Below are 110023 nucleotides of genomic sequence, written 5' to 3'. Positions count from 1 at the left end.
TTTTAGACGTATTAAGTTTTTTGCTGGTGTAGCCTATCCACTTGTAGGTTTGACGTGTTGTGTGTTCAGAGATGCTCTTCTGCATAACACTGTTGTAATGCATGGTTATTTGCGCTATTGTCACCTTCCTGTCAACGTCTGGCCTTTGTCTCATTAACAACATGTTTCTGCCCGCAGAACTGCTGCTCACTGTATGTTTTTTTATTTTACGCACCATTCCCTGAAAACTCTGGAGACTGTTGTACATGAAAATCCCAGGAGATCAGCAGTTTCTGAGATACTCAAACCACCCTGTCTGGCATCAACAATCATTCCACTGTCAAAGTCACTTTGATCACATTTCTTCCGCATTGGTCTGACAAACACCTGAACCTCTTGACCATGTCAGCATGCTTTTATGCATTTAGTTGCTGCCACATGATTGGCTGATAAAATATTTGCATTAACAAGCTGGTGTACAAGCCTACCTAATAAAGTGATCAATATGTGTCTATAAGGTCCCACAATTCTCTTTGCATGTCAGGACAAAATCCAAGCCATGAAGACTTGATAAAATTGCGGCAAGGCATAGATCAGGGCAAGCGTATAAAACCATTCCTAAAGCTTTGAGTGCTCCCAGGAGCACAATGGCCTCAATAATTGTGAAATGGAAGAAGTTTCGAACCATCCAGCCTAACTGAGTAACTGGGCAAATAGGGCCTTGGTCAGGGAGGTGACCAAGAACCCAAAGGTCACTCTAAAAGAGCTTTGGGAGTCCTCTGCAGAGATGGGAGAACCAGCTGGAAGGACAACCATCTCAGCAGCTCTCCATCAATCAGGCCTTTATGTGACAAAAAAGTAACACTTTGGGCAGAACTCCAAAGCACTATGTCTGGGGAACACCAAGCTTTGCCATCACCTGGTTAATACCATCCATATAGTGAAGCATGGTGGTGGCAGCATCATGCTAGGGGGTCAAAATACAGAAAGGTCCCTGAATAAAACCTATAACCTTGACTGGGACAACGGTTCACCTTTCAGCGCGACAATGATCCTAAGCATATAGCCAAGACAACGCTGCAATGGCTTGGGACAAGTCTCTGACTGTCTTTGAGTGGAATGGAATAAATTGCCAAATCCAGGTGTGTAAAGCATTAATTACTGCCAAAGGGGCTTCTACAAAATACTGAATTTCAGTTTTTGATTTTTAATACATTTGCAAATATCAATTTTTCAAATGGAATATTTTCACTTTGCCATTATGGGTTATTAGGTGCAGACTGATGGGCAATTTTATCTATTTAAAATTAAATCTACAACACAATTAAGTGAAGGGGTCAGAATACTTTCTGAAGCCACTGCATTTGGTGTTAATAAATTTGTACCACTGGGGAGCATACACAGTGTGCAGACTCTTTATTATGTTGTATTTCTGCATATTTTGGTAAGGAGAAATCATTTACCTTTCATAAATGATTAGTTAATAGTATGATTTTGCTGTTCTTACCTTTAGTGAAAACCGCAGTCCCATTTGTCCATTTGCATTTTTCTTCCATTTAACGGGGATGCTTCATATAAAAGCCATCTGATGCACAAAATGAATGTCTCTCCTTTGACAAGAAAATGATGCGGATCTTGTCGTTTCTGAGTCTCCAGTCGCCCTCCTGACATTTACTCAGCCGGTAAGAGACGAGCTGCTTCGTCCCCCATCCTATAACTCCCAACACTGGCAGTGAAACCTCCTTAAAATCAGACCACCTAATTGCTTGGAAAAGTGCTTAGCATAGTCTCACTTGTGCACATTCCACACAGAATAATTTCCAGCACGTTGGAAAGATCCGCTGTCTGGCAGCACATCACCTGTCACGGTTGGATGTCTCTAACTCGCTGAGGTCCGTTTGTGGTCACCTCTCCAGTCTCGGTCCCTCCTGTACTGTTTCTGGTACTCTCCCTCTCTCTGTCTGACCCCCCCCCCTCCCCTTGTTCTGGTTGGATAGCGTGTTCCCTCTTGCTCCTCTAGAATCAGCAGCTTGAGGCTGTGTGCGTGCCAGCAGTTTGGTGGAGCTGCTGTTTATATATGCTGTCTCTGTATATCTCTGCTGTACCTCTGCACACTTGCTTTCAGTGTTAATCCATTGTTCGTGCCCCCACAGCGGTTCTGCTCTGTGGCATTACACATGGTGAATGGGGAGCCCAAACCTACTTTACAAAGATTTCAAAACAGATTTCAAGGGACGATTGATGGAACCTACAGAAAGTTCCCTCTGTTCTACTGTACTGTAATGGCTGTATATTTCTGTCAATAATGCTGTAAGGCTTTTTAAGGGAGACAATGCTTTATTACCACATTTTGATAGAAATGGAGATTAAAAGTATAGAGGAATGATGTTTTTCTCTGTTTTTTTTCTGTTCCAACAATTACCATTCTTGATATTTTTTCAAAGGGTCCCAGGGAGACCGATGAATTATGCATATGTCCCTTCCAGCTGTTGAAAATAGATTGAAAAAACTTAAATTTCAAAAAGAAAACATTGTAATAAATCTATGATATATTTTGACAAACATTTTTTTGGTGGCAGATTTTGAGATGAGAATTCTCTAAACTAATTCAGGTTTCTCAGCATTATGAGAAAATGTGCAGATAAGCCTAATTTAGAAGCAGCGCATATTTCATGGAATTGTGTCAGCATCTACATGCCAGTGCTTTATGCTTTCCATGTTTCTAATAAATATGTTACAGGACAGAGAAGTGCAGCATACTTTTGCTGATGTGCCTATGTCCAGATACTGAAGCCCCATTAGCAGTAGTGTCATGTGTTCTGTTCAATTTTAAAAGCAAACTACTGCTTTTGTTACTTTGCCCAGTTACGTGTTTTTTTTTCCTTAAGTAAATGGCAAACTGAGGGCAGCGTGTTTCAAGTCTCTGCCGATGTTTGACCTTGTAGCTCTTTGAGCTTCGGTTTATGTATTCTTTTCCCTGAGCTGTAAAAAGTATAATAAAAATAGAACATTCACATTGTCTCCCATTCTTTCACCAAGACTTCAGACACTACAGACTACATTGTAAACTTCCTGACAAAGTATCTGTCATTATTTTCATTTCATTATATATAATAAATCCATGTTCAATGTTTGTCCAGGTGTAGGTTTTGGATTTGTTGGCTGAATCAAATGCATTAGATCAACCATGTATGTAGTGTGTCAGGTCCTTGTTGAACCATAACGCAGTTTTATTCAATTACTGGATTGTTAACATTTCAGAAAAACATGGAACATGGCAGCTGTTGTGGAAGAGCAACACTCTGGTTCTGCCTTGCAGATGTGATTGGCTTTTAATTAGGGAAGGCACGCAGATTTCCGTGACCTGGTTAGCGGGTGGAGTTATTGCATGTGGCAGAGGACCATGTCAAGGAGGATGTGGGTTTTGTTGCTCCAGTTGCCCTGTAAACATAGCCTCCTCAAGCCTACAGAGGTGTGTTCCATGTTGGTCACCTTATACAGAATAAATATTTCATATTTAAATTGTTTCACAAATCATATGTTCACCCCAATCTTCCAGACCACTTGGTATTTATTGGTGATGAAGACTATGATCATGTTTTTAGTGGTTGCATTTCATTTTACATAATATCCATATTTTGCTCTAGCTTTCCTTCAGAAGGTAGGCAATCCGTCCTGACCGTTATCACGATAGCCCTGTGCTCTTCAGTATTATGTAGAGAATAAGTGTATAAGTGTAGAGAACTATTTGTGTTACAACGGGAGTCTGATGAGGGCCCAAAAGCCAGACCAAGACCACAGTTCGGGGCAAAATAAATCAGTGCTAATGGATAAATGAGGTGATAACAAAGCAGGTGAAACGGATCAGGAATTGAGGTGGGGTAACCAGGCAAGTGAAGTAACTGTGGGATGGAAAACCAGGACCGGAAGGAAAACACGATCCGTACCCAACCTACAACAAGGAAAATTAAACACACCCAAGTAAATTAAACACAATACATGACACAAGGGGAACTGGGGAAACACATAAACAAAAGGACGGGGATCCGGAAAACAGCAGGCATGACAATTTGAAGTAAAAATAATTATGTATTTGATCCAGGTCTGGTCCAAACTGCCAGGGTTAAACTGGCTCTGTCTTGGATCTCTCACACTATGCCCTGAATCATACAGTTCCTAAGCAATTGGCACTAGGCAGAAATCTGGGTACTATATTCACAGGTTTAATTTTTGCTTGAATTACAGTCTCCTGCCTCACTGAACTCCAATGATTGTGATTGACCTCCTGTTTCATACATTAATAGATGGCCACACCTAGCACAATTCATTCATCACCTTGGACAAAATGGCCTGGTTTTCTATGTGCCATTGTTCATGATTTGAAACATAATTTGCATCACATTTCTGTATTGTTATTCTAAATGGTCTTACCACTAAGCGTGGGAAGCTAATGCATCCAATTTGATTGGCTTGTGTTGTTTTAAAGCTATTTTCATCTGATTATATACACTCCCCTCCAAAAGTATTGGAACAGCAAGGTTAATTCCTTTGTTTTTTAAGACAATTGAGTTTAAGGTCAAATGATATACATGAAATGACAGATCCGAATTTCAGCTTTTATTTCCTGGTATTTTTATCCAGATTTGTTAAACAACTTAGAACATAACACCTTTTGTATCAGACCACCCCATTTTTAGGTGAGCAAAAGTATTACATATTAACATGTGACTGAAAGGTGTTTCTTCTTACCCAGATATGTCCTGTTATATTGATTGGTTCAACAATAAATAGTTCCAAATGTCTACTTTTGGTTTTAGCCTCAGGTTTTGCCTGTGAAGGCTGCATTTGTGTTAGAAAAGATAAACCAAAATGAAGACCAGAGAGCTGTCTTTGGGAGAAAAGCAAGCCATTTCGAAGCCTAGAAAAAAGGGGAAATCCATTGCACAAGCATCAGAAAAGAAGCTGCTGGCGTACTGAGCAACAGACATCCAACAGGTCGACCAAGGAGAACAACAGCAGTTGATGACAGAAACATTGGGAGAGCTGTGAGGAAAACCCCCAGAATATCAGTCAGTGACATCACAAACTCCATTCTCCATAGGGCAGGGGTGAAAGTATCTCAATCAACCGAAAAGACTTAGAGAACAGCAATATAGAGGCTATAACAGAAGACGCAATCCTCTCATCACTAGTAAGAATCGGAAGGTGAGATTACAATTTTCAAAGAAATGCAGAGATTTAGCCACAAAAGTTTTATGGACTGATGAAACCAAGATTAACCTCTACCAAAGTGATAGAAAGGCCAAACTGTGGAGAAAAAAGAATCTGCTCATGATCCAAAACATACAAGCTCATCTGTGAAGCATGGTGGAGGAAGTATCATGGCTTGGGCTTGTACAGCTGTTTCTAGAGTGGGCTCACTAATCTTTATTGATGATGTAACTCATGATGGTAGCAGCAGGATACAGCTACCAGCTGTTTCAAAACATAGCTTGAGCTGGTCAGACCATGCTAAACCATGTCAAGCTGGGAGCTGGTCTGAACTGGTCAGCCAGCTACCAGCTATTTCAAAACCTAGCTTGAGCTGTTTTTTCACCAGGGTGAAAGAAAAGACTGAAATCTATAACTTGATTGCTGTTGGCACAGTGTTAGTGTTATACCTGATTCAGCTGGTGATATAACCTGCTGAACAAGCCAGCTAGCATACCCTAACACAATTTCCCCTTTTATATAAACTGAAACATAATGGACTCCTTTCTGCTTCTCTCTGTGATTAGATATTTTTTCCTGCATCCCTCATAAGCTGAATACTAATGTGCCAAAATTTGCTTTGTCCAATGAGATTACAGCGAGTTGTGCCCAAGAAAGTGCTTTGTAATATTGAGTATGAGATGAAAGGAGTGTTAGTTAATTGTCAATAGTTTATCACAGTATCCTTTGAACATAAAATCTGTTCTTCTCCTTGTTGGATATAAGCTTTTGCGTGTGAAAATTGCAAATGCGTTCTCATTTCTCTCCACCAGAGAGGGGGTAATTGCTGAATGTGTTTTTAACACGGTCTCATTGAAAAGCTGGTTCTGAACATAAATAAGCATAATCACAATCCTTTTGACAAATCAATGCCAGAGAGTAGAATGAATTAGCCTGACAACACTGACCTTGATAGTCGATGCACAAAATCCCCAAAAACATGAAACCAAAATAAACCACATATGGGAAGATTGGCCCTCTATTTCTGTGACAGTTAATGGTGCAAAGATGATATTTTCTGAGAGTGCTTCTTTTTCCAAAGAACATTCCATTCAGAACACCAAAAGTAGAGAACATCAGTGTTGTCTTAGGAATATAAAAGTGATATCACCAAGAAGGCAGAAGGCCCATTTATCATCAGTAGGTGTACATTTAGTTAAGCATATACCACGACACAGCTAACAATATGACTCTTTCCCTGAATGTATTAGTCTTTTTTTATTTTTTGGAGGTAGCTTTGATCATGAAACAATTTGAACCACTGTTCACTAACACACACACACACACACACACACACACACAAAGCCTTTTGGTAGAAAATGATTTATTCTTCTTTTGGTTCTGTGCTTATTCTGTTGTTATTGTATATTTTTCTAATTATTCTTGCAATTATTTTCTGTCTGTGTTCACTTACCATTTTTATTTGACTTATATTTCATTGTATTGGGTATTATTTGGTGTGTTATGATTGGTTGGAGAATATATATATATATATATACATATATAAACATTCATTCATTCATTCATTATCCTAACCCGCTTATCCTGAACAGGGTAGCAGGGGGGCTGGAGCCTATCCCAGCATACATTGGGCGAAAGGCAGGAATACACCCTAGACAGGTCGCCAGTCCATTGCAGGGCACACACACCATTCACTCACACCTATGGGCAATTTAGACTCTCCAATCAGCCTAATTTGCATGTCTTTGGACTGTGGGAGGAAACCAGAGTACCCGGAGGAAACCCATGCAAACACGGGGAGAACATGCAAACTCCACACAGAGAGGCCCCTGCCGACGGGGATTCGAACCCAGGACCTCCTTGCTGTGAGGCGGCAGTGCTACCCACTGTACCATCCGTGCTGCCATATATAAACATATATTCATTTTCCAAAAGATTTAATTACATTTTTGTATTTAATTAAAAAAAGTAACATATTAGTGTAAGTAATTGATTACTTTTTACATATAAACATGATCAAGGCTGTCTGAGATCAGAAGCAAGGAGCCAAAGAAAGTCAGCAGAAGAACTGTGGCAAGTTCTCAAACATGCTTGGAACAACCTCCCTGCTGATTGTCTTAGCCAACGCTGTCCTGCAGTTCTATATCTCAGAGAAGTGATGCAGTTTTAACGCCGAAGGGTGGTCACAAAAAATATTGATTTGATTCAGTTTTTAAATATTCTGTAAAATTACGAAAATGTAATGTGAAATGTATAGTACATTTATTTAGGACCTTTCATCAAATTATTTTTGAAAGAATCTTATCTGTACAGAATGTTATACAGGTGCCAGACTTTTGCATAGTACTGTAGCTGCTGAAGCATCTCAACCTAATTTTCTTTACAGTATATTCAGGCTTTAAAAAAATATATATTGTTTGTTGAAGAACTGTATGAAGAACACTTTACAAATACAACTGTTTGTTGAGCTGTAGTATACGGCATTTCACAATTTCTGTGTTCTTATATTTGAGTATGACAACATTACAACAGTACATCACAGTATTACAATAATCTATGTTTTCATGATACACCTATGAAAGCAATCATCCAGGTCCCATATTTCTCCAATAGTTGCTTGTTGCTCATCAGTTGCTAAGATTTCACAATGCTATCATTAGAAGAGTTGCAAAAGCACAACGAGTATAAAGCACAACCAATATGAAAGGAAGACTAAAATGTTTTTTATTTACAATAGGGGAGATGTAAACTTGGCTTCAACTGGGCATGTTATAATCCTAGCTGTCAGGGTGGTCATAGTTTCATATAACAATGGCTGATGCTAACTGAAGCTTTCCATTCTTCAAGTAGTCTTAATGGAAATGCTGATGCTGCTGCTCATATTATTGGGTTGCCATCCTTTCCATCCATCTGTTTCCAAGTTTACAATTTCTCAAGTTCTCTGCCTATTGCAGTGACTCTGCATTCATTCTCCCAGCATTAAATGTATTCTCTGCACACTGCATTCACTCTCTGCAGACTGAATAGATTCTCTGAACATTTCATTAATTCTTGGCACACTGCATTCAGTCCGCACATAGCATTCATTCTCTGCACACCGAATTCAGTCTGCACACTTCATTAATTCTCTGCACACTGCATTCATTCTCTGCTCACTGCATTCAGTCTGCACACTGCAATCATTATCTGCTCACTGCATTCACTCTACACACTGCATGCATTCTCTACACACTGCATTCTTTTTCAGCACATTGCATTCAATCTCTGCACACTGCATTCAGTCTGCATACTGCATTAATTCTCTGCACATTATATTCACTATCTGCAGGCTGAACACATGCTCTCTGTGGTCTCTGGCACTTGGACAGAGTACTTGGTGACAACACCTAGAAGGGAGGTGGCACAAACATGGAACAGAGCTCAAGAGCAGCTTAACAGACCTAACTCTGCAACAGGGAGGTTAAAGAGTCTCTTCTGCTGAGTAGAGATGCTCTCTGATGGAGTGGGTGCTAATCCTCCCATCTCTCAGTACTGGGCCTCAGGCTTAAGGCTCTCAATACATCAGATACCACCAAGAGCTTTTCTACTGTCAGAAATAAATTATTTGTTAGCAACCTATAAACCTGCTTTAAATTCCAGTAGATTGTCCACCGTATTGCTAAAGAAGAGGCTTACAGAAATTTGAGACAAAACGAATTTATGTCACACAGTATGCACAAAGAAAGACACAACAGAAAAACACCTTATCTTTTTATGGTTCAGCACTGAATATCTCAATTTCTAAGTCAACCAAACCAGAACTACTTTATATTTCTGCACAAGCTTGATTTGGTAACGCTACTGCACCCAGATGTCTTCAAGTGTTGCAAATCTCTCCAAATACAAAACACCTGCATATCTTTTCGTCCAGACACATGAATGATCAGAAAAGCTTATATTTCTATTAAAACAGATTTTCTGATACAAAATGTTTTTTCTGTACATGCCCAGTGTCCAAAAAGCTCTCCAAAAAGGATTACTCACCCTAATGCTTTCTAACCAATGCATCACATGTAAAATGGGACTTCATTTCAAAATTAGCCAGAGCCCAGTACAATTACAGGTTTATCTATAGCAAGTCTCAACATTCATTCTGCGATATTCCTAAACTGTCCATGACCTGAATATGACACATTATACCTTGTTGGAAACAGTAGGAAACCCCGTACAAGAAAGTTACCATGTTTTACATTAGTACTGAAATGACCTAGCAATGCAATTACCCAACAATAAGAAATAGATCAAAGTGACATTTGCTTAGGTATAGTCCTGGCAAATATCAAGATATATAGTCAGAAAACAGTCGTAGCTTCATAACCAGGTGGGATATTTGATTCTATAAATATGTCTGTCACAAATAATTTATATTTATACCAAAATATGTCTGTCCCAAATAACTTATATTTATACCAAACTGGAAATATGTTATCTGGACAATGTATTTATTCATGTTGGACAAAAAACCAAGTGTTTATTCATGCAATTTCTGAATTCTATATTTTTTAGGGTTGTAAACCGTGAGTGTGGCGAGGGGGAGGCTGGAGTTTTATTGCCCTGCTTTGCAAATTGGCTATTTCAGACAAACTCAAATTAGAGAGCTAATGGTACTCAACCTGATCCTGGCTGTAATGTCAGATAGTTTTTGTTTTTCATCTGAAAACCAATTCAGACTCAAGGAAACCAGGGGGAGGTCAGCTCACTTTGTAGCTAGCTTTAATTGGTCAAATAAGTGCAGAGTCACAATAAAATCAGCAGAATAGTAATAGTGCTCAAACTTTGTTGGTGTCGTTTAGCTAGCAATCCTGAAATTCTGACACTGATCTTGGGAAATATGGAGCAAATCTCTATAACACATTACAGCTGAAATGGAAGGCACCAGAGGGCTCAGCCTATTTTAATGGCACAGTACCCGGTCATGTTTTTCTGAGCATTTTCAGCAAATATTCCATGTGAATACTTTTGCATAAGTGCACAGTTTTGTAGCACTTTACTACTACAAACCAGGCAATATCACATCTGTAATGTTGTACTTTGATCATAGGTCACACTGATGATGTGGACTGGGTTCAAGCACTTTTCTCTGCTCGATTGATCATAGCTTGTGCAATTGAGCCTACCAAGAGTACCAGAAGGCGGTGTTTGCACTTTTTGAGAGCATTTCATTGGTTACAATACACCAGCAAAGCATAGAAAAGTATTTAAATACAAAACAATTATGTATTTGAAATGTTCATATAGTGGAGGATGGGAGGTGCAGGACCTACAGCATGTTCTGTAACCAAGCACTCAAGCAAGCATAAGGATCCTGCCAGCATTTTTTCATACTGTAGAAAAGTATTTGAATCCAAAACAATTACACATTTGTCCAACCTAATCACAGTGGCTGTGTAATTCTTGAATAGATTAAAGGGGAATGGAAGCACTGATGAATATGTCTGAGAATGAATGGTTATTTGTTGATGTTCAAGATGACAAAGCATGTAAAGGGATTAATGGTTTTTGTTTGTCTGATGCCATGTTGACATTGACACCCACCCACACCACAGGAATGGCAGCTTAGACTAAACAAGCATTCTTATGAATGGCTATGCATTTGGTGAGTCAAGCTGAATTTAATGTTTTTGTCACTGACAGACCATTACAGCCAGATTATTCTCTGCATATTCCTTTGAGAGAATACCAACTGCAATGCTAATACTTCAACCTGAAAATGTGATGTCAGACACAAATGACTTCACATTTGCAAGACGTGTAGGACAGGGGGCAGTGCGATATTCAGCCATGATCTATTAAACAATTAAATAGTACATCAAGCTCTTTGGATTTTTCCCCAAAGTGTACTTTCACGGTTTCAATTTACTCAGATTGACACAGATTCATCAGAATTGGAGACACGTTCCACATTTCTTTAATCTCTCAGCTGAATGAAGACAGATACCCTGGGGGCCTTCAGGTCCTCTGTGATTGTGAAGGCCCATGCTGGGTGAACTGGATTTCATATCATCAGCAGTCCATCGAATACTACTCATATTTGCCATCACTCGATATTAGTTGCTTATTCCCCCACATAGTTTTATATTCACTTGAAACAACAAATATTCGTTTTTTCTCCCCAAGGAAGTCCAAAGTCCAAAAAGACATAAATCAATATACTGCGTTCAGCGGTATGTGTGAGTGAATGAGCTCTCTGTTCTTGATTTCTACTAAACTGCAAAAAGAAAAAAGGTGTAATTAAAGTGTCAGATGTGACAGTAGACGTAATTTGCTTTTTCTCCTTTTCCAGAGCCGTCATTTAAATATGGAAAGTAAAAGTGAGGACATGAATACACATTGCCAGTTCTGCTTTCTAAATGTTCCATTATGCCATATCCTTCTTTCTTTAGGTAAATGAGACACCTGTGGAGCTAACATCATGCTACATACCTGCGTGTTGATTAAAAAAACCTGCCCATCCTGTTTTTGTTGATTGATTGTAAGCAGTCTGGAAAGCATGGGGGGATGTTTATATGTCAGCTCCAGGATTTTCCATCACTAGTGCGTAGCCTGAATGAATACTTTGACGCAGAAAATGGAACATGTGAAAATGTTGACGCAGATGAAGACGTGTAAACATCCTCTGAGGACTTTCAGAGATCGACAGATCGATATGAATTCAAAATTACTCTAAAGACCGGCCAACAGCAGACCAGAGCTGTCCTCCAGGCGTGACAGCAATGGCTTTGAATTCAGCAGCAGGGCCTACATAGAGTTCACTTTCCTCTGAGCAACAAAACATGAGCGCATCCTTCGATCATCCTACACCGGGGATCGAACCACCAGTCATTGACCTTAACCACTACGCTACAGGCCGCCCTGGAGCACTCACACGTGTGGTGAATCTGCCAGGACACTTCTGTAGTTGTACCAAACACCTTCCAGGTTTCACCCACAGCACTATTCACTAAGCATCAACAACGGGAGAGAAATCAATTCTATTGCAATATCGACTTATATCAGTCTAAACATTCCAAGCTATTCCAATGTGGGGATTAAATGTGGAGTTTATAACATCGAGAGACCTGACCTAACGGCCCATAAATGTTTTAGTCTCATTGCATATCCCGCCACCATAGTTTCATGAGATTTTACAGAGGGATTTGGAGCTGAAGCTATTTGGTGGCACAGAGGTGCAGCCTCACAACAAAAATGTTCTGGTTTCAAATCCTGACCACGGCCTTTCTGTGTGGATTTAACTATTTTTCAGCTCTTAGTTCAGTTTTACATGTGGGAGATACATTTCGGGAGGGGTTGAGGAGGGAGGGGGTGTGGCGAGGCAGTCCAGACTATGCTCATACAACCCTGATGTTGTTTTCAATACAGATGTTATGCCTGACTTGAAATGTGTGTTATTATAGTTATTGACATTACTTTGAGTAGATATGTGGTAGATGTGCGGTGGATATATCCCTCGATAATTTATGCTTATTTCTAGTATTTCCAGCCCCTTCACTTTAAATATGGAATTTATTTTCATGACAAATTTGCAGAACTGTATAAGTTCAAACTAAAAAATGTGTCAAAGGTAGTGTGCTGGAATGTATTTCTAAGACCTTTACCAACTGTATTAGCAGGCCTCGACATTAAGGCTTGTCCAGGTCAGTGACTGTACGTTTTACTCTTGTCTGAACGGATATTTTCAGGGAAGCACAAATATCAGAACTGTGAACCTATAATGTCAACAATGCCACATCTTTTTATAACCAACTATTGACCAGCATTAGCTTGAGTGGGTCTCTGTCACATTTCCTGAAATACATTTATGTTGGTAGGACACTGTGTGTTGTGCAACCTTTGTAAACCTTTGACTGCTGCACAACAGTAGATGAACCTCTTTTTGTTTTGCAGCCTACACCTTCAGATTCCTCTGAAGTTGAACCCCATATGAGTGACAATGTCTCCCTCCAGCTAGAGCTTCGTCTTTGCTAATCGAAAAAGAATTAGCGTCAGGCAGACTAATTCATGTCATCTTCTGTAGATTCAATCACGTAAATGGAATTCTACAAGGCCACAGAGGTGAAAAAGGCAGCTAATGTCTTTTCACACAACTCTGATCAGTCAGGAGAATGAGGCCAGACATATGTCTCCTGGCGGATCAGACTGGCAAACGTGCAACACATCCACTTCAGGATTAATGTCCGACTGAAGCTGAACCAAATCCATCTCCCTGCCAAAATCATTTTGGTCATTGTATTTTGGTCAATGTTTATCAGGAATATATAATACGGAAAATATATTTTGAATGCAAACAGAAAGATTGAACGATATACGTGTTTCTCATATTGTATTGCTTAACCGCGAAGAAAAGTTAGACTTTGCAATAAATCCTTCCTTTTCTGTTTGACTCATTGCTGCTCTGAATCGATTGGTTTCGCCAACCTCAGAAGACCCTGCTCTTTTCTGTAATTTTATGTCTGTTTCAAGACACAGGAGCAGACAGAGGAGGGGAAGATGAGGGTGAAGAGAAAGAAAAGTCAAGGAAAAGAAAAGAAGGAACCGGTTGTCTCCACCAGCCAAGCTCTCCATGCCTGAGATCTACTATTAGTGCTTTACTGCTTTCCATCCCTGTTATTACTGCACTTCCTCATGCATTTTTTTCATGTACTCCCATCTTTGCTTGCTTAAAGACTAAACTGCCTCTTTTGTGTTCAGTGACCAAAGCAGCATACTAACATTGTGAAGTATGGTGAAATTGTTCAGTAATAAAAACTTTGTTAATTTATTGATATGAGTTTTGTACGGCAGGTGATGTGTAAATCAAAGGATATGACCAGGTATTCAGAGGTGCCAATGATTAGGTGTCCTAAAATGAGAACCTTAGTTACAGTGGTTGTGATTAATTAAGTACTTTATTAATATGACTCTTATCAGCCAGAAAAATAATGGTTTTGCTCAAGTAGTACTATTCTTAAGCATGCAGGGCTCTACAGTCTTGTGCCCTTCGTGTCACTCTGTGGCCCACCAGCAGTGACAATCATTGCATTTCATGCACTGGTGGTTGCTATTTCCTGATGAGGCAGTGGATACCCTACCAACTGAAACTCCCTCCTTGTGTGGAAAACAAAACAAAACTGGAATTGGCTCAAAGACTTGAATTGGATCAAATGTGAAATTAGAGATTAAGAAATAGTTTGTCTATGGTGGTTTTGGCTATGCTGGTAACATAAATAGGAAATATGTAAAAAAAAAAAAAAAAAAAAAAAAATTCATCAAGAGAATCAGTAACACATATTGGCCCTGTGAAACATCATTCTACTCATTCCAAAACCTCTGAGGCAGTCCCTGTATAATCCCCATTTGTTTAGCATTAAGCTGCCAAGAAATGCATTATAAGTACATTTCCCATTTCACGATGAAAAGGATATCAATTTAATTCCAAATGGCCTCCCACTGTTTCTGCTGACCAAAACAGTGCTAGGGAGTTATTGTGTAAATGGCTACACTTAGGCTTTCAACTTTTGCCCCTAAATGGTCCCGAGACAAAGGCAACTGGTAGGTACAGACCCTAAGCTTTCACTGCCCCACAATTTCTTAGCTACGGAATGTAAGCAATGCCTCCTTGCATTTTTCAATTGAAGAAAACTAACCCACTGACTATCGATGGCAGCAGGCCATAAATATATGGCAAAATGTGTTGTCTGCGTACACATTTCTGTAAATGAAGAACATGAATAATACGTTGTACAGTTTCTGGAATGTTGAAGGCAGAACCCCAAGAATTTACATTTTTAATTATGGTCATCCACGTGTTGTTCTTGGATGGTGTCTGCTGCTTGTCTTTTGCCGAGCCTTCAAACAGCCATCCGCGTAATAAGAGACATAACAGATGCGAGCCGCAAATGGAATGCTTACAGGATGGGATGTTTGGATAGCGAGTCATTCATGTACAAAGGCACCCCTGTTATCTTTGGTGCAAACCTGTCCTGAATTACAAACCAATTAAAATAGAATAGGAACTCTATTTTATGTGTAAGCCTGTAGTACTTCCACATCTCAACCCATTGTTTTACGCTGTGGGTGGCTTGCTTAATGAACATGATACATGTGCATGGTAAGTGAAACCATGGAACAAGTACATGGTAAGTGAAATGGTGGAACGCCATAAATGTTTTGTGTCCCAACTCAATTAAAATTAAAACACTTAACAGAATAACTTGACCTGGGGCTTATCTTTATTTTAAACAAGACCTGGTGTACACAAACCTGGGTTCACCATTCTGGTCTGTTCAAAGTTTGGCGCAGTGGGAAACCAATCAGACGCAGACACATCCCGCAACATGCGGCAAAGGCATTCATGCGGTGAACCACACCTTCAGCCACTTTAGCACACCTAGTACAATAAGCAATTCTCAGGGACCTCAAAGATAAATGTTCATATGAAAGTACAGTTCTTCTGAAATATTTTATGAAATGTTGGTAGGTCCATGTTAGCAGTCACCCCTTTACATTACATTAATGGCATTTGACCATTCAAGGGCCCAATGGCTGTGCGGATCTCATTGTGGCTACACCGGGGATCGAACCACCGACCTTGCGTGTCCCAGTCATGTACCTTAAGCACTGTTACAGGCCACCCTACACAAAACAGAACCCCAGCCACAGCACTTTCTTCAACATACCCATCTTCTACCCTGTCGCAGTGTGGCCATACTGCAAAACAAGGACTGCTTTCCTGGAGTTATCACACTTATGTATTCCTGAGACTAATATGAACTTTCAACACTTTGGTAAGTCACTTTGGAAAAAGAATGAAAATGCATCTGCTGTAGACTTAAACAGGGTACTTAGCCTGAATGCAATAAGTAAATATCCAACTGGACTAATGGATGATATCTACTTTGTAAACTAAAACATTCTGCTAATGAAAGGGGAATAATGTTGTAAAATGGAGCACTTCAGCAGTCAGCCCTCTGCTTTATATATATAGGAAACAGATGTGATGGACTGCAAAGGTGTATATGAGGTTACTGTTAATGATACCCATAGATACTCTCAAAAAGCTGACAGCTGGGCCAATTATAAGAGGATGAAGCTCAGCTATGTGACCGTGATACATTAACCTATGAAGTGAAACTGGTTGAATAATTGGTCCCATTTACGCATGGTTTCAGTCTAGAGAGGAAACGCAAGGTCAAAGGCATGAACTGATGTTTATCGAATATCAATACTGTGGAAAAATGCAGTCCAAGAAGAAACAAATATATAAATGTTGAGAAATGTGAAAACAATAGAAAATAAATAAAACCCTCCTGGTTGGTTAAACTGTTGAACCGTAGTCTAAAGTGCAAAGATGTTGCTAGAACCAGGATGTAATTGGACATGCAAGTGTTTTCACATAATTGGTGGATGATTATTAAACCTTTTTCTCAATGCTGCCAGAATGATGGGTGTAGTGCTTATTGAACTCAAAGAGGGGATGATTACTCTGTACTTGGAACTACTGGCATGATAAGTTCCTAAAACAGCATTATCACTTGCACACAATGGAGATTTTCACCCAACTAACTACAAATACAGGAGCAATATTATAATTTGCAGCCATATTTCACTTCCATGTTTTTTTTTACCAACAATTCAGACTTGCATTTATGGAACAGAACAAAATCTGGTATAGAATTAGGCTGAAATTGAGTATGAATGCAAATAACTGATCTTGGCCTAGAAAGGGTTTCAAATGTGTGGATGGAAAGGAATGGAAACAGCTGGCTAATCCACTGATCAAAAAACCATGTCCACTGCCCTTTATAGCACATTTTTCATGAAAGCATCTTTGCCTTACAGATGTTTTTGTACAGTACTGTATATGTAATATACACTGCATTAATGAGTTTTGAAATTGTATAATGAAATATGTTACCTGTAATAACAATCCTACAATGGGCAGGATTGAGCACTCCATAAGCTGAAAGTCTACATGGAAATGCTGTCATTATACCTGTATGAGGCAGACTAATTACCCGCAACGTGGTGAAATGGAATTAGGTACAGATCATTACGTTTGACCTCAGCCATTAGAACGGCTTTACTGGCTGATGCTCAAAAACTTGTGTTGTTCTGTCCTTTTGCAGGCTTCAGCCCAGACAATGTGTGAGAGATAAATACTGGCAAACAATAAATCACCAGAAAGCATCCTTTGACCAAACAAATTCTACATGGATGACATGGGCCTTCATTTTTTGTGAGTAGCGATAAAGACAGTCTCATTAAGATTAATTCCACAGATATGCATGCAGAACCAATGGCCATACTTACAAAGATATAGTTTACAAAAAATAATTCCATAAAGAGTTTGACAAATTAAAGCATGACACAGGTAAATGGAAGGGAATAGAAAGCAAACCTGGGCCTGATCGTAGCAGCCTACATTTCCGCATTTATCATAAACAACACAACAAAACTTTTGTGTCCAACATTCGTGTTAACATTATATAAAAAACACCCAGCAATTTCACTTTCAAAATCTCATTTTAATGACTCAAGTACCACTGTCATTCATGAAAAACATGGCTTTCCTGGATATGTGTTCATACATTATGTACAGTATTTACATGATTTACACCCACTGCAAAAATAAACAATAAAAAAGGAACAAATCATATGTGTTCAAAAGACACATGTCAGATGCTCCGTGTAGACAGAGAAAAGCACCCAAGGAACAGAATCCCAGCATTCTGTCACAGTGTCCATGATGGCACAGAAGAAGGTTCCACAGTGTGTCTTTACTGGGTAAACCTCAGCCAATCAGGTGTCTGGATGGCCGGTCGCATAGCAGATTTCGCAGCTGTTCAAAGAGTCAGTCATTTCGAGACAGCACACCACATTCATTGCTGATATGAGTCATTTCAGTCTGTTCCGGCATCTGGTACATGTCCATGGCAAGGGACCGGCTCAAAACAATTCGCAAAGAAATTTGCGAATGGAAATACTACATATTACAGCAACAATTTCACACCTCGAAGACTCGGAAGGATTCTGAGAAGTGAACTTGGTTTTCTAAATGAAAATATGTATTTGTGTTTACAAATTAATTAAATAAACGGCTGCTTGTTTGAAATAAGCATGTCCAACGTTATAGCCAGTTTCCGAGAAAAACAAGATGCAAAATGGAGTAACTTCTGTAGAATCAAACACAGTACAACATTCTGATTCCACCACCAATTCTACGCTCCCAGCATACCTATGTTTAAGAAGAACACAGACCATAACCTAAAAAAAAATTAAAACAAATCATCCATGTGAACTCTAATTGCCACTGGTTTGTAACTTCATGAAACAGGATTCCCAGTATGAGGACTCAAATCACCAAAAAGGTGTGAAGTCTAGGTAACATAACACATCAACTGCATCTGCATTTAAAATGCACCCGATATCCATTAGTGTATGGATAACAAATTGGCTTGTGCATAAATAATCATGAGAAGTACTGTCTATTAAGGCAAATGTTTGGTATAATATATTTGTAGGTACTCAAAAGAAGACTGAGGAAGGAATGCCTTTTTAAGCCATTTGGGTATTGAGGTGTTTTTCTCAAAGGATTTTTAACTGAAGTTGAACTATTTGGAAGAGTTTACCCTTCTCGAAAGCTAACAATAGTCCTAGCACCTTACATTCAGTAGAATGGCTTAAAATCCATCACTTGCCAAACAAAGCGTACTTCATTTCATATACTTGTATGCATACCTACACAGAATCACAACAGCTAGATTTCAGTAACAGCATAAGTGCATAGATGCTCAATAGACACAAAACCAATTTAAAAAACTTAAAAATGCATTCAGTAAAAGTAGTTCCTAAAAATTAGCTACTGTACAGTACATGTTTGTGCAGAATTTATTTTGGCTGTAGAATGAAAAATACCTCATTTAAAGTGTAACTTTGTGTTTTGTGTCCTATCCATATTGCTTTTTAAGTTGAATGTAGAGCAGCTTAAAGCTGGTTGGAAAGAGCAGCAATATCCACATATGATATGATATTGAAGCAAACTGCGTATGCAAGCATTTTCTTCCCACTTTTTAGTGCAGAGTAAAATCGGTTCTTAATACACTGATGGACCAATAAGGAGGTTACAATAGCAGGGTTCAACTTCTGGTTTGATGCTAATTCTATTGACAAATGTGTACCAAAATGTGGAATACTCGTTATATGATGATTATACAGCATTTCGATCCTATCACAAAACATTGTGACAATCCAAAAAGTGAATAACTGGAAAACAAAATTTGGTACTTCAAGACATGAAATACAACTGGGAGCCAAACCGTGATGAGATTGAACAAAGTTGAGCCAAAAGTCAGGCTAAATTAATTACAATATAACCATCCCTTGGATAAATCACAAGTGTACAGTACTATGCTTAATTTTTTAAGGTATACTGTATGTGGGTGTCATATCTACATATATTTAGAAGCATGCAATTGCACAGTGTACTTGAAGGTATTAGAGATATCATGGGCAACCTTGTTAAGTCTTGAGGTGAAATGTGATTTTTTTTATCAAAGACAAATTTCCTATGAACTGAATCTAGCAGACCCTTAAATTAGATGAAGTCGACAGAAGCAGAAGAGTGTTTGTGAGAGATCTCACAGTGGTGGTCGAAACTGAGGTTCTGGTGTAAACGCACCCCCGCCCCCCCGCCCCTCCACGCCCCTCCACGCCCTGCTCACATGTCCTGTCCGCCACCTGCCCAGCCAATCAAACGTTCCGTCACTCCCCTGGGGAGTCGTACGGCTGGAACCGGTTCAGCTTGTCCGGGTCATCTGAGGCCATCTGGGAGAAATCTCTGAAAATGTCCTGGTAGGTCTCATCGCCTGCAACAACAGATCAGACACAGCTCTGAGAGCCCTCGAGCGCTGGTACGTTCACATCACGTGCAGACCATCACACCATTACAGCAGACCCCACTGGTGCATGCTGACACTGATACTGAAACCCCCAAATCTTTTATTTCAGTCTTTTCTTGCCATATACTGTGAAGTGTAAATCAATAAAAAGCAATCATGCACAGAGAGAAGACACATGTACAAAACAGACACCTTCAGGCAAATTAATTCTGTCACTCACATACGCACGCACGCCTTTCTAGACATGCATATTCTCTCTCCCTCTCGCTCACACACGCACGCACGCATGCCTTTCTGGACATGCATATTCTCTCTCCCACTCTCTCTCTCACTCACACACACACACACACAGACACACACACAGAGGTGTACTCACACAGACCCGATCAAGATGATAAAGGATCAGCAGAAAGAGTCATTAATACAGTACCTGTCAAAGCGCCAAGCAGCTGAGGTGGAAAGCAGCATTAAGCAGTTCAGAGTCAGAGGAGAGAGTGGAGTTCAGCTTCAGTTATCACAGCAGAGCCTTGAACTACATAACTGCCCCAAAAGCCAATAACCAATTTCAGATAATGCGTCTGCTTTTGGTTTTAGCAGCAGGATTAAATTAACTCAGGTCACTTGCCCTCATTTTCAATGACTCATGGTGGAGACAGCAGTAATTATACGCATAGTCACAAAGCTGTTTTGACTTTTTGCTTTACCACACAATCTGAACATTATTTAGCGATTAAGAAATCGTTTTAAACTCAAGAAATCTATGATAGTGTCATAATCAAATTTCCTACAAACACTCTGACAGGATAGAACACTAAGTGTCATGCCTGCAATCAGTGTGTGGAATGACTGACTGCAATGTTGTATGTAGTGTACAACCAGTGTTGAGGTGGATGACAAATTTGAAGAGACCCACAACTTTCATTCTTTGTTAACAGCCATGTTGTATTTAAAGTGCAGGATTTATGTACAAAAATACAGTTTCGTTGGGCCCCTGGAGAACTGAAAAGGCACAAACTCCAGAGAGAGAGACAGAGACAGGCTGGGAAAAAACAGTGTTGAAGTACAGGAGCACAGCTGACAGGAGAAAAAGTGTAACCAGAAAACAAGGTGGAATCATCAACACTGCTCAGAGTCGTTATGGCTACATCTGTGAGTCTCTCATTACGCTGCACCTGGCAATCGTGATGGCAGCCATTTTGGATAGCCTCATTTGATTGCATTTTAAGTAAAACATCTTGAAAAGCTGTCCTTGCATCAAAATAAGGCTTTGCAGCCCTGTACAGGATTACAGTATATTCAATCATGTCAGATCAAGTAGTGTTGGTTATGACTGAGACAAGCAAAATTGCTGCACTCAAAAAACTTTCATACTCCATTTGTATGACTAAGGACAACTGAACTGGATCACGTCTTCTACCCCAAAAACATATTTTTGCTTGAGCACTCCTATTCTGAACAGCAGGACTGTAACATGTAACAGACACACGCAAATAAACAAGTTTCCTTCCCCACTAAGCCAAAGTGTCTCCTGTAATCCCTGTTATATGTACCTCTGTCCTGAGCGTGTGCATTACCGGCATGATCTACATGTGTACAAGTGATGCCTGACTGCTGCTCCCCCTTGTGGCCATAACAATTATTGCATGAGACTGGTCGCCATCACAGATCTGAGGAGTGGGTCCGATCCCTTTCAATAGTTTCGATCCCCTGTTGTCCCCAAGAAATGCTTCAACGTTTTCTAACTGCTGCTATTGCTACAGAAGGAACAGGAAGTTGCTATGCACACGTATCAAAGATTAGATAATCACATAAAAACAGTAGGACATTAAATGGCGAAACAGTCGTACAACAAGCAAAATATGACTTAAAGGAAGACTGGAAGCACTGTTATTTTTTGTGCAATTTAGAGACTAGAAATTGCAGTCCAGGACCCGAAGGATGTCTTTTTTGCTTGTGCTTGTGCTTGTGCCGTGGCCTAACTAGCATACTATTTTTGAACTGTGATGGATCAACAACTCTACCACAGCTTGCCTGCAAAGCAGAGCCATAAGCTTCATCTTTGGGGCCAATCAACAACTCTGCATCCATGACCAACTGGAACCATCTGCTGAATGAGCTGCTTAACCCCAGAAGTGAGAAAATGTTACCCACAACAGTGAACAAACGTTCACTCCCGGCAGTAAACCAACTTTAATCCCAGCAGTGAACCAGAATTAGTCCGAGCAATAAACCAATGTTAGTCCTGGCAGTAAACTAACATTAGTCCAGGCAGTGAACATACGTTAGTCCCAGTCAAGAAATGCAAAAACTGGAAAAGGTCATTGGAAAAAATTAAGTGGCACACTGCGTGCTAGCATGAAGACCCATTACACTCTCCATGAAGGAGAACTACAAAAACCTTGGAATTGTAAGAACTGTGTTAACATGGAAAACTCACTTATGACATAGACATTGATAAGCACCCTATTCAGCTGATGTTTATGCTTATGTAGTGCTCAATAAGGTATTAGCTAGCTAGACCCTACCTTGGGAAAAGCAACTTGAACAACCTTAAAATGGTTGTAGCTCTTTGCCTTGTGGAAAAAGTGTTGGGACCATGAAAGAAGTGTTAAATATATCACTGGTCTTTTCAAGGCCTCTTCCCAAATACTGTCTCAGCTTTCCCTTAGGGAAGAATGCAACCATAAAATACAGGCTGTTGTAAAGTAATGCAATGTTCATAAAGAGTGTTCAAATTAAATTTTGTAGTTTCAAACAAACTGTGAAAAAGAAATGTTAAAATGAGCCGAACTTAATATATCGGATGACATGAACCAATATGCAGGAACTATACAAATGCATAATACATGGGGAGAAGTTGTATGTGTGGGCGAGTGTGAGTGTGTGAGGGTGTGTGAGCTGCAACACGGCACATGTGCGCCACTGTGCATATCTCGGTAAAGGTATTTGGTTACTCCCACAATGCAACGGTACAGTAGCTGGACATATGGCTTGGGTCACGCGTGCGTCCGATTGGTCAGAACGACAATAGGACGCGTCCGACATAGTAAGTACAGCATCCCGCACAGCCTCGGCTGATGTTGTGAAGGGACGAATGCAGCACCCTAAATGCATAGCTTTTTGGCAGTCTTCGCCTAGCGCGCTAGCCGGCTCCCAGCAGCACCTGACATGGCTCAAACTGCTATGCGCTGGTAGCGGCGTTCCCATCCCCATCTCCTGTCTATAGAAAGGAGAGGCTACTGCAGGCGCGGGGCAGGATCGGCCTGGCCTCAGCACTCCGAGGCTACGGCTCTTCCAGCTGCAGGCTGATGAACTCCTGTATGCACTTCCTGTACTGCATCTCGGTGTGGCTGAGGGTGGAGTATTGACCTGTCTGTCCGTAGGGACCCTCCGCCTCCCGCATCTCCTCGTTCATCTTGGCCAGACGCAACCTGCCAGGGGAGGGAAAGAGGAACACGTTAGAGGATGTACCGTCGGCCTTTACCCCCCCATTAGTTCATAAAATGTGGCGGGGAATTCTCAGGGTAGTCAGAAAAGGGGCTGAGCATAGACCTGAGACAAATAAGTAATCATTCTGGATACTTTTCTGTGCTCGACAGATCTTACCTGGTGCAACTAAGCCAACCAGGAGGACCAGAATGCAGGGTTGAACACTAATTGAGAGTAATTTGGAGGTTCCAATACACCAGAGACACTCAGTAAAGTGTAGAAAAGTATATGAATCCAAAACAACAGATTAAAAAGAAATTAAAAAATGCACTTCACACCAGTTACATTAAACATTACAATTGTATGAATACTGTATCAGTTACGACACATTTTAATAACACACAAATTCCACATTGAAGGTATGTTAAATTAGAAGTTAATAAGGGGAAGAAAATATACAGCTCATTAAATGCACTGTAAACAGAAATATGATCTAAACAGGACCGCTCTGAAACAGGAGCAAAACAAAAGAAAAAGACACTGAGGTCAAGTGATGTAGAGTTTCAGGAATTCATGTGGTTCAACTGGTTGCTCAGAGGCTTACAAACCGAGGATAGCAAATAGCATAAACCTTATAAAACTATCAGGAGTTTAAATAAAGCAGTCTCTGTGGTTTGGAGTTAAGTAAAGGGTTCAAACTTGTAACTCCCGGAACTCAGCTCGGCAACACATGAGGTCTAATTATTTCCTTATATAATAACTTATAATAATAACAAAGCTATGAGCCAGAACACATAATCCAATTTGATTAAAACAACACAACTTTCTTAGTCATAAAATATGGGCCTTACAGTTCAGTCCAAGGACATATTTATACACAACATATTATTTATTATACTTTTAGGATAACCATGCCACAAAGAAGAGTATGTGGGACGTTATTTGCCGATCTGCTTGAGAGTTTTTTCTAATTAATTCCTTCACATTTTTCACACACATAAATTAACTGCACAACATTAAACAGGACGAGCTCTAGCCTGGGAGAAAAATGGGAGGATCCCATGTTTTATAAAATTTGAAAAAACATAATCACAAAAACCATAAAGGTTTACCTACAGCGTTACAATGTCGGCATTGGCAGCATTGACGGCGATAGACAGTGGGCTTTTGCTGTCGATGTCCACTGCATTCTGACTGGCTCCCCTCTTCAGGAACAGACACACCTGCCTGGAAGGTAGAGAACATTAGATAAGCCAAAAATAAGCAGCCAAGCAGCAACACATCTCTCAACCGGGCGAAATTGAGCTTCCTCAGTTTCGTTCGCTCATACCGTGCGCAACACCACCTGATTTCACTAATTATTTAACCTGCTTGGTTCACATAATAAGCTAATTACTGAAATCAGGTGGTGTAAATCGGTTGAAGCAATGCCTGTAGACACTGCGGCCCGCAGGACGTGGAGTTCAGTAGCGCTGCTGTAAATTACATTACATTAATGCCGTTTGGCAGACGCTCTTATCCAGAGCGACGTACAGTTGATTAGACTAAGCAGGAGACAATCCTCCCCTGGAGCAATGCAGGGTTAAGGGCCTTGCTCAAGGGCCCAACGGCTGTGCGGATCTTATTGTGGCTACACCGGGATTAAAACCACCAACCTTGCGTGTCCCAGTCATTCACCTTAACCACTATGCTACAGGCCGCCCTAATGTTAAGTAAGTGTCATTCAGAGAAGACGTTATCTCCAGGCCACACAGCTTCATGCCAAAGATGCGGGATAGTTTGTGTGTGTTGTGCAGTGTGTGATAAAACGTCTCCTGTATTACTGAGGGGCATGGGGTGGGAAGGTTGGGGTGAGTTACCCAGTGTGGCCCAAGATGGTGGCGTGGTGCAGGGGGCCCCTTCCCCGGATATCCTGCTGGTTTACATTGGCACCATTCTGGAGCAGGAACTCACACGTAACTAAGGAGCCCTGTAAACATTGACCCAAGCATGCACACAAACACACACACACACACACACACAGCACTGTTGAGTCAAGTTGAGTAATCGGACACAAATTAAACACTGGTTAAGCTGAATACTGTACAGCCCACAAAAGTTATTTATTCTTATAACCAAACTGACAAAGATATTTCTCTGGGGTATTATGTTAACCCCTTAAGTATCGCCCCTTTTCTTGACACAAGCTTGAATACCCAAAATAAAATGGTTTCTATTCTTGAGCTACAGGCATAATCCTGGTCTCTTCTGAAAGGTAACCCTTTGTTTTCCCAAGAGTCAGAATTACTCCAAATATAACTAAAATAACATTACAGAAGCTCAAACACAGTGAAAGTGGAAGCATGTTTTTCTAACTGAAAAGATTTTCTGTTTTTGATGGATACAGATTGTTGTTACTGTGGCTGGTGTGCTTAGTAACACAATAGAGCCAAATCACAACACTGGACAAATCTCCTTTCAAATTTGAGGATAACATCACCAAAAATGAGCATTCTCCATTGTTTATTCATTCATGTCTAGTCAGGTTCAGACTCCAAAGGGACACATGAAAACTGAATGATATTATGGGTCTTCTGAGGTGTAAAATACTACATTTTGCTTACTAAACTATAAAACACATTTTATCCTGAAAAAAAGTCGTCCCACCCCCGCCTGTCTCTCTCCCCCTACCTCTCTGTCTTAATCTCCCAATCCTTGCCACTATCCTCAGACAGCAACAGGTTGAGACAATCATAAAATATAAGTACAATAATCACAATAATATCATCTTGCATACTCATATATATGAGGTCCATCGATTTAAGTTTTTGTCAAATACCCAACCCGCATCAAAGTCAAACACATTCCATAATTTCACTGGCTATTTATTATTCAAAAGCAGGCTGGCTCCTTATTTATAAGCATACTAAATAATCATGAAATATTCAGAGAATGTATTTCAAGGCTCACCGATATAAAATGGGGTCTATTATGCATTTGGTCCGCTGGACCCTTGTCGTGAAAAGGACACTGACAATACCTTATTTCTCATAGTATGTGGATTGGCATGATAATGGCATCTTACCACAGGTTATACAAAGAGAACCGTGAGTTTTAATGCTTTCAACGGTATATCCTGTTACCATAGTGATTGAAAATTGCACCCTGAAAAAAGGAATGCAAAAAAAACCCTCACTGGCCCAGACTTATTTGGTTAAAGGGGTTATTGCAAGTAGTTTATGAGAAAATGCTGCAACTTAATAGCAGACATCCTACAACCCAGGCCATTTGCATGTGACTAGTTACAGCATAACTGCTCTGGATTTATAGGCCTCTAAAGTACCTCTGCAACAGGATACAATACATTTATCATGTTTCTCATGGCACAGGGGTCAGGGGTCATGGTGTATCTCAGTTCTCAGTTCACGCTATTGCTTCAACTCCAACAACAGCTGCTTGCGGACTGTATCAGGTGAAGCTGGTATCGAACAGAACCTCTCACTCGCCTTTACATGGAGTAGTTGGTTCTGAACCGGAACCTCTTCAGTGCCTGTAAGGGTGGAGTTAATACTGTACCCACCCCGCGCACTGTAAATATCAAACCCCTTTGCTGCCTGTTGGGGCAGAGTGAATACCCACCCCCTGCACTGCCTGGACAAGGGGGGTCCGGTTCTGGTCGTCGACGTTGACCCAGTTGACGTCGGCGCCATGGGCGAACGCCTCCGCCATGTCGGGCAGGCTGCGGGCGTAGGACGCCCAATAGAGCTGCAGACCTGGTGAGCACTCGCCGGGCTCCAGAAACACAGAAGAGTCGCTCCGTGGCAAAGGAAAAGGGGGGATAGGGGGCTCCGGGAGCTCTAAAACAAAGCCCATAAAATCTATCAATATCAGTCAATCAATCAATCAATCACAAGATCATTTAAGGATCAAATCTATCAAACAATCCATCCAAACAATGGCTCGTTCAATCAATGTCTCAGCAGCTGAGATTTAATAATCATTTTTCTTTAGCCTCGACTAACCATTTAAAGCAAATTCTTTGTTTTCCTCGCAAACACAGTTTGGTGATTTCAGCCAACACTAAAACTGTTTTGTGAAATTGAGCTCAAAAAGAAAAGAGAACGCTTGCATTTACTTGTCAGTCACAGGTAAGGATAACTGTTGACTGAATACAGACCTGTCACACCATGAATAATCCATCAATCAATCAAGTAATACCCTGGCTGTTTCATTTAAAACATCAGTCTGCAAATCAAGCAATTACAAGGCCCAACAATTGATCAGCCTGCCAATCAAGCAATGGATCCATCAAGTGAAAAAATCATCCAATGGCTCAATCAATATATCAAACAGACAAGCAGAAATTAATAATAATAATAAAAAATGACACAACTTGTTCATAACACTCATAGTACTCAAAACATTCTACAGAACAAATGTAAAAAATAAACTCAAGATTACATCAACACAGCAGAAATATTAAAATAAATAAATAAATATGAAAATTTGGAAGAAAACCCCCCCCCAAAAAAACAGCTAGAAATACCATACATGGAAAGTTATTTTAGTGAGAGCATTTTGAATTTAAAAGTAGCCACAGCATCTGCCTCCCTGATCGGTCAGGGGACGGTATTCCCCAAACATGGATCGGTTGAGCTGAAAATGTCTTCTCATGAATATGGTTTCATTCTGGGATGATTCAAGAGACTATAATCAGCTGCTGATCTAAGGCTGCAGAGGTTGCGTGGGGTTTGATCAGATCCGTTACTCAGAATGGAGCCAAAATATGTTGGGCATAAGATTTTGCACTCTATCCTAAACCTGATCGAGAACAAGTGTAACCTGAACAACACAGGGGTGATGTGATCACAGGATCATGAATGGTAACGACTCGCTTTGCTGAGTTCTGGACACATGATAACTGCCTTAAGACTTTGCAAGTGACGGCCAAAAGAGCACCTTTACAGTTGACAACACATGAGTTTCTGCATCTGAAAAGGTCAGGAACAGTTAATCAAGCAATGTTGCATCGGTAGAAAAAAAGCAGTCAGTAATATTCTTGAGATTGACTGCAGGTCAAAATTATGGTTAGTTATGTGAACATGGATACTGGGCTAGATAAAGGTATCTACAGTATGTTGAGATGGAAATCAGCATTTTTCACAAACAAGCTGCTTTCCAATCCCTGCAATTCATAATTGCAGTTTGATTTAAGAAGATTGTGCTGCATCTAGTTTTTAATGTCATCTAAGTAGTTTGTGAGAGTGAAAGAAATGATGTCAAGATAACTTTGGTGATCAAGCGAAACTCTGTATCATCCACGTACGTAGCAAGGAAACATGAAGCCATGACAACAGCTAATCTGGGGAAGCATGCACAGTGTAAACAGGAACTGACCAAGGACAGATCCCTGGGGCACGCCTTTTGTAACCAGAGTGGTATCCGTTACAGTTGTTAATAGAGATGTACTATGTTAGCTAGGACTGTTGGCAGGAGTATACCAAGGCAGCTTTCTAAATGGTTTCTGAGGTCACTCAGTAAACAAATCTGTCTTTTCAAAGTCTTGCTAAATCGGTCATCCAAGGTGCAAACGCAGGGGGCCTTAACACTAGAAAGGCCAGAGCCAATGTGATTGGATTTTAAAATGACTCCAATGCTGTAAATGCAATACTACTTTGCACCACTTTTACCAAATATTTGGGATTAAAATAGTTGCAACTATTTTCATTAACATCACAAAAATCCCCGCCAGCCTATAGGAAGCACATACTGGTACCCAGGTGTGAATGTGCCACTCACATCCTACATGCTATTCAGGAACTGAATGACTGATTGAATTACTATCAAGCTATCGAAAACTAATTTCACACATATAATCCAACCAATTCATTGCAGTCGTTCGATGAAGATGATAAAGACTGTAGGTGGGGATGAATAATTGATGTTGTAGTAGAAATTATAGGTCTAGCTTTTAACTCCATGGAGATGATGCCTCAGACATATTTACACAAGAACAGGAAGACAATGTATATAATAGCAGGAGCATGGGAAGGGAGAAGCAAGCTGAATTTGTTATGAATTTGTTGTAATACTTTTGAAAAGTATTGCACTTTGGATTTCATTGGTACATTTTACGTGTTGTCTTGTTTTGCACTACAAGAAAGTAGTTCTGGAACAAAATCTTTATGAAATCAGGTCCCTGTGCATGTAGAAACCAATGCTTTTCGCTCAAACTATCCGCCGTTAAAGGAGCAAAATTGGATCTGCCCACACCCTAAATGCACCTGTGTGTTGTGCTTTAGACCATGTGCCAAGATCATTAAAACAGAGCCCTATAAGTCAGTTCCCTTCATTAGTTACTCAACCAATCAGCCCCACTGCACAGGTGTTATGGCCACTCACCTGCTTCACTCAGACTGTTGTTGGAAGGCGTGGAGGCCAGCATCTCCCGGCTCCCATCCGCGCTGTTCTGGATGCCACTATCCGCACTCCGAACTACAAGACAAGAGATGACAATGCTTACTGGTGGTCACTCTATGCATCCACCTTCAACGTTCAGAATCTCAGCAGAACCAATCGGGATCGAACTGGAAAGAAATGTAAATGATTGGTTCAGGTCAATCACAGGCTTCATTAAGTCCTTCATGCAACCTTCATGAGCGCACAAAAACACAAGCACGATGAGAGGAGGCTCGCACATGGACATGGGGGTCACAGGTCCATTTTGCCGATTGGTGGACAGGGTGAGGGAACAAACAAACCACGAACAACGGACAGCTGACAGCACCAATGATGAGGAGGGGGACGCGAAAGGGAGGGACGAAGAAGGCTGTGACACTCCAGTACTTACTACTCCGCAGCTTTGAAGAGGTGTCAAAGTAGGAGAAGAGCGAGTCTAGCTCATCAGGACAGAAGAGAGAGTCTCGCCGGGCTTCCTCGCCACCGGCTGCAGCTATGCCAGGTCAGGGGTCAGGGGTCAGAAGTTGGGGGATTGGGGGGAAGTCAGGGTTTAGAAGCAGAAAAGCAGGGTTAGTGAAGAGCAGGCCAGAGACAGACAGGGAAATAGGAGGGCAACAGGACAGGACAAGAGGAGCGAGGTGTTAGTGAACAGGCGCCTCGATAGCAGAGCAGAACGCAAGACCCAGCGTGGAGATTCCAGTGACATGACTGGGACTTCACTTACTTGGTGATGCACAATGCTAACACGAGTGAGGAGATCAGGATTCAAGGTGCAGCACATCCCCAGGTAGGGAAAGTATCACCCCAACAGCGGCCGCAAATGCGAGAACAGGGTGGGGGGGTCTCACCTGATGCGGACGAGGCGGGCCGCAGTCTTGGAGTGGGTGGGGGTGGCCGCGGGGGAAGGTGCTCTGTGCTGCTGCTCAACCTCTTCTCCTTTTTGCTCAGGGCAATGACCTTTGACCTCTGCTCTTCAGCCGACTGCTTCCTGACAAACCGCTTGTCGACGTATTTGGCTCTGATGTAGGCCTCAATCTCCTGCCTGAGCAGCAGAAGGAGAGGAGAAGGGGAATTTCTCTTAAGGAACCTCTGTGCAGGGCTGCATTGGTTTGTGACCCGTAAGACCATGCTGTACCTGGGATCTCCAGGTTGAGGCTTTTTGAAACACAGTTCTTCTCTCTGGGCTTCATAGATTTGGTTTATCACTCCATTCCCCAGTTCACACATCAGCTGAAAACAGCAGCAGAGGTACAATCAGTCTCAGCGCAGCAGCTAGATGGATTTTCTGTCTACGAGAACTACAAAATTAAGCAGTGGCCACCTAGCTCTCAAGCTAGCTCTCAAGAAAATTGTTTTGTATAAAGCCCATATACTGCAAGAATATTCATGCAAATATTCATACTGGGTAATTCCGTGAAAAACCAACCAGAGGTGTGGGAGATGACCACTCCAATTTTGCTCAAACGTTGTGTAAAAGGTTCATAGTGGTAGCTGTAGCCTCTGAGGAATGGGCTGAAAGGACAGTGAAGATCACTCACCTTCAGCAGCTCTGGCTCCCAGGAGTCCAACGTCAGAGATCGCACCTTGGAGAAATGGACGCCCAGGCTCCTGCAGAGCAGAGAGAGATGATGGAGAGAGGGGTAGAACCCTCATTTAGAGAAGCTTCAGCACCAATCAATGAGCCACATTTGAACACTGATGGCAGTCAGGGATGGTTGAGAGTCCTGTTTAAGAAGCACTCTACCGCAAAGTAAAAGAAAATTGTATATATAAACAGTGTGATTCTGCAGACCAATTAAAAAAAAAAAGTACCCCTTAAATTCTAATTTCTTATACTCTAATACCAGAAGTGCACCAGCTACACATTTAGTAATTGTAGTGGGCTTTGATTCAAGGCTCCTGGGTGTGATGTGGAGCAGGCTCCTGGGTGTGATGTGGAACTGGGTCTTGGGTGAGCTGTTATGATGTACTGGTGATTAACTCCAAACAAACAACTGAAATAAAAAAATGGGGGAAGGCAGTCGTTTGGTTTCAGGTAAAAGAAATCAGCGGACAATTGGAATCCTATAGGATGAGATATTCCAAGAACTGCGTGGTCTAAAGCAAGGGTGCCCAATCATCTGCCATGATTACATTACATTATTGGCATTTGGCAGACGCTCTTATCCAGAGCGACATACAGTTGATTAGACTAAGCAGGAGACAATCCTCCCCTGGAGCGATTCAGGGTTAAGGGCCTTGCTCAAGGACCCAACGGCTGTGCGGATCTTATTGTGGCTACACCGGGATTAGAACCACTGACCTTGCGTGTCCCTGTCATTTACCTTAACCACGACGCTACAGGCCGTCCTGATGGGCTTAGAGTATGCAGGTTTCATTCCAACCTATCACTAATGGACTTGCACTTTCGTGGTCCAATACATGATAACTCACTTCAGCAGCTCCAAAGCTCATGTGTTGGTTAAGGGAAGCATTTTAGGTAAAAACTGTTATGCTCTATGCCTTCCTGGGCCATATATAAAGAGCCCAGTGATAACCTGAAGCAGCTTAAGCTCACTCTGTTTGAGACAGTGGTCTGCGTTGCTCATTTGACTTTTCTTTAATAAAAAATGTTTTTCTTTAAAATAAAAAAAATAAATAATTTTCCCACTACAATTACTTTTGTTTGTGCCTAATTTATGTTGCTACTCGGCAAGGGGCGAATTGCAACAAAAGCACGCAGTGACTGGATTGAAAGCCAGGCAGCGATGGTACCTGTGTATGCCGGAGCACTCAATGCACAGGGTGATGCCCAGGTTGATGCTGGCCCAGCGGGGTTCGGCCTGACCACAGTCGCAGCAGCTGCCGTTCCCCGGGATGGCCAGCACCCGCTGCAGAGCGCCGTCCCCTTTCAGAGACTTCTCCTTGACTTCGCCTCCTGAGTCCAGGCTGCCTGTGGACGTCGACGACTTCCTGTCCAGCTTCTGTAAGAAAGCCCAGTGTCGGCCGTCAGAGCTCTTTCAGCCAATCAGCAGCACGTACGCGAGACCCAGCTGGCTGAGCTCTCGACGAGGCGGGCCCACTGACCTCGGCGTCCTCGCCCTTCTCTCTGAAGGCCGTGGCGATGCTGCTCTGGACAGCCTTGATCCAGGCCAGTCGTAGCTTCTCCGAGTCGGCCTGCATCATGCAGCTCCTAGGGGGAGAGGACACCACCGTCAGCCTGCTGTCTGAGCCCGGCTGGCAAAATAAAAGGCAGCAGCGGAATACTTGCGTCGTGCAGTTAGGGCTCAGTGACAGAGATGGTCTCAGTGAGGGTGTAGCAGAGATTGGGTACTCAGGTGGTTTGGGTTAAGACTCAGTGAGGGTGTAGCAGAGATTGGGTACTCGGCTGGTTAGGGTTTGGGTTAGGGCTAGGGCTCAGTGAGGGTGTAGCAGAGATTGGGTACTCGGGTGGTTAGGGTTCGGGTTCAGTGAGGGTATAGCAGAGATTGGGTACTCGGGTGGTTAGGGTTAGGGTTCAGTGAGGGTGTAGCAGAGATCGGGTACTCGGGTGGTTAGGGTTAGGGCTCAGTGAGGGCGTAGCAGAGATTGGGTACTCAGGTGGTTAGGGTTAGGGCTTAGTGAAGACAGAGGAGCAGCAGGATACTCACTTGGTCGGGGACACCACTTCGAAGCAGAAGCGTCGCTCAATGTCCTCACATTGCTTCACCGTACACAACCGCAGATCCTCCACCACCACCGTAGGGATGTCCTGGGAGACGGTAGCACAGCCACGTCAGTGCCTACACCTGTACATGACACCTAACCTGTTCTGTGGCACCTGTACATGTCACCTAACCTGTTCTGTTGCACTGTAAACCCACAACAAACCCATTGCCATACATGTCATTCAAACGATCAAGTAGTATACCGATACCACTCAATCATATTACTTAGCCAGCATTATCAACAAATACTCTCAACAAATTTATTAGACTTATTATTTAGACTGATTGGTCTTCTGCTGCTGTAGCCTATCCACTTAAAGGTTTGTGCAGAGATGCTGTTCTGCATACCACTGTTGTAATGCGTGGTTATTTGTTCACTGGATTTTTTTAGTTTGAACCTCATGACCACGTCTGCATGCTTTTATGCATTTAGTTGCCACATGATTGGCTGATATTTGCATTAACAAGCTGGTGTAGAGGTCTAACTAATAAATTGCTCACTGAGTATGTAAAATGGACTCAAAATGCTCAGAAATTTCAATTGCTATAAGCTAAATGACATGCTGGAAACATCATGACCTCCATTTGACAGCCATTTCATATGGGGATGCTTTGCAAATGTAATTTCATTAAATATGTTTTAATTGTTTTAGCCGAATGCCAAAATGTCTACTGGAGGAAGACAGTTGGCTTACCTTAAATTTCTTCTGGTAAACTAGCTGATCATTTTGAATGGAGAACCAGCGCCTGTAAAGACATACAACGACAAATTTAGAAACTATGAACTGAAGTCACAAGAACTAAATAATCACATTCATTCAACAAAAATGGCACCTTGGCAGTTACATGTATTATAAGAAAACTCACAGAAAGTAAGCATTATAGTACACTGCTGCCTCAAGTTCAGGTTCCCATGAGATAAACCTATTCAATGACATCCGAGCATTAAACATAAAATCGTTTTTCACAGAATTGATCCAGGGGGAATTTAAGTTTTTAAAGTGTTAAAATGTATTAAGTATTGATCTCAAATCATAAAGTCACCCATCATTTTACTGGACGTAGCGATATTCCTAAACTGTCTGTCACCTGAATATGACACATTATACCTTGTTGGAAAGGGTAGATAACCCTGTAGAAGAAGCTTACCATGTTTTCCATTAGTTTGGTACTGAGATGACCTAGCAATGCATTTATGCATCAATAAAAGTAGTTCACGACGACATTCTCTTAGGTATAGTCTTATGTATAGTTCTCTCGAAAATTAACAGATTAAACTAAACTTCAACATTAGTCAGGAAACAGTTGTAGCTTCATAACCAGGTGGGATATTTGGTTCCATGTATATGTCTGTATCTAATAATTATATTATATATTATATAACTTATATTTATACCAAACCGGAAATATGTTGGCCGGACGGGCAATAAAAGTGAGCAAAAAACCCCCCCCAAAAAAAACAGTTTATTCATGCAACTAACAAATGGTATATTTTTGTTCTTATACTGGATCATGCTTTTTTGAAGTAGAGAAATGGTATCAAGGATGGTTAGAATATGCCTTTTATTGTCTGAGTCTGATCCCTGTTTTCTGGTTTTATTATGTCAGAGTTTTTTGTGTTATATAAATATGAACGCAACACTAATTAGAGACGTTGACCAAGTTCATAGGGTTAAAAAGTGCTTCCAGCCAAATTATCAGATGTCTGTAAAGCCCATTAATTGGGCTGAAGTCATTTGGTAAATTGAGCATGCAGTCATGCAGCACTGACACAGTGCAACAATATACCTCCGTCCTGAAAGAGACGAAGACAACACAAATCAAGAAGGCAACTCAAGGGGTAGGCATACTTTGGATAAAGGTGTCAGCTAAATAACTGTAATGCATCCAAATGTATTCAAAATAATGACAAAATAATTGGAATCCAATGGGAATCTAAATCCAATCATAAAAATAATTGCATTTAGCGTTAGGGCAATATTAATAGAAAACAAGCAAGACATATCTTAGTGTGTAATTTTTTTCAGGACAGAGAATCCCTTGACCAGCAGGCAAGCTTATTAAAGGCCCCAAACAGAAACAGCCTGCTCATATGGGGAGAAGAGGGGGCAGGATGGTGGGGTAGGACAGAGAGAAAATAGGAGCTTTACCTGTTCCAGGTTTTGAAGGCATTGCTGGCCCTCTTGAACAGGTAACCCTCCATGGCAATGCCATTGTCTGTGTCCACATTGTACTCTAGCTTTGTGTCATCATTCGAGAAGTCCTGCATGGAGACAAGGGGGAACAGGAAGTGGGTATGTGGCGGAAGCACAATGGGCTACAGCGTATCACAGAGCTGTTAGAGCTGGTCCTTAGCACATCTGAGAGATACTGTAAGAGCTGGTCCGTAGCACATCACATAGACACTGTAAGAGCTGGTCCGTAGCACATCACAGACACTACTAGAGCTGGTCCGTAGTACATCACATAGACACTGTAAGAGCAGGTCCGTAGCACATCACAGACACTACTAGAGCTGATCCGTAGCACATCTCAAAAAATCTATGAATACAAGAGAGGCCACTTTCAATGGCCTCTCTTGCATTCATAGATTCGGTGCTATTTATGGAAAATTTGAGCTGGATTAATGTGAACGGTAATGGTTAACAGAGCAGATATGCCCATGGGAGCAGCAGGGCAGTGAATTAGAAATGAGTAAAGCAGGTGGTGGGGGATTATCAGAACATGGCTGTCCACTGACAGAGAGGCCGCCTGCTTTGTTTTCAAAAGCCTAATTCAAGCATGAGCCGATCCAGTTTCCAGTGGTTATCACTCACACTGAAACCAGAAACTAAATCGGTGAAACTCCACCGGCAGGGGACGAGGAGTTAAGCTGGCATGTTGACCCCACTGCTTGCACAAAATTCACCTGAATAGCAGAGCACCTGCAGTCTAGCTGCTCACAAAGACTGCTGACAACAAAGCTTGAGCACTCTCTCTCAGACGGAGGGAAGCCATTTTGCCAACGAGAAAAGCCTCTGATTACAGCACAGTCAAAAATCGAATGTAAAAATTAAACATTTGTATCCATGCTAATGTAAGTAAGTGGTACACAGATGTGTACATTTGTTATTTTGGTTACAGGCTTGTATAGGGTTACATATCTGATACTACGAAAATGAACCAAATATCATCTAGACACTGGTGCTGAAATCAGCAAACTCTTCTCCATGCAGGCAGGCAGGTAACATTATATACACATTATATGTTTGATCTGGCATCAACGATTTCCCAACTTGTCCCCCACATTGTCAGGTTTGGGGCAAGCGTGGTTATGTCCTGTGACCTCGCAGGTCACTTTCTCTTTTACCCCTGTCAGCTGACCTGCCCCAGTTTTGCCTCAGAGTTAATAGAGGGAGGGAGACATACAGTCCAACCTTCATAGGGGGAGAAGGCCGCTGGTATAATTTATTTAAAACCCTGGTCGGCACACCAAGCAGGAAGAAACACCACTCCCCCTCAGAATGCCCTGGTTGTTTCTGGAGCCATGTCTCTTCAACTCATATCACGTTCATGTACATTCCAACCAAAAAAAACACAGCTTCTCTCTTGCTGTAGCGTAGTGGTTAAGGTACATGACTGGGACCCGCAAGGCCGGTGGTTCGATTCCCGGTGAAGACAATAAGATCCGCACAGCCGTTGGGCCCTTTAGCAAGGCCCTTAACCATGCATTGCTACAGGGGAGGATTGTCTCCTGCTTAGACTAATCAACTGTACGTCACTCTGTATCATGTAATGTAGTGTGTGTCTAGATATGCATACACAAACACAAACACACACCTCTAGCTACCCTAAACCTGTACCATAACAGTAGAAACACACACAGTTGGAGAATGAAGAAGAGTGTGAGTGCATACGAGACCAAGTGTTTGTATGTGTGCGTGTGTGGAGTGAGAGTATGAGAGTGTGTGTATGTGAGAGTGACTGAGTGTTGGTGTGAGAGTATGTCCTTGTATGTGTGCGTGCGCGCAAACGTGTGAGCAAGCGCGTACGTGTATGTGTGTGAGTGAGCGAACGTGTGTTACATGTTAGTGGGTGAGTGTGAGAGGGCTCCTGGGCCGCTGCCGGGTTTGGCTCCTTCCCCTTCAGCCTGGCAGCAGGCTGAGGTCATGGCTGAGAGTGACTAATTCTCTGTGTCACACAGTAACACACATTTACACGGCACTGTCTGAAGCACAGTGACACAGCCCCCATTTTAAAGACTGATACTGCACAGGACATTTACAGAGCTCATTCACTGCTTTAGCCATTACTACCACATGTTTCCACATGTTAATTAAATGAATTCATTAAGATCCTTTCTTGAGTTGAAATTCCTTTTTTCTCCATTAACATTCAGTACATATTCATTAAGTGGCCAGTCCTCTTGAACATGGACTAAACGGAGCAACATAATTTAAACCAATGATAACAGTACATATTGTGGCGCCCCTGCTCCTGCATGTTGCGCCACGTGGGTAGAGAACCCCAGAAGGGCCCGCACAACGCAACCCTGCAACCGTTATGCATTGGGAGAGGTATGCGAAGGGGTCTATTTTCCTAGGGAAGTGATGGGGAGATCAGCACCATGGAGAGAGAACCCTCTACCTGCAGGTCCAGGACCCCGGACAGCACACGTAAGTGAACACGGTGGAAAACTACTGACTCAGCTGCAGCTCTTTTCCCTAATGAGCAGGGGAAGATATTTAAGGCGCGGTCGAGGCTGCAAACGGAGTCGGTCGGCGCCTATGCTGAGGAAGGAAGAGCAGAGGAAAGATCCTCTGCCGTACTGACCTGGAGGATTAAACCTAAAAGGAGGCCCCACCATTACCAACGGACACGTGAGGATAATTGAGCCCCCTTACCTAACCCTATCTCTGTGTGCTTCCCCCAGCCCTGACGCGGCCCCGGAGGGAAGAAGGAAGGAGGCCCTGAAGAATACCCCGGTCTGGGAAGAACCTAATTTAGTTTTGCCTCAACGGCCCTTTTATTTTCTCCTGTTTTACTACCCTTGCCCTGAGGGGGGGCGCTATCAGCAATACCCCAACGAAAAAAAAAAAGAAAACAGAAAAAATAAAAAGACTAATTTTTTCTGGATTACTGACTCCTGTGTCTTGGATTTCAGCTGGGCCCACCCACGGCCTCAGGATTTACCCCCAGGCACCACATATGGTGGAGAATGCGGGCACACTGATGCCACGCTGTGAAAGTTGGTCTGGACGGAAGAATCAACGCGACTGAGGTCAACGCGAATGGAGGCCACACCCCCCAGTGAAGGGAGACGAAGGACACGGCTGGCTGCACCTACCCTGGCCGAGATGCAAGAGGCAGAAGCAGAGGAGGAGTCCCGAGGGATGATGTTGGAAGCGGTCATCACCGAGCTGGCAAAGTCCCAGCGGGCCCTGCAGGAAGCGGTGGTTGAACTCTGTTGCCTATCTCCACGCGACGGGTCGAGATGGACCCCACAAGATGTATTGATGAAGATGACGGGCGACGATGACGTCGAGGCGTACCTCCACGTGTTCGAGCAAGCAGCTCAACGTGAAGAATGGCCGCCGGCAGACTGGGCGGCCATACTAGCCCCTTTCTTAATGGGGGAGGCCCAACAGGCCTACCGGGATATGGCCGTGGCTGATGCCACCGACTACCTCAAGTTGAGGAAAGCCATCCTGGCCCGATATGGGCTCAGCCTCCCCGCACGAGCCCAGCGCTACCACGAATGGTCATATGATGCCTCCCAGCCTACCCGGTCCCAAATCGCCGCCCTGACCCGCTTGACTAAGAGCTGGCTGGCCGAGGGAGAGGGGCCACCCCTGTTGGAGAGGGTCGTGTTGGACCGATGCACCCGCGCCCTACCGAAGGAGGCCAAACAATACGTAGCCCAGGTGGGACCCGCCTCGGTAGACCTCCTAGTGGCCCTCCTTGAAAACCATCAGGTAACCCAGCAGATGCTCCAACCAGAACGCACCGAAACCCAGAGCCAACCAACCCAGGGCCCACAACCTGTGAAGCACCCACCGCCCCTCCCTAACCCAAATCGCCGGGGCAGACCCAATACAGGGAGACCACGGCCTGAGTGGAGATGCTACAACTGCGGAGAGGAGGGGCATCTAGTCAGGAACTGCCCTGGGAAGGAGGTGTCCAGGCCCACCGCCAGTGGTGCGAGCAGCCCCGTGCACCCCTGCCTGTACCTGACCACCTGCTGGGCACATCAGAGTACGGAGGCCCCCAGATTCCCGGTACGAGTGGGGGACCGGGACACTGAAGCAGTGCTCGACTCGGGCAGCGCCATCACCCTGCTGCGACCAGAATTTGCGGGAGAAGAGAGGGGTGAAGAGGTGGCTGTGGCATGCATCCATGGGGACACCAGGAAATACCCCACGGTGTGGGTGGACCTAATCACCCCACGGGGAACCCACTCGGTGAGAGCAGGAGTAGTACCAAATCTACCCGTACCTGTGTTAATGGGAAGAGACTGCCCTTTGTTCCGGACCTATTGGGAGGAGGGGTCCCGGTCTCCGAATGAGATGAGGCCACGACGGCCCCGACGGGCGGCCCGCCGCACCCCCCTTCCAGTCTGGGCAGTGACATCTGGGGACAGTGAAGTAGAGGCCCCGCTACCAGAGTGGGAACGCCAACCAAACCCCCCGGCCACCAGTGGAACCGTCACCGCGACCGAAAAAGAGCTTGGGGAGGCCCTGCCCCCGGAGAAAGACGTCCGTCTGGCCTTCTCGGATGGGCCCCGAGAGACGAGCGAGGAGGCCGAAGCGCCCACCCGCTTCGGCACTGCCCAACTAAACGAGCCCAAGTTCGCTCAAGCCTGGAGAGACGCCCGAGACATTAACGGGGTACCCCAAGGGGCGGTGAGTACACCAGCTTATCCCTTCTTCAGGGTAAAACGTGACCTGCTCTATCGAGTCTGTAACCCACAGGGGGAGGAAGTAGAGCAGCTGCTCGTACCCCAACCGTTTGTGTCCCGAGTCCTCTATTTAGGCCACACTCACCTACTGGGAGCCCATCTGGGAAGGGAGAAGACCTACGAGAGGATCCTGGCGAGGTTCTATTGGCCCGGGGTGAAAAAGGCTGTGGAGGACTACTGTCGCCACTGCGCTGTGTGCCAACTCCATAGCCCAAAGGTAACCCTGAGAAACCCACTAATCCCCCTTCCTGTTATCGATGTACCCTTCAGGAGGATCGCGATGGACATCCTGGGGCCCTTGCCGAAGTCCAGCCGGGGACATCGGTACATCCTGGTGATCTTGGACTATGCGACTCGCTACCCAGAAGCTATCCCGCTCAGGACTGCGACAGGAAAGGCAGTGGCCAAGGAGTTGTTCATGCTCTTTAGCCGGGTCGGGATAGCGGAGGAACTCCTGACAGACCAAGGGACGTGCTTCATGTCAGGGGTCCTAAAGGAGATGTGCCGGCTGCTACACGTGACCCAACTGCGGACCTCCGTCTACCACCCCCAAACCGATGGGCTAGTGGAGAGATTCAACAAAACCCTCAAGTCCATGCTGAGGAAGACAATCGAGACTGACGGTAAGGACTGGGACCAGCTCTTACCCTATCTCCTCTTTTCAGTCAGAGAGGTACCCCAGAGCACGACCGGCTTCGCTCCATTTGAACTATTATATGGCCGACGACCTCGGGGACTACTAGACCTGGCAAAGGAGGCCTGGGAACAGCAACCGTCCAAAACCCGCAGCCTGATCGAACACGTGGAACAAATGGACCGGCGGATGGCCCAGATCTGGCCCATGATGAGGGCCCACATGGAACAGGTCCAACAAGAGCAAGCCAGGCTGTATAACCGGGGAGCGCAGGTGAGAGAATTTGTCCCAGGAGACAAGGTGATGATCCTAGTCCCCACCAGTGAGTGTAAATTTCTGGCCCAATGGCATGGGCCGTATGAGGTCGTGGAGCGCACGGGACCAGTGAACTACCGGGTGAGGCAGCCGGGGCGACGACGCCACCTCCAGATCTACCATGTTAATCTGATGAAGAGATGGCATGAGCCACCCCCAGCTCCGACCCCAGCCCTCTCCGCCCAGTGTGTCCCACCACCGACCCCTGATGTGAGGATGGGAGAGCAGTTGAGCTGCCGGCAGAAGCAAGCGCTACGTGAGCTGGTCGACCGGAACCGGGACGTCTTCTCGACTATGCCTGGCCGCACCCACCTGATCACCCACGACATCAGCACCGAACCAGGGAAGACGGTGAAGCTACGACCCTACCGAATCCCGGAAGCTCGCAGACACGCCATACGGGAGGAGGTGAGGAAAATGCTTGACCTCGGGGTCATTGAGGAAAGCCGCAGTGCCTGGTCCAGTCCCGTGGTGCTGGTCCCCAAGCCGGATGGGAGCTGGCGGTTCTGCAACGACTTCCGCCGGCTGAACGACATCTCCCTGTGTGACGCGTACCCCATGCCGAGAGTGGACGAACTCATCGAGCGGCTGGGACCGGCCCGATTCATAAGCACCCTGGACCTGACGCGGGGATATTGGCAAGTTCCCCTAACCCCCCGTGCCAGGGAGAAGACGGCCTTTGCGACCCCCACGGGCCTCTACCAATACACAGTCCTCCCCTTCGGCGTACATGGAGCCCCAGCCACGTTCCAGCGACTGATGGACCAGGTGTTACGGCCCCACCAGATGTATTGCGCAGCCTACTTGGATGACATAATCATACACAGCACCGACTGGGACAGTCACGTCGGCAGGATCGAAGCTGTGCTGACGTCACTGAGGGAGGCCGGGCTGACAGCTAACCCTGCGAAGTGCCGGCTCGGACTGGAGGAAGCGGCCTATCTTGGCCACACTGTCGGGAGGGGACGGGTGAAGCCCCAGTCGAACAAGGTCGACAGCATCGTCACCTGGCCCCAACCGGCCACCAAGAAGCAGGTGAGAATGTTCCTGGGTCTGGTGGGGTACTACCGACAGTTTGTTCCAGAGTTTGCAGCACGAGCAGCCCCGCTCCACGACCTCACCAAAAAGGAGCAGCCCAACCGGGTCCAGTGGAACCCCCTCGCCACTGCAGCCTTCCTGGACTTACGGGCAGCCCTGGGGGAGGAACCGGTACTGATCACCCCTGATTTTAAGAAAACCTTTGTGCTGCAGACCGACGCATCGGAAGTGGGACTTGGGGCTGTACTCTCGCAGATCCAGGACGGAGTGGAGCACCCAGTGACGTACATCAGCCGGAAACTCCTCAGCCATGAGAAGAATTACGCCACGGTCGAGAAGGAATGCCTCGCCATCAAATGGGCAGTAGGTAAATTACGCTACTACCTACTTGACCGTGAGTTCTTGTTGGTGACTGATCATGCCCCCTTAAAATGGATGTACCTTAACCGGGACAGCAATGCCCGAGTGACCCGCTGGTTTTTAGAGCTGCAACCCTACAGGTTCAAGGTGGAGCATCGTGCTGGGAAGCTGCACCAGAATGCTGATGCGCTATCCAGGAGAGAGGATGGCCTAGGGGCAGACGCTCCCGCCCGGGGCTTGGAGCTGAGGGGGGGAATATGTGGCGCCCCTGCTCCTGCATGTTGCGCCACGTGGGTAGAGAACCCCAGAAGGGCCCGCACAACGCAACCCTGCAACCGTTATGCATTGGGAGAGGTATGCGAAGGGGTCTATTTTCCTAGGGAAGTGATGGGGAGATCAGCACCATGGAGAGAGAACCCTCTACCTGCAGGTCCAGGACCCCGGACAGCACACGTAAGTGAACACGGTGGAAAACTACTGACTCAGCTGCAGCTCTTTTCCCTAATGAGCAGGGGAAGATATTTAAGGCGCGGTCGAGGCTGCAAACGGAGTCGGTCGGCGCCTATGCTGAGGAAGGAAGAGCAGAGGAAAGATCCTCTGCCGTACTGACCTGGAGGATTAAACCTAAAAGGAGGCCCCACCATTACCAACGGACACGTGAGGATAATTGAGCCCCCTTACCTAACCCTATCTCTGTGTGCTTCCCCCAGCCCTGACGCGGCCCCGGAGGGAAGAAGGAAGGAGGCCCTGAAGAATACCCCGGTCTGGGAAGAACCTAATTTAGTTTTGCCTCAACGGCCCTTTTATTTTCTCCCGTTTTACTACCCTTGCCCTGAGGGGGGGCGCTATCAGCAATACCCCAACGAAAAAAAAAAAGAAAACAGAAAAAATAAAAAGACTAATTTTTTCTGGATTACTGACTCCTGTGTCTTGGATTTCAGCTGGGCCCACCCACGGCCTCAGGATTTACCCCCAGGCACCACAATATCCATTGAAATAGAATAAGTGAATGACAACATTTTTTAAAATTTACACTGACATAGCGTAAGAAAATATTAATTTTGAGGTAAATTTGTGATGTTTATTAGGCGAGTATGAAACACAGCTTTTCAGTGTTTGAGAATTTTTTTGTATCAATACAGAATTAATATTAAAAACAAGGCATTCTATACAACATTACCATTTGTTAAAAGCTCACTGGCATTTTAAAATAGTGATGTAACTCTCAACACAGAAAATCCAATGTTAGGTAGCTGGCCTGAGTTTGTGCTGTTACACAGCCTGTACATTGCATTTGAATGAAGCAACTAAAACTATCTTTCAATGACAAGTCAGAGAGATCCGAAAAAGGTGAAAGGAGGCTGAATCAACTTACCTGCAAAGCAGCCTGAGAGAGCAGAAAGAAAAGAGAGAGGGTCAGATTAGAACGGCAAACAAAACTGTCCGTGAAAGAGAGAAAGAGAGAGATAAACAGTACAGATAATAAAAATAGCAATAGCAATAGCAACAGCAAAAATGCAAATGTGTGCAGTGAGGGCAATGCCCAGCGTACTTGCACACACACACAGACACATGCACACACAGAAGCACAGGTCTGAAAACAGGAAAAAAAAGAGTTCAGGGTATTCTGAAACTTTATACACTAGTCAGGTTTTCCTGAAATGTTTCACAATCTGATGAGAGAAGGGTGCTTATATTTCAGATTTGTCTCAGCATTGCGCTAGTTTTGGCATAGGAAGATTTGTTGTGGAAAATGTCAGTAAAATATGAGAAGTGAAGATCATTTTTATCCAAAATTAGACAATGTGGAATATCCCAAGAGTGTATCCTTGGGGGACACCAATACTGCAGAGGGAAAAGATACATTTTTTTTGCTGAGATTTAATACAGATTAAATACACAGTCTGTCGAGCCATAATTGAAGTTTGACGGTGACCTCTGTAGCAGATAAAACAATCCAATTTATATCTGCTAGCACTACTGTCCCATTTGCGGTCTCTCACTGCCTGTGGTCCTCCATCCTGGTCCTGGAGAGCCGCAGGGTGTGCTGGTTTTGTTTTCGCCTGCATATCAGCAACTAAGTCAGACCCAAGAAACCAGGTGAGGTGAGTTAATTGATAAATTAAAAGCAGTTAATTACGGAGTGTGCTGAGTAACAACAAAAGCCACAACAAAAAAGTAACACTCTCTCAAGGACCAGGAGAGAGGATCACTGCTCACTGCCCTATTTGTGGCCACATTACTGCTCTTATCACTACCTAACCCATAGCCCCAATCACTACAGTACCCAGCTACTGTACAATTCACTACCCCACCTACAGCATCAACCCCCACCTAGCTCCACATTCCAACGAATAGCAAGCAAGAACTTTAATGGATACAACAGTCAGAGAGCATAGATTTCAATATTTGATCATCACAATACCTGAACATGGCAGTCATATTAGTCAAAATTTGCATTGCTCCTGACAAGACGAGGTTGAAAATGTTATATGGACCACATCCTCTCTAGCCATGTGTCAGGATGATCTTCAAAAACATGACAAAACAGACAACAACTGGACAGTGTCAGGTGGTTGACAACACCAAAATATTTGGTGTTTACACAAATTCTCTCATCCAACTAATGCAACTATACCAATGAGTTGGGTGCGTTAGACAGAAGTTATGGAAGACAGACAGGGTCTGTAGAGAGGAAGTTGAGATTTTAAGGACAAGGCCTGCAGTATAACCTCTGTCTGTCACCAGGGCAGGGGAAACAAGTGTGGGTGGAGCACTCCTGAGTGAGGTAATGGGGCTTCAGCAGACCACAGTGTGACATGATTCATGGGAATAGGGAGGGGAGTCATTAGATGGGTATCTATTCTTAGATCTGCAACCTAGCAAATTCAAAATACCAAAAGGAGTAAAATAATCTCTACTGATGAAGAGAAGGGGCTCAAAGTTTGAAACTGAAGACAGATACTTTTAATAAAGTGGCCAGGTTGGTGGCCTAGGCCTAATGTCTGATGATTATTAGGTATATAATGTTTATTAAATATAATTTATAGCTATTATACCCATACAGTAATATGAAGGATAAACAAACCGATACGTTGCAAGCTTTTACATTTTTAATAAACATTCATGCAACATGTTTATTCATTATTATATATACATAAATGTATGCTTTATGTATGTAGGTAATGTATGCTTAAGTAGTGCACTGTATTAATTGGCACCTCTGGTTTAATATTTTGTGCAAATACCACAGGTTAGAGAACACATTTGGAGGGATTTTTTTACTTCACCATTTCTCTGTGGATTTTGATGTATGCTTGGAGTCATTGTCCTGCTGGACAATCTACCTATCATCAGACCCTACACCCCTGCCAGCCCTCTTCGTTCAGCCTCCACAGGCCGCTTGGCACCTCCGCCTCTCCGAACCTCCACCTCACGCTCACGACTCCTGTCTATTCTGGCTCCACGGTGGTGGAATGAACTGAACTGTAGAATCTCTCCCCACCTTCAAGTGCAAACTGAAGACGCACCTCTTCAAGCAGCACCTCTCCCCGTCCCTCCGTACCTCCCTGTGAACCTTAATTGTTGTCTTTCTGTGATTTACTTTGTGTATCTGTATTTTTAGTTGGCTAGGTAAGCAGTGTTTGGATAGTTAAGTTTGGTCACTTTTGCTTTGCTTTGCCTTGTTTGTTTGTTTATTTGTTTGTTTAAAAAAAAAAATAATAATAATAATTGGCCCTGGTCCTTCTCTTTGTTGTACAGGTAGCAGTTGAAATTGTACTTCCCTCTAGGGTCTTTCAGCGCACTTATCCCTGGTTATGGGTATGCACTTTGTTGTATGTCGCTCTGGATAAGAGCTTCTGCCAAATGCCATTAATGTAATCTAATGTAATATCTATGACCAAGTCTCAACCAGATTTTCTGCTGTTGATCTTAAATAGTGCCCCTGGACCACTGACAGCAAAACATTCCCAAAACATCAATGACTCACTGCCGTATTTGACAGTAGGTACGAGGTGCTTCTCCTTGCATGGTTGACAAAGGGATGCTTCTTGACACAATATAGTTTCTTCAGACTGAGATTAACTAAATTAAATTAAAATAGAATTATTGATTGAGTGCCAATAATTTTTTTGTGTATCAGGATTTTTAGTTTGGCTAGGTAAGCAGTGTTTGGCTAGTTAAGGGGTTTGGTCATACTTTTGCTTTGTTTAAATAAATAAAAAATAAAGGCACTTATCCCTGGTTATGGGTATGCACTTTGTTGTACGTCTACATCTGCCAAATGCCATTAATGTAATGTAATGGCTTTCAGAGAAAATTAGACTATTAAATAAAAAACATTGAAACATGATAGTAAATGTATTTAAGTAAAAGTATATAGCTTTCCTGTACGTATAATCTAGAATATAGATCATTATCCACATTGTTTATTATATGCAGCCATTTTGGACACACAGGTCAAAAGGTTTACAGGGAGAGGAGTCCACAGTACCTTCTGCTGGATGGTGGAGTGCTTCTGCTCCATGTCACGCTTCTCTTTGGCTGCGTCTACTACCAGCTGGTCCAGCTGAATAAAAATGAAACCCACCAGTTAGAGACCTGCAGGTCATAGCAGTCCAATGGGCTGCCCAAGTCATTCTCAATCTTCATGATGAGAATTAGGCAAGGATTTAGCATCTAGACAAACATGCCTATGGCAGTAAAATGTGATCATTATACAACTTTATCAGAAAAAACTAAGACCTTGATAGTGGGAACAAACTACTGTGTTCTTTGTTTATGAACCGGAATCATGAGCATTAGAGAACATCATATAGCTTTTATATCCAACAAAATTTATTTTTTGATTATTCTTGTTTGTATAATCAAGATATCTGTTATGACTCATTAGATTCATTAGGGGGTAATTCTGTGAAAAATCAACCACTGCAATTTTGCTCAAACATCGTGAAAATGTTCTTCATATATTCAATAAAGATATCCAAAACATATTTTTAAGAGATATTGGCTCTCAAAAAAGGGGTGGTGGTACCCACAAAAGTCACTCTCAAGTGGAAATTGGGGTTTGTTGTGATTTTGGATCATCATATATTTGGCATTAAAGGAGGGAACCTAAAAACTAGTTCTGACAGAAGTTTATGTCTGTTTTCAGATTATGAACTCAGACAGTATTATGTTACAGTCATTCAAAAATAATTTTGCAATTAAAAAATAGTATTTGATGGCTTAAGAAAAGCCAAAAGCAAAATTAGGTCAAATAGATCCATAATTCAAAAGTTCTACAATGCCAAACCTGGACCTGATGTCCAAAAAGTGTTAAATATTCAACCAAGTAGTTGGTAAGGTGGACAGTTTCGGATCAAAATTAAACTGATTACTTTCAAAGGTATAAGAGGCCTACTTATGTACAGTGCATGTACATAGCACAGTATTTTTCAATGGACTGGATATGGGAAGGAGGCAAGACTGATGACTACATCAGACGGGAAGTTGTTATGAACTTCTCAGCAACATCAATGGCATGGAATACAGACAGGGCTGGGAAGAACATGTTTAATACGACTAGTCATTTCTCATAAGCGTCGGCAGCTTTAAGCATAACAGCAAACAGGCAAAAAGGTTTGAGATTATAAACGTGATTGTATTGAATGTATTAGTTATAATACGTCCACCTAAACCGTTACTTACATGACAGTTATTTGGCTTACGCTTTTCTCCATAGCAACTAACAGTTGATTATTCTAAGCAGGGGACAATCCCCGCTGGGGAAATGTATAACTTAGCCACTAGGCCATGGGCTGCCCACTAGCCACCTAGCTACTTACTTCCCTTACCCTGAAAAAAACCTAGTGCAGTTTGTGTGGACAGTAATTATTCCTCACTAGAGTTTTTACTTGACATGGATGAGAAACTATATTGTGCTGTAATTCAAAGCACTTCTGTAAGTCGCTCGAGATCATTTTGCCAAATGGTATAAATTTATTTTTTACATACCGATTGGAGCGGAACAGGAACATGGGAAATAAATCACCTGGAGGGTTTATGGGAATCGTATTTCACGATTAGCTATTGAAATCGTTAGCAAGAGGAGTACTCCCATTCTGAAATAATAGCGTTCTGCCTCTCACTTGTAAATAGAACAGAACTAGAACTAAAGCAATGTGGGTAACGGTAAAATTAGCATTGCCATTACATTTTTATTTCTTAAAAAAGGCTACAAAATATTGTATCTAAGAATGCTTCAGAGAGGATTTATTTTTGATGGCAAACTCTAAACTCTACTCTTTCAATTTGTCATTTTGTACTATATCCAAAACTTCAAATCTCAGAAAAAGAAAAAATATTGATAAACTAAAGGCAGGCAGGGAATCTGTCTTTCAAAACTTTTGAGTGTTCATGACTACATTCAATAAGAAATAGTATAAATCAAATGTTACTGGGGGAGAGGGTGGCAGCTAGGTTTACACAATGCTCCAATACCTAGGGTGTACTGTGATTCCAAAACATGATATAATATACTCTCAAAATGCAGGGCAATGGTGGAACCAGTGCATAGTCTTATTGTAAACATTGTAATAACTATCAGACAAGGCCAATTAAAGTATAACTAAAGTAAAATAACTTAAATAAATCTATTTAAAAAGTAAATTTAAAAAGTAGAGAATTGCCTTACTAAAACAAGCAATGCTAAGACTAAAACTCCAAGTAGAACTACAATAACCATAGATCTCACTCCTGAAAAGAATTAACTCCTGTACCCTCTGACCTTTAATACAATTTACAGAAAAGTCACTTAAAACATTACTTACAGCACTTCTTTGGAATACAGCTTATCTAGTTACTGGGGAACTGAAAGCTTAGTCTTGTCTTAACTTTTTTATCAATAATTTACACAAATACATTTTCAGGAATTGTGTATCTACAGATGTTACAGAGTGCACGTATGTTTCTTGTATGGAAATAACTTGCCTTTTTCTATATATTCTTGTTTCAATACAACACATCAGGGCCAAATGTCTTTCAGTACCTGTCCACCTAGCAGATTCATGAGAGGCTGCAGTTCACTGAACAGGTCATAGCCTTGATGGAAGAATGTCAGGTGGGCATACATGAAGGACAGCATCTGGAAGAACAGAAGGTATCTGGTGACTGAGAGAAGACTGAGGAAATCACACTAACCCTGTGGGCTACATGGCACTGCAGACAGCCTATCTTGCCTCATTGAGAGGTTCTCAGGTCAGTTCTCACCATTCACAGCACAGCACAGTCAGATTGGTGACATTTCATGCAGGCATCAGCTAAACATAAACTAGTGCAGTTTTAAAGCATTGTCATAGATCAAAAAGCACTGTCAAGGAGTGGCAATGGTGAGTGACAATTCTCACACAGTATCAGCCCCGATGCTTGACACCAGACCTTAAACAAAAACATTCTGCAACACTCGCACAGTAATAATAAAATGATAAAAAGAATAAGAATCTCCGATAACATAACTTGGGCTTTGTTATAGTCGCATGAAACACACTAACATTTGAGTGCATTAAAATAAACTGACAAATCTCACCGATTTGAGGATTTCAAATCTTCTCTTTGACTGGAGGACATTTATCTGAGGGCAGAGGCAAAACAATGAAATTAATCCTGCACAATAATTGTCTAACAAAGGCATGAGGAGCACATTCAAGCACAAACATATTATAAACTGCTGAGAGATATAAAGAATAGTTTCAACCAAATATTCAAGTGCTTTCTATAACCGTTCTGGAGCTTTGTACATTGTTCTTTAAGACATGTTTAGTATATACACCATTTAATCTATATCCTGGGTCAGCTGGGAAAATACAAGGGTATGGGTATGTTATAGCACAAAATATTGGTAACAAGACATTTATGGTGCATTTGTGCATACATAATAGGACACCTTTAAGGCAAAGAAAAAAATAAGATTAGAAAATATATTAACATACTGAATTCAAGACTTAAGAAAATATATACTGGTGAACAGAAACAATGCTTGAAAGTAGGTTAGGACTTTGGTTATAAATTCAGCCAATTCACGATCATCTCACGTTCAGTACCATCTGCCACCACCAGAGGGCAAAAAGAGCTTACTCTTCAGCAAGACCCGATCCAGACAATGCACTGCTTACCTAGGCAAGTACCAGCGCAATCTCTCAATTATTGCTTACTGCACCATCTGAACTGGAACAGAACTGCAATTAACAGGTTGTAAGCCTCACAGTCTATAACATGATTTCAATAATCTCATTTGAAAAGCAAATACGCCTCATACAATCAGTTGCCAGAAAATAAGAAGTTTGACACCACTGTAAGTGTGATCTGTCACCATCCACATATCATTTGTTGAGGAAGTTTCCAGGAAACAACGTGAGATACAAGCAACATCTATGAAAAAGAATTGTTGTTGATGACTCAAAGCATTAATTTGCTTGGCAAATAGAGGTTAGCTGCACCCAAAATTGGTGCATAATGTCATCAAAGAAACATTACACAATGAGCAGCTGGCACAATAAATGTGGCTTAAATGTATTTTGTCATCCCCTATATAGTCAGGTAATTGGATTAGATTACAAAACCGACCATCACATTTGATTGGTACGCTTCAGTGCAACCATGTTAGCCATATCCTACCAGCTAGTGGTTTACACAGCTGAGAAGCCCAATCCTAACCATTGAGCAAACACTGGCATTAGCAATTGCTAGTTGTTGTGGCATACAGTATGTGTTGGCAAGGCTCAGGACAGCTCTGATTTAGTCTTTACTGGGCATAATGTGCCCAACCATAAAGGCAATAAAATAACAAAATTCATGCTCTCTTATTATATGTAAATTATAATGGACCATCATAATGATAACAAAATAGGTGATAGCAATATTCACCATGTCCCCCTGTAGCTGGTAATTGTATGAAAGATCAGCTGACTGGTACACTTATTTACATATTCATAATGAAGAAAGGCAATCCAAACTTATTCTCGAAAACATCCGTTTCTATGCATTTTCTACTAAGTGCTTTGGCACATCAATCCATCCGTTCACTTAAAGCAGAAAAATCAAGAGACACTCAAATCTCTCAGCTACATAAAGTAGGCCAGGTTTGTCTGCTGTTCAAACAAAAAAACATGATGAGTCGAGATATCTGCATCACATTTCAAATAAAATGTATTTCCAAATAGATTGCTTTGCAAAATTATTCATTTATCTTAATTACCTGAAGGAAAAAAACTATTCCGCAACCTACGTATTAATCATCATAGAACTTCAAACATAAGGCATGGGACATTACTTCCTATAGCATAACAATACCAATACACTGTCATCACTAGATTTGTGAAAAAGTGAAAAAGTCCAAAATGAAAACATGATCCATTGATATTACTGATTAATCCTGCATTTTGATAGAAATTTCTCAGCAAAAACTTAAATTAAAAAAACTAACCAAAATAAAAAGACCTTAAAAATTACACACAGAAAAAGTCTTGGCACATGATTTATTGCATTGTTTCCAGTGGCTATCCACTGCCATTAATTCCCCTGTAGCTATGGGGAATTTTAATGCTGCAAATCTGATTACAGTCCCAATAGCAGCCTCTTCCGACCTTGAATGCTTTGCATGTAGTGACTATTTGCTCTTCATTCCCAAGATCTTCCAAGAAGGTTCCTATTGCAGGACTATTAAAGCCTAATTTATCAACAATACGTAAGAGGCAACAAATAACGAGATTCAAATCTTTATGTTTCACTTCTCTCTCCTTCAAAAGACACAACTTATTTACATAAAAGCTGACTTTAAAATGAAGTTATGAAATGTGAAACTGCAAATTACATACTCAGATCTCCTGGCACATTGAAGATCTCTCCACTCAAGTCCAGCCATTTTCCTTCCATTATTATTAGGGAAGATGAGGACTTCACAAGACAAGGTTCTTCAAGGGCTGTTTGAATGGCTGAAGGTCCTACACAGAACCATTTAAACTCAAAGAACCCTCGGTGCTGCTGGCTTCATAGCCTGAGGTACCTATCATACTGATTTTAACCATTTATATTGATGAACCTTTATGGATTGTGCCATTTTATGCAGTGTATTTGCCGTTTCTGTGGTTATCTGTCTACCTACCCAGGGACTACAGATAAGTATACAGTAAATAAACTGCTAGCTAACTCTGGTGCAATTATAGTTTAATTGTGCCCTGTCCCTGCAAAAATAACCAATAAAATAAATGTCTAAAGACAGAGGAACCATTCAGCAGGTAAAAAAACGGGAAGTGTCACAACCTGCAGCACGTAGTCCAGGGCGATGTGGCGGAAGCACTTGCGTGTGGCGGTCAGGATATTGGTGGCCTCCTCCATCTCGTGCTGCTTGTTGCGTGGCGCTTGGGCGTTCTTCCCCAGGGCCGTCTCCTTCTCCTCGCTCACCTTGTCAAACTGCTTCTTGGCATCCTTGAACTTTCGCAGGTCGCTGGAGGGAAAGAAAACATTGCTGGTGGGCCTGTTGATGCGGACGCTAAGCGCTCCAACATGCCATTACATCCATGATACAAAAGGTTATGAACCTTCCTGACATCCTGAGTCAGCCCAACTCGCAGCTGCTCTGCACATTCCGGAAAGAAGACACACTAACAGCTCAGCAGCCGACCGTAACCTACGCTGTAGTAAGTGGAAGGTAAGGTCACTTCCTAACAAAGTTAAAGCATGAGTTGATAATCATTCACAAGCAGGCCATTGTGTTACTGGCATTTGTAGCCTCAGGAGCAGAGAGCCAACTTTCCCATATCCAGTGCTGTTGGGCCTGAATAGTTTCAAACAACCCCCCTATATTTTGTTCTAATTGTATGGCTACAGCTTTTGTGCCGCATAAACGACCAGACAAATTGCAACAGAAATAACTACTTTAAGGCATTTTGCGGATACACATGCATACTTACTCTTTCACAAATGTTTGGAGTTGTGACTTTATGGATCTCTGGGCCTGGTCAAATAAAATCTGTAAAATCATACGAAAGACAGAATTATGACAGTGCTATCATACATAATCACATGATCCGATTGACAACTGCATTCCATAGGACACTATCACAGATTTCCCATTCCTATACCTTTAGTTTAGGTTATACAATATCAGTTTGTTCTCACACTCTGTCACAGTCAAACACTCCATACAGTGTTCAGCGACTGGATCCCCACTACAGAACCGTGAATAAAACCCCCCTTGCAGTGGCAGCAGGACTTACTGTGTGATAGTTGATCATCTCCTGCAGACTCTCTGCAAACTTTGTAAGACTGGACTGCAGAATAAAACAGAAACATCACTGGGAATGAGCATGTACAATAACACTGGGCTTTGCTGGTTAATAATGTTGTCGGTAGGGAAGAGCCTCAACACTGCCCTTCGTCACTTTATCATACACCTTAAACAACTTGTATTACATATTTCTGTATGTCATAAAAATATAACTTGGTCGCATCTCCATCAGTTATCATTTATTTTAATTATTTTGAATATAGTTTTCAAAACCATTTAGCCATCCTACATTATACTGTGCGGATGTGTAAACTATATCCCATTCATTGAGCTTTAGTGGTAGTTTGTAGTTGAGCAATCAATCAAATGGCTCATCTCTCTCACTCCAATAATCAATATGGTGGAGATGAACTTCACTATTATTAAGGGAATAATCATTACAGACACACAAATCTCATTCCATGCGTAACCGGTTTAGTAGGCTTATAGGTTACTTGAGGTGTTGTTAGAAGTGCGTCAGTTCAAAAACAAGAAGGATAATCTGGCAACTGCTAATCTATTTTCAAACTTGTTTGATTGGGTTCACTGCGTTTGATGCTGGGGAAGTGAATAAGACTGTTGATGTATTCAAGGAAAGATGCTAATCTTTGAAAGATACCAATGAGCTTGTCAATTATCAGTAATATGCTGGGAATGAGAATGTTTAATATTGCTGTTTAGACCACCGTGTATGACCACTTATTTTTCGACACTGAGGATTAGAGAGTATATTGGGGGTATAGAATAAGAATAGGATAAGTGGGAGATATACTTATATGTAAGAATGCAAAAATAGGGTACTCGATAACACTGGAAAACAGCATGGACAAGAATGGGGAACAGTAGTGATATTGGGAATAACCATGTAAAATAACATTGGGGTATACAGTAATTACACTGGGTATGAATAACCACAGAAACACACATGCTGAACTGCCTCAATGCTGAGCCCCTCTCAGTGGTACAGACCGGAATTCAACCAGAGCCTGTGCACTGTATCACTTCATATCTGCTCTTGCCAAGCCACTATAACCATGTCAAAACACATAACAGCAAACACTGCACAGAGATCTGAAAGAGGAAATGGCTTCTCATGGTTTTGGCTGATGCTTAGAATCACAATGGAGCTTTCAGTGAAAGTTCTTCTGGAGCTGCATTCTTGCTAAAAATGGAGGACAATAGAGCATGATACTCCAGGGAAAGAACTGAAGAGGAATTCTGGCTTTTCAACGTATTTGGGGTGTGGTGGGTGGACCGTTGTGGACTTTTAGAGTTGAAATGTGCATTAGGTTAGTCACTGAAAAGTATTAGTTTGGCAAACATTTTTCATGTTACAGGTTATACCCATACATTTTTTATGCACCCATAAATACATTTTCTGGAAAAGGTAAACCCATAACTGCAATTCGATCCCAAGACAAGTGTTTCACTTGACCTACAAAAAGCACGCTCTGCTAAAAAGCAGGTGAGGTGAGATGGGTAACCGCAAAAGTTTTAGCCGTAACCACAAAGAGCTCTTACTCAGCTGTATATTTTCCACACCTTCTCTGGGTTTTTATGTTCCATGGATCGTTACACTCTTAAGCCTAAAACTAATATAGAAATAAATCAGTTTTCAAGGCATCCACAATTGTTATACCATAATACAGTTACAACAAGTAACACAAAACAATGCAGCTTATACAATATACAATAAAATATTAATAATAAATCTCCATCCCAGTACCTCACAGTTAAAGTGACTGTCACAAAGGTCACTTATATGGAATTCATGCAGTCTCATGTTCCCAATGTTCACTTACCTCAATGACTTCATCTTTGGTGGAGTGCTGGGCTAGCTCCCGTATCCCACTAACAAACTGCCGGTTGGCTGTGTTGTATGCTTTTCCAGCATCTATCATTCCAATACACAGCTTGACCAACTGCAAAAGAACAGACAGCCAGATGAACGGAGGCAGAGCGGGAGACACTGAGGGAGTAACTGTGATGATATGAGACCTCCTACAAATCTGTCTTATTGACCCCAAAACATATTTTGAGTTTTAGAAACCAATTGAAAGAGGAGAATGAAAGCTTTCTAAACCAAAGTCATCTCTCTACTCCAGATATCAAGGGAGGTGTGTCCAGTTTCATTTTGAGTGCCACCAAATCATGTTTTTGAGAGTTAAGGAAACTACCAACACTGGGTACCAACACTACCAAAACTCTGGGGCTATAACTAACAGACCATGAAAGCAAAAACATTAACATGTAGCCACAAATGCAGCTGATGTGGTTGTTTGTGACTGGTGAAACAATGCACAACTCCAGTGTTACGATCACTTTACATCTTGCGTTTAAGCTTAAAAACTATATTTTTCATATTTGACATTAAGATTATGAAAGCCTAAATATTTTTCTTAACATCGATTTCTGTGAAATTGGACATTGCAACTTATGACTGATCATGAAAGAGTGGGTCACATATACAGTCTATGAAAACACTCAGGAGAGCCATTAAGTAGCTTTGCTCATAATTCACAGGGCACAGGCAGACAACACTGGTCTTTTATAGTGCACTGTAATACACTGTAAAACATGGCCCTGACAACATGGTAAAGCCAATATTTTTGAAACAATTTTCTGGTTCACTTGCATTAAGAAATGGATGAGTCATGGATCAAATCAAGTCAAGTGACAAACCCCAGAGGTACAGTACGAATATTATCAGGGGCTTATATCATTACAATAACAGCAAAGAAATAAAATGCTCAGAATACATTGAACAGCGCACTCAATGTTTTTATCTACTGAACATAAAGAGATTTTTTCTAGTTTTTTTCCCCAGTTAAAAACCTTGGATATGCTGAAGACTGCAAATACTCTTGGAAACGTGGACTATCTGAATCAGATTACACAGAAGTTCATGCCAAATTCAAGTTTGTAGTTTAGGATATTCTTATGGAAAAAATATGAAAACATGATTCAGACAGCGGTCATTACGAGCAGCAGGGATCTGAGCATTTCCAGCTTGTGAGCACACTGAATATTGTTATAACACAATTATACAAGAGTTGTAGGAGTGGATAAGTTACCGCAGTTAAACTAAGAGTGGTAATTGTAACACAGTAACACTGTAAGTGGCAAGTGACTGCAATGCTGTTACATTTTAGGAGCTGTAAGAGTGGTAAGTCACTGTAATGCTGTTAACATTTTAGGAGCTGTAATTGTGGTAAGTCACTGTAATGCTGTTACATTTTAGGAGCTGTAAGAGTAGTAAGTCACTGTAATGCTGTTACATTTTAGGAGCTGTAAGAGTAGTAAGTCACTGTAATGCTGTTACATTTTAGGAGCTGTAAGAGTGGTAAGTGACTGTAATGTAGTTACTCTCTCACAACTGTGAGGGAGGTGCTTATTCCACAGACAGTCAGAGCAGTTTGGTTTGTCTCCACCTCCCCAACACTTCCGCCTCCATCCTTCAAACACTCATCTCCAGCCTCTAGCTCACTCATTCACCCATCTGACCCCACTCACCTTGTCCAGCTTTGACTCCAGTTCCCCAACATCCCCCTCAACCTCCTCTATAGTGGCTCTGTCAGAAAAACAGACAAAAAGATAACTGTTAAAAATAGCAAAAATCACAGAGTGCTTCAGTGCCGAAGGGTATTACTGATGAACCATGACCATGTTGACTTATTATTTGGGCAGCATTAACATCATTGATTATTTAGCAAGAAACATGCCTCATGTACAGATACGATCAAAATAGGACGATTGCGCTTCAAAAGGTAGAGCACAAACAAAAAGGAAACACGCTCCAAATTCAAAACACTGCAAAACCAGAGTTGATATAATGGAAGTGTTCCATGCAGCAGGATTTTCCAGCCGAGCAATGACGCCAAACATACATCAAAATTCACACAGAACGGGAAAAACATCCATGTTCTGCAATGGTCATCTTAGTCTCTAGACTTAAATTCCATCAAAATCCTGTGGGATGAACTGAAGAGGTCAGCCCATAAGCACAAGCCCAAGGACATCAATGATCTTGAACAGTTCTGCATGGAGGAATTGTGATAAATCCCTCCAAATATGTTCTCTAACATTATCACAAATTATAGAAAAAGACTTACTGCTGTCATCTTTGTCAGGGGTGATTGCACAAAGTATTAAAACAGGTGTGCCAAGAATTGTGAAACCTGTTTTTTGGGGAAATACATTTTTATTTGAAAGATTGAAGACTTTGGTTGAATTAATTGAATCATTAATAAAGCACGACTACCACCATGTTGGAAAATAAAGTTTACTTCAATAATGGCATATTGTTATTTAGTTTACAGTATTTTTTGGCCATATTCATCACAGGTGCCAATAATTCTGAAGCCCACACTACATAAATCTATATAAATCTTCTATGTAATCAGTCCGACATGATTATTTTTAGCTGTATGTTTGGACCTCTTAATCGCTTCTTACAGCTATATTCTTAGTTTTTCTTCCAACTGCAGTGATATTGAAGTGCCTTGAGACACCAGATCAAATCACGATATTAATAGCTAATAGATGAATATGTCATATTTATACTGAATATTCAGTTCCAGGGGATTGTATAATATTGGAGAGCAGGCTTCTAAATAGCATGTTTATCAGCTCTGCGTATCTTAACTCAGTAGTTCCCAAACTCGGTCCTGGGGGCCCCCTGTGTATGCTGGCTCCAACCATAATTGGAACCTCAGAATTTTAACAAGCAGTTAATTTGGCTTAATTAGGTGGTTCATGTTTCGAGGGATTGTGTAAGCCACACTATGTCAGATATGCCAATGCATGCCATGAAGTATAGCATTCCCATATTGTGATATTTTGCAAATAATTACATAAACATAAACCATGTTTTGATCAAATTAAAAAAGATGAAAAAGAGGTTTATCAATACGGTCCTATTAAGGTTATGGTTTTATTTTATTAATAATTAACACCATACAGGTTTGGCTCTTTATCATTTTCTTTGTCTGGATTTTTATTATCTTCCTGAAGGTTAGTTTCACTAATTGATTCAACACAGGCTTTAATTTGATCATTTATCAATTTACTTCTTTTTATGCAGTGGTTTGCAATATAGCACAATAAGCACAATATGAACTTGATAAGCACATTACCCACAATATGAATTTTATTCTTCGTGGCAAGCATAACTATATCTGACATAATGTGGCTTACATAACCCCTCTAAACATGACGCATCTAATTAAGCCAAATTAACTGCTTGTTAAAATTCTGAGATAGCAATTACGGTTGGAACGAAAACCAGCATGCACAGGGGGCCCCCAGGACCGAGTTTGAGAACCACTGTCTTAACTTAGCTGTCCCTTACTGCCAGCATGGAAATTGCCTAAGTGGATTTACGGACCCTGGAATGTGGGGAGGTAGGTCTGCAGGGAGATGAATCTGGCTCTTCTCAGGTACGACTCCAAAAAGCGCACGGATGAGAATCAATGCAGCCCTGCCCATTTCACCACTAACACTGCTGCATCCAATCTTCTTACATGTAAATAATGAGCGCCGAACTTCATTAATTCACGTTTAGTGCTTTTCAGATGGTTTAAGGAAGGAGACATCTGCTAACCAGCATCTTAGTCCTGCAGCATCGAAGCATTTCAGTTCTGTGGGACCTGTGCATCAAACGTGTGGGTTGGTCACCACACTTTCTAGGTTTTTATATGCAATTTGCACAAGAGGGCATTGAAGAAACACGATGAAAGTATTAAATATGTCCGTATTAAATATGTCCAAGCGTCGGTTGAAAATGTTCTCCTCGTAGTGTGTGTCACAACAGGATAACCACGCCCCTTATCCCACCCCTAGAACTATAACATTCAATTAGATTACAGATTAGAGGAAGGGCAGACAGGAAAGGATGTAAAAGATGTGTGGCAGACAGAAAACTTGACAAAGTGAGAGTATTTACAATCAAGAGAAACAAGCTAATTAAGCTAGGAGTCCTGATGTATCAAGGTGGTACTGTGACCAGAGTAAAGGCACCAAGTGTTTGATTAGTTGTTCCAACACACACATGAACATGTACGCATATGGTAATGAGTGAGTGATGTAGGCGTGCAGGGGGCATTCAGTAACTGGACCGCTAGGCGAGGGTTGCATGTTCATGCTATGTTGTGCATCTTGGGTGATACGGTCCCCTCCAAGACTATTGGAACAGCAAGGCCAATTCCTTTGTTTTTGCAATACACTGAATACATTCATTTTAGATGAAAAGATGAACACAAGACAAGAATTCAGAATTTCCGATTTTACCTAGATATGTTAAACTAGAACAGGGGTCTCCAACCCTGGTCCTGGAGAACTACTGGGTCTGCTGGTTTTTGTTTTCACCTTAAAATCAGCACCTGTTGAGACCCAGGTAACCAGGTGAGTTAATTAATTAAATTAGAGCAGTTGATTATAGTTAATTGCAGGGTAAGAACGAAAACCAGCAGACCCAGTAGCTCTCCAGGACCAGGGTTGGAGACCACTGAACTAGAACATAGGGATCAGACCACCCAATTTTCAGGTGAGCAAAATTATTGGAACAGAGAGTATTGAAGCAAATGTGAGTAAATAATACTTATCCTTTGTTTGCAATAATTGCATCAAGACATCACTAAACTGTTGCATTCTTCTTTTGTGATGCATTTCCAGGCTCCTCTTCAGGAAGTGAAATGCATGCTCAATTGGGTTAAGGTCTGGTGATTAATTTGGCCAGTCTAAAACCTTCCACATTTTCTCCCTAATGAAGTCCTTTGGTGTGACAGAATTTTTTTGTAGACTTCTGAATTCATCCTGCTGCTAACATCATGAGTTACATCATCAATAAAGATTAGTGAGCCCACTCCATGCAAGCCCAAGCCATGACACTTCCTCCACTGTGCTTCACAGATGAGCTTGTATGTTTTCGATCATGAGCAGATCCCTTCTTTCTCCACATGTTGGCCTTTCCATCACTTTGGTAGAGGTTCATCTTGGTTTCATCAGTCCATAAAAGGTTGTTCAAGAACTTTGTACTTCTTAAAATTGGGTGGCCTGATACAAAAGGTGATATCTTCTAATTGGTTAACAAATCTATATAAAAACACCAGGAACTAAAAGCCGAAATTCAGATCTGTCATCTCATGTACATCTCTTAACCTCAAACTCAACTGTCTTCAGAGTATAGCAAAAACAAAAGAATTGGCCTTGCTGTTCCAATACTTTTGGAGGGGATTGTATGTTCAACAAACACGCTAATAACTTGCTTCCCTCACATCTACACCGACCACCCGGGCTCCAGACTCGTCACAATATGCAGAAACGCATGCCTGCATGCATGCATGCATGCATCTGAGCACACATGCACATACGCAGGCATGCACGTGCTATCACTTTCACAAACACATGCAGACACATGCACGCATATGCACACACATACTTGCATGCATATGCGCGCACACACACACACACACACTTGCATGCATATGCGCGCGCACACACACACACACACTTGCATGCATATGCGCGCGCGCACACACACACACACACACACACACACACACACACACACACACACACACACACACACACACACACACACACACACACACACTGGGTCAAACCCCAGCTAAGATCCCCAAGTAATCATTGCAGGACTGCAGAAAGAGAAATAAGACTGGAGGATCAGAACACTTCCCTACAGCTGTCACTCGCTGGGGGAAAACATCTGGCGGCTGCTGAGCTTGCTGATGTCACAGTGGGCCCAAGTACCCCCTACTGCCTGCGCTCTGCTTAACTTCCTGTTTAAATCAGGAGGGATCAGACACTCATCAACTTCATAGCAACCTAAAGGTCATTGATCCCATGGTGGGACTCTGCCAGAAAGAAAGCCACTCAGCCCCAATTCTGTTTAGATTAAGGGAAACCAAATATTTTTCTCACACTACAGGCACCAGCACATCCCCTAAAGGGATTCACATAAAGACAATCCCAGTTATTACATACTGCAGTCTTTACAATACTGCACTACCTTCCACCTTGCACAATACAGTAACTATTTCACTTTTTCCAATTAATTTTGGCCACAGTATTTTGTGGTGAATACACCTGTACACTGCAATTATGGCCATGAATTTTCCCCCAACTTCTTAATTTAAACTGTATAACCACACATTTTTTCGTATTGTACAATTAGTCTTTGACTGCTTATTGCTGCTGCAATTACAATGCCTACACCTTGAAGATAATACTGAAATACAAGTTAAGGTGAGCGTAGCTATTGAGTCCATTTCCATGTCTGCATTTGAGTTACAGCAACGGAATACAGAATAGGAGCTGATAGCGGAACGGCCAACTTTCTCCTTCACCATCCTTGGCCGAGTTCAATTACATGAGCTCTTAAATCAAGCCTGCTGCCGTGAAAACAAACAAGCAGCCCGTGCCGCTGAGAAAAGCTCAAAGTCCAGGAGCTTCTCCCGGTCTAACGGCGATAATGAGAGACTGAAGCAGAGGCAGTGTTCCCCGGTGGTACTGAGAAAGAGTGCCAGCAGCTTCTCTTTGTTGCATTAATTCACTGGGAAACGAGCAGTCTTTATGGGTATGTGACTGTCTACCTCACTGCAAGAGCTGCCTGTCCTTTCTGAAGGGGAAAACCACCACATACCCATCTCTGAACAAGGGAATCTGATGCGCCAACAGCAAGAAGAGGATAACCATGAAATACTGCGTACTGCTAGTGTTCCACCCTCGCTTTACCTGGGAGTCAGGTGTGAAGACTGTCTGGCCAATCAGAGGCACAAATTACCCAGGAAAAACCATGGCTGGACAGAGTTGATGATCCCTACATTACACTACATGTTTCTGCATAAACCTTTATCAAGAAAGCTTATCAATATGGTATGTAAAACAGTATTTCAGTGTCTAATGAGTCTGTTGATCCACTTAAAGGCAACGGTGCTCGACCTAAGAAACTAAAAGTCCAAATGAAATTCAAAAATAGCACACAAATAGACTAATGGAAAACACAAAACTATAATAGCCTTGGTGACTCATACACTATGAACTCCATGGAAACTGAATGTGTGTGGCTAACATGAATGCTAGCTACCGTATAGATGTCAAATGCACGTGGTGACGTGAACACTTGCTACAGTATGGTACAGTATAGTGCAGGCCCAGTATTCTGATTTGGCACAGAGCCAGGCAGGGCCAGAGCACAGAGCGTATCATGGAGTTTAGTGGGCCAGTGATAGAGGGAGCAGGCCCATCAGATAAGAAAGCCATTGCTCTTCAAAAGCACTACAGCATGTAATCACATCGGCCAGCATGGCTACGCTCACCCAGGTCTACCGCCGCCACAGCTTACTCCATCTGTGTGAAGACGTGGAGATAAAGGCCTCCCTTTGATCTCATTTGTGATTATGTTATTAGGCTGTTGCACTGCATTAACTTCAATCAATACCAGGGACGGCCTGTGCCTAATTTCCAGATGCACCTTTAGTTTAACCCCTGCGCCTCTCACAAATTTTTCTAAACCAACATTAGCTATCTCCTAATGGGTACTATGCTTGATAGTGGTTAGACACTGTATGTCAGGGGGTGGCTAGCAAAGTTATTCTTAGCAGAAAAAGTAGTTGCATCCGTTCCCTAGAATGCCCAGGACAGAACATAAATGTTTGTCTTGGATGACGCTGGTTTGGCCACATTACCAGCTCAACTGTTTCTCCTAGCATAATTTAACAAACCTATTAGTGACGTTGGGTAAATCAAGTTGTGGACTGAATTCGATTTTATTTCCACTCCGCAGACCAGTAGCTGAATCACACTTCTTGCACAGCTGGCACAGACAGACTGTAGCTGCCAGGTGAACCAGCCTGAGGAGATGGGGATGCACTACACTACCTGTAGCCTACCACTACCATTACCACAAAAAATAATAATAAGATATTTCATCTTTTCCTCAAACAGACTAATAATAAAAGTCTAAGACTAAGAATGAGAATATGAATTATATTTCAGGTATCTAGCAGACGCTTGAGAGGGACTTATAAACAGCTTTTGCGTTTCTTTTGAATAGTATCCATTTATATAGCTGGATACAGAAGCAATGCAGGTTACAGGCTTCTTGCTCTTTTCATAAATCAAAATTCAAGACTTTTTTCAGACTTCTTTCAGATGGTTTCCCACCGCCCACCCTAACTGCACCCTAGACTAATTAATATTGCATCTGGAATTATAAATTCAGCTCTTTGTTGCTCAGATTGAAAGAACTGGCAATCTTATCTAGCAATCGAACCAGCCGAATGCAGAGCAAAAAAGAAACATAAAAACAACAGTGCAGATATTAAAAAATGGGCACATGGATAAACAAATTTTATCCATAAAGCAATTCAATACAATCATAGAAATAGAGACTCAACATTGAATAGCAAGCAGGGGTAATTGAAAGTTTCAGAGAATGAAGAGGAAGTTGCAATGTCTTTGAAGTATAAGAATAAGATCTAATGTTTTTTACATACAGCGAAAAAGGTTTTTCCACAGGTGCTTGATAAAGTTTTTTCAACAAATTAATCACAAAATAATTATCATTTACTCAGGTTCCCTCCGTCGAGTCGAGCCAGTTTCTGAAAGGTTCCGGGAAGAAGTGAAACACAAGACCGTGGCGGGGGTATTCTGGCCAAGGGGAAACAAATAAACAATGAACCAAAGCGCCACTAATAAAGAACCTTTGGGAACCGCTTTGGAGACTGGAAATGTATCAGATTTCAAATTATGGAGAGACACGTACTTGCGCTCATTTAAAACACAGGATATGAACTGAAAGAGAGCAAGCCCAATCAATCTTACACAGTTTTCATATGCTCTATGTGAATGACTAATGATTAACGGTGTCAAATTTAAATATGAGGGGACCAGAATGTTAAGAGTTTAGACTGCAGACAAGTGGCAATTTGTGACTTGCAGGCCCTGATATCAGACTGAAATGGTGCATGCAAGTGATCAGATTCTATACAGCTCTTCAGTTGGGAGGAAGCAATATATTATTTTTGTCAGCAAGGTCAGAAATAGGAAGGTTTTTTTGGGGGTTATCATGGTTGAGACTCAAACACTACATTTAATATCCAAGCATGTGGCCCTGTTTTTATTTGGTTATGAAATTCTATTCTGTACCACACTGACCTCTGGCTAAACCTAGCGAGATTAAATTACACCAGAGCTCATACTGGAACAACTTTAATCACAGGATAGAGGCTGTGTGGCTGAGGAAAGGAACTCCAGCAAAGTTACTTCAGTCACTAAAATATTAGAAAAAATTGAGAATGACAGAGGCAGAGAGAGAGAAAATTTGGCCCATTCAGTATATATCCTGTAATAATTAGCGCGGGGGGAACTGTTCATAATAATTTTTGTCTCAGGACTTTAAAACAAGCAAAGAAACTGCAGCTGTTAGTGCAAGGCCATGTTTTCAGAATTCAGAAAAATGTACAGTGCACAGTACTGTGCATTTGTACTATATACAGTGGGGCAAAAAAGTTTTTAGTCAGCCACCAATTGTGTAAGTTCTCCCACTTAAAAAGATGAGAGGCCTGTAATTTTCATCATAGGTATACCTCAACTATGAGAGACAAAATGAGAAAAAAAAATCCAGAAAATCACATTGTATGATTTTTAAAGAATTTATTTGCAAATTATGGTGGAAAATAAGTATTTGGTCAATAACAAAAGTTAATCTCAATACTTTGTTATATACCCTTTGTTGGCAATGACAGAGGTCAAACGTTTTCTGTAAGTCTTCACAAGGTTTTCACACACTGTTGCTGGTATTTTGGCCCATTCCTCCATGCAGATCTCCTCTAGAGCAGTGATGTTTTGGAGCTGTCGCTGGGCAACACGGACTTTCAACTCCCTCCAAAGATTTTCTATGGGGTTGAGATCTGGAGACTGGCTAGGCCACTCCAGGACCTTGAAATGCTTCTTACGAAGCCACTCCTTCGTTGCCCAGGCGGTGTGTTTGGGATCATTGTCATGCTGAAAGACCCAGCCACGTTTCATCTTCAATGCCCTTGCTGATGGAAGGAGGTTTTCACTCAAAATCTCACGATACATGGCCCCATTCATTCTTTCCTTTACACGGATCAGTCGTCCTGGTCCCTTTGCAGAAAAACAGCCCCAAAGCATGATGTTTCCACCCCCATGCTTCACAGTAGGTATGGTGTTCTTTGGATGCAACTTAGCATTCTTTCTCCTCCAAACACGACAAGTTGAGTTTTTACCAAAAAGTTCTATTTTGGTTTCATCTGACCATATGACATTCTCCCAATCCTCTTCTGGATCATCCAAATGCTCTCTAGCAAACTTCAGACGGGCCTGGACATGTACTGGCTTAAGCAGAGGGACACGTCTGGCACTGCAGAATTTGAGTCCCTGGCGGCGTAGTGTGTTACTGATGGTAGCCTTTGTTACTTTGGTCCAAGCTCTCTGCAGGTCATTCACTAGGTCCCCCCGTGTGGTTCTGGGATTTTTGCTCACCGTTCTTGTGATCATTTTGACCCCACGGGGTGAGATCTTGCGTGGAGCCCCAGATCGAGGGAGATTATCAGTGGTCTTGTATGTCTTCCATTTTCTAATAATTGCTCCCAGTTGATTTCTTCACACCAAGCTGCTTACCTATTGCAGATTCAGGCTTCCCAGCCTGGTGCAGGTCTACAATTTTGTTTCTGGTGTCCTTTGACAGCTCTTTGGTCTTGGCCATAGTGGAGTTTGGAGTGTGACTGTTTGAGGTTGTGGACAGGTGTCTTTTATACTGATAACGAGTTCAAACAGGTGCCATTAATACAGGTAACGAGTGGAGGACAGAGGAGCCTCTTCAAGAAGAAGTTACAGGTCTGTGAGAGCCAGAAATCTTGCTTGTTTGTAGGTGACCAAATACTTATTTTACCGGGGAATTTACCAATTAATTCATTAAAAATCCTACAATGTGATTTCCTGGATTCTTTCCCCCCATTCTGTCTCTCATAGTTGAAGTGTACCTATGATGAAAATTACAGGCCTCTCTCATCTTTTTAAATGGGAGAACTTGCACAATTGGTGGCTGACTAAATACTTTTTTGCCCCACTGTACATGTGTGCGTTTGTGTGTGTGTGTGGGGGGGGGGCAGGTTCTAGCAGCATACTGACTAAGTACAACCACTGGATTTTTCTCAGTTTCGCTGAGCTGTGTGTATTCTGTGGTCTGGAGGCATTTCAGCACGACTAATTTACACTGAGCTCATTCAGAATGGCCCGGTAAATCTTCATAAGAGCCCTCGACAATAATAATAAATCTACCACCTTGTGCGTCAAGAACCTTACTCCAGTGGCGATGGAAGATCTGGTGGTAAAAGGGAATACACGCAATCACTTCCTATTATCCATCTAGACATAACTGCAATACAGGCAACTTATAATCAGCAAGTATAAAACCACAAAGGATGTTTAAATACCATGGGTTTGAATACAATCAAACCTAAGAACACTGCATAGTTGACTGCACCAAGTAACTCATTTATATTTCAGTCTTCTATGGGCCACGGACCTGGCACCCAACTATACTGACCTGTTTCCAGACTGCCTGAAAATGAACTTTAAACTTCAAACTGCAGTTGTTATGGAAGATTAAAGAAAAAATGGACACAGTTCAAAGTGTACAGGCCTATACAATAAGGGAAGAGCGATCGTCTACCAGTCGGAGGGTTCAATCCCCCACCCTGGGTGTGTTGAAGTGTCCCTAAGAAACATGCAGAAACCCCCAATTTCTCCTACGAGCTGGGTAGTGCCTTGCATGGCAGCCAGTTGTGGTCAGGGTTTAAAGTTAATTTTCAGGCAGTCTGGAAACAAAAGTCAGTATAGATGGGTGCCGAGTCCGTGGCTCATACAAGGCTGAAATATAAATGGGCTGCCTGGTGAGGTCAATTATGTGTTCCATCATGTTATACATTTAAAATGGTCAAATAGATTTTATATCACTCTGTACTGGGCCTGTCAGATGAAACTTTGAAATTATAACACTTGAAAGATTTGTAAGACCAGGAATCTAGCTAACTGTATGCATATGTTTTGGAATTCCCTATTATAGCTGTTTTTAGGTTTTACATTTAAATACTGTAAACCATTTACACAACCACAACCATTTTATTGGATCTTTTAAATATTCACATTCCTTTATGTCCATTATTGTTCCTTCTCGGTGATGATTCACAAATTTATTTAAATTTACAGCAGAGACATCTCTTTATGGCAGGTTTGACAGCGGCAAAGAAAACTATTCTGAGAGGTTGGTTTGAAGCCAAACTTGATATGAAGTCTGTGTGGCTGTTATTATTCTGACATTCTTATCCTCGAAATATGTACTGCCAGACACATTTTTAGGGAGCATTTCATTTCCATTTTTTCTCTATGTAATTGTCACTTCGTGTAAGTGTCATTTTGTGAATAAAAATATATAGTGTACTAGATATATTATATATTAAATGTACCATTATACAAAAAACAACTATGCAGTATTCCTGCGTTTGATCTTTTTTTTTGTCCCTCATAGAATATAAATGTGCTTTGTGGTTTGATGCCAGCTGATTATAAATTGGTGTGGGAGTGTGTGTGTGAATGGATGAATGTGCGGTATCACTTGTAAACCACTTTGGATAAAAAGCGCAATATAAATGCAGTCCATTTACCATATTCTAGCACCTTGTGTGTTACTACATCAACACTGGGTGCTTAACAGCACATGCATATTCTAACAGTGTGTGTGGTACTAAATAAATGTGAACAGTACTCATTCTGGTGAAGAAAGAAAGTTGCTGATCTAAAGAGATCTAAAGTCCCCACTGTAGGATTGCAGGATAACCTGCAGTCTACACTATGGGAAAGACAGCTGCAATTGAGTCATTTTGTCCCACGACCAAAGTCATCGCTCTAAACCTGTGCCAAATTCTTCCACACCATCCAGAAGGGATGCATATTCAAGTTTCCTTAACAGGCCTGCCATAATCATTATGTGAGAGTGACACAATTTTTGTTGTTTGGTCTCCGTATAATAACCTGTACCAAAGCCACCGAGTATGTCTAAGTGTATACAGAAATCACAATTATGATTAATAATCATAAATATTCCATCATCATTATGATTGTAATTACCACCATATTATCAGTGTTAGAATGATCATATAATTGTACAGCATTAACACTTCAATCATTATGATCATACTACGAGCATTACCACTGTAATCATTATCAGCATACTACTGTACGAGCATTATCAGTGTAATCATTATAAGTATACTAACTATGAACATTATCAGTGTAATCATTATCATCACACTATATGAATTATCGTAATTACTGCTTAATTTGACTTGTCGAGGCCTTCTTAACAATTTTCCAACCCAGTGCCATTTTTTCAGGCCGATCCCTCTTCACAGGAAATGGGCTCATTTGCATCCTCCCCATGAAACCAGGAAAGTAACCAGAGTAACCAGACACAGATCTTCATCCTCGTACAGTCCTCCAGACGGTCCTAAGGGACCGCAACTTACACTGCCAAACGTTCCCTCTTCCCTTTGTTCAACAAACTGACAACTTCAGCATATCTATTCTTAGCTCATGAGAGCACCATGACAGATGTTATGAGTTTTGACTGGATACTGACACTCTGAATTGGTTCAGCCAGCTCCTGAGACTCACCAGACTGTTCTCAAAAATGCATTTTAAGCAGACAAGCGACACAGGGGGAGCCAAGATTACCAAGGCAAAAATGTTGCTAATTTTTCCAAATGGCTACTTTTCATAAGCCCACTCTGGCATGATGATCGCATGAATTGATTGCCAACTCATTAATGTCTATTAAAAGCCCACACACATACTCTTTGTGTTTTTGAGCTTGCATCCTGGAGCTTTCGATTTGTGTTCCATACTGATTCAAGTAAAAGAATTGCAATTTTGGTAGAAGTATACATATTTTAGGGTCTAACTGCTGTTTTTCCAAGCCATTTGTAAAATGATTTCCCATGTGACATGACATTATGTTTTTGCATAATTATAGGCTGATATTGCTCAATGTTAACACACAGAGCTGACCACAGGAGGGGGAGGGGCTCTGGTGGTGGGGTTAGCGACTTTTCAGAAAACCTAGATCACTGCTCTTTGCAACAAAAAAAAAAGTGTGCGTTTTAGATACTAAAACCAGGAAGAGAACACTGATCTGTGTGGGCCTTTAATCTAGCAATATTCTGAACACATTATTTAGTTGTGCTGTGCCAAGTTCTGATGACTAAATTACTAAATTGGCAGCAGGGGAACTCACGGCCAGACCACCAGCTCCTGCGTTGCACCACACACTCTGGTTTACAAATGTGAAACGTTTGCCATCCTTGCGCAATGCTATGAAGGACTTCGAAAGGATTGTGGTTGTGAAAGCACACACAGGAGCAATAACTTCCAGGTTCAATTGCTATATGAGTGAGTTATGAGATTAACAATTAAGATTCTGACTTTTGAATACCATCATGAAGCAATATAATGAAGGTTCAGTGTTTGCCCTTGAAATTTGTTTTGCTGTGGCAACAAGGCCCAGGGGAGGGGGAGGGGGAGGGGGGGGTGTTTGAGGGGCAGTGATGTCATCGTCACCATAGACACTCTTTGCCTATAAATATGTGGCTATATGTGTACCCATTCTACATTTCTTTCTAGATTCAAATCTTATACACATCACATCGCCTAACTATGAAAAACATGCAAGGTTTCTGTAAATCTGTTTCCGGCTGTTTTCCGGCATCCTCCAAGAGGGCCCACATCACTCCGCTGCTAAAAAAAGCCTACTCTGGATCCCTCCATCATCCAGAACTACCGCCCGGTATCTCTTCTTCCTTTCCTTTCTAAAACTATCGAACGAGCCGCTTCTACTCAACTTTCTTCTTTCTTTTCTAACAACAACCTGCTAGACCCCCATCAGTCTGGCTTCAGATCGGGCCACTCGACAGAGACTGCACTCCTCTCCGTCAGTGAGTCACTCCATGCCGCACGAGCAGCCTCCCTCTCCTCTGTCCTCATTCTTCTAGATCTCTCTGCTGCCTTCGACACTGTGGATCACTCCATCCTCCTGTCTGCCCTGTCAGCAACGGGCATCTGTGGCACAGCCCTGGACTGGATTGAGTCCTACCTCGCTGGTCGCTCCTTCCAGGTTGCCTGGGCTGGTTCGGTATCGACACCTCGGCCCCTCGCCACAGGAGTTCCCCAGGGCTCAGTCCTAGGCCCGCTTCTTTTTTCTCTTTACACTCGCTCCCTTGGCCCTGTGATCACTGCACATGGGCTATCCTATCACTGCTACGCGGACGATACCCAACTCTTCGTCTCGTTCCCGCCGTCTGATACGCAGGTTTCAGCCCGTATCTCTGCTTGCCTGAGGGACATCCAGAGCTGGATGGACAACCACCATCTAAAGCTCAACCCAGGCAAGACTGAAATGATATTCATCCCTACTAATACCTCTCCCCATCTGGATCTCTCCATTTCCCTCGGGGATACCACACTCATGCCGTCACCCAGTGCAAGGAACCTCGGTGTGGTGATGGACAGCATACTGTCCCTTTCCGAGAACATTGCGGCGGTGACCCGGTCTTGCAGGTTCTTCCTATACAACATACGGAGAATCCGCCCCTTTCTCACCCCCTACTCGACCCAGCTCCTGGTCCAAGCGATGGTTCTGTCCCGCCTGGACTACTGCAATTCCCTCTTGGCTGGCCTCCCAGCATCCGCCATCAGACCCCTCCAACTTATCCAGAATGCAGCAGCTCGTCTGGTCTTCAACCTTCCCAAATACTCGCACGTCACCCCCCTGCTTACTACCCTCCACTGGCTGCCTGTCATGGCTCGCATCAAATTCAAAACATTGGTGCTAGCCTTCCAAGCAGTTAAGGGGTCTTCCCCAGCTTATCTACAAAAAATCATCAGACCCTACACCCCTGCCAGACCTCTTCGTTCAGCCTCCACAAGCCGCTTGGCACCTCCCCCTCTCCGAACCTCCACCTCACGCTCACGACTGCTGTCTGTTCTGGCTCCACGGTGGTGGAACGAACTCCCCGTTGAGGTCAGAACTGTAGAATCTCTCCCCACCTTCAAACGCAAGCTGAAGACACACCTCTTCAAGCAGCACCTCTCCCCATCCCTCCCTACCTCCCTGTGAACCTTAATTGTCGTCTCTGTGACTTGCTTTGTGTATCGGTATTTTTTAGTTGGCTAGGTAAGCAGTGTTTTGATAGTTAACTTTGGTCACTTTTGCTCTGTTTGTTTCTTGTTTAAAAAAAAAAATAATAATAATAATAATAATAATCTTTGTTGTACAGGTAGCAGTTCAAATTGTACTTCCCTCTAGGGTCTTTCAGCGAACTTATCCCTGGTTATGGATATGCACTTTGTTGTACGTCGCTCTGGATAAGAGCGTCTGCCAAATGCCAATAATGTAATGTAATGTAATGTAATGTAAATGCAACAGGCCTAGGTAACGGTCCTTCACCATACAAAATGCCCATGTAGGCTAGACAACGCAGCACCTACTGTACATTGTTTCTCATACTTTGACTTTACTTCACTGGCCAGTCCAAATAGATTTGCACCTGCCCCAAATTATTTATTTGTTTATTTTTTGCATTTAGGGCCCTGGTTGTAATTCTGTATCCGAAGCAACATAATCATGAGCAGCCATCTTCAAATTTCCGAGCGCCTGTCCTTACCAATGCAAACGCAGGTCAAAATGCAAATGCAAGAAGCTTATGTGAAACTAAGGTTCATTTTACTGTAGAATTATACACTCATTGAGCACTTTATTAGGTATTTTTTAGACTCATTGGTCTTCTGCTGCTGTAGCCTATCAACTTCAGAGGTTTGACGTGTTGTGTGTTCAGAGATGCTCTTCTGCATACCACTGTTGTAATGTGTGGTTATTTGCCTTACTGTCACCTTTCTGTCAGCTTTAACCAGTCTGGCCCTTGACCACTGACCTCTCTCATTAACAAGATGTTTTTTCCCACAGAACTGCTGCTCACTGGATGTTTCCCTGTTTTTGCACCATTCTCTGCAAACATTAAACAACTCAACAGCAACTTCTCTTTCCAAATATAATGCCAGAGCTGCTTGCGAACATGAAAAGTATTATTTGTTAAGTATTATTTGTTTGCTTGCTGATTCTAAATTCAGTTTAGTTGTCATTATAGTGTTCTGCTGTGTATTTGTTTGTTTGTTAGCTATTACAAGTGGTGTTTATTTAGATTCAGTGAAACTGGGTTAGGTGTTTGTTTCTCTCTGGTGAGCTAGGCTATTAAGTTAGGCTATAGTTTTACTGGCTGGCAGGCCACAGCTTTTGTTGTAGGAGGAGCCAATACTTTGCACCCTGCTCAGGGTATAATTACTGGCACACCTGAACTCACTTCAGTGTGCATTAGTGTTCTGCAGTGGGTTGGTTGCATTTTCTGTATTCAGCATCAGTGTTATTTAAGCAGTTGTGTAGCGCACCAGCGGCAGCTGTGTGCGGCAGCCTCGGCTACTTGCCTCGGCGTACGAAGTCGCAGGTGTACGTCGGGGGTGTCTATCTACGGGTGTCCATCCAGGCTGTCCGAGAGCCTGATGTTTGATTTTGTTTTTGCTGCCTGCCCTCATTCCACTGTGTAGTATTCCTCTTGTCCTCCCTAGTTCCCTCCATGTGTTTCCTTCCCATCCCTGTCCTCTCTCCTCTCCCCAGGTCCCAGTCAGGTAGGAGGTTCACCTCCCGCCAACATGGGCAGAATATCTCTAACCTCATCTTCCCTCCCAGATCCCCTGGTATTGATCTCTGTGTGGCTGGTGGCCTCTGGAACTGCCAGTCCGCCGTCCAGAAAGCAGACTTCATATCTGCCTATGCCTCCCACCTCAACCTTGACTTTCTTGCTTTAACCGAAACGTGGCTCTCACCATCCTCATGGAGATCTAGTGTCTTCTCCTCATCCCTCTCCTTCTCCTCTTTTGAATTTCATGCGGTTTCTGTTACTTTGCCGTGCAAACTGTTTATTATTGTTGTTTATCGCCCCCCGGGTCCTCTGGGGAACTTCTTGGATGAGATGGACATCCACCTCAGCTACTCACCAGTCAATGACACCCCCCTGGTCCTCCTGGGTGACTTCAACCTCAACTCAGAGTCCACCCAGTCTACCTTTCTCTCCCTCCTCTCTTCTTTTGACCTTACCCTCACTCTTTCCCCTCCCACCCACAAAGCAGGCAACCTTCTTGACCTCATCTTCACAAGGAGCTGCACAACAACCAACCTCTCTGTAACACCACTCCATATGTCTGACCACTCCTTCATCTCTTTCTCTCTTCCACTCTCCTCTTACACCCATCCATCTCTCCCACCATCCACTGTCACCTGTCGACGGAACCTACGCCACCTGTCTTCCTCCACCCTCTCATCTACAATCCTCTCCTCCCTATCATCTGCGGAGTCTTTCTCTCGACTGTCTCCCGACGATGCGGCTACAACTCTCCTGTCCTCCCTCTCATCTTCCTTTGACTCTCTGTGTCCCCTCACCACCAAACTAGCTCGGGCCTCCCCCCCCAGTCCTTGGCTTTCTGATGCTCTACGAGCTGTCCGAACCGAACTGCGGGCGGCGGAGAGAAAATGGAAAAGGTCCTGTCTCCCCAGTGATATGGCTTCCTTCCATGCCCTCTTATCATCTTTCCATTCCTCTGTCTCTCTAGCTAAATCTTCCTTCTTTCACTCGAAAATTAACGCGGCCGCCTCTAATCCCCGCAAACTGTTTTCAACTTTCTCCTCTCTTCTGGCCCCCCCTCCCCCCCCACCCCCCTCATCACTCACACCTGATGACTTTGTCTCCTTCGCAATTCCTTCTCCCAACCCTCCACCCCTGCTGACCCTCCTACCCTCCCCAATTCCCTAACCTCCTTTTCTCCCCTCTCTGACGCCGACACACTGAAACTCCTTACTTCCCACCGCCCAACCACCTGTCCTCTTGACCCCATCCCCTCTCCCCTCCTACAATCTATATCTGATCCGCTTCTCATTGGCCTCCACTGGCTTCCTATTGCCGCACGCATCCGTTTCAAGGCCCTAGTGTTGGCTACGTGCACCTGGCGGTCGAGCTGCATGTTCACGCCTGTTTTCCGTTCTGGTTCCTCAGTGGTGGAATGACTTGCCTACCACTGTCAGAACAGCAGAATCCCTCCCCCTATTTCGACGCAGAATCAAAACCCACCTTTTCAAACTCTACCTTAGTCCTCCCTCCTGATTTCCCCTGCCCCTCCTTTCTGATATCCCTATCCTTGTCTAACCCCCCCCAAAAAAAATAATAAATAAATAAATAAATAAATAAATAAAAATAAAAAATGCACTTATGATGACGACTATGTTTAGAGCAGCATTTCATGCGTATTTTGCTAGTTTCTGGATGTGATGCTTTGACTTATGGTAGAACCTATGCACTTGTAAGTCGCTTTGGATTAAAAGCGTCTGCCAAATGACTAAAATGTAAATGTAAATGAAGAGCTCAAAAATGCACATTTTAAACGAGAACCATTTATTGTCCCCAACTGTGTCCATGTAAACAGAAGTTTCCACCAAAGCACACGAGTCAATTCACTTGCCTTAATCGAAACCTCATAGTAAGATATGAGGTAAGTTATTATAAACATTTAAATATTTGAAATAAATAAAATAATCCAGAGAAAATACAACTAACATAAATGAAGGAATGCGAGGCTAGTAGGAAAAACGGTTAGACCACTGAACGGATAAAATGGACAAATAATATTGAATGTATAGTTGATTTCAATTCAAACTGGATTTCTCACCAATTATTTAAGCAGGCAAACAACAAAACTGATCAGGATCATTCCCTGTTTCCTTAATTAAATAAACACTACTTATCATCCCAACAGATCTTATTTAAAAATGCATTTCCCTTTTTCAAAGAGGCCGTAAAATCCGGGTTACATTTACATTTCTATCCCCAGGGCCCTGAGGCTTCTCAGCAAACCCTACAGCAGTTCATTTGGTTCAATACATTGGCAAACACAGTTCCTGAATAACATGCTTGGTAAGGATGTAATATTTTTCTGCCATGGAATTTTCCGGAATAATTCTGGGGAAATCTGTACTAATTATGCAAATGCTCAATTGCTACACCATTATAATGGAAAATAACTATTAAAGAAAGGGAAGCACACAAACAGTATGTTTTCCCACAAAATAAATGGATAAATATGCCCAAAGAAGTGAAAACTTTTACAAATAACTATAGAAAATCATATGTAGAATAACAATATGGACTCGCATGGCTTTCAGATATTTTATAGCATTTCAATCACAAAGGTGATGCTTTTCACCTGGAGCATTAGAAAGTCCTTTCTTTTTAGGTAAATGGAGACTGGCTTCCCTAATACTCCACACACATACACATCAAACAATTTTAGGCTTTAACAACATTGTTCAATTAGTAACTCAATAATGCTCCTGGAAAAGATACATCTATTCAAAATGTACAGAATGTCCCTTTCACTGAAACAGTTTAAGTTGAATGTTAAGGACCATTTTATTCTAAGCCTGGGATATATTAAGTAATGGTCAGTCTTGGGAAAATATATAATTAAAAATACTGATTAATATGTACAAAACATGTTGAGGAATAAAACAGCCCAATCATGCACACAAATAGGCAGAAAATTAATATCGGCTTCAAACATGAGGCGGTTGCCTTGACAAAATTTTATACATATGCGCACATTTTGTGCTTTTCATTTAGCCCTCCTTTCCTGCTTTCTTCAGTCTAGCTTTCAACTTAAAATTTTTTTTTTTTCATAGGTTTGTTTTTTGTTACTTCAGCAACAGCATTGTTTGTTGCTGTTGTGGAATCCTTGATATAAATTTTAAAAACGTCAAAAAAAAAAGACCAAAAAAAAAGGCAAAGATGACATTGGGAGTCCTTGCAGTCTAATTGATCTGCCTGCGGAACACGAGGGCGGCCATTTTCCATAGTGCAGGGACTGCAGTGAGAGGGACGGGACTCTCCCATGACCATCTGCAGCACAGTACACCATTCTGTTCATTATTCATGTGCCTGGCGCATTCTAACTCGTCAGGTGACTCATGCAGGTCACATTATGAATAAAAAGGGGGGTTTGACGTGCTGAATCGAAACAAAAACAGTGAAAACAAAAAGTCTTCAGAAGCAGGGTCAAAAGCAAGTATAATTCAATAAAATAAACCCAGATTTTTAGCGTGCTCTCACACATTAATAGCTGAGGGTGTTCAACCTTATCTGGAAAGGGCTGGTGTAGGTGACAGGTTGTGTTTCAACCTAGCACAACAACACCTAATTCAAATAATTAATTCAATAAAGACCTTGACAAGTAGAAAGTAAAAATAGTTATCCAGTATATTGTTGGATACTGGTGCTTATTATTATGTTTTTGTGCCCTGTTATTAAGAGACCAGCTCTTGCGGACACTGCACTTAGTGGGTGTTTTGCAATAAGCAAGTTGAAAATCTTTATTTGTGGAGGCTAGTTGTATCTTTCTGTGCAGAGAAGAAAGCTAGAGCTGCACTTCAAAGCTCACAGCCTTGCTCTGGCAGTGCCCACTGTGCCAAATAAAAGCATCAGACTTCTGTTTTTAATGAGACACAAATATACGGTATCAATGTGGAGGGTAAAAGAGACTCGAGTAGGCTAATACACTGTAGATTTAGTCCTAGAGGGCACAGTCCAGCAGGGATTCCAGCTCTAAAGCAACAGTACTCTCAGAACTAAGAAGGAATTACACTGGTTCAGCTGAGGCAACAGATAATTCACTTAGCCTACTTGATTAATCCTCTGGCTGTTGAAAAGGCTTGCACACACTACAGTGCAGTCCGTATGCATTTGAACAATTGGGACAATTTGTCCAATTGCAAGTCTCTCTGGGTCTCATGTTGACAACTGCTAATAACAGACTCCATAGGCAATGATAAGCCAAGAATCAAGACTAGATACTGAAAGCTTTCTTCTACCTGCACTAAGGAATTGACTGAATACACCTGACTATTCAGAAGCAGCTGAGAAGCCAATCGTCCAATTACTTTTGGTCCCATAAAATGGGGGGACTATGTATAAAAACAGCTGTGATTCCTACACGCATCCCCAAAGATAGTGGTAGAAACCCTCAAATTAAAGGTGTACTTTAACCTCACATTTTTGTATCCAGCACATAAATCCAATGAACTGGAGTACGGTAGAATTGTAATTGTACCAACTGACCAAATATATACGGCCTGCATTGTATACTGTCACTCAAGGGTTGCGTACAGCTCTGCCGTAGGACCTAATGCTCCATTGTACAATCTGAAGCAGTCTTGTAGATGCCCAGCTGATGAAATGGGAGGTTCTCCTGCTGAGTGGACAGAGGAAAAGCGTATGGAGGTCGAGGCTGCGTTTACACTGAGGTGGGAGGCCTGGGAACCTACCTGAAGGGAGAGGCCGACACAGACCAAAAGCCATCGAAGGCAATGTGTTTCCTGAAACCCAGTGCTCACTTTAGCCAGGATTAAACAAATCAAATCTCTGCAATCATAATGCCTTCACTGTAGGGTGTGGTTGCGTCTAGCCACCCACAGAACAGCGCATGAAAGAATGCTGAAATCCAACCAAGCTTCCTTTTTCACTCCCAGGTGTCCAATCACGAATCCCACTGCCATTAGCCAGGGATTACCTCACTCCATGCAACCAGGGCTGTAGACCTGGGTCAAATATTATAATTTTATTCAAATACTTTTCTACACTTTACTGAGCTTGTCTGGTGTATTGGAACCTATGAAATACTTTCAAAAAGTGCAAACCCTGCCTTCTGGTCCTCTTGGTCGGCTTAACTGCACCAGGCAAGATCAACCGAGCACAAAAAAGTATTTGAATCCAGGTCTGCTGGGCCATTCCAACAGCCACAAACTTTCTCTCTGAAAGGTTTTAATTATTTCAATTCGCTTCTCTTTGCCTGTGGCTCCCTAGCAAGCTGACGTGAGAGCCGGTATCACAACACAAAGGGGACCCGTGGAACAGGTTTGCCTCAGCTCATTCAAGCTCAACCCATTTCCAGAGGCAGTCTCCAAGGACCCGGCCTGCTTTAAGAATACAGAGTGGCTATTGGCCTCCAAATATGTAGGAGGCCAATAGTAGTACAAGCAGAACTGGATAAATTACATTATTGTTTTTGATTCAAATATATTCCTATGCTCCGTTGATTTTGTCTGGTGCAACTGAGCCAACCCAGAGCCAACCCAGAGCCAACCCAGAGCCAACCCAGAGCCAACCCAGAGCCAACCCAGAGGACCACAAGGTGGGATCTGCACACCACCCACACCAGCCTCTCCCTGTAGACCCCACACCACCCACACCAGCCTCTCCCTGTAGACCCCACAGTATTAGAGTAGCAGAATAAAAATGGCTGTAGGAGAGTTGGGTTATTCCAGTATTAGCAACATAAGAATAGCTGTCGGAGAGCCTGCTTATTCCAGCACAAGCAGCATAAGAATGGCTGGTTAATTCCAGCATTAGCAGTGTCGACCTGGTTTGGGTACAGTGGTACAGCAAATTACCACCTCCTCAGTGTAAATCTGGGCGATAGTACCGAATGAAAGATGTCCAAGCTTGAGCAAGCAGTACAAAAAAAGCCTACTGCAACAACTACTGAATCATCTGCACATACCAGACAAAGGGAAATTCTTTGTTACCAAAGCCAAAATGTTCCAGTCGGTTTTCACAAATACCTCATACAAGACAAAGACAAAAGTGAAAACTCACTTTCATGTTAATATAAGAGCAAAACTAAAGCTCATAAAGTGCAAATTACCGATCTGAATAGCTAATGCTTTTTTAAATTCAGTTGCCATTTGGCAGCAAGTGTTGGTACTTATTCTAATACTGAACTGTTGTCAGCATATAATATAGCACGCAGGCCAAATTATGATGGAGTAGTACATCACATTAATGGGGCATCACTACATTCACAGTAGAAATAATTGTTATTGTGAATTACTTCGAGAGAAAAGTCTTCCCACACAATTACAGAAGCTGCCAAGTGAAAATAAAAACCTTCCTCAGAAATACTTTGCTTGGGATTCATTCCAGCAGCTTTCGTAGCAGCCAGAGACAAGAGAGGCCATCTTGGAGTTTGGAAAGACGATGCAGCTGTAGTTGGGGGACAGGCAGATGGCTGGCTCGCCCCTACCCACCCCTCTTTCGTACCCTCACACCGTTGAGGGGCAGCTTCACGCTGGCTGTGAAAGTGAGAACTGAGGCAAATGGAAACAGATGTCACAGAGGCTGTTATTCCACACAGGCTGACTGGCTAGCTTTGCTCCTGACCAGTTCTCACATTATTTTCCATGCAGCCCTGCCAAATGAAACAAAGAGCATAAATGAAAAGAAGGAGATAGGAGAGGGAGAGAGAGGAGCAAGAGGATGAAGGCAAGAGGAGGAGAGAGAGGCAGGTAGGCAACGCATGGTCACGCGAGAAGAAGGTGAGGCACCAGGGCCCTCTTTCACAAAACAGGATAATAGAGCACCCTCTCAAATCTAGAACATGGACTGAAGTACTACAGATTACAGATTACATTACATTATTGGCATTTGGCAGACGCTTTTATCCAGAGCGACGTACAGTTGATTAGACTAAGCAGGAGACAATCCTCCCCTGGAGCAATGCAGGGTTAAGGGCCTTGCTCAAGGGCCAGACAGCTGTGCGGATCTTATAGTGGCTACACCAGGATTAGAACCACCGACCTTGCGTGTCCCAGACATTTTACCTTAACCTTACCTTAACCACTACGCTACAGGCCGCAGATGATGACTGCATGAAGGAACAACTGAATGACTTAGGAATTTAACCTGCGCCAGAAATTAAACACCTGACACCAAGTGAAAGAAGACACTGAGATACTTCTCAGAGAATAAAACCAGGCCACAATCAGCTGTTAGCTGAAGATACAGTCCAGTCAGTTCACAGATCAAATCTTCAGCTCAGCTACTTGAGCCAGCTTGCACGAGCGACCATGATTTCAGCATATTTCATAATGCAATGAAAATTGAATCACAACCGATCTTTACCCACGCTGTTTTAAAGAATGCAAGGCATTATACAGGACACCTCTGGAAAAAACACATCCCAGCTGCTTTCCTTTAGTTCAAGAGTAAACATACATGCTGTGCTGTCCTGAAACAACATTATGAGTTTGGCTGTCCCTGACAATGAACAGTAACTGTTAAACAGAGTTCATTTTATGATTGAGAATGCTGTGGGACGATTATGAAGTATGAATAGGTTCTACTAATTAAATTGATCAGTGTGAGCACTGGTCAACAAGACAATGCCAAATTGACACTGAACCACTGAATTAAAACAGAAATTGAAGAAAATAAATCTCATGTTCAAAACGTAACTATGTTTGCTGATTAAAGACCACACATTATGCTAACTGCCAGTCATAGTAGCAAATTCCAATATCAAGTTGCACATAATCAGTGAGAGCAATACTGCACTGTGTTGAAGGAAATTCATTTTTTGCTGAATTTAGTCTTCAAATAACTTCAAGCTATAAGCGATCACATTACTATTGAACATTATGACATGCTTGTTTAGAATTATAGGCCTACAAAGCTACAACATACACTCAGTGAGCACTTTATTAGGTATTTATTACACTTCTACTGCTGTAGCCTAGTTATTAAGCAGAGATGCTCTTTTGCATACCACTGTTGTAATGTGTGATTATTTGTGTTACTTTCACCTTCCTGTCAGCTTTGACCAGTTCTCCTCGGACGTGTCTCATTAACAAGGCGTTTCTGTCTGCAGAACTGCTACTCATTGCATTGTCTGCAACTAGTGTGGTGAAAATCCTAGGAGATCAGCAGTTTCAGAGATACTCAAACCTATCTAACCTGGTCTGCCACCAATTTCATGGTCAAAGTCACTTAGACCAAATTTTTTCCCCATTCTGATGGTTGATTATATTAATCAACATTAACTGAAGCTCCTTACCTGTATCTACATGATTGTATGCATTGCACTGCTGCCACACAATTGGCTGATTAGATAATCGCATGAATAAGTATGTGTAATAAAGTAAATATGTTCCTAATAAAGTGCACGGTGAGAGTATAGTCCCAGATGAGCAAATACTACACATAATGAAGAACCTACAGTATACGCTGTTGCTTTTAAATCTCGCAGGACAACGAATTAAAACCGTAGATAGGAGAGTGCAAGAGATATCATAGCAAATTGCATAGCCCCTTCCCTCTAAAATTGTATTCTTCACATTCTGGGGAACTTTAACAGTGAAGCATGGCCAAAAGAAGACAACACACATGGTTTGCAATTTTATGGAGCTCAATCGTACCCGTTGACGGCCATGGTAGCGGCTGTATCAAATTTTATAATGTGCAAAGAATGTTGCTGCCAACATTACCATCAGTTACTTTTTGTGCAGTGGGAGGGAACAACTTCGGGTCGGTGCTGTAAACCCAGAAGTTAGCTAGCTAGAAAGGGGGAAATAGATAATACTACAGTGAGGGCCTCAACAGCGCAGACGGAGAATATGCCGATACATTACTTGAGGAGCGTCAACACAACAGCCGACCCATCTTGCTTGCTACAGCACATATCTTGTTACTTAACCAAGACACTTTGCATTATCAGGATAATAAAATAAGTACGTTCACTAGTTATCCAGTGCTTTTCAAACCTGGCGCACTTATTCCCTTTGTTCATTGAAAGGTCTCCACTTTCAGCTTCCAATAAGCATCCCGAAATGCACAAATCAGTAGCACAAACGTAGGCTACTATGAGAGCATGCTCTTGTGCACACAAAGCACAACTGCAGGTGTCATGCACACGGGAGACTGTACGATATAACTTTCATTTTTAATGCAATAAACAATGTATGTTCAGTAAGCCTAAATGTTACATAGGCCTGTTCAGCACAATAGTCTACTACTATTAATTAATAAGTGCAGTAAATAACGAAAATTTGTAGCGTTGGTCACACAAGAGACCGATTATTGCATTCATAATCGCATACAATTAGCATAGTCTTAGACGCTGTCAGTAGTCCTGAATATGAAGAAATGGCTTGTATCCAACTTGGCACTACCAGTGACACTCGACTGAATTATCTGCAGTGCGACCTAACTAGCACTCATGTACATAGCTAGACTAGCTCTAAATATTTACAAAGCACGCCGTCAGTAGCAAGTGGAGCATCATCTGAATACAGGATCACATATTTTGGGAGAAAAAGAAAAAAGAAAAACATATGCCATGGTGGTTGGCCAATCTACTGTAATTTAGCTGTAGTAGTTATCGGTTACAGTAACTGCAAGCGTGTTGGTTAGAAAAGAAGACACAGAACGAGCATATTTAGTAAGGCCTACCGAAATCTAGGAGAGTCTTTAAGGCATTCTTCGAAATCCACAGTCACCTTCATCTTCCTCTGAACCTGTACACCCAAGAAGGATTACAACAGCTGCTTCTTGCGCTAGCTAGCTAAAAGCTGGCTAGCTAGCTAAAAGCTGGCTAGCTGAATATCCCAACTTGAATTCTAGCTAGTTGAAGCCCGACACTAAAACGGATTAAAATGAATAAAAAGGCAGCAATTAAAATTGATGATTATCTTATTACGATGAAAAAAACAAAGGAATCAAATTAGCTAGATAAACGTAGTAAAGTGAGTCCGGGCATTGCAACGACTATGGGACAACGCAAAATCTTTCACACAAGCTATCACTGACGTTACTGCCTGAATGACTCTGTACCCCTCCTTACTTCCCCGATCGTAATCCACAGGGAACGAATGAGTGCCAGGGACGACAGCCAACGAGAGCAGTCTCTCCCGCAACAGAGGCCGGACTTCTCCCAGCTTCCTGTAGCGAAACTGATACTGTCATCGCCCAACACAGACGCCGCATTTGTAATATCTGTCAGTCCCAGCTGCTCCGACTGAAAACCAAAACATTATAAAATGTGTCACGTTGTGTTACGTTACTATTTCGACATGCATATCCATTTTTGATGGTTATGCTCATATTATTCTTGCACATCTGCTCCAGATAAATTATCATCATGGAAACCGTAACCACACGTAGCCTACCTCTGCAAGCAACCAGTAACTCATCATCTGCTCGGTTGTCTTCAGTTCGTTGTGTGGCGGCGCCACCATAAGGACACATGGATCTATTACACTACAGGTTTCTGTAATCCGGTAGGCCTTTTTAAACGCATAGTTAAATGCATGGCAGCAGGGAAGCATATTGCATTCATAGAGCCCCAAAATCCCGAAAAAGTTGCACATCGATTTTTGTTTGTGGCTATCAAGTGGATATTTCTGGTTCCAAGTTTATTTGAAATTAAATAACACGAAAAAGATCAAGAGTGTTTAAATGTCAATGAAACAAAGAAGCACAAAGTATCAAATGTGGTGCCAGGCGTGGAATATTCTTCGATAATAAAAAGGTAATATTTTGGAAATGGCAAAGAAAGTCAATGCGAACAATTCAGAAGCAAACGCTTGATTGACGTTTGCTGGAGCATTGTGCTTTACAAATAATTATTAATAAAATTGATCTTGCACACAACATTAATTCGCACTTTTTGGGCTTTGTCGTAGCTTTCCCCACAGCTGTTCAATATTAAATAATGACCACAAGCGTATAGGCTATTCCAGCGCTAGCGGGCTAAACAAACCACCTTCATTGCGGACTTGTTCCGTGAGGTTTATTCCGCCGATACTTCGGGTACCGGTACCTTTCAACAATCTCAATAGTTTTGAACATTTCCAGACTGGTATGTGCCAAAACATTGCAAGCCTCATACAATAGAAACCCACGTAACCTGATCAAGAAAGGGGTTTGTAATATGTATGGTGCATGAACAGACTGTACATAAAACAGATTAACTACCCAAGTATTGTCCCAGTCAGATATTTCAAATCACATGACGGAGGAAAAGATCATTCAAATGACTAACTGATAATTTGCACGTCTTCATTTTTATGCCAATAAATACAGTATAAAAGCATTTATCCCATAGGAGCATTCAAGACAATTTCATTTCAGTTTTCTCATGGAAACAGACATGATGGAAAATGTTAAAAATGGAAAACATTTTAGTCTCTTCATATACAAGGAGAGCAAATGACATTTTTAAATTAAAATGCCCGCTTTTGCCGTTATTCTATATTACCTTTCATGTTGGTCATAGCCAGGCCATAATAATAGGTCATAACTCTGCATGATATACAAGCAGCAGTTTCAACATTCGGGACAGAAATGCCACTTGTCAGTAGTTGATACAATTCAAGGATTTACATATGTGTGCTGCCCCCTTTAGAAATTTAAAGGAAAAATATATCAGTAGTGCCAGTGGAAAACGAAAGGACAAATTGTGATCACACTTAAGCATGCATTGCTTTGTACACTGAAAATCAAAGAAAGGCTTTGCTAGATTATCCATCTGTACTGGCATGGTGTGTGAAACCAATGCAGCCACATCTTGTTTTTTTGGGGGTTTTTTAAAGATGGAAAACAGCAACAAAATAAAAGAAAAAGAAAAGAGAAAAAGAATGAATTCCGCAGTGTCTCAAATGTTGCTTCTTGCTGCTGGTGAAATGACAATATGACAGTTCAGTAACAAGCCAGTTCGTGCCTTGCGGTGTTGTGAAAGAGATTCCTTACAGCAGAGTCTAGCCAACTGACCAGCCCTGCGGTAAGCTGAGGAAAGTCTAGGCTGACAACAGCCTTTAAGTTCCAATCCTTTTAGTGGTCATTAAAGCTGCCCTCAAAACAGAAGAGCAAGGAGCTGGTTGGTTCACGCACTTGATGTTGCTTCACATAGCAGTGTTTATTAATGGATGTGAATGGCAGGGATACGAAGCAGCGGGTTGTCCTCTCTCACCAGCGCTGAAGCTGCACTCTGTGGCTTTTAATAGTCTTAAAAAAGTTGAGAGGGCCGATCGCTTCATCGGCTAGAAGTCCAGTGACTCTGCTGCAAACAAAGGAAGACAAGCTGTGTTTCAGGTAAATGGAAAGATACAGAAACCACATGATGATGTTTCACCCAGTCAATACCTCCCTTTGTCTTCCTCTGTAGCCATGGCATTAACAAGGCACCTACTGTACGACAATTTGCTGAAAATACTTTTTTTGGTCTATTTGGTATTATGATATTTGAATGGCATCACATGAAAAGATAATGCATTGGTATGTTTATTGTTAGACCCCTTTTTCAGCAACCTTACCCTTCCAATATGCAGTTACCCCAAACTATAATACAACTCAATCTGGCACAAATACTAATGCTCCTTAGAACAGGAATGTTCTAAATTTTCTTGTGTAAACACCCATATGCATCTCACTATGGTAGTACTGAAGAGAATAAATATAAACAAACAAAATAAACTGCAATTCTGCTGGAGGATGTGGCATCACTCTTCTATAGTAAAGTCAACTCACGGCGAGTTGATGAAAATCTTAAATGGTAAAGGAGATTGTTCCAGAACATTTCAGAAATGCCAAATTGGATTCAGATCCGGAGACCAAGAAGGCCATAATACAAGTAAAGTTCAGTATCACAATCCTCACCCCACTGGGCAAGTAATTGTGCTCTATGTATTGGGGTATTGTAATCTTTAAAAGTTGTGTGCAGCTGAACAGAAATCTTTCAATAATGAGCAGAGTAACCTTAGGACATGTTTTTGGAAGACCTTCTCAGTCACCATCATCGGGGAACCAGTGCACAGCATGCTGGATGAACTGAAGGATTACATAACCAATGACATAAATAGCAATGTACCATGTACTTTTTTGACATGCAGATGTACCGCTACAAAACCAGTGTAGACATTACATGCAGACCTAGCCTAAATCCTGCAGCAATGAGCTCATCCGAAGCCCCTTACCATCCTGTGGGGGGTTCTCGCTGACATCTTCCATTTCCGTGTCCTCCTTCATCTCCTCGTCTTCATCGTCCTCTTCCTCTATGAGCTGCCGGGCCATCTTTATATTCAGGCCCTCATTGTAGTGCATCTTCCTCATCATTTGAAAATGCTTCTTTTTTGCTGAAAAAACATTGAAAGAATATTTAGAAAGCTATACTTTGGGTGAACCAAGAGTGCTTATAAATGCATCTTGTATAAACTGCATGCACTGTAAACTGAACTGTAGAAGAGCAAAATTGAAAATGTGGATTTTCAAAAAAGCAGTGTGAAGCTTAGCTAAAGGGTTCAGTACGTGTTCTGACATACAACTTAAAATATTGGATAACAAAAAAGAACTGGGCTGCACGCTGTAAACTGTGTAGCTTCACTCAATTCAAGGCTCGCCAGGTATTCCTATAAGCTGTGCTTAAAGCAAGGGCTTTTATCGACCGCTTCACCTGTAGTCACACAGCACAAGACCCATGGGTAATTAAACTAGCTTTAAAAATAAAACTCACTGTAATGGACAACATCCACAGATTGCCTTGCAGCAAAGCACATCTTCTGAAACAACTTTCAGAGCATAGCCAGAGCCTGACAGCACCTCTGAAATTTATGTTGGTAGAATGTGGCATCAAGATTCAGTTCAAGGAAGTGTTAATAATAAGTATTAATATGTGACTGCAGGAGAAAGGCTGTAACACATCTAATGAGCAATTACTGTCATTCCGCTTCATGGGTTGCATTTACACTCAGGGGGCACAGTTTAAGGGTGTTTCTAAAATGGTGCGCATGTCCTGTCCTCTCAAGACTTGTGTGTAATACCCCAAATTATATGCTCACTCGTCTGAAAGGTATGAGTATTTCATATTTGATGGGCATTGGGGTGGTCAGCTGAAAAGCAGAGTAAAGACAGGGACACTATTCTCCATTAAAGGGAACTGCTAAAACAGAGCCGTAACACTGAAGATACATTGCATAGCCACAGAGCTGACCGAAGCCAAGGGTCGCTATTCGTTGCTATGTCCACTCATTGTGAAAAAATAAGCTGTGGGGATAGAAGCTTTTTTGGCTTGAATCCTGTAAATAAAACACTGTGCATCTCTAAAAGCTTGGAAAATAAAAAAATTGTGAATACAGCACTAAATTGTGCATACAGTACTTCCTGAGCAATTTAACTTTCACATATGACACAAGAGAGAAAGAGGTCGAGTACAGCAAGTGTAGTATGATCCCACATATTGAATCCCAGTACATAGAACAAAGCAGATAATATTAAGTCATTTTAATTGACAGTTCCAAAAAATGCTACAAGTACAGTGTGGTCTCAAAATGGATGCGCTATTATTTCAGAAAGGGTTTTAAAAAATGCCCTAGAATTCTGCTCATCAAGGGCACAGGCAAAACAGGTTTTTAATAATGCCAGAATGAGAGGCTGGAGCAGCCGTACCTACAGACACTGAGCTGCACATTCAGTGCCAGCTGACCTTTGTGCGTGTTGATTACAAAATTGTAACCCCAGAACTGTCACAAGCTGTTCACGACGTTTGACATTTAATGGACTCCTCACTGGTAAAGGTTTTCATAAGGTCCTTGAATTCAGATGATCGACATCCTAAAAGATAAGAAGCTGCTCTATAGCACGGACATGGAGGCATGTAGTTTCTCACCCTGCTCTTCTGGGCTCAGCTGCTCCTCCTCTTCCTCACTGCTCTCCTCCTCTTCTTCCTCCTCCTCCCTCATGAAGCGGGGCTGGGCTCCCTCTGCGGCAGCCAGCCTGGGGAGAGCAGACCGCAGACACTGTCGCAGTCACGCCTGAGTCAGCCCGACAAAAACACGCCTCGCAATAAAAGCAGGTCAGCTACTTTAGGAAAAACGTCACTCTACCCGATCTGCTTCGTTTATTTACTTCACTTCTGAACAGACGGCTGTGGACTGGGGTCAAATTAAGCCAGCAATTTCACACACAATCTATTTCACTAAACATCTGTGTACAGAGATGAATCTCACTTTGCAAAAGATAGTGTGGCAAAAATAAATTATGGTGTAACATTCCAGTCACTGTCCATCATAGTTATGTCCATTAGGAACATATCATTAGGAACTGGGTAGATGTATTGTGCCACCCAAACATTGGCTAGCTGCAGCCAAATAAACTGAGCAGCTGGGCAAAGGACACTAGTAGACACTAGCAAGACCAACAGTGACTTTGAAAGAGCAGGAGTTGAATGGCTGGGGAACACATGGCTACGATCCAACAAGTCACTGCACAAAACCAGAAATTAATTAATTCATTCATTCATTATCCTAACCCGCTTATCCTGAACAGGGTCACAGGGGGGCTGGAGCCTATCCCAGCATACATTGGGGAAAGGCAGGAATACACCCTGGACAGGTCGCCAGTCCATCGCAGGGTACACACACCATTCACTCACACACTCATACCTACGGGCAATTTAGACTCTCCAATCAGCCTAACTTGCATGTCTTTGGACTGTGGGAGGAAAACGGAGTACCCGGAGGAAACCCACGCAAACACGGGGAGAACATGCAAACTCCGCACAGAGAGGCCCCGGCCGACTGGGATTCGAACCCAGGACCTCCTTGCTGTGAGGCGGCAGTGCTACCCACTGCACCATCCGTGCACAAAACCAGAAATAATGCTTTGAATTTTGTCTAAAAACTACGGATTTTGTCTTTGACCACAGAACCTCACGAAAATATGTTCTTGTAAACTCATGGGATTTGCACTTTGTTTTTTTTTCCCTTTCCTTCTTGCCATTACAATATAGGTCAGTTTTGGGGAGAGTGGAAAAGGAAGGAAAAGCAAATTGCAGAGGTCACCTCTGAAAACTGACTTTCCCTGAAAACACTGGGTTCTGTCCCGACCTCACACATCACAATCGAACCTGGGAAAGGAAATGACGCAGGTAGCTTCCTGCCCGGGCAGCCGGACTCTCAGCAGAGAGGAACCTTACTTTCTGGCCAGGTCATCCGCAGTCAGGGCCGTGTTAGAATCAGAGTCACTGAGAGCACCCTCGTCCTCCTCATCTCCCACCATCCTGTAAGGAACCCAGGCATTATGGAAAAAATGAGGAACAGTCTTGTTAGTAGTTGTATAATTCTCTAGCGAGTTCACCCAACGGCTAAAATGATGCAAGGGCAATCGGCGAAATACACCTCAGGAAATTAGGTGGTTAAAAGTAATGTCCCGAGCTAGTGCTTTTCCAGTGGAACATGCTCGCATGTACAGTATGGTTATTGCAGAGGACAGCTCAGAGAAATGTCTTTTTGATATGCAGCTCGCATTGCAGACAGCTCAGACCATGCACCTTAAATGCACTTTCTCCAAATTTCAGAAGGTGGAATTATAGCCAAACAGCTTCAACAACATTATGATGCTTAAATGGCCTTCTAAACATTTGGCAATACAGTAGAAATAAAATGATTAAGGATTGGGCGTCTTTTTGAATCTCATAAATCTGAAAGTGACAAATACACCAATTTGAAAAATCAGAATCTTTTATCAATAGGGGGGTTCCTTACATTGCTGATACCCAATTATTATTATTTTTTTAAAATAAGGCTACGGTAAAGGCTATAAACCGTTTAGTTTCAGTTAACGATCAATAAACAAACAGGCTGAAGGATTCCATGAGAATACACACTGCTTTTTCTATGTCCACATATGACAGATGATTGGTCTCCTTTTCAGTAACTGTTTTTGGCCCCCTTTGTGAACTTTTTGGCCCTTCAGTTTTGGCCCTTGTTTACTATCAAATGCATGAAGAACAATGCAAAGACAAGACATTTCAAGTTGTTTTATCACTGTCAGGTGTGACTTAATTTTGTTAATGCACACCTATCTGTAACTGAATCTGAATCTGAAAGGCAATATAGCATCTGCGTTTTACACCAACTTGAGTTCTGATAAAAATAACAAATAATATGTCAACTCACAATAAAGAATAAATGTATGTCATTCATAATTTTATAACACTTATTAGAAATAATTTATATTAGCAGGGATTAGCAGGATGAAAAGCTACAAATGTTAAATGTTAATTTACTCATGTTGAGCAAGCTAGCTAGAGCATATCATCTTCCAACTTTCCATTCAAATGAAGTGACTTCTCTTTAAATCTCTCAATCTTCTTGTCAATATTATGATCAATAAACAACACAAATTGTCAGAAAGTGTAATATGACTGGCACAAAGACACAGCAGTTAACTACTTTGTTGTAGTTCAAGTCCAGGTCATAGCCCGTTGCACCCTTTAAGAAAGACCTTGGAATTTATGCGTTTATAGAATGCAGTGCATTGTTTTGTCGTTCATTATTATCAATAAACACAAATGTCAGACACAAAATGATGATTGGATAGAAGGATTAATTATTTTGTTGTGGTTCAAGTCTGGTTCATCTCCAGTTCTAATCTTTAAAAAAGACTGGAATACCTGTATTAATAGAAAGCAGTGCATTTTGGCCCTACATATCTATGTAAAAAATTCTGCATCCTGTGTTACTACGACAACTGCATTTTTATATGCAGAATAACCTCCCCCTCACCTGTTGTAGGGTGTACTGGGCTCATCAATCTTCATTAGTCCATAGTCCTTATCTGCAGGATGGTAGGTTGCAAGGATGTTCATTTCGTCCCATTTCTGCGATTTCTTCCTGACAAAGGAAGAATGTAAAGGAATGACCACAGTGTTTTTTTTCCCATTGGCCTGAACATTTTAATCAACCTTTTTCTTTATTCTGTATTTCGGAATACCCAATCAAAAATACAGGCCCATACCATTGCAGTAGCGCTAGCCTGCATGTCCTCAACAGCCAGGTTTGGCAAGAGTGTCCAAAGGGCTTTACCAGTATAATTTCAAGCAAGGCACTCAAGCAAAAATGTTTTTCCCAAAAAATCTAACAGTAAAAAACAAAATTCAGCTGGATAAACAAATGCAATAAATTATAAAGTTATGTAAAAATAAACAAAAATACACACAGATGTACACAAAGGTTAAAATACAGCTGTACAGTAAAAACAAATACATCCAAGTCACATTGGATAGCACCAATTTAATTAGCATTACACTATGAGCATTGTCTGATGCAAATATTTCCTCTGGGGCACATCTATTTCTTGACTGCAACCCAGTTCTATATCCTGATCCTGAGATCAGACTCAACAGAGGCTAAATTTATCTGATGGTAGTTTTTCAAACATGTTTGCTGTGGATCACTGCTGCATACCACCCTAAAAATGCATCATCATTTCAGACTGATTTGTGTTGAATTTTACATTTAGAGTATGGCATTTGCTTACGTAAATGGCTGAGTAATAAGCCAAGAGTGCAGCTTTCACAGAGCACTGAAGGAATGGCTTCAGAAGAGAGTGTGTGTGTGTGTGTGTGTGTGTGTGTGTGTAGCTGTCAGTGCCAATTGTATTATCTTTGAAATGTTGTAAAATGATTCATATTAGATGATTAGAAGAATTATTCTCATATAATGACTAACGCGAAAGGCAAGATTTTTTTTTTTTTTTTTTTTTGGAGTCTGTTGACTCTGATCTCAGGATTACACAATTTATATATATTTATATTTAAATGTTAACAATTCTGAATCAGCTTGTTTTACAAATTTAATGTGCATAACCCACAAATCACATAATGTGGGAAAGCAGGGTAGAAAGGGTAGTCAAAGCCACTGTTAGCCAGCAAAGATATTTAAAGCAACCATTCAAATAACTTGAGAAAATTACTAAAGAGAAATACTAAAGAGAAAAAAATAAAAAATAAAAATATATATTTAAATACAAAGATATATTTAGAGCAACATGTACAACTGCACAAAGTAGAAAAATGTATAATTAACTGTATTAGACATATGGGTAATAGCCATCAGCAACGCGCGTGAATCGTAACTGAAAATACTGCCAAATACAGACTATAAAAATAGGATGAAAAGCACTCTAAAAACAAACGTCCAAATGTCATCATTTATTTTAAATGATATCGAAAAACTCCATTAATTTCCCCCATGGACAGTCTGAAAGTCTCTAAATGCTAAAGAACCACAGATATTCCAGAAGGGAATTAAGACACGACTTCTGAGGCCTACACTAGCACACACTAAGATGACCCAATGCACAGGTCGAGACACAAGACACATGGCTACACATTGCTACAGCAGGTAGTGAAGTGGCTAGTAAATTGTGTCATTCGTGGCAGGCAACTTGGCTGTAAAATCTTGTGTACTTGGAAGTGTCTATTATGCCATCAGTTTGGAAAAGCTGGTAAGGGTTAGCAGCACACAGATGGAGAGGACATTTATATTGCAGAGAACCGTACTGTATAAACATAGTAGGCATTTCCTCAGATAGAAAATGGTCCCTGGAATGCATTCCATGCAGCTTACAAAAGTTAATTTCACAATTTTGTTTAAAGAACAAGAAGTCATTTGTCAAAGTAATTTTATACATCTAGAAACAGCCAAAGCACAGTTCACAGCAACTGTTGCTGCAGCAATGGTAAATTCTACACATCCGAGAAGACTGAGGAGTTGTCACTACCCTTTTCAAAACACAAGATACTTCAAATGACTTCTGGGCCAGAAAAGCTTCAGTAGGGTAGGCCAAAAAGCCAACCCAAAAAAGGGATCTCAATATTTAGAAAAGGCTCTGAGATGAGGCTACAGTGACCCAATGAGTGTAAAAGCACTGCAGGGTTCCCTAAAACCAAGTTGGACCATAGAAGACATAAAGGCCTACAAGCTGCAGAAGCAACTTACACACCTGATATAAAATAAAAAATTAAGACAGTCAGTGGAAAGTATGCAAAAGGTTAAACTCTTACGAGTAGGACAAATGTATGATTGGATTTTGATGGTAAAGTGAGAATTATGTAATGTCACGGTGATAAATTCCATTTGTATACTCAATCAAGGAAATTATTCATTCCTCGTAAAAAAACAAAAACAAGAGTGGTTATTAATATACACAACCTCAGTTTTTCAAACAAGCAGCATTAAAATGAACATAAGTGTAAGATAAGGGTCTGGGTAGTTATGACAATGAGGGTACTGTGAAGTATAGCAGCAGACCAGAGTCAGTCATTGTCCATCATACATTTTCATAATATATCATTGTCGTGAAAAAAAAAAATTGTGAGTGCCAATTGAATCCAGAAGCCATACTGGGCCTGATTCGAAATAATTATATGGAAAAGAAGCGTTTAACTTACGATTTTAGATTGTGCATTCCAGATAATGCAGTGGCAATTAACCTTTTGAGTTAAGCCTATTTATTCGGGGTTATAAATTGCATATAATGACAGCAGTTGTGAACACTCCGTGTTAAGCAAGAACTATTGCCTTAAATTGTCCAATCAGTGTACAAATTCCAGAAATAATTTGTGATAAATCATCTTTGTATCCATTTCGTATAGAACAAAATATACCAAGCCGCCTAGTTTAACTATAATTCTAGGTAGACTATCTCACGTTTGGCAACTAATTTGTTGAAACTTGGCAAAGTGTATCTGTCAGTTCATGAAGCATTCAAGTGTGCCTAACAATTGCTAGCAAACTGAGCTAGCTAGTTCGCAAGCCAAAGCAACCATTATAGCTGCTAACAGCTTGATGCTGGCACTCAATAGGCTAACGTTAACGTTAAATACATTGCGATCTAGTCAGCTAAGTCAGCTATTGTTAGGTAAACATGACGTTAGCAAAGTGGTAAACATGAGGTTGCAGCATAGCTTCACAGATTGCTAGCCATTTAGGAAGCTACCATTAGCTAGCTGCTCCTTTCTCTTCGATTTGGAAAAGTGAAATTACATAACAAATCATCATGACGGAAACCTTTCCGGCGGTGTCTTACTCGTCCAGGAGTCCTGGATCCTCAGTTTCCACTGGTGAGACTTGCTGTAGTTGAGGGCCTGCCTTACCTCTAGACCCACTATTTTTGTTCTTCAAAATACCTTTTACGGGTCGTGGAGATGCCATTCTACTACTTTTGGTAATATGTATAACTTCAGCCTGTCTGTTGGATAGTAAGTTCTTCAGATTTTTCCTCAAATCTTATTTATTGAATTAGCAAGTACAGTACTATCGGAACACACACCCATTTGCTTTTCCCTTTTGCTGTCACTAACAGTACAGTTCATTGTCGCAAAACACTTCATCGCGGCTGAATGGCAGAGCGTGTAGTTATATAAACCCTCGCGAGAATTGGGTCGACGTTGCTGTGACGAGTAAATCGTATCCAGCTGCGTTCGCATCGTTGCACAGAACTCGTAGGGGTTCGTAGACTCAGTGTTCCTGGATCTACATTTTAGTTCGCTTTCATAAAGCATGCCGATTTTCTCTTTTGGGTTAAGTGGAGAAAGCGCTCGTATTTAGGGAGCCTGACAGGTGACATTGAATGAGATTTGTTTTTCATTCGTGCTCGCGTGATATACACTCACGATTTAATGTAAATTGTGCTCACGAAATATCATAAATCGTGGTATTTAATTCCAATTCCAAACATGTTATATGATCATAATTTACATGCGCGCCCAGTGTCTCCAGGTGCGTCTTGTAGGCTATGTGTCTGCAAATGTACCCACTGCAAACGTTTTACATTGTTTAAGAGTGAAATTCTTTAACTCAACTTCTGTAACGTGTTGATCTTCCCATATGATAACCCTCCCATCCGATAAGCTATTAGCTGTTTTGAAGTTATTGGGTTTTGCTAATTTCTCGGATATGAGGGGTAACCCCTTATAGAAAATTCGCATTCATCACCTGAAATGTTAATTTAATCTGAAAGTGACTCAAAAATTGGATTCCTTCTTAGGCTACCAGTGAGTATGACATAAGTGACTGTGCACAGACAGGAGGTGGGGTCTCGAGCACCTGTCCCTTTTGCCCCAAGTGCCCAATGCCCCTTTGATTTGATTAAAAAAAATTTTTTATTCCAATTAAATTTAATTAATTCAGTATGGTAAAATATATCCTGTACTATGAGTGCCATTTTTCTAGGTTGGTGTGTTCTCACTTTGAGCACTCAAATGTCCCTCAAAAGGTCTTTGCATGTCTGTGTAACAGACACATTTGACACCCAATGTAAATTGTGGTCACATATTTTATGCCTGTAAACCTATATATGGCATTAAATTATGTACACAATTCATACTTCGTGAGAAGGATTTATATCTTGTGCGCACAATTTATGTTAATTTGTGAGCATGAATTATGTCTTGTGCCCACACAAAAAAAAGAAGCTCATTCAATGTCACATTAATATGAGCATATTAACAACTGCTTGTCTCCATTTTTATTGACATCCAGCTGTCACATCATTACACTTCACAAAATTTATGCTGGCAAGAGTGACATCATAGGCACTAGCTATATGCCAATTATGCTCTGCCTCACTGGATTCCTGGCTGTATCAGCTTGGGCACAGGATTCAGTTATTCCTCTGATTTTCCTTATAAGTTGAATGGAAATATATGAATGACTATTGAAGACTTGACAAACAAACAGTCACAACTCTGCAAAGACACCTAGGGTTTTACATGTTTCATCCACCATCCCAATAATGCAATAACCGTGATCACTCATGGTACAATAACAATTTGAAACTATTCTAAGTAAATATCTATTACTAGTTAAAGAAAACGAAAGTAACAAAACTTTCAAAATAAAGAATAAACAAAAGGGCCATTTCTTCACAAGGGCTGAAGGATTCAGCAGGTCTTCTCTGATTAAATTAGCTTACTGTGGGAGCTGCTCAGCTCCATGGACATACAGACAAACAATACAGACTCAATGACTCTCTCAGTACAGTCACTGAGCAGATGAGATAGACACTAGTACTTGTAGGGCTGTTTCTTCCATGTGTGACCTTTTTCATGCACAAATATAGGCGTACACAGCAGGCAGCAGGCTCAGCATAAGGGTTGGGAAGTTGGACTGTGAGGCAGCGGAAGTGCTGGGCTCCACGTATGGCTGCAGCTGGCAGTCTGTGTAAGGCTCGATGCAGGCAGCGAAGGCCATGGCGTGTGCGATGTAGCTCTGCTGCTGCACTCCATGGAACAGGTGGGCCATGGGGCCCTTGGCAAAAATGGCCACATCTTCTGAGCCATGGGTCTCTGAAGGGAGAGGCACTGCAGCGTTCTGTATGTAGTCATTGCCGTCTGAAAGGGAGAACGGGACATACTCATTGGATTGGATATGGTCTGCCCCGTGTAAATAATACATCAATAAATATATCTCATTGCAATACATTGGCACAAACCCACACCGGAGCCAGCCTTTTTTCCACAAACCCTGAGCAAGAACTAATAAAACAGGAAAGAAATACCAACCCAACACCCTTTGCGCCTCATTACTGTGCTTCAGAATATCAAACTGCCCAAGAGCATACCTGTGACTGCCTTAGGGAGAGGCTTTTTCCTTTCTCTAAACAGAGTTTAGAGAAATTTCCATTATTTCCTGAATAAATTCAGCCACATGGTGGTGCTGAAACTTCACTGTGGCACAACTAACACCAAAAACCGAACTGGAGTGGGACTTATACTACATAGCTGTTGGGTGTTCCATTTTATTTTCGCTTCTCTTAGTCAGGGTGATATTTCATCATTCGTTACAGGTAATGATATAATTATCGTATTATTATTGTGAATACACTTATGATATTTAGTTATAAGGCTCCCACCTGCAACAGTTACATTAACATTGGGCCGGCTTCCATTCTCAAGCCTGTACCCAGGCCCATTTCCATATAGAGCGTTAGTGAATGGCTTTCCATCAGCAGCTATAACTCTTGACAGCCCTAAAATGAAGACAGAATTCACAGATTCAGAGCCCCACCCCCTTTCAGTACTGTCCATATGACATGAAAGCATGAATCAAACACCACAGGATGTTAACATGGGATGATGCTTTTCAACAATGTGACAATACTCAAATAAGTAGATGGAGGAATCAAAACTAAATGAGAAAAGACTCTGTACCCAGGACAGGGTTACCCCTGGTGGAATACCCGCCGAAGCTGAAGACATGGGAGTGATCAGCAGTAACTACTGATAGGGTGTCCAGTTCACTGGTGAGCTCTCCTGCCCTCCTGATGGCCCGGTCCAGCTCCACTGCCTCTGTGAGGGCCAGTTTGGCCTTTCCAGCATGGTGGCCATGATCTATCCTCCCACTTGAACATCAGAGCCAAACACAGAAGCATACAGTATGTGTATCCAGTCCAGTCCAACACCAAGCCTCACAACAAGGAATGTATTAATAATTAAATTCAAGAAACACTTCACAAACAGAACTGAATATTCCTCCAGATACAATCAGGTCCATAAATATTGGGACATTGACACAATTCTCATCTTTTTGGCTCTATACACCACCACAATGGATTTAAAATGAAACAAACAAGATATGCTTTAACTGCAGACTTTCAGCTTTAATTTGAGGGTATTTACATCCAAATCAGGTGAACGGTGTAGGAATTACAACAGTTTCTATATGTGTCTCCCACTTTTTAAGGGACCAAAAGTAATGGGACAATCGGCTGCTCAGCTGTTCCATGGCCAGGTGTGTGTTATTCCCTCGTTATCTCATTTACAAGGAGCAGATAAAAGGTCTAGAGTTCATTTCAAGCGTGCTATTTGCAAGCCATCATTAGGCTGAAAAATCTAAACAAACCCATTAGAGAGATAGCAAAAACATAAGGTGTGGCCAAATCAACTGTTTGGAACATTCTTAAAAAGAACGAACGCACCGGTGAGCTCAGCAACACCAAAAGACCCGGAAGACCACGGAAAACAACTGTGGTGGATGACAGAAAAATTCTTTCCCTGGTGAAGAAAAACCCCTTCACAACAGTTGGCCAGATCAAGAACACTCTCCAGGAGGTAGGTGTATGTGTGTCAAAGTCAACAATCAAGAGAAGACTTGAGTGAATACAGAGGGTTCACCACAAGATGTAAACCATTGGTGAGCCTCAAAAACAGGAAGACCAGATTAGAGTTTGCCAAACAACATCTAAAAAAGCCTTTACAGTTCTGGAACAACATCCTATGGACAGATGAGACAAAGATCAACTTGTATCAGAATGATGGGAAGAGAAGAGTATGGAGAAGGAAAGGAACTGCTCATGATCCAAGACATACCACCTCATCAGTGAAGCATGGTGGTGGTAGTGTCATGGCGTGGGCATGTATGGCTGCCAATGGAACTGGTTCCCTTGTATTTATTGATGATGTGACTGCTGACAAAAGCAGCAGGATGAATTCTGAAGTGTTTCGGGCAATATTATCTGCTCATATTCAGCCAAATGCTTCAGAACTCATTTGATGGCGCTTCACAGTGCAGATGGACAATGTCCCGAAGCATACTGCGAAAGCAACCAAAGAGTTTTTTAAGGCAAAGAAGTGGAATGTTATGCAATGGCCAAGTCAATCACCTGACCTGAATCCGATTGAACATGCATTTCACTGGCTGAAGACAAAACTGAAGGGAAAATGCCCCAAGAACAAGCAGGAACTGAATACAGTTGCAGTAGAGGCCTGGCAGAGCATCACCAGGGATGAAACCCAGCGTCTGGTGATGTCTATGCGTTCCAGACTTCAGGCTGTAATTGACTGCAAAGGATTTGCAACCAAGTATTAAAAAGTGAAAGTTTGATTTATGATTGTTAGTTTGTCCCATTACTTTTGGTCCCTTAAAAAGTGGGAGGCACATATAGAAACTGTTGTAATTCCTACACCGTTCACCTGATTTGGATGTGAATACTCAAATTAAAGCTGAAAGTCTACAGTTAAAGCACATCTTGTTCGTTTCATTTCAAATCCATTGTGGTGGTGTATAGAGCCAAAAAGATGAGAATTGTGTCGATGTCCCAATATTTATGGACCTGACTGTATGTCCAGCTCTGCACATGTCAGAAATCAATTATGTGTATACAGGTTCACTTCTACTACCAGAGGCCTGCATACATTTACATTTCCCCCAACATACATTCCTTGCTGACCTGGAGAAAATTTGCACCTTTCCAATTATTACTGAGAACTTACTGATGTCCCAAGTGTGCTTGCAGGACAGCTAAAGATACAGTTGGGCTTATGAATTCCTTTACTGACCGGCCCATTCAGAGTTCTTTTTTGTTACACTTCATAAACTATGCTTATAAACTATAAATAAACCGTTATTAAATTGTAATTTATACTCAAATGGTTTACAATGGTATGATATGCCAACATAGGGTGTTACGAGCATGGGTAAATTAAACCATCATCATAACTCATTAGCTAACTACTTGACTACTTAATGATTTAACTATGATTTATACAGTTCTTAAACAGTTTAAAGGGACCTTAATGTTAATGCAGCTAATGTTAGTAATATATTAAGACTTTGAGCAAACTAACAGATGAACAAATGAACAAACTTTATACACATATTTATTAATGCTATTTGTTATAAAAAGTTGACTATTGGTAAAAATACTACTTAATAACGTTTTCTTTACAGTTAATAAGCAGAGCCTAAACTAAAGAGTTACCAAATGTATTTATGTTGACTGAAAATGGCCCTGGCCATGCCCAAGGGAACAACAGTAGGACCAAAATGGAGTACACTGGAAAGTTCATCATAGCATATCCCTCTGTACTGCATTCTGTCCGACCCACATTTTTTCCGCTCCCTGTGACTATGGATCAGACTAAAGCTGTTTAAAACTCATCTTCCACAAAAAGGTAAAATCCTTTGGGGTTCCTCCTGAGAATCCGAATGGCTTTTTCCATCATCTCCATGAGTGAGGGATCAGTGGTGGTATCACGGTCCACCTCAAACCTCATGTCCGATGGCTCAAACAACCCTGAGGAGGCAACAGACAGCAACGACAGCTCTGAACACATCACACACATGCATGTATATAAACATTCCTTACAAACGCCAAAGGGCAAGAGTAGCCAAGAGAAAGAAAAAAAAGTAAATACCTTATGTAAATACCTCACTATGTATAAATTACAGCACTTTTTATACAGTCATCCCATTTCAGGGCACCATAATGTTAGGGACATATGGCTTTGCAGGCATTTGTGATTAGTCTGGTGTGTTCAGTTGCTTCTTTATTGCAGGTATACGACGGCATTCAGCATCTAGTGTTGATTCTAAGCTTTTTATTGTCTTTGAGATTTGGCATTGGCATTTGCCAGTGTCAGGCCAAACCTTAGGCACACTGAAATCAATGAGGCCTGTTAACGATGCAAGAAATGCCCCTCATTGTGCGTGTTCCTTGTGTAGGATATGTAATGAGAGCAATAGAAGGAGCAATAGAATGTAAAAGAAGAAAGAGAGCACTGGTGAGCTCAGTGATCACAAAGGGTCTGGTAAACTGTAAGACCTTCAGTTGATGGCCCAGTAATTCTCGCTATAATGAAGACAAACCCCCAAACACCTGTCCGGCAGGCCAGAAACACTCTCCTTGAGTCAGGTGTGGATGTGTAAATGACCACTTGTATTAACTGATGATAGATCATCTTGTATCTGAGTGATGGAAAAAGAGAAATGTGGAGGCCAAAAGGAACTTCCCAAGATCCAAAGCACCCCCACCTCATCTGTGAAACGTGGTTGAGTGTTATGGTTTGGGCATGTATAGCTGCCAGACATTCAGTTGTATTAACTGATGGTGTAACTGTTAATAGCAGTAGTATAATGCATTCTGAAGTGTACAGAAGCATATAATCTGCTCAAGCTGCATTTCATCCTACAGCAAGACAATGATCCCAAACATTCTGCTAAAGCAACAAAAGAGTTTTTCAAAGCTAAACACTGGCCAAATCATTCACCTGATCTTAATTCATTCATTCATGCTGAAGAGAAAACCTCTAGCCCCAAAAACAACCCAGAGCTGAAGACAGGCCTGGCAGAAAAGCACCATGGAATATATTCAGAACCTGGTGATGTTTATGGGTCACAGACTTGCTTCGGCATTGCATGCAAAGGATATGTGACATATACCCTTTAATAAAATCTGAGAATGTGCACTTTAACTACATGTGAATTATCTGAACTGTAAAAAAAAATGTATTTGTCCCAAACATTATGTAGCTCACTATAGTTTCACATGTAAAAAATATTTAATGGAATAGAACAAGGAAAAATAAGTTTCTTAAGATGCTTGCTTTTTTCAAAGCCTTACCCATCAGATAGTCTGTTTTATCCACATTGACACTATCCAGCTCTGCCTTGTTCCACACAAATCTTGCATTCTAAAAGGAAATGTAAAATATTGTTTTTTGTTCATTAGAACAAGATTGTGGGAGACAGATATAAATTGTGAAAAGGGAGAAGATAACAGCATGGAGGTTTTGCTGTGGACATCTGGTTTCAGCGTAATATGCTCTTGTTCACCTTTTTGCCTTTGAGCCATTCAGTGATCAAGTTAACATTGTCCAGTCGGGTTCCGGTGGTTTTCGGATATTCAGGATCCAGAGTCACATTGGGAAGCATGTACTTTCTCCCTCCTCCAAGGATAACCTGCACCAGAAAGACCAGTCTGTGTCACATAATTAATGCCGACATTACATTTCCATTGGAGTTTCGACAGTTCAATCATTGGGGAAATTGAGTCACAGAGATGGAGAAAGAGTTAACTTCCTGTGTACTATTATTCTAGACAGAAGCTGAGAGACAACTTAATTTTGCCGGAGCAGTAGACACTTTATTAGGTAGATGTGCACACCAGCTGGTAAATGCATATACATGGAGCGTAGTGGTTAAGGTACATGACTGGGACCCGCATGGACAACTCAACGCACCATGTTGAACCTTGAAGTGGATGGGGTATAGCAACAGAAAAACAATATGTCGAAAAAATAAGTCTAATAAATACTTATTGAAGTGGTCACTGAGTGTATATTGGGTGGGTCTGGTGCAGTGACTCTATGTATATCTCAAGTCAAAATCTCAGTTAAGTGTGAAGTACAGAAAGACTAGGTACTGATGCTGTAAATCCTTGGGCGAGAGTAACATTCTGATCTCACTTGGATGTCTGTGTTGTGGACCAGCTGGTAGGCGATGTCCCGGCACCCTTGCTGTAGTGCATCAGAGGTCATTTCAGCGTCACTGTACCACTCCCTGTCAGCTGAGTGCGAGTACGCAGCTCCCGGGGAGGCATGCTGGACCCGTGCTGTGGATATGATGCCCACCGACTTCCCTGCAACACAGAATACACACAATCTTCAGAATCTATGACATGGCAATCATATACCTCCATACAACACAGCATATACAGTATCATCAGAACATTCCACACTGGCATTCAAGCTGATATGGAATCACCAGAACATTTCAGACTGACATTCAAGTTAATACAGGAACCATAGCCTTCCATACTGGAAGCCAAGCTGATATGGAATCACCAGAACCTTCCACAGTGGAAATCAAGCTGATATGGAATCACCAGAACCTTCCACACTGGAAGTCAAGCTGATACAGAATCACCAGAACCTTCAACACAGGTATTCAAGCTAAGGAATCATCAGAAGATGATTGCATCATGCGTTACATTTTTGATTGAAACAAATACATAGAGAAAGACACTGTCTTGACTGGAGAGTTGCACAGAGGTTCTGCAGCAGAGTTTTGGGGTAGCTACAGTATGTATCAGGGTATGTGTGTGTGTGTTTGGTTAGGTGGGTAGCAGAAACTGGCTTCCCTACCTGACCTTCTGGCTCTGTGCAGCACAGAAAAGACCTCATTGCCTTTGCTGATGTTACACTGGCTCCGCCGGGCTGCTGCGCTAAGGCCTAGTGTGCCATAGTTGGCCTTGACACCACACAAGTAAGCAGTCGCCGTGCCCGCACTGTCAGGCATCTGCTGATCCACATTGTAGGTCTGGATGGAAACAACAGGGATTCGGTAAAACAGCTAACACACACTCAAAAACTCAAAAACGTAAATATTTCCTCTGTCTGTCTCATGTGCGCATGGCATTATAATTCGAGCAAATGATTCTGTAATATTGTGCTTTCTTATTAACCTCATTCATATGCATATGATTCACGTTCAGATTACGGCCTTCGGTGGCAACATGACAACACATGCAGAGTGTGATGGATTTTGGTGGAGGGTCCTGACCTTTGACAGAGCCAGGTAGGGAAAGGTGTCCATGGCTAGGGAGTTCTCCTCGCCTGTCTTCCCTGCCATCTGCCCTTGGAAGATCCGGGCTGCCGTCACTGTGGCGATGCCCATGCCTGGGCATAGGTTAAAGACATACTAATGCCACCTTCTAGAAGGCTCAGACGCATTCAAAGTTGTCCAGTTTCAGAAAGCACAATACAATTGTGAGTTAAGTAAATACAGTACAGTGCAAAAGTCTTAGGCACATTGGTGAAGAGAAGATTGTTTAAATAATAATTAAAAGTTTCTAAATATAGTTAAGAAAAAACTATGCATGTAATTCCTACACGGATCACCTGATATTGATGAAAATACCGACAAATTAAAGGTTTCACTTCAAATACATTGTGCTGGAGACTATAGAGCCAAAGGAACAGAAAGTCTACCACTGCATACGAATTTTGGGTAGATATATAATTCTTGCCAATTCCAGAGTTCACATAACACATGGAAATGATCTGTTCAGGGCTGAACAGGAACCCCCCACTTTTCCTCACCATCACCGAGGAAGAGAATGAGGTTCTTAGCCCGGTATGGGTTGGGCTTCAGGTTCAGGGCCTTCCACAGTGCCTGCTTTCCTTTCACATTCCAGAAATTTGGGTCTTCTTCCTCTACTGCAGAGAAGCACATAAGAGAGGAGTCACAAAGGCCTCTAATATGGCCCCCTCAAAGCATTGTTATAGAGACACCACACTCTATTGCTATACATTCACCAGCATCTAAAGTCCTTCGCTGGAAGAATATTACTGAAGTCTACCAAAAGCAAGCTGTTTGGATTATAAAAGGTACATAAATGCAATTTATAATCAGTAAGTGTAAAGGCAAGCAAAAAAAACAACAATTGATTTTTATAAACAAAAGTAAATTCTACAATGCAGTTATACCTTTAACAGTACTATGTAGGGTTCAATGATTATTTGAAGATATAATGAAGTGGATAGTTATCTGTTGGATAGTTTAGCACCAAGGTTTTGAAATTGATGTGAGCCAGTAAAGGAAACCAGTAGAGTGAGGAGAGTAATATGGTTGAGCCTGGGGGAAGTTGCTTATCAGGTGGACGGCAGTGTTCTGGATGAGCTGCAGATGTTTGATTGTGGTAGGTAGAGGGAGTCCAGATGGGAGATATCTACTGTAGCACTATGACCAAGAGCTGGCTTGAATCGATGGTGAGGAAAAGTAGAATCTGCCTGCCAAATGTGCCACAGCAGTTTGGGTCTCATCTGACCACAGCACCTTTGTTCAATCATAATTCAAATGGCCAAATGAGACCAAAATGTAATGTTTTGCTCAGATACAGCATCGTGTTTGGCATCATTCATAATAGGAGAAATGCTTTATACCCACAATGAAATATGGTGTTGGGTCAATGACGTTTTAATTCCCGAGCTCCAGGGGCACTGATTAAGATCAATGGCATAATGGATTCCACCAAGTATCAGGCAATTTGGCTGACAATCTGGTTGCCTCTGCCACAAGGCTGAGACCTTGCCATAGGTGGACAAAAAATTACCCAAAGCCTACCTCAAAATCCACAAATTTGTGGAATTAGGATAAAAGATTATATATCTCTCCTGGCCAGGGAACGCCTCGGGATCCCCCAGGAGGAGCTAGAATGCGTTGCTGGGGAGAGGGACGCCTGGAATACCCGGCTTTGCCTACTGCCCCCGCGACCCGACTCCGGATAAGCGGGTGACGATGGATGGATGGATGGATGGATAAAAGATTAGGAGCATAACCTCTTCAATGGAATTCTCCCTGTACCATGTGCGAGTAGAGGGAAACGGAACTTTATCTGGAGGTTTAACTCATGGCTAAACTGTTTGTAGGAAAGATGGGGACAGGTTTATGGGGATTTGGGACTCCAACGTGACAGGCTGCAACTGAACCGGAGGGAAACTTATGCACTGGGTTAGTGTATGCGTAGGGTAGCACAGTATTATTTAAACTATGAACTAGGTGAGCAGGAAGAATAGAGAGTGAAATGGGCAGTGAGGCACAGATTGACAAGATGGGAACAGTTAAGGCTACATATAATGGTGAGAGTACTAATAAAATGTTTTTAAACCAAAATGTTAGTAATGGTGGCTTGTAATGGTTAGCTTTCAATTCTCAATCCCAGCACTGGAAACAATAGCGCCCTCTGTTGATATCTATAATTCCACTCAAAAAGGCAATTTCCCTATTGGGCTCCATTCATTTTTGACAGCAAAATAAACATAGTTCCACTCATATATTGATGTTAATTCTGGGCATCGCTTATCACTTATCATTTAGTACGACACCTACAAAGATTTATTTTGCCCCACGTCAAATTGTCCAAGACCAAGTTGGAGATCCATATGATTTAATAGGCAGTGCACAGGGTTAAGAAAGAAAAGCCATAATCTGTAAATCTTTGGGATTTATTGAACAGTTTTATTTTTAATGTAGTCCATTTCGTTTTATTACAAGCCATAAATCTTCCAGGAAGATTTAAATCCAGAAGTGGGCAGAAACCTGTCAAATTCAAATTCAAATTATTTAATATTTAATTCAACTAAATGTAAAGGGAAATAAAAGGCTGGATTACTTTATGGGTGGTACAAAAGTGCTCAAGTTGAATTAGACTTAATCGTTGATCAAAGCCTTTCAGGTTCTAGTCAATGTGTGGTCGCAGTAAAAGGCCAACAGGATGTTAGGATACATAGCTAAGAGTATTGAGTATAAATCTAAGGAAGTTATACCTACCGTATGCAATACCCATGTCAGACCAGACCAGGTTTTCAAAACCAGGCTTGATATGGTGCTAGATCAGTGGAGGCTCCTCCATAGAGGTGGAGGAGGCCTGGCCTCCCCAATAATTTGAGAGAAGAGAGAGATTTTAAAAAAACAATAAATATATTTATTTTATTTATTTATTTTAACAAAAAACATATTTTTTATTTTTAATATTCATATTATTTTAGTTTTGTTCATAAATCTAAATTTTCCCATGGCTAAAACCCAATATTGCAATTGTAAAGCAACAGGCCAGATTTCCCTATCAGTTTGTATTAAGGGAGGCCAGGCCTCCCCTAGGAAATGAGATTCTCATAGAAGTCAATGTAATGCATTTTTTTTCATGCCAATATGTGATTGGCCAGATCACTGAAAATGGGTGGGCAACGGAGGCCTGGCCTCACCATGCATTGTGTCCAGGGCTGAAAGATTGACATTTTGTTCGTCCAATCACATGCTACTGGTTCATTTGGAATCAACTATCCTTTCCTTTCCTATTCAACACAGAAGCCATTTTGAGAATTCGCTAGTCACTTCAGTCAAACAAACACTCGCCATAGTGGCTACGAGTGTCCTATCAACTTGTGCTTTTCAGGAAACTTAGAGAACACCCCTGGCTATCATCCCTGGAGTTTATAGCTCATTTGGCCAAACACTTTTGCTTAAAACTACCTCGGAAGTCGGCGAGATTCTAGCGCAATTTGAGATCTTGGGCTGGAGATATGCAGATTCCAGATACTAGGGAGTGAGAATGACATTCAATAGGTCATGTTAGACACCATTTGGGATTTATTGAACAGTTTTATTTTTAATGTAGTCCATTTCGTTTTATTACAAGTCAATTTAATAATCTTCCATATCAAATTACCGAATTGTTGCTCTGTGAGGAAATTCACTCTAAATACGAATAGAGTGCTGCCCTCTAGTGGATAACGTTAACGTTAGATAAAGCCAACTGGAACCATATTTTTACATATTTTATATTAAATATATTGAATAAAACTACATATGATAAAGAAAGTGTTATCTTATCTTTTTTATATGCTAAACTTGATTAAATTGGTGATTACATGTTGAAGCTGTAGAAGAATGAAAAATGTAAGCTAAACAAAATTGTTTTTAACTACATAATTAAAATTCCTGCCTTTTACACATGTTCAATTGGCATTTATATTACATCCAAATGTCATTTCTCAGCTTAATTATCAGGCAGGCTCATAGACTTACAGCAATGTCATTTCTTCAGGAAGGCACAAGGCTAAGCTCTGCACAATGAATTTCATCAGCCAGAACTTTCTGACTGTAGCTTACACTCCAAATAGTATGCCTTTGGCCAGCACAAAGACAGATAAGAGAACAGGGAACATTCCATCGCGAGTGAAGTGAGCAAGCGGAAAAAAATGGCCTCCTCAATTCTGGAAGTCACCAGCCTCCACTGTGCTAGATACTATTTAGCTTTTGTCAAACTAAGTAGGTACACTTTAGAGGTAGGAAAAGGTGAGCATTGCTGGGCTGAACGGCCTGTTCCCACCATTATGTTATGTTACATTTAATACACCGGGGCTACTAGGTGATAAAGGCACATAAAAGAAAAGCACACATTACATACCAGGACTTACAGCAGATGACCAGTTGGCTTGGAAACAAAATAATAATCCAATAATGAGGGATGCACACTGTAGAGACATGGTGTATCAGTTTTACTGTATGAAAATGTATATGTAAATGCATATATAGGGGCAGTTTGCAGTCCCTATTTATATGTCAGTTGCTGATCAAAGGGCAAGCTGTATGTAAACTTTAACACTGGATTTTAACAGAGCATTTTATTAGTGTTAATCATGAGGGATGCAAATGTGAGAGCAATAGGGAGGGTGGAGAACTGGGACACATTGTATCTGTAAAACAGTCTGTAGTACTTTTGCTACATTTAGAGACCCCAGTAGCACGACAGTGTTTAGTACATAATACACAAAATACCTTCTCAAACTTGGCAAATACATTAGGTTTCATTTTCATTTTCTTAATATGCTCAATGCAAGAATGATCCTTTCACTAATCTAGTGATGCACTTCAGACGAATATTCATATTACAATTCCATTGCTTATTGCAAACAATTTTAAACCAAAAGTTCAGTTAACCTCTAAAACTAAAATGAGCTACATACAGTGCAGTCCATAAGTATTTGGACAGTGACACATTTATTTATTTTTGTTTTTACTCTATACTCCAGCAAACAGTTGAAATAAATCAATCGCTATGTTAAAGTACAGACTTTCATCTTTAATTGGATGGTTTTTACATCCAGATTGGGTAAACCCTTTTTATAGTTCCCCCAATTTTCGGGGATCCCCTGTCCCCTGATGATGCTCTGCTAGGCTTGTACTGCAGGCCTCTTTAGCCCCTTGTTTTTGGGGCAGTTTGACTTCAGCAAGTGCTTTGACTGTATGTATTGGATCTTTGTCCAATCAGTTTTTTTTATTGCATTTGCTTGGATCTGAGCAGACAAGATGTTTCTGTATACTTCGGCAATGATCCTGCTGCTGCCATCAGCAGTGACATTGTCAATGGACACAAGTGAGCCAGCACCTGTAGCAGCCATACTTGCACAACTAAAACACGACAACCACCATGTTTCACAGATGAATGGAGTGCTTGGGGTTCTTTAGCATCCGCACTTTGCCCGTTCCATCACTCGGGCACAGGTTCATCTTCGTCTCATCTGTTCATAACACTTAGTTCCAGAACTCTTCAGGTTTTACAATGTACATTTTTGCAAACTATAACCTGGCCATTCTATTCTTGAGATTTGTCAGGGGTTTGCATCTTA

General features: G+C 41.9%; 3 protein-coding genes across 5 annotated transcripts; all 3 read right to left on the bottom strand.

Annotated features, from left to right (window-relative positions):
- Window positions 1–19919: 19919 nt before the first annotated feature.
- On the bottom strand, window positions 19920–84134 carry acap2a (ArfGAP with coiled-coil, ankyrin repeat and PH domains 2a). 2 transcript variants are annotated; one of them, XM_061241512.1, is made up of 23 exons: window positions 83725–84134; window positions 57761–57818; window positions 56050–56169; window positions 54198–54251; window positions 53892–53950; window positions 53242–53425; window positions 50510–50554; window positions 49973–50068; window positions 47438–47512; window positions 35809–35921; window positions 34354–34405; window positions 33602–33702; window positions 33039–33144; window positions 32727–32935; window positions 31511–31580; window positions 31108–31202; window positions 30821–31014; window positions 29916–30008; window positions 27153–27370; window positions 25394–25503; window positions 24651–24761; window positions 23475–23536; window positions 19920–20072 (listed from the first exon to the last, which is right to left on the bottom strand). In XM_061241512.1, the coding sequence occupies exons 1-23, from the start codon at window positions 83775–83777 to the stop codon at window positions 19969–19971; spliced, it is 2382 nt and encodes a 793-aa protein (XP_061097496.1). In that variant the 5' UTR covers window positions 83778–84134; the 3' UTR covers window positions 19920–19968. The 2 variants fall into 2 exon arrangements, with proteins under 2 accessions (XP_061097496.1, XP_061097497.1); XM_061241513.1 differs by lacking the exons at window positions 56050–56169; window positions 57761–57818; window positions 83725–84134 and adding an exon at window positions 55769–55841.
- A 911-nt stretch (window positions 84135–85045) lies between these two features.
- Window positions 85046–95451, bottom strand: LOC133128573 (protein phosphatase inhibitor 2-like). 2 transcript variants are annotated; one of them, XM_061242203.1, is made up of 6 exons: window positions 95140–95451; window positions 91833–91940; window positions 90242–90325; window positions 88934–89040; window positions 87246–87404; window positions 85046–86332 (listed from the first exon to the last, which is right to left on the bottom strand). In XM_061242203.1, exons 1-6 carry the CDS (start codon window positions 95262–95264, stop codon window positions 86313–86315), a joined length of 603 nt encoding a protein of 200 aa, XP_061098187.1. In that variant the 5' UTR covers window positions 95265–95451; the 3' UTR covers window positions 85046–86312. The 2 variants fall into 2 exon arrangements, with proteins under 2 accessions (XP_061098187.1, XP_061098188.1); XM_061242204.1 differs by having other exon boundaries at window positions 85046–86329.
- Window positions 95452–97157: 1706 nt separating this feature from the next.
- Window positions 97158–109085, bottom strand: LOC133128867 (alkaline phosphatase-like). Its single transcript, XM_061242673.1, is given in 11 exon segments — window positions 97158–97444; window positions 97966–98082; window positions 98264–98454; window positions 100989–101127; window positions 102454–102523; window positions 102666–102791; window positions 103298–103470; window positions 103976–104150; window positions 104394–104509; window positions 104933–105087; window positions 109000–109085. Coding segments are annotated over 11 exon segments (1635 nt in total).
- Between the last annotated feature and the right edge of the window lie 938 nt (window positions 109086–110023).

This window comes from Conger conger, chromosome 5, assembly GCF_963514075.1.
Source record: "Conger conger chromosome 5, fConCon1.1, whole genome shotgun sequence".
NCBI classification, from domain to species: Eukaryota; Metazoa; Chordata; class Actinopteri; order Anguilliformes; family Congridae; genus Conger; species Conger conger.
Note: the sequence above shows the minus strand (reverse complement) of the source record. Positions and strands in the feature narration are given on the sequence as shown.

Bases quoted from the DNA above. Each gene is read 5' to 3' on its own strand.
- acap2a (XM_061241512.1), bottom strand. From the start codon at position 83,777: ATGAAGGTGACTGTGGATTTCGAAGAATGCCTTAAAGACTCTCCTAGA. The intron at 56,170-57,760 runs GTGAGTGGGGTC...GTTCTTTTGCAG, and splicing joins TGGAGTCAAAGCTGGACAAG to TTGGTCAAGCTGTGTATTGG. The intron at 31,203-31,510 runs GTGAGTGATCTT...TGCTGTTTTCAG, and splicing joins GGGAGCCAGAGCTGCTGAAG to CTGATGTGTGAACTGGGGAA.
- LOC133128573 (XM_061242203.1), bottom strand. From the start codon at position 95,264: ATGGCATCTCCACGACCCGTAAAAGGTATTTTGAAGAACAAAAATAGT. The intron at 90,326-91,832 runs GTGAGGGGGAGG...GGTTCCTTACAG, and splicing joins CCCAGTACACCCTACAACAG to GATGGTGGGAGATGAGGAGG. The intron at 89,041-90,241 runs GTAAGGTTCCTC...TGCTCTCCCCAG, and splicing joins GCGGATGACCTGGCCAGAAA to GCTGGCTGCCGCAGAGGGAG.